This window comes from Hyla sarda, unplaced genomic scaffold (assembly GCF_029499605.1).
Source record: "Hyla sarda isolate aHylSar1 unplaced genomic scaffold, aHylSar1.hap1 scaffold_505, whole genome shotgun sequence".
NCBI lineage: Eukaryota > Metazoa > Chordata > Amphibia > Anura > Hylidae > Hyla > Hyla sarda.
In genome coordinates this window covers 1-139,376 of record NW_026610516.1, presented here as the reverse complement: position 1 = coordinate 139,376, position 139,376 = coordinate 1, and the positions used below count along the sequence as shown (strand labels likewise).

General features: G+C 45.7%; 2 protein-coding genes across 3 annotated transcripts; one reads left to right on the top strand and one right to left on the bottom strand.

Moving 5' to 3' along the window:
* Positions 1-36,507: 36,507 nt before the first annotated feature.
* Positions 36,508-44,803, top strand: LOC130337690 (zinc finger protein OZF-like). 2 transcript variants are annotated; one of them, XM_056553961.1, is made up of 6 exons: positions 36,508-36,809; positions 39,318-39,497; positions 41,373-41,499; positions 41,599-41,690; positions 41,821-41,929; positions 43,445-44,802. In XM_056553961.1, exons 1-6 carry the CDS (start codon positions 36,732-36,734, stop codon positions 44,509-44,511), a joined length of 1,653 nt encoding a protein of 550 aa, XP_056409936.1. In that variant the 5' UTR covers positions 36,508-36,731; the 3' UTR covers positions 44,512-44,802. The 2 variants fall into 2 exon arrangements, with proteins under 2 accessions (XP_056409936.1, XP_056409937.1); XM_056553962.1 differs by lacking the exon at positions 39,318-39,497 and having other exon boundaries at positions 43,445-44,803.
* A 28,655-nt stretch (positions 44,804-73,458) lies between these two features.
* Positions 73,459-121,808, bottom strand: LOC130337687 (zinc finger protein 160-like). Its single transcript, XM_056553957.1, has 12 exons — positions 121,100-121,808; positions 120,901-120,992; positions 120,663-120,771; positions 119,363-120,397; positions 117,209-117,372; positions 90,907-91,095; positions 89,227-89,353; positions 89,038-89,123; positions 77,066-77,144; positions 76,867-76,958; positions 76,629-76,737; positions 73,459-75,025 (listed from the first exon to the last, which is right to left on the bottom strand). Exons 1-12 carry the CDS (start codon positions 121,164-121,166, stop codon positions 73,890-73,892), a joined length of 3,285 nt encoding a protein of 1,094 aa, XP_056409932.1. The 5' UTR covers positions 121,167-121,808; the 3' UTR covers positions 73,459-73,889.
* Positions 121,809-139,376: the final 17,568 nt, after the last annotated feature.

Genomic DNA, 139,376 nt, shown 5'->3' with positions numbered 1-139,376 from the left:
CCTGTATATTACTACCACACACTATATCCCTGTATATACTACCACACACTATATATCCCTGTATATTACTACCACACACTATATATCCCTGTATATTACTACCACACACTATATATCCCTGTATATTACTACCACACACTATATATCCCTGTATATTACTACCACACACTATATATCCCTGTATATTACTACCACACACTATATATCCCTGTATATTACTACCACACACTATATATCCCTGTATATTACTACCACACACTATATATCTCCTGTATATTACTAGCCACACACTATATCCCTGTATATTACTACCACACACTATATATCCCTGTATATTACTACCACACACTATATCCCTGTATATTACTACCACACACTATATCCCTGTAGTATTACTACCACACACTATATCCCTGTATATTACTACCACACACTATATATCCCTGTATATTACTACCACACACTATATATCCCTGTATATTACTACCACACACTATATATCCCTGTATATTACTTCCACACACTATATATCCCTGTATATTACTACCACACACTATATATCCCTGTATATTACTACCACACACTATATCCCTGTATATTACTACCACACACTATATATCCCTGTATATTACTACCACACACTATATCCCTGTATATTACTACCACACACTCTATATCCCTGTATATTACTGACCACACACTATATATCCCTGTATATTACTACCACACACTATATCCCTGTATATTACTACCACACACTATATATCCCTGTATATTACTACCACACACTATATCCCTGTATATTACTACCACACACTATATATCCCTGTATATTACTACCACACACTATATCCCTGTATATTACTACCACACACTATATATCCCTGTATATTACTACCACACACTATATATCCCTGTATATTACTACCACACACTATATATCCCTGTATATTACTACCACACACTATATATCCCTGTATATTACTGCCACACACTATATATCCCTGTATATTACTACCACACACTATATCCCTGTATATTACTACCACACACTATATATCCCTGTATATTACTACCACACACTATATCCCTGTATATTACTGCCACACACTATATATCCCTGTATATTACTACCACACACTATATATCCCTGTATATTACTACCACACACTATATCCCTGTATATTACTACCACACACTATATATCCCTGTATATTACTACCACACACTATAATATCCCTGTATATTACTACCACACACTATATATCCCTGTATATTACTACCACACACTATATATCCCTGTATATTACTAGCCACACACTATATATCCCTGTATATTACTACCACACACTATATCCCTGTATATTACTACCACACACTATATATCCCTGTATATTACTACCACACACTATATATCCCTGTATATTACTACCACACACTATATCTGTATATTACTGCCACACACTATATCCCTGTATATTACTACCACACACTATATCCCTGTATATTACTACCACACACTATATCCCTGTATATTACTACCACACACTATATCCCTGTGATATTACTACCACACACTATATATCCCTGTATATTACTACCACACACTATATATCCTGTATATTACTACCACACACTATATATCCCTGTATATTACTACCACACACTATATATCCCTGTATATTACTACCACACACTATATATCCCTGTATATTACTACCACACACTATATATCCCTGTATATTACTACCACACACTATATCCCTGTATATTACTACCACACACTATATATCCCTGTATATTACTACCACACACTATATATCCTGTATATTACTACCACACACTATATATCCCTGTATATTACTACCACACACTATATCCCTGTATATTACTACCACACACTATATATCCCTGTATATTACTACCACACACTATATCCCTGTATATTACTACCACACACTATATCCCTGTATATTACTACCACACACTATATATCCCTGTATATTACTACCACACACTATATATCCCTGTATATTACTACCACACACTATATATCCCTGTATATTACTACCACACACTATATCCCTGTATATTACTACCACACACTATATATCCCTGTATATTACTACCACACACTATATATCCCTGTATATTACTACCACACACTATATATCCCTGTATATTACTACCACACACTATATATCCCTGTATATTACTGCCACACACTATATATCCCTGTATATTACTACCACACACTATATCCCTGTATATTACTACCACACACTATATATCCCTGTATATTACTACCACACACTATATCCCTGTATATTACTACCACACACTATATATCCCTGTATATTACTACCACACACTATATATCCCTGTATATTACTACCACACACTATATCCCTGTATATTACTACCACACACTATATATCCTGTATATTACTACCACACACTATATATCCCTGTATATTACTACCACACACTATATATCCCTGTATATTACTACCACACACTATATATCCCTGTATATTACTGCCACACACTATATATCCCTGTATATTACTACCACACACTATATCCCTGTATATTACTACCACACACTATATATCCCTGTATATTACTACCACACACTATATCCCTGTATATTACTGCCACACACTATATCCCTGTATATTACTACCACACACTATATCCCTGTATATTACTACCACACAACTATATCCCTGTATATTACAACACACACTATAACCCTGTATATTACTACCACACACTATATATCCCTGTATATTACTACCACACACTATATATCCCTGTATATTACTACCACACACTATATATCCCTGTATATTACTGCCACACACTATATATCCCTGTATATTACTACCACACACTATATATCCCTGTATATTACTACCACACACTATATATCCCTGTATATTACTACCACACACTATATCCTGTATATTACTACCACACACTATATATCCCTGTATATTACTACCACCACACTATATCCCTGTATATTACTACCACACACTATATATCCCTGTATATTACTACCACACACTATATATCCCTGTATATTACTGCCACACACTATATCCCTGTATATTACTACCACACACTATAAATCCCTGTATATTACTGCCACACACTATATCCCTGTATATTACTACCACACACTATATCCCTGTATATTACTACCACACACTATATATCCCTGTATATTACTACCACACACTATATCCCTGTATATTACTACCACACACTATATATCCCTGTATATTACTACACACACTATATATCCCTGTATATTACTACCACACACTATATCCCTGTATATTACTACCACACACTATATATCCCTGTATATTACTACCACACACTATATATCCCTGTATATTACTACCACACACTATATATCCCTGTATATTACTACCACACACTATATATCCCTGTATATTACTGCCACACACTATATATCCCTGTATATTACTACCACACACTATATATCCCTGTATATTACTACCACACACTATATATCTCTGTATATTACTACCACACACTATATATCCCTGTATATTACTACCACACACTATATCCCTGTATATTACTACCACACACTATATCCCTGTATATTACTACCACACACTATATATCCCTGTATATTACTACCACACACTATATATCTCTGTATATTACTACCACACACTATATATCCCTGTATATCACTACCACACACTATATATCCCTGTATATCACTACCACACACTATATATCCCTGTATATTACTGCCACACACTATATATCCCTGTATATTACTACCACACACTATATATCCCTGTATATTACTACCACACACTATATATCCCTGTATATTACTACCACACACTATATATCCCTGTATATTACTACCACACACTATATATCCCTGTATATTACTACCACACACTATATCCCTGTATATTACTACCACACACTATATATCCCTGTATATTACTACCCACACTATATCCCTGTATATTACTACCACACACTATATATCCCTGTATATTACTACCACACACTATATATCCCTGTATATTACTACCACACACTATATCCCTGTATATTACTACCACACACTATATCCCTGTATATTACTACCACACACTATATCCCTGTATATTACTACCACACACTATATATCCTGTATATTACTACCACACACTATATATCCCTGTATATTACTACCACACACTATATCCCTGTATATTACTACCACACACTATATATCCCTGTATATTACTACCACACACTATATATCCCTGTATATTACTACCACACACTATATATCCCTGTATATTACTACCACACACTATATATCCCTGTATATTACTACCACACACTATATCCCTGTATATTACTACCACACACTATATATCCCTGTATATTACTACCACACACTATATCCCTGTATATTACTACCACAACACTATATATCCCTGTATATTACTACCACACACTATATCCCTGTATATTACTACCACACACTATATCCCTGTATATTACTACCACACACTATATATCCCTGTATATTACTACCACACACTATATATCCCTGTATATTACTACCACACACTATATCCCTGTATATTACTGAGTCATAGAGGAAACAGACACCATGAAGAGAGAAATAGGACACAATACTTGGATAAGGACTAATGTCAGAACGTCCGTCCACAATTTTGCAATTCTACCCCCCCCCCCCCCCCCCCCCCCCCTCATCAGCACGGGGCCCCAGAGATTATTATCCATTATTACTTAAGATTTTTTAATAGAAGTAATTTAGAAATCTGTTTAACTTTCTGGAGCCTGTTAATATATATAGAAAAAGTTTTTCCTGGAATACCCCTTTAAGGACAATTTTATTAAGTTTTGGTTTTTCCACCTCACCTTCAAAAAATCATAACTCTTTTATATTTTCATCCATATTTGCATAGGACATAGCACTGATCAGTATTATCGGTCATCTTCTGCTCTGCTCGATCTCAGACCAGAGCAGAAGACCAGTGGAAGGCAGCGGAGGCAGGTGAGGGGACCTCCGCCTGCCGTTCTGGATGAGTGGATCTCCGCGGCGATCCGATCATCCATTTTAGTGACTGCAGATGCCGTGATCTGTATTGATGGTGGATATCGGCCATTACCGGCAGGTCCCCTGGCTGCTGTCAGCAGCCGAGACCTGCCGTGCATGAACCGAGCATTGCTCCGATGCCTGCGGTCATGTATAGGATGTAAATGTAAGTCCTGGTGCGTTAAGTACCACCGCACCAGGACATACATTTACGCCCTGCATCCTTAAGGGGTTACAGATACAGTTTCCGTCCGCCGGAGTTTTTTTTCTCTTTGTAGCCATGCGGCAGTAAAATAGGGATACGAAGTCCCTCCTGCAGCACAACCCTGAGAGATGTATTTATTTTTGGAGCGGTCGTTGCGAACAATAATTCTAATTGTGGTTTTGTTTACATGTAATATATGTGACATTGTATGAGTTGTGTGACATTGTTTGAGCTCCTGTTCTGTTTATTATATGTGACCCGGCAAATTTTTACGTATAAAAATGACACTGTGGATGCTGTATCAATCAGAGGACCTGATGAAGAGGGATCCCCACCCCTTGAAACGCGTAGTCCACAGCGTTTTTATTCAATACTACTTTTAGTAGAGGATCGTTTTTCTTCTCACAGGCTATTCCTGACCGTCCAGAGGGATTTCCACAGACGGGTTTGATCCAGGCAGCGCCCCGGCTACTCACCCAGAGGAGGGGGCATTCAAGCTCCAAAAAGTGTTGTGCTCTGAGCATTACACCATCAGGTTAGCACAACCATAGTATTAGTAACTCCCCATACACCGGAGTAACAGCAAATAGATTGCGCTCTTGTTGTTTTCTTTTTTTCATATATTAGAGTTTATGGTGTGGGCAGAGGGGCACAGGAGGGGGCACTGTATGGTGCGGGTAGAGGAGGGGGCACTGTATGGTGTGGGTAGAGGGGGGGCACTGTATGGTGGGGGTAGAGGAGGGGGCACTGTATGGGTGCGGGTAGAGGAGGGGGGCACTGTATGGTGCGGGTAGAGGAGGGGGCACTGTATGGTGGGGGTAGAGGAGGGGGGCACTGTATGGTGGGGGCAGAGGAGGGGGCACTGTATGGTGGGGGTAGAGGAGGGGGGCACTGTATGGTGGGGGTAGAGGAGGGGGGCACTGTATGGTGGGGGCAGAGGAGGGGGGCACTGTATGGTGGGGGTAGAGGAGGGGGCACTGTATGGTGGGGGTAGAGTAGGGGGCACTGTATGGTGGGGGTAGAGGAGGGGGGCACTGTATGGTTGGGGCAGAGGAGGGGGGCACTGTATGGTGGGGGCAGAGGAGGGGGCACTGTATGGTGGGGGTAGAGGAGGGGGGTACAGGGGGGGTTGCTGTAATGCCCTGCAGGAGAGAGGGGGGGGGGGTTCTGTAATGCCCTACAGAAGAGGGGGGTTGCTGTAATGCTCTGCAGGAGAGAGAGAGAGAGAGAGAGAGAGAGGGGGTTGCAGTAATGGTCTGCAGGGGGGGGGGGACCTGCAGAGCCTCACAGCAACCCCCCCCCCCCCCGCAGAGCATTACAGCAACCCCCCCCCACCGCAGAGCATTACAGCAACCCCCCCCCCCCCTGCAGAGCATTACAGCAACCTCCCCTGCAGAGCATTACAGCAGGCCACTCATAAGCCTCTGAGGATATGAATTGTGCTTCTTGCAGACTCCAGACCGGCTCCTATAGGCCCCTGCAGAGTATTACTTGTCCCCTGCAGAGTATTACTTAGGCTACATTCACACTGTGTGGCTCTGTTACAAATGGACATTAAGGGCTATTTTTTTTGTCCGCCCTTAAAGGGGCACTCCAGTGAAAAACTTTTTTTTTTTTAAATCAACTGGTGCCAGAAAATTAAACAGATTTGTAAATTACCTCTATTAAAAAATCTTAATCCTTCCAGTACTTATTAGCTGTTGAATACAACAGAGGAAATTCTTTTCTTTTTGAAACACAGAGCTCTCTGCTGACATCACGAGCACAGTGCTCTCTGCTGACATCTCTGTCCATTTTAGGAACTGTCCAGAGTAGAAGAAAATCCCCATAGCAAACATATGCTGCTCCTGGACAGTTCCTAAAATGGACAGAGATGTCAGCTAGAGAGCACTTTGCTCGTGATGTCAGCAGAGAGTTCTGTGTTCCAAAAATAAAATAATTTCCGCTGTAGTATTCAGCAGCTAATAAGTACTGGAAGGATTGAGATTTTTTTTAATAGAAGTAATTTACAAATCTGTTTAACTTTCTGGCACCAGTTGATTTAAAAAAAAAAGTTTTCCACCGGAGTACCCCTTTAACGCCCGTTATTGTAATGGGAGTCGTCATAACGGGCAAAGAGGATCCCGATCACTTGAATCCGTTATAACTCCTGTTATTCCACCAGAAGATAGCGGGAGATGAAGACGTCACATGCGCACATTCTTCTCCCGCTATCTTCCTAATGGACGTCACCTACCGGCCAAAAATGGCCTTAACCATTCACCCACCAAGAGAAAACCTCCCCCCGCTACTAAAGCGCTTCTGCCCTTCTCCTCACCAGCAACCTCGCCGCGCACATCGCTGCAGTGTGTCTGCTCGTAGCGGCGTATTGCACATTCAATGCAATGGTACATCGCTATGAATAAGGTTTTTCTTTAAACCGAAATGCGTCGGCGTTTCATTTGGCTTTTAATTTGCACTTTTTTGGTTACATTTTAGGAAGCTGGATTTCACCATTTTTTTCTGCTAAGATCCATTGCTTGGGGACCCCGGCCCATTCCTATCTCCATGCTTCCTGGAAAATAGACTCCAAGACGGACTTGATTACAACACATGGTGAGCTGACTCCTTGCTTCTTTACTTGTATCCAGAAAGTTAAACAGATTTGTAAATTACTTCTATAAAAATGTTTTAATCCGTTCAAAAATTATCAGCTGCTGAAGTTGAGTTGTTGTTTTCTGTCTGGCAACAGTGCTCTCTGCTGACACCACTGTCTGTCTCGGAGTAGAAGAGGTTTGCTATGGGGGATTTGCTCCTAAAACGGGCAGTTCCCGAGACAGGTGTCATCAGAGAGCACTTAGACAGAAAATAACAACTCAACTTCAGCAGCTCATAAGTACTGAAAGGATTAAGATTTTTTAATAGAAGTAATTTACAAATCTGTTTAACTTTCTGGAGCCAGTTTTCCTGGATAACCCCTTTAACTACAGCCCTCATGATTTTAGTTGTAGTTTAGCAACAATTGGAGGCTCCCCTGTTTAGGAACACACTGCATTATGTGCGCTCTCTATGTACTAACCTCTACTTCTTGTTTTCCATTTCAGATACGTGAATGCGGAGGACTGCGACGATGACCAGCGTTTTTTATTATTTTTATTTCAATTAAATGGTTAACGAGGGCTGTGGGGTAGTGTTTAAAAAAAAAAATCTTACAATGTGTCGTGTTTTTAATAACTGAATTTTCAGGCTTAGTAGTGGAAGCTGTCTTGTAGACAGAATCCATTACTCAGCGTTAGCCCCAAAATCAGCTAGCGCTAACCTCCAGCTATTACCCCCGGTACCCACCGCCACAGGGGTGCCGGGAAGAACCAGAACCAACAGGGCCCCGGAGCGTCAACAAATGGCGCTCAGTGCCTAGGTGGTAACAGGTTGGCATTTTTTAGGGCTGGGGAGGACCAGTAACAATGGCCCCTAGCCCACCCTGGTAACATCTGTTGTTGCTGGGTAGGTATCTGGCTGATTCTGAAAATATGGGGAACCCTATGCAGGTTTTTTTTTTTTTTTTTTTTTTTTTTTAAATGTGTGATTCCCCTTATTTTCAGTATCAGCCAGATACCAACCAAGCAGCAACAGATGTTACCAGGGTGGGCGAGGACCATTGTTACTGGTCCTCCCCAGCCTAAATAACGCCAACCTGTTACCACCTAGGTCCAGGAGCACCATTTTTTGATGCTCTGGGCCTGTTGGTATCTGTTCTTCCCAGCACTCCTGTGGGGGTGGGTACTGGGGTAATAATTGGGGGTTAGCACTAAGCCCCGGCTAAGTAATGGATTCTGGTCTACCAGACGACTTCCACTACTAAGCCTGAAAATTCAATTATAAAAAACACGCACATTGAAAAAAAAAAAAATATTCGAAATCCACTGAATCTGAAATGATAGAGAAAAAAAGTTAGTACATTTTTGGCGCTCTCCCCTGGGGTGTTCCTAAACAGGGAGCCTCCAATTGGTGACGTTTGCCTACTGTATATACAGTCATCTATAGACAGCTGTATATACAGGATAGCTCACAAAGACTTAACCCAGAACTGCTCAGCAGCAGCGGGGGGTTAACTCTTTTCTTTCTGGGCTCCTGTATAGTATACATGAGTACACTATCCACCCCTGTATACTATACAGCCAGTGGAGGTAAGTAGTGATGCTCTGCATCATGTATATACATCACTCATTACGTCACTACACTCTGTGGACTGGGCGCTCTGCCTCTGACCCATGGAGTGTACCTGAAGGCAGTGAAAAAATTGCCACAGGGTACAAAAATGACCAACCAAAGTGATCTACAAAAAACTTCTACCTCCACCAACAACAAAGTGGCGGGGGGCCTGGTGGCAGGGACAAGTGTGGCAGAGGATCGGGAGCAGCTGAGGCAGCGAGCGCTAGTGGCAGAGACAGCAGTAGTAGTGGCTGTCTGGGCATGCTGGGAGTTGTAGTTTTTCAACAACTGGAGACACGCTGGTTGGGGAAAACAGTTAGGGTCTATTTCCTAGCCAACAAAGAGTCTCTCAGCTCACCTCCTGCACTGACTCTGCACGGATCCGCCGGGACAAGGTGCAACAATGTAGCAAAAAGAAAGGAATTGATCCAGTAGGGTCTGAGTCATTCGATTATTTGCAGGTAAAATCAATACATCCACGTCAGTGGTAGAATACTGGACGCGTTTCGGACGGATTACCGTCCTTTGTCACAGCTACAGTCTAACTGATACAGATCCCTTTACATTTTAGACACACACTAGGGATTTATATAAACAGGTGTGGTAAAAACAGGTAACTTAAGATCATGTGGATCAAACATTAACACTTTCCCGGACACAACATGTGAGCAGGGTGTGGTATGCAGAGAAGCTTCTCTCAAAGTGCAAAAATTAACCACTTTTCACATTGTGTTTTGGGATCCACATGAGACTGCTTGATTTTTTATACATATATATACAATATGAATTCGGGTAGAAGACAGACATGGTCGCACATCTACAATCTCGTATAATGATCTGATTGCTTCTCAGCATAATATCAAAAACTAACAGGTTGTTATTATACATTTTTGATCACAAAGTACAAGCCCACTCGCCACGTCAAGGCCACCTATATAGAGTGGGTCCCTAACGTCCCTAGCATAAAATGGCGCAGCACCGGGCGGCCGCCGCGACACAGGTGCCCACGGGGGGAACGACCCACTGGCAGAGCATATATATAAAACAGAAAATAAGTTTACAATATGGAAACATGTGTATATACCTAGGAAAGAAATACACCTAAGGAAGCAGCATTTGCGAATAAATGAAAAAGTAAATATATGAATAGTAACAAAAATGAAAATATTGCAAACATGATGATAATCTGCAGGAGAGAGAGAGAGAGAGAGAGGGGGGGGGGGGGGTTTGCAGTAATGGTCTGCAGGGGGGGACCTGCAGAACATTACAGCAACCCAGCCCCCCCCCCCCCCCCCCGCAGAGCATTATAGCAACCCCCCCCCCCCCCCTGCAGAGCATTACAGCAACCTCCCCTGCAGAGCATTACGGCAAGCCACTCATAAGCCTCTGAGGATATGAATTGTGCTTCTTGCAGACTCCGGACCGGCTCTATAGGCCCCTGCAGAGTATTACTTGTCCCCTGCAGAGTATTACTTAGGCTACATTCACACTGTTTGGCTCTGTTACAAATGGACATTAAGGGCTATTTTTTTTTTTTCACTTTGTCCGCCCTTAAAGGGGTACTCCAGTGAAAAACTTTTTTTTTTTTAAATCAACTGGTGCCAGAAAATTAAACAGATTTGTAAATTACCTCTATTAAAAAATCTTAATCCTTCCAGTACTTATTAGCTGCTGAATACAACAAAGGAAATTATTTTCTTTTTGAAACACAGAGCTCTCTGCTGACATCACGAGCACAGTGCTCTCTGCTGACATCTCTGTCCATTTTAGGAACTGTCCAGAGTAGAAGAAAATCCCCATAGCAAACATATGCTGCTCTGGACAGTTCCTAAAATGGACAGAGATGTCAGCAGAGAGCACTGTGGTCATGATGTCAGCAGAGAGCTCTGTGTTCCAAAAATAAAATAATTTCCGCTGTAGTATTCAGCAGCTAATAAGTACTGGAAGGATTGAGATTTTTTTTAATAGAAGTAATTTACAAATCTGTTTAACTTTCTGGCACCAGTTGATTAAAAAAAAAAAAAGTTTTCCACCGGAGTACCCCTTTAACGCCCGTTATTGTAATGGGAGTCGTCATAACGGGCAAAGAGGATCCCGATCACTTGAATCCGTTATAACTCCTGTTATTCCACCAGAAGATAGCGGGAGATGAAGACGTCACATGCGCACATTCTTCTCCCGCTATCTTCCTAATGGACGTCACCTACCGGCCAAAAATGGCCTTAACCATTCACCCACCAAGAGAAAACCTCCCCCGCTACTAAAGCGCTTCTGCCCTTCTCCTCACCAGCAACCTCGCCGCGCACATCGCTGCAGTGTGTCTGCTCGTAGCGGCGTATTGCACATTCAATGCAATGGTACATCGCTATGAATAAGGTTTTTCTTTAAACCGAAATGCGTCGGCGTTTCATTTGGCTTTTAATTTGCACTTTTTTGGTTACATTTTAGGAAGCTGGATTTCACCATTTTTTTCTGCTAAGATCCATTGCTTGGGACCCGGCCCATTCCTATCTCCATGCTTCCTGGAAAATAGACTCCAAGACGGACTTGATTACAACACATGGTGAGCTGACTCCTTGCTTCTTTACTTGTATCCAGAAAGTTAAACAGATTTGTAAATTACTTCTATAAAAATGTTTTAATCCTTTCAAAAATTATCAGCTGCTGAAGTTGAGTTGTTGTTTTCTGTCTGGCAACAGTGCTCTCTGCTGACACCTCTGTCTGTTTCAGGAACTGCACAGAGTAGAAGAGGTTTGCTATGGGGATTTTCTTCTAAAATGGGCGGTTCCCGAGACAGGTGTCATCAGAGAGCACTTAGACAGAAAAGAACAACTCAACTTCAGCAGCTCACAAGTACTGAAAGGATTAAGATTTTTTAATAGAAGTAATTTTCAAATCTGTTTAACTTTCTGGAGCTAGTTGATATAAGAAAAAAAAAAATCCTGGATAATCCCCTAACTACAGCCCCCATGATTTTACTTGTAGTTTAGCAACAATTGGAGGCTCCCTGTTTAGGAACACACTGCATTATGTGCGCTCTCTATGTACTAACCTCTATTTCTTGTTTTCCCTTTCAGATACGTGAATACGGAGGACTGCGACGATGACCAGCGTTTTTTATTATTTTTATTTCAATTAAATGGTTAACGAGGGCTGTGGGGTAGTGTTTTAAAAAAAAAAATCTTACAATGTGTCGTGTTTTTAATAACTGAATTTTCAGGCTTAGTAGTGGAAGCTGTCTTGTAGACAGAATCCATTACTCAGCGTTAGCCCCAAAATCAGCTAGCGCTAACCTCCAGCTATTACCCCGGTACCCACCGCCACAGGGGTGCCGGGAAGAACCAGAACCAACAGGCCCGGAGCGTCAACAAATGGCGCTCCAGTGCCTAGGTGGTAACAGGTTGGCATTTTTTAGGCTGGGGAGGACCAGTAACAATGGCCCTCGCCCACCCTGGTAACATCTGTTGTTGCTGGGTAGGTATCTGGCTGATACTGAAAATATGGGGAACCCTATGCAGGTTTTTTTTTTTAAATAAAAAAAAATTGTGATTCCCCTTATTTTCAGCATCAGCCAGATACCAACCAAGCAGCAACAGATGTTACCAGGGTGGGCTAGGACCATTGTTACTGGTCCTCCCCAGCCTAAATAACGCCAACCTGTTACCACCTAGGTCCAGGAGCACCATTTTTTGATGCTCTGGGCCTGTTGGTATCTGTTCTTCCCTCTTCCCAGCACCCCTGTGGCAGTGGGTACTGGGATAATAATTGGGGGTTAGCACTAAGCCGCGGCTAAGTAATGGATTCTGTCTACCAGACGGCTTCCACTACTAAGCCTGAAAATTCAATTATAAAAAACACACACATTGAAAAAAAAAAATCGTCGCAATCCACTGAATCTGAAATGATAGAGAAAAAAAAGTTAGTACATTTTTGGCACTCTCCCCTGGGGTGTTCCTAAACAGGGAGCCTCCAATTGGTGACGTTTGCCTACTGTATATACAGTCATCTATAGATAGCTGTATATACAGGATAGCTCACAAAGACTTAACCCAGAACTGCTCAGCAGCAGCGGGGGTTAACTCTTTTCTTGCTGGGCTCCTTGTCACGATGCCGGCTGGCAGGTAGTGGATCCTCTGTGCCAGAGAGGGATTGGCGTGGACCGTGCTAGTGGATCGGTTCTAAGTCACTACTGGTTTTCACCAGAGCCCGCCGCAAAGCGGGATGGTCTTGCTGCGGCGGTAGTGACCAGGTCGTATCCACTAGCAACGGCTCAACCTCTCTGGCTGCTGAAGATAGGCGCGGTACAAGGGAGTAGACAGAAGCAAGGTCGGACGTAGCAGAAGGTCGGGGCAGGCAGCAAGGATCGTAGTCAGGGGCAACGGCAGGAGGTCTGGAACACAGGCTAGGAACATACAAGGAAACGCTTTCACTGGCACGATGGCAACAAGATCCGGCAAGGAAGTGCAGGGGAAGTGAGGTGATATAGGGAAGTGCACAGGTGATAACACTAATTGGAACCACTGCGCCAATCAGCGGCGCAGTGGCCCTTTAAATCGCAAAGACCCGGCGCGCGCGCGCCCTAGGGAGCGGGGCCGCGCGCGCCGGGACAGGACTGACGGAGAGCGAGTCAGGTACGGGAGCCGGGGTGCGCATCGCGAGCGGGCGCTACCCGCATCGCGAATCGCATCCCGGCTGGAGGCGGTATCGCAGCGCCCCGGGTCAGTGGATCTGACCGGAGCGCTGCAGTGAGGAGAGTGTAGCGAGCGCTCCGGGGAGGAGCGGGGACCCGGAGCGCTTGGCGTAACAGTACCCCCCCCCTTGGGTCTCCCCCTCTTCTTAGAGCCTGAGAACCTGAGGAGCAGACTTTTGTCTAGGATGTTGTCCTCAGGTTCCCAGGATCTCTCTTCTGGACCACAACCCTCCCAATCCACTAAAAAAAAGGTTTTCCCTCTGACCTTTTTAGATGCCAGAATCTCTTTGACGGAGAAGATGTCCGAGGAGCCGGAAACAGGAGTGGGAGGAACAGATTTGGGAGAGAAACGGTTAATGATAAGTGGTTTAAGAAGAGAAACGTGAAAGGCATTAGGAATACGAAGAGAAGGAGGAAGAAGAAGTTTGTAAGAGACAGGATTAATCTGGCACAAAATTTTGAAAGGACCAAGATAGCGTGGTCCCAACTTATAGCTAGGGACACGGAAGCGGACATATTTAGCGGAGAGCCATACCTTGTCTCCAGGGGAAAAAATGGGAGGAGCTCTTCTTTTCTTATCCGCGAACTTCTTCATGCGTGATGAAGCCTGTAAGAGAGAATTTTGGGTCTCTCTCCATATGATGGAAAGATCACGAGAAATTTCATCCACAGCGGGCAGACCAGAGGGCAAGGGGGTAGGGAGGGGGGGAAGAGGGTGACGGCCGTACACCACGAAAAATGGGGATTTGGAGGAAGATTCAGAGACTCTGAAGTTATACGAGAATTCGGCCCATGGTAGAAGATCTGCCCAGTCATCCTGGCGGGAGGAAACAAAATGTCGTAAATAATCACCCAAGACCTGGTTAATTCTTTCTACTTGTCCATTGGATTGAGGATGATATGCAGAAGAAAAATTTAATTTAATCTTGAGTTGTTTACAGAGAGCCCTCCAGAATTTAGACACGAATTGGACGCCTCTATCCGAGACGATCTGCGTGGGCAACCCGTGAAGACGAAAAATATGTACAAAAAATTGTTTAGCCAACTGAGGCGCTGAAGGAAGACCAGGAAGAGGGATGAAATGTGCCATCTTGGAGAATCGATCAACGACCACCCAAATAACAGTGTTGCCATGGGAAGGGGGTAAGTCAGTAATAAAATCCATACCAATCAGAGACCAAGGCTGTTCGGGGACAGGCAGAGGATGAAGAAAACCAGCGGGTTTCTGGCGAGGAGTCTTATCCCGGGCACAGATAGTGCAGGCTCGCACAAAGTCCACAACATCCGTCTCCAGAGTCGGCCACCAATAGTAGCGAGAGATGAGTTGCACAGATTTCTTGATGCCCGCATGACCTGCGAGATGGGAAGAGTGGCCCCATTTGAGGATTCCGAGGCGTTGGCGTGGAGAAACAAAGGTCTTTCCTGGAGGAGTTTGCCTGATGGAGGCTGGAGAAGTGGAAATCAGGCAGTCAGGAGGAATGATGTGTTGCGGAGAGAGTTCAACTTCAGAAGCATCCGAGGAACGAGAGAGAGCATCGGCCCTAATGTTCTTATCGGCAGGCCGAAAGTGAATTTCAAAATTAAATCGGGCAAAGAACAGAGACCACCTGGCCTGGCGAGGATTCAGCCGTTGGGCAGACTGGAGGTAGGAGAGGTTCTTGTGATCGGTGTAAATAATAACTGGAAATCTTGATCCCTCCAGCAGATGCCTCCATTCCTCAAGTGCTAATTTAATGGCTAGAAGCTCTCGATCCCCGATGGAGTAGTTTCTCTCCGCCGGAGAGAAGGTCCTAGAAAAAAAACCACAAGTAACAGCATGCCCGGAAGAATTTTTTTGTAGAAGGACAGCTCCAGCTCCCACAGAGGAGGCATCAACCTCCAATAGGAAGGGTTTAGATGGGTCAGGTCTGGAGAGCACGGGAGCCGAAGAAAAGGCAGACTTGAGCCGTTTAAAGGCGTCTTCCGCTTGAGGAGGCCAAGACTTGGGATCGGCATTTTTTTTGGTTAAAGCCACGATAGGAGCCACAACGGTAGAAAAATGTGGAATAAATTGTCTGTAATAATTGGCGAACCCCAAAAAACGTTGGATAGCACGGAGTCCGGAGGGGCGTGGCCAATCTAAGACGGCAGAGAGTTTGTCTGGATCCATTTGTAGTCCCTGGCCAGAGACCAAGTATCCTAGGAAAGGAAGAGATTGGCATTCAAACAGACATTTCTCTATTTTGGCATAAAGTTGATTGTCACGAAGTCTCTGAAGAACCATACGGACATGCTGGCGGTGTTCTTCTAGATTGGCAGAAAAAATCAGGATATCGTCCAGATATACAACAACACAGGAGTATAAAAGATCACGAAAAATTTCATTAACAAAGTCTTGGAAGACGGCAGGGGCGTTGCACAGGCCAAAGGGCATGACCAGATACTCAAAGTGTCCATCTCTGGTGTTAAATGCCGTTTTCCATTCATCCCCCTCTCTGATGCGGATGAGATTATAAGCACCTCTTAAGTCCAGTTTGGTAAAGATGTGGGCACCTTGGAGGCGATCAAAGAGTTCAGAGATGAGAGGTAGGGGGTAGCGGTTCTTAACCGTGATTTTATTAAGACCGCGGTAGTCAATGCAAGGACGTAGGGAGCCATCTTTTTTGGACACAAAGAAAAATCCGGCTCCGGCAGGAGAGGAGGATTTACGGATAAAGCCCTTTTTTAAATTTTCCTGGACATATTCAGACATGGCAAGAGTCTCTGGGGCGGACAGAGGATAAATTCTGCCCCGGGGTGGAGTAGTGCCCGGGAGGAGGTCGATAGGACAATCATAAGGCCTGTGAGGAGGTAGAGTCTCAGCTTGTTTTTTGCAAAAAACATCCGCAAAGTCCATATAGGCCTTAGGGAGACCGGTTACGGGAGGAACCACAGAGTCACGGCAAGGGTTACTGGGAACCGGTTTTAGGCAGTCCTTGGAACAAGAGGGCCCCCAACTCTTGATCTCCCCAGTGGACCAATCCAGGGTTGGGGAGTGAAGTTGAAGCCAGGGAAGTCCAAGGAGAATTTCAGAAGTGCAATTGGGAAGGACCAAAAGTTCAATCCTCTCGTGATGAGGTCCGATGTGCATTAGAAGGGGCTCCGTGCGGAAACGTATGGTACAGTCCAATCTTTCATTGTTTACACAATTGATGTAGAGGGGTCTGGCGAGACTGGTCACCGGGATGTTGAACCTGTTGACGAGAGAGGCCAAAATAAAATTTCCTGCAGATCCGGAGTCCAAGAAGGCCACAGCAGAGAAGGAGAAGGCAGATGCAGACATCCGCACAGGCACAGTAAGACGTGGAGAAGCAGAGTAGACATCAAGGACTGTCTCACCCTTGTGCGGAGTCAGCGTACGTCTTTCCAGGCGGGGAGGACGGATAGGACAATCCTTCAGGAAGTGTTCGGTACTAGCACAGTACAGGCAGAGGTTCTCCATACGGCGTCGTGTCCTCTCTTGAGGTGTCAGACGAGACCGGTCGACCTGCATAGCCTCCACGGCGGGAGGCACAGGAACAGATTGCAGGGGACCAGAGGAAAGAGGAGCCGGGGAGAAGAAACGCCTCGTGCGAACAGAGTCCATATCCTGGCGGAGCTCCTGACGCCTTTCGGAAAAACGCATGTCAATGCGAGTGGCTAGGTGAATGAGTTCATGTAGATTAGCAGGGATTTCTCGTGCGGCCAGAACATCTTTAATGTTGCTGGATAGGCCTTTTTTAAAGGTCGCGCAGAGGGCCTCATTATTCCAGGATAATTCTGAAGCAAGAGTACGGAATTGTACGGCATACTCGCCAACGGAAGAATTACCCTGGACCAGGTTCAACAGGGCAGTCTCAGCAGAAGAGGCTTGGGCAGGTTCCTCAAAGACACTTCGAATTTCCGAGAAGAAGGAGTGTACAGAGGCAGTGACGGGGTCATTGCGGTCCCAGAGCGGTGTGGCCCAAGACAGGGCTTTTCCAGACAGAAGGCTGACTACGAAAGCCACCTTAGACCTTTCAGTGGGAAACTGGTCCGACATCATCTCCAGGTGCAGGGAACATTGGGAAAGAAAGCCACGGCAGAATTTAGAGTCCCCATCAAATTTATCCGGCAAGGATAGTCGTAGGCCTGAAGCGGCCACTCGCTGCGGAGGAGGTGCAGGAGCTGGCGGAGGAGATGATTGCTGAAGCTGTGGTAGTAGCTGCTGTAGCATCACGGTCAGTTGAGACAGCTGTTGGCCTTGTTGCGCTATCTGTTGTGACTGCTGGGCGACCACCGTGGTGAGGTCGGCGACAACTGGCAGAGGAACTTCAGCGCGATCCATGGCCGGATCTACTGTCACGATGCCGGCTGGCAGGTAGTGGATCCTCTGTGCCAGAGAGGGATTGGCGTGGACCGTGCTAGTGGATCGGTTCTAAGTCACTACTGGTTTTCACCAGAGCCCGCCGCAAAGCGGGATGGTCTTGCTGCGGCGGTAGTGACCAGGTCGTATCCACTAGCAACGGCTCAACCTCTCTGGCTGCTGAAGATAGGCGCGGTACAAGGGAGTAGACAGAAGCAAGGTCGGACGTAGCAGAAGGTCGGGGCAGGCAGCAAGGATCGTAGTCAGGGGCAACGGCAGGAGGTCTGGAACACAGGCTAGGAACATAAAAGGAAACGCTTTCACTGGCACGATGGCAACAAGATCCGGCAAGGAAGTGCAGGGGAAGTGAGGTGATATAGGGAAGTGCACAGGTGATAACACTAATTGGAACCACTGCGCCAATCAGCGGCGCAGTGGCCCTTTAAATCGCAAAGACCCGGCGCGCGCGCGCCCTAGGGAGCGGGGCCGCGCGCGCCGGGACAGGACTGACGGAGAGCGAGTCAGGTACGGGAGCCGGGGTGCGCATCGCGAGCGGGCGCTACCCGCATCGCGAATCGCATCCCGGCTGGAGGCGGTATCGCAGCGCCCCGGGTCAGTGGATCTGACCGGAGCGCTGCAGTGAGGAGAGTGTAGCGAGCGCTCCGGGGAGGAGCGGGGACCCGGAGCGCTTGGCGTAACACTCCTGTATAGTATACATGAGTACACTATCCACCCCTGTATACTATACAGCCAGTGGAGGTAAGTAGTGATGCTCTGCATCATGTATATACATCACTCATTACGTCACTACACTCTGTGGACCGGGCGCTCTGCCTCTGACCCATGGAGTGGTACCTGAAGGCAGTGAAAAAATTGCCACAGGGTACAAAAATGACCAACCAAAATGATCTACAAAAAACATCTACCTACACCAACAACAAAGTGGCGGGGGGCCTGGTGGCAGGGCCAAGTGTGGCAGAGGATCGGGAGCAGCTGAGGCAGCGAGCGTCAGTGGCAGAGACAGCGGTAGCAGTGGCTGTCTGGGCATGCTGGGAGTTGTAGTTTTTCAACAACTGGAGACACGCTGGTTGGGAAACAGTTAGGGTCTATTTCCTAGCAACAAAGAGTCTCTCAGCTCACCTCCTGCACTGACTCTGCACGGATCCGCCGGAACAAGGTGCACAATGTAGCAAAAAGAAAGGAATTGATCCAGTAGGGTCTGAGTCATTCGATTTATTTGCAGGTAAAATCAATACATCCACGTCAGTGGTAGAATACTGGACGCGTTTCGGACGGATTACCGTCCTTTGTCACAGCTACAGTCTAACTGATACAGATCCCTTTACATTTTAGACACACACTCAGGATTTATATAAACAGGTGTGGTAAAAACAGGTAACTTAAGATCATGTGATCAAAACATTAACACTTTCCCGGACACAACATGTGAGCAGGGTGTGGTATGCAGAGAAGCTTCTCTCAAAGTGCAAAAATTAACCACTTTTCACATTGTGTTTTGGGATCCACATGAGACTGCTTGATTTTTTATACATATATATATACAATATGAATTCGGGTAGAATACAGACATGGTCGCACATCTACAATCTTGTATAATGATCTGATTGCTTCTCAGCATAATATCAAAAACTAACAGGTTGTTATTATACATTTTTGATCAAAAAGTACAAGCCCACTCGCCACGTCAAGGCCGCCTAGTCAGAGTGGGTCCCTAACGTCCCTAGCATAAAATGGCGCAGCACCGGGCGGCGACCACCACCGCCGCGACACAGGTGCCCACGGGGGGAACGACCCACTGGCAGAGCATATATATAAAACAGAAAATAAGTTTACAATATGGAAACATGTGTATGTCACGATTCGGCTGGCAGGAGGTGGATCCTCTGTGCCAGAGAGGGATTGGCGTGGACCGTGCTAGTGGACCGGTTCTAAGTTACTACTGGTATTCACCAGAGCCCGCCGCAAAGCGGGATGGTCTTGCAGCGGCGGTAGTAACCAGGTCGTATCCACTAGCAACGGCTCAACCTCTCTGACTGCTGAAGATAGGCGCGGTACAAGGGAGTAGACAAGAGCAAGGTCGGACGTAGCAGAAGGTCGGGGCAGGCAGCAAGGATCGTAGTCAGGGGCAACGGCAGGAGGTCTGAAACACAGGCTAGGAACACACAAGGAAACGCTTTCACTGGCACGATGGCAACAAGATCCGGCGAGGGAGTGCAGGGGAAGTGAGGTATACATAGGGAGTGCACAGGTGAACACACTAATTAGACCAACTGCGCCAATCAGCGGCGCAGTGGCCCTTTAAATCGCAGAGACCCGGCGCGCGTGCGCCCTAGGGAGCGGGGCCGCGCGCGCCGGGACAGGACCGACGGAGAGCGAGTCAGGTACGGGAGCCGGGGTGCGCATCGCAAGCGGGCGCCACCCGCATCGCGAATCGCATCCCGGCTGGAGGCGGTATCGCAACGCACCTGGTCATTAGATCTGACCGGGGCGCTGCAGTAGCGAGGATGTGGCGAGCGCTCCGGGGAGGAGCGGGGACCCGGAGCGCTCGGCGTAACAGTACCCCCCCCCCCCTTGGGTCTCCCCCTCTTCTTGGGGCCTGAGAACCTGAGGACCAGACTTTTGTCAAGGATGTTGTCCTCAGGTTCCCAGGATCTCTCTTCAGGACCACGGGATGGGGGTAAGTCTGTAATAAAATCCATACCAATCAGAGACCAAGGCTGATCGGGACAGGTAGAGGATGAAGGAGACCAGCAGGCCTCTGGCGAGGAGTCTTATCCCGGGCACAGACAGTACAGGCCCGCACAAAATCAACAACATCCGTCTCCAGAGTCGGCCACCAATAGAAGCGAGAGATGAGTTGCAAGGACTTTTTGATGCCTGCATGACCTGCGAGGTGGGAGGAGTGACCCCATTTGAGAATCCCGAGACGTTGGCGTGGAGAAACGAAGGTCTTCCCTGGAGGAGTTTGCCTGATGGAAGCTGGAGAAGTGGAGATCAGACAGTCCGGAGGAATGATGTGTTGCGGAGAGACCTCTACTTCCGAGGCATCCGAGGAACGAGAGAGAGCATTGGCCCTAATGTTCTTGTCGGCAGGGCGAAAATGAATTTCAAAGTTAAAACGGGCAAAGAACAAAGACCACCTGGCCTGGCGAGGATTCAGCCGTTGGGCAGACTGGAGATAGGAGAGATTCTTGTGATCGGTGTAAATGATAACTGGAAATTTTGATCCCTCCAGCAGATGCCTCCATTCCTCAAGTGCCAATTTAATGGCCAGTAGTTCTCGATCCCCGATGGAGTAGTTCCTCTCCGCCGGAGAGAAGGTCCTAGAAAAAAAACCACAAGTAACAGCATGCCCGGAAGAGGAGGCATCAACCTCCAATAGGAAGGGTTTAGATGGGTCCGGTCTGGAGAGCACGGGAGCAGAAGAAAAGGCAGACTTGAGCCGTTTAAATGCGTCTTCCGCTTGAGGAGGCCATGACTTAGGATTGGCATTCTTCTTGGTTAAAGCCACGATAGGAGCCACAATAGTGGAAAAATGTGGAATAAATTGTCTGTAATAATTGGCAAACCCCAAAAAATGTTGGATAGCATGGAGTCCGGAGGGGCGTGGCCAATCTAAGACGGCAGAGAGTTTATCTGGGTCCATTTGTAGTCCCTGGCCAGAGACCAAGTATCCTAGGAAAGGAAGAGATTGACATTCAAACAGACATTTCTCCATTTTGGCATAAAGTTGATTGTCTCGAAGTCTCTGAAGAACCATGCGGACATGCTGGCGGTGTTCTTCTAAGTTGGCAGAAAAAATCAGAATATCGTCCAGATACACAACAACACAGGAATATAAGAGATCACGAAAAATTTCATTAACAAAGTCTTGGAAGACGGCAGGGGCGTTGCACAGGCCAAAGGGCATGACCAGATACTCAAAGTGTCCATCTCTGGTGTTAAATGCAGTTTTCCATTCGTCCCCCTCCCTGATGCGGATGAGATTATAAGCACCTCTTAAGTCCAGTTTGGTAAAGATGTGGGCACCTTGAAGGCGATCAAAGAGTTCTGAGATAAGAGGTAGGGGGTAGCGGTTCTTTACCGTGATTTTATTAAGTCCGCGGTAATCAATGCAAGGACGTAGGGAGCCATCTTTTTTGGACACAAAGAAAAATCCAGCTCCGGCAGGAGAGGAGGATTTGCGGATAAACCCCTTTTTTAGATTTTCCTGGATGTATTCAGACATAGCAAGAGTCTCTGGGGCGGACAGAGGATAAATTCTGCCCCGGGGTGGAGTAGTACCCGGGAGGAGGTCAATAGGACAGTCATAAGGCCTGTGAGGAGGTAAAGTCTCAGCTTGTTTTTTGCAAAATACGTCAGCATAGTCCATATAAGCCTTAGGGAGACCGGTTACAGGGGGAACCACAGGGTCACGGCAGGGAGTACTGGGAACCGGTTTAAGACAGTCCTTGAAACAAGAAGTACCCCAGCTCTTGATCTCTCCTGTGGACCAATCAAGGGTTGGGGAATGGCGTTGAAGCCACGGTAGTCCAAGGAGAATTTCGGAAGTGCAATTGGAGAGGACCAAAAACTCAATTTTTTCGTGATGAGGTCCGATGCACATTAGGAGGGGTTCCGTGCGGTAACGCACGGCACAGTCCAATCTTTCATTGTTAACACAATTGATGTAGAGGGGTCTGGCGAGACTGGTCACAGGGATGTTGAACCTGTTGATGAGAGAGGCCAAAATAAAATTTCCTGCAGATCCGGAATCCAAGAAGGCCATAGTAGAGAAGGAGAAGGTAGAGGCAGATATCCGCACAGGCACAGTAAGGCGTGGAGAAGCAGAGTTGACATCAAGAACTGTCTCTCCTTTGTGCGGAGTCAGCGTACGTCTTTCCAGGCCGGGAGGACGGATAGGACAATCCTTCAGGAAGTGTTCGGTACCGGCACAGTACAGGCAAAGATTCTCCATGCGGCGTCGTGTCCTCTCTTGAGGAGTCAAGCGAGACCGGTCAACTTGCATAGCCTCCACGGCGGGAGGCACAGGAACGGATTGCAGAGGACCAGAGGAGAGAGGAGCCGGGGAGAAAAAACGCCTCGTGCGAACAAAGTCCATATCCTGGCGGAGCTCCTGACGCCTTTCGGAAAAACGCATGTCAATGCGAGTGGCAAGATGAATGAGTTCATGTAGGTTAGCAGGAATTTCTCGTGCGGCCAGAACATCTTTAATGTTGCTGGATAGGCCTTTTTTAAAGGTCGCGCAGAGGGCCTCATTATTCCAGGATAATTCGGAAGCAAGAGTACGGAATTGGATGGCGTACTCGCCAACGGAAGAATTACCCTGGACCAGGTTCAGCAGGGCAGTCTCAGCAGAAGAGGCTCGGGCAGGTTCCTCAAAGACACTTCGAATTTCCGAGAAGAAGGAGTGTACAGAGGCAGTGACGGGGTCATTGCGGTCCCAGAGCGGTGTGGCCCATGACAGAGCTTTCCCAGACAGAAGGCTGACTACGAAAGCCACCTTAGACCTTTCAGTAGGAAACTGGTCCGACATCATCTCCAAGTGCAGGGAACATTGTGAAAGAAAGCCACGGCAAAACTTAGAGTCCCCATCAAATTTATCCGGCAAGGAAAGTCGTAGGCCGGAAGCGGCCACTCGCTGCGGAGGAGGTGCAGGAGCTGGCGGAGGAGATGATTGCTGGAGCTGAGGTAATAGCTGCTGTAGCATCACGGTCAGTTGAGACAGCTGATGGCCTTGTTGCGCTATCTGTTGCGACTGCTGGGCGACCACCGTGGTGAGGTCGGCGACAACTGGCAGTGGAACTTCAGCGGGATCCATGGCCGGATCTACTGTCACGATTCGGCTGGCAGAAGGTGGATCCTCTGTGCCAGAGAGGGATTGGCGTGGACCGTGCTAGTGGACCGGTTCTAAGTTACTACTGGTTTTCACCAGAGCCCGCCGCAAAGCGGGATGGTCTTGCTGCGGCGGTAGTAACCAGGTCGTATCCACTAGCAACGGCTCAACCTCTCTGACTGCTGAAGATAGGCGCGGTACAAGGGAGTAGACAAGAGCAAGGTCGGACGTAGCAGAAGGTCGGGGCAGGCAGCAAGGATCGTAGTCAGGGGCAACGGCAGGAGGTCTGAAACACAGGCTAGGAACACACAAGGGAACGCTTTCACTGGCACAATGGCAACAAGATCCGGCGAGGGAGTGCAGGGGAAGTGAGGTATAAGTAGGGAGTGCACAGGTGAACACACTAATTAGAACCACTGCGCCAATCAGCGGCGCAGTGGCCCTTTAAATCGCAGAGACCCGGCGCGCGCGCGCCCTAGGGAGCGGGGCCGCGCGCGCCGGGACAGGACCGACGGAGAGCAAGTCAGGTACGGGAGCCGGGGTGCGCATCGCGAGCGGGCGCCACCCGCATCGCGAATCGCATCCCGGCTGGAGGCGGTATCGCAGCGCACCCGGTCAGTAGATCTGACCGGGGCGCTGCAGTAGCGAGGATGTGGCGAGCGCTCCGGGGAGGAGCGGGGACCCGGAGCGCTCGGCGTAACAGTGTATATACCTAGGAAAGAAATACACCTAAGGAAGCAGCATTTGCGAATAAATGAAAAAGTAAATATATGAATAGTAACAAAAATGAAAATATTGCAAACATGATGATAATAAAATGTATATGTAGGAAATGACCTGGTTGACAGACAGGGGCGGACATATCGCTTGTGCAGCCGGTTCAGCTGCACAGGGGCCCAGCGTGGGAGGGGGCCCGCCCTCACACGCTGGGCCGGTCCTACCATCGGACCCAGTGCACAGGGCCGCCATCAGGGGGTAAACCCATACACTTGTATGGGGCCCGGAGCTTCAGGGAGGCCCGGACGTCCCTGTACTTTTTTTTTTCCGGCTAGTCAGTGAGTGACTGCGACTGTCACTCACTGACTCCTGGCTGGGTACCCGTCAGAACTATGACCGGGCCTCATAGTCTGGGGGGCCCGCAGGACTATGAGGCCCGCTCTTTCTAGGGCGCAGGCCCCTTAAGAAGTACGGCAGGGCCGGACAGGCCAGGGGCTGATGGGAGTTGACGTGCCCCGCGCAGGCACGCACGTCTACTCCAGTCACCTGACCTGTCCCGGTGCGATCTCCAGTCCAGCAGCCTCCCGACGGATCCTCCCCGTGCAGTGACACTCTGACAGGAGCAGCAGCTGCACCGAACCCCGGCAGGGTGAGTGAACGGGGGTGTGTGTGTGTGTGGGGGGGGGGGGGGGGATGGGGGCTATGTTGTTTGCAGACTACAATGGTGATGAGAGGTGCAGGGGAACTGGTGCTTGGGGTGTAATTGGGGTGATGAGAGGGGGGGGGGTTATGGGGGTGATGAGAGGGGGGGGTTATGGGGGTGATGAGAGGGGGGGGGGTTATGGGGGTAATGAGAGGTGCAGGGGGGTTATGGGGGTAATGAGAGGTGCAGGGGGGTTATGGGGGTAATGAGAGGTGCAGGGGGGTTATGGGGGTGATGAGAGGTGCAGGGGGTGTGATGGGGGTAATGAGAGGTGCAGGGGGTGTGATGGGGGTAATGAGAGGTGCAGGGGGTGTGATGGGGGTAATGAGAGGTGCAGGGGGGTGTTATGGGGGGGATGAGAGGTGCATGGGGTGTTATGGGGGATGAAAGGTGCATGGGGAGGTTATGGGGGTGATGAGAGGTGCAGGGGGTTATGGGGGTGATGAGAGGTGCAGGGGGTTATGGGGGTAATGAGAGGTGCAGGGGGGTGTTATGGGGGTAATGAGAGGTGCAGGGGGGTGTTATGGGGGGGATGAGAGGTGCAGGGGGTGTTATGGGGGGATGAAAGGTGCATGGGGAGGTTATGGGGGTGATGAGAGGTGCAGGGGGGTTATGGGGGTGATGAGAGATGCAGGTTTAGTGGATACAGTGTATAGCAGTATTATATTTAGTGGGTACAGTGTACAGCAGTATTGTATTCAGGTTACAGTGTCTGGCAATATTATATTTAGGGTACAGTGTGGGGCAGTATTTTATTTAGGGTATAGTGTGTGACAGTATTTTATTTAGGGTACTGTGTGGGGCAGTATTATATTTAGTGGGTACAGTGAATAGCAGTATTATATTTAGTGGGTACAGTGTATGGCAGTATGCTATTCATGGTACAGTGTGTGGCAGTATTATATTCAGGGTACAGTGTGTGGCAGGATTATATTCAGGGTACAGTGTGTGGCAGTATTATATTTAGTGGGTACAGTGTATAGCAGTATTATATTCAGGGGTACAGTGTGGGGCAGTATTTTATTTAGGTTACACTTTCTGGCAAGGTTATAATGATTACTGTCTTCATGCAGAGGATGAGGATCTGCTGACAAAGTGAGGAGCCAATGATGTCTGCATGTCAGACTTTGCAGAGAAGATGGAGCTGGGGGAAGACCTGGTCTCTGGACGAGATGAAGAAGAAAAGAAGACGTCACTCAGGTCACTGACATCATTGTGTGTTCTTATGACTGTCCCATCAGAGCTGTAGTCACTTGTAAGTTCTGCAGTGATGATGGGTAAAACTGTGTCCAATCTGTGTCTCTTCAGCTGTTACAAAACTACAACTCCCATTGCCTGAGGCTCTCCAGACATGATGGGAGTTTTAGCTTTCCAACAGCTGGAGAACCACTTCAACCGAGGTGATCGGTGGGGGTCTCAGGCCTTGAGTTGTGTAAGGGGCCCCGAAATTTCTGATGGCAGCCCTGCCAGTGCACATATGACAGGGAAACCAGTCTTGCCCAGTCACTAAACTGCTACTTACATCTGCCCATGGGGACTTCCTGGCTGAGGTGCGTGCAGTGAGTGACGTCATCGCAAGCACCTGGACGCTGACGTCCAGCGCAGAGCGTGCGATGATGTCACTTATAGCGCGCACCTCTGCCAGGAAGTCCCCATGGGCAGATGTAAGTAGTGCAGGCCAGGTAAGAGTGTGTGGGTGAGTGAGAGTGTGTGTGTGTGTTTGTTTGTTGGGGTTAAGCTACGCTACCTTATGTGGGGAATCTATGCTACCTAATGTGGGGAATATATGCTATGCTACCTAATGTGGGGAATCTATGCTACCTAATGTGGGGAATATATGCTATGCTACCTAATGTGGGGAATCTTTGCTACACTACCTAATGTGGGGAATATGTGCTACGCTACCTAATGTGGGGACTCTATGCCATGCTACCTAATGTGGGGAATATATGCTATGCTACGCTACCTAATGTGGGGCTACGCTACCTAATGTAGGGAATCTATGCTACGCTACCTAATGTGGGGAATATATGCTGCGCTACCTAATGTGGGGAATATATGCTACGCTACCTAATGTGGGGAAATTATGCTACGTTACCTAATGTGGGGAAACTATGCAATGCTACCTAATGTGGGGAATATATGCTACATAATGTGGGGAAACTATGCTACCTAATGTGGGGAATCTATGCTACCTAATGTGGGGGAACTGCTGCCTATCTAATGCAGATTAATGTGAGTTGCAGTGCAATTTTATGGCATATTACTTTTTTTTTTTTGGGGGGGGGGGGGGGGGGGGGGGCCCAGGCACATTCTTTGCACAGGGGCCCTCTGTTGTCTGTGTCCGCCCCTGTTGACAGAAATACGGCAGATGAATAGGCTATCAATAATATAAAAATACTTATTTGCGGATATTCATGCCCAATGGCTCTGCAGTATTTAGTGTCACCAGCCAGAAAGCTTCACGATTCAGAAGCCGTCGGTGCAGATCACCTCCACGTGGATTCTGAAAAACGTTTTCAATCGGATAGGCTCTAAACGCATAGTCTGAACCTGCATGTCTGTTTCTAAAGTGAGCAGATGCCGCTGCGATGTTGCGCCTAGCAACGCTGGGTATGTCATTGAGATGCTCCAAAATTTCGGGTTTTTAATTTGCGTTTAGTGCAACCCACATACATTTGGTTGCATTCTATGCATTCAATGACCTACACTACGTTAGTAGAGCGACAATTCAGAAACTGTTTGATAGTAAATTCCCTATCTCGGGATGAGTTAGAGAAAGTTTTTTTGTTGTTAGTGTACGTGCACACCCGACATGGGTGTCAACCACAACCATAAAAACCTCTACATTTTAGCCAATTTTTGGGTTTAAACTCATCAACCCCTGTTGGGTTGACAGAGAGTTGATCACCAAGAGATTTAGAGACGATCATACAACCCTGGGACAATAATTGGGCTAATGCCGGATCCTGTCTTAAGATATTTAGATGTCTCAAAATGATACCACGGGCTTTGTTAAACTGTGGGGAATAGGTTAAGGCTAGAACTGGTTTAGATATGGAGGTGGAAGGCAATTTGGGACGTAACATTTCGTCTCTATCCCGTTTATCCACCATTTTCTCAGCTACCTCTAGTGATTTACGTGAGTAACCACGCTCTTGTAATCTGCCCATGAGTTCAATTCCTTTTCAGGCGTGTCAATTCGCCTATAGGAATGGCCCTGGTTGTGTGCCTGGGGTGATTACTGTCAGCCATAAGTAATGTATTACCGGATATGGGTTTTCTATATGACATCGACTGAACAGTGTCACCCGGCTCCCCAACCAGGGTTAAATCCAGAAATGATACAGACCTGGGAAACGTCTCAGAGGTGAAACTAAGGTTAAAGGGGTTATTATTAATATACGTAATGAAGTCTGGTACGGAAGATACATCAGACTGCCAGATGACGAGCACGTCATCAATGTATCTTCCGTACCAGACTATGTCAGTGGAGAAGGGGTTGGAATCTGAAAAAATAAATTTGGACTCCCAATACGACATCGTTAGATTGACAAGGGAAGGGGAGTGTCTAGACCCCATAGAAACTCCACTGACCTGTAAAAAGAACTCATTGCAAAAGGAAAAATAATTATGAGACATAAGAAATCTATAGACAGCTGTATATACAGGATAGCGCACAAAGACAACCCAGAACTGCTCAGCAGCAGCGGGGGTTAACTCTTTTCTTGCTGGGCTCCTGTATACTATACATGAGTACACTATCCAACCCTGTATACTATACAGCCAGTGGAGGTAAGTAGTGATGCTCTGCATCATGTATATGCATCACTCATTACGTCACTACACTAGCAGTGTAGCAGTGGCTGTCTGGGCATGCTGGGAGTTTTAGTTTTTCAACAACTGGAGACACACTGGTGTGGAAACAGGGTCTATTTCCCAACCCGTGTCCCTTCAGCTGTTGCAAAACTATAACTCCCAGTATCTGCTGACAGACCGTGCATGCTGGGAGTTGTAGTTTTGCAACAGCTGGAGGTACGCTGGTGCAGAAACACTGCTGTAATCTGTTACCTAACTCAGTGTTTCCCAACCATTGTGCCTCCAGCTGTTGCACAACTACAACTCCCAGCATCCATGGTCTGTTAGTGCATGCTGGGAGTTGTAGTTTTGCAACAGCTGAAGGTTTGCTCCCCCCATGTGAATGTACAGGGTACAATCACACGGTCGGGTTTACAGCGAGTTACCAGCTTCATGTTTGAGCTGCGGCGGAATTTTCCGCCACAGCTCAAACTTCAAGCAGGAAACTCACTGTGAACCCGACCGTGTGATTGTACCATAAAAACACTACACTACACCAACGACCCCCCCCCCCCCATAAAAATGAAAAATGTCTTGTACGCCACTGTTTCCAAAACATAGTAACATAGTTCATAAGGTTAAAAAAAGAGCAGAGTCCATCAAGTCCAACCTATATCCCTAATGAGTCCCTACTGATCCAGAGGAGGCAAAAAACCCTCAACTAGAGGTAAAAATTCCTTCCCGACTGCAAATATGAATAAATCCCTGGATCAACGTTCTGTCCCTATAAATCTAATACACATAACCAGGGATGTTATTATTCTCCAAAAATGCATTCAGACCCTTTTATATTCTATTACAGAGTTCACCATGACCACCTCCTCCGGGAGAGAATTCCACAGTCTCACTGCTCTTACAGTAAAGAACCCCCGTCTGTGCTGGTGTAGGAACCTTCTTTCCTCTAGATGTAGAGGATGCCCCCTTGTTATATATACAGTCCTGGGTATAAATAGGTCATGGAGAGATCTCTGTACGGTCCCCTGATATATTTATACATAGTTATTAGGTCTCCCCTAAGCCTTCTTTTTTCTAAACTAAATAACCCTAATTCTGATAATCTTGCTGGGTACTGTAGTCCTCCCATTCCCTGTATTACCCTGGTTGTCCTTCCAGCTGTTGCATGATAAGAACTCCCTGTATTTCCGGACAGCCATTGACTGTCCGGGCATGCTGGGAGTTTTGCAAAAGCTGGAGGCACCCTTTTTGGGAAATACTGCCATAGGGTATTTTTTGGTGGAGGTGTTGGGTCTATAATATTCTGATATATTGATCGCTATATCTATACTCATATTCCTTTATTAAATGCTATATGCTATTGCTAAACATTGCAGAAGAACTTTGTTTTCCTTAATTCAAAACATTTCAGCTGCTCTTTGCCCGTAATCAAGACTAGAACCTTGAGATGGAGACTATGGATACAAGACTAGAACCTTGAAATTGAGACTATGGATACAAGACTAGAACCTTGAGATGGAGACTATGGATACAAGACTAGAACCTTGAGATGGAGACTATGGATACAAGACTAGAACCTTGAGATGGAGACTATGGATACCAGACTAGAACCTTGAGATGGAGACTATGGATACAAGACTAGAACCTTGAGATGGAGACTATGGATACAAGACTAGAACCTTGAGATGGAGACTATGGATACAAGACTAGAACCTTGAGATGGAGACTATGGATACAAGACTAGAACCTTGAGATGGAGACTATGGATACAAGACTAGAACCTTGAGATGGAGACTGGATACAAGACTAGAACCTTGAGATGGAGACTATGGATACAAGACTAGAACCTTGAGATGGAGACTATGGATACAAGACTAGAACCTTGAGATGGAGACTGGATACAAGACTAGAACCTTGAGATGGAGACTATGGATACAAGACTAGAACCTTGAGATGGAGACTATGGATACAAGACTAGAACCTTGAGATGGAGACTATGGATACAAGACTAGAACCTTGAGATGGAGACTATGCATACAAGACTAGAACCTTGAGATGGAGACTATGGATACAAGACTAGAACCTTGAGATGGAGACTATGGATACAAGACTAGAACCTTGAGATGGAGACTATGGATACAAGACTAGAACCTTGAGATGGAGTCTATGGATACAAGACTAGAACCTTGAGATGGAGACTGGATACAAGACTAGAACCTTGAGATGGAGACTATGGATACAAGACTAGAACCTTGAGATGGAGACTATGGCCCTCATTTACTATTCTAAACCCGACCTCTTTTGTCGGGGTTTTTTGTCGCATCTTTGTCTGCGCCATGACGCAGACATCGTGCGCCAGTCTGCGACACGATGCAACATTTTTTCCCGACGGACCTGATGTGGATTCTCCCAAACCCAAAAAAGGGGCGTTACCCGACATTTCTGAGCTTTCCCACGTATATATATAAAGGTTTCCAACCCGAATTTGTTGAATTGTTGTGGATTTTTTCTCCACAGCTCAGAGGAGTTGGAAACCAAAACCAACAAAACCCACGTGCGACAAACAGGATGCAACATAATAATAAATATCAGGGGAAAAAAGCAACATAGACTTACAACCCGATTTTCTTAGTAAATGAGGGCCTATGGATACAAGACTAGAACCTTGAGATGGAGTCTATGGATACAAGACTAGAACCTTGAGATGGAGACTGGATACAAGAGTAGAGCCTTGAGATGGAGACTATGGATACAAGAGTAGAGCCTTGAGATGGAGACTATGGATACAAGAGTAGAGCCTTGAGATGGAGTCTATGGATACAAGACTAGAACCTTGAGATGGAAACTATGGATACAAGAGTAGAGCCTTGAGATGGAGACTATGGATATAAGAGTAGAGCCTTGAGATGGAGACTATGGATACAAGACTTGAACCTTGAGATGGAGTCTATGGATACAAGACTAGAACCTTGAGATGGAGACTATGGATACAAGACTAGAACCTTGAGATGGAGACTATGGATACAAGACTAGAACCTTGAGATGGAGACTATGGATACAAGAGTAGAGCCTTGAGATGGAGACTATGGATACAAGAGTAGAGCCTTGAGATGGAGTCTATGGATACAAGACTAGAACCTTGAGATGGAGACTATGGATACAAGAGTAGAGCCTTGAGATGGAGACTATGGATACAAGAGTAGAGCCTTGAGATGGAGACTATGGATACAAGACTAGAACCTTGAGATGGAGACTATGGATACAAGACTTGAACCTTGAGATGGAGTCTATGGATACAAGACTAGAACCTTGAGATGGAGACTATGGATACAAGACTAGAACCTTGAGATGGAGACTATGGATACAAGACTAGAACCTTGAGATGGAGACTGGATACAAGAAGTCTAAACAATGGGCTTTATGGAAGGATGGAGAAATCTCAAGCTAGAGGGCTTGTAACATAAATGACTTATGCTCCGCCACACTCAAATGACCAATCAGCATACAGAACGATGCATAGTTTTACCCTTCATGTCAGATTGTAAAAACTAACGTGATTTCCGGATAATAAACAGAACTCCCTGGAGTCAGTACCGAGGAGGGAATTTATACCAACCTGGTCCTGTGTGAATTTGCTTACGTCGACACTCGGCAAAATAGTACAGCGGTAGTCACTCACAGTTTAAGGCCACACATTAACCCATTCTTAACAGAGGCAAGCGCTATGCATGCATCCGCGTCCACCCTTATGAAAATTCATTTATGCCTTAACTGCGCATGACGCTCTCTCACTCTGGAGCCCTGACGTATTTCGAGGCAACAGTTTAGGGCCACATATGGGGTATTTTCGTACTCGGGAGAAAATGTGTTACAAATTTTGGGGGACTTTTTCTCCTTTTACCCCTTATGGAAAGGTAAAGTTGGGGTCTACTCCAGCATATTTGTAACACAATTTCTTCTGAGTACAGAAATACCCCATATGTGGACGTATAATGCTCTGCGGGCGCACAACAAGGCTCAGGAGTGAGTGCGCACTATGTACATTTGAGGCCTAAACTGGTGATTTGCACAGGGGTGGCTGATCGTTACAGCAGTTCTGTTCTAAATGAAAAAAAAAACACCCACATGTGACCCCATTTTAAAAACCACACCCCCACAGGTGTTTGACAAATTTTTGTTAAAGTTGGACATCAAAATGAAAAATTAGATTTATTTCAGTAAAATGCTGGTGTATGGAAATACCCCATATGTGGATGTAAAGTGCTCTGCGGGCGCACTACAATGCTCAGAAGAGAAGGAGCGCCATTGGGCTTTTGGAGAGAGAATGTTTCTGCAATTGAAAGCCATGTGTTTACAAAGCCCCCATAGGGCCAGAACAGTGGACCCCTCCCCTCCCCCCCCCCCCACACACACATACACAAGTAACCCCATTTTTGAAACAACACCACTCACAGAATGTTACGGTATGTACCTGGCAGGCAGGATCTGCGCTTGTCTTGGGGCTAAATGGCTATGTTGTGATACCATAACACTGTGGCTAGCTTTCTGTGAATTGGTATTTCCTGTTTTCAGGTTTCTTGTTTGCCTACAAATCCCATGATTCCATTTTCCTCCCTCCCACACATCAGCCACCCCACCCATTGAAACAAAAATGAGCTGCATCCTTTCAAAAGACCTGTGGTTTTCAATCAGGGTGCCTACAGTTGTTTCATTAGTTGCAGATTGATCTCTCTTCCACCAAGCGATCGCTCCACCCATTGAAGCAGACAGGCTCCCTGTCATCAGCTGACTAGTAATGTCAGGTCTCGGCCGCATTGCAAGCTGGGAAAAATCCGAGACAACAGTCATTTTGTATGCTGTTAAAAATAAATATTGGGGTGAAAATCACATAGGAATTGTGAGAAAACCATCACACACAGGTACAGACACTATATTATGTACTACACTAACTTTACAGCCGCTGTAGCATAGTCAAATAAAAAAAAATCCTGGAATACCCCTTTAACATCTAGGGATGAGCGAATCGACTTTGGATGCTTCATCAGAAGTGGATTCGTATAAAACTTTATTGTAATACTGTAAGGAGCGGGAGCATAAGCTATATCCTAGTCATCAGATGGACCAGGTCCTTTATTTCCTAGTCATCAGATGGACCAGGTCCTTTATTTCCTCATCATCAGATGGACCAGGTCCTTTATTTCCTAGTCATCAGATGGACCAGGTCCTTTATTTCCTAGTCATCAGATGGACCAGGTCCTTTATTTCCTAGTCATCAGATGGACCAGGTCCTTTATTTCCTAGTCATCAGATGGACCAGGTCCTTTATTTCCTAGTCATCAGATGGACCAGGTCCTTTATTTCCTAGTCATCAGATGGACCAGGTCCTTTATTTCCTAGTCATCAGATGGATCAGGTCCTATATTTCCTCGTCATCAGATGGACCAGGTCCTTTATTTCCTAGTCATCAGATGGACCAGGTCCTTTATTTCCTCGTCATCAGATGGACCAGGTCCTTTATTTCCTAGTCATCAGATGGACCAGGTCCTTTATTTCCTAGTCATCAGATGGATCAGGTCCTATATTTCCTCGTCATCAGATGGACCAGGTCCTTTATTTCCTAGTCATCAGATGGACCAGGTCCTTTATTTCCTAGTCATCAGATGAACCAGGTCCTTTATTTCCTAGTCATCAGATGGACCGGGTCCTTTATTTCCTAGTCATCAGATGGACCGGGTCCTTTATATCCTAGTCATCAGATGGACCGGGTCCTTTATTTCCTAGTCATCAGATGGATCAGGTCCTTTATTTCCTAGTCATCAGATGGATCAGGTCCTTTATTTCCTCGTCATCAGATGGATCAGGTCCTTTATTTCCTAGTCATCAGATGGACCAGGTCCTTTATTTCCTAGTCATCAGATGGACCAGGTCCTTTATTTCCTCGTCATCAGATGGATCAGGTCCTTTATTTCCTAGTCATCAGATGGACCAGGTCCTTTATTTCCTAGTCATCAGATGGACCAGGTCCTTTATTTCCTAGTCATCAGATGGACCAGGTCCTTTATTTCCTAGTCATCAGATGGACCAGGTCCTTTATTTCCCAGTCATCAGATGGACCAGGTCCTTTATTTCCTAGTCATCAGATGGACCAGGTCCTTTATTTCCTTGTCATCAGATGGACCAGGTCCTTTATTTCCTCGTCATCAGATGGACCAGGTCCTTTATTTCCCAGTCATCAGATGGACCAGGTCCTTTATTTCCTAGTCATCAGATGGACCAGGTCCTTTATTTCCTCGTCATCAGATGGACCAGGTCCTTTATTTCCTCGTCATCAGATGGACCAGGTCCTTTATTTCCTAGTCATCAGATGGACCAGGTCCTTTATTTCCTAGTCATCAGATGGACCAGGTCCTTTATTTCCTCGTCATCAGATGGACCAGGTCCTTTATTTCCCAGTCATCAGATGGACCAGGTCCTTTATTTCCTAGTCATCAGATGGACCAGGTCCTTTATTTCCTAGTCATCAGATGGACCAGGTCCTTTATTTCCTCATCATCAGATGGACCAAGTCCTTTATTTCCTCGTCATCAGATGGACCAGGTCCTTTATTTCCTCATCATCAGATGGACCAGGTCTTCAGGATTTTGATGATGTCACAATCATGTGACCAAAACGTGTGGGGGCGGAGCTCAGCAGGATAGAAGAGAATATGGATGAAGGACCTGTGATTATGTCACAATCATGTGACCAGGAGGTGTGGGGGCGGAGCTCAATTTGATAGAAGAGAATGGTTAAAGGACCTGTGATGATGTCACAATCTTGTGACCAGGAGGTGTGGGGGCGGAGCTCAGTACGATAGAAGAGAATGTGGATAAAGGACCTGTGAGGATGGTCATGTGACAGGAGTGGGCGGATCTCAGCAGAATAGAAGACATTGTGATAGAAGGACCTGTGAGAATGGTCATGTGACAGGAGTTGGCGGAGCTCAGCAGTTTAGAGTAGAGTAATGTCTGAGGAAAGATTACAGGAGGTTTGTTACATTGTGTCAGCTTTATAGGTGAAACCATCATCTCCTTCTCCTGAATGATCCCCCAAGGATGGACAAGGACAGGAATGAGATGACTAAGAGAATATTACACTTCACCTTGGAGATCCTCCACCTGCTGACCGGAGAGGTGAGGTGACCCATCTACATTTCCACCATTGTTGCCCCCATCTACATTTCCACCATTGTTGTCCCCATCTACATTTCCACCATTGTTGTCCCCATCTACATTTCCACCATTGTTGTCCCCATCTACATTTCCACCATTGTTGTCCCCATCTACATTTCCACCATTGTTGTCTCCATCTACATTTCCACCATTGTTGTCCCCATCTACATTTCCACCATTGTTGTCCCCCCATCTACATTTCCACCATTGTTGTCCCCATCTACATTTCCACCATTGTTGTCCCCCCATCTACATTTCCACCATTGTTGTCCCCCCATCTACATTTCCACCATTGTTGTCCCCATCTACATTTCCACCATTGTTGTCCCCATCTACATTTCCACCATTGTTGTCCCCCCATCTACATTTCCACCATTGTTGTCTCCATCTACATTTCCACCATTGTTGTCTCCATCTACATTTCCACCATTGTTGTCCCCGTCTACATTTCCATCATTGTTGTCCCACATCTACATTTCCACCATTGTTGTCTCCATCTACATTTCCACCATTGTTGTCTCCCCATCTACATTTCCACCATTGTTGTCCCCATCTACATTTCCACCAGTGTTGTCCCCATCTACATTTCCACCAGTGTTGTCCCCCATCTACATTTCCACCATTGTTGTCCCCCATCTACATTTCCACCATTGTTGTTCCCCATCTACATTTCCACCAGTGTTGTCCCCCATCTACATTTCCACCAGTGTTGTCCCCCATCTACATTTCCACCATTGTTGTCCCCCCATCTACATTTCCACCATTGTTGTCCCCATCTACATTTCCATCATTGTTGTCCCCCCATCTACATTTCCACCATTGTTGTCTCCATCTACATTTCCACCATTGTTGTCTCCATCTACATTTCCACCATTGTTGTCCCGCATCTACATTTCAACCATTGTTGTCCCCCCATCTACATTTCCACCAGTGTTGTCCCGCATCTACATTTCCACCATTGTTGTCCCCATCTACATTTCCACCATTATTGTCCCCCATCTACATTTCCACCATTGTTGTCCCCCCCATCTACATTTCCACCATTGTTGTCCCCATCTACATTTCCACCATTGTTGTCCCCCATCTACATTTCCACCATTGTTGTCCCCCATCTACATTTCCACCATTGTTGTCCTCATCTACATTTCCATCATTGTTGTCCCCCATCTACATTTCCACCATTGTTGTCCCCCATCTACATTTCCATCATTGTTGTCCTCATCTACATTTCCATCATTGTTGTCCACCATCTACATTTCCATCATTGTTGTCCTCATCTACATTTCCACCATTGTTGTCCACCATCTACATTTCCACCATTGTTGTCCTCATCTACATTTCCACCATTGTTGTCTCCATCTACATTTCCACCATTGTTGTCCCCATCTACATTTCCACCAGTGTTGTCCCCCATCTACATTTCCACCATTGTTGTCCCCATCTACATTTCCACCAGTGTTGTCCCCCATCTACATTTCCACCATTGTTGTCCCCATCTACATTTCCACCATTGTTGTCCCCATCTACATTTCCACCATTGTTGTCCCCATCTACATTTCCACCATTGTTGTCCCCCCATCTACATTTCCACCATTATTGTACCCCAGCTACATTTCCACCATTATTGTACCCCATCTACATTTCCACCATTGTTGTCCCCCATCTACATTTCCACCATTGCTGTCCCCATCTACATTTCCACCAGTGTTGTCCCCCATCTACATTTCCACCATTGTTGTCCCCATCTACATTTCCACCATTGTTGTCCCCATCTACATTTCCACCATTGTTGTCCCCATCTACATTTCCACCATTGTTGTCCCCCCATCTACATTTCCACCATTGTTGTCCCCCAGCTACATTTCCACCATTATTGTACCCCATCTACATTTCCACCATTGTTGTCTCCATCTACATTTCCACCATTGTTGTCCCCATCTACATTTCCACCATTGTTGTCCCCATCTACATTTCCACCATTGTTGTCCCCATCTACATTTCCACCATTGTTGTCCCCATCTACATTTCCACCATTGTTGTCCCCATCTACATTTCCACCATTGTTGTCCCCATCTACATTTCCACCATTGTTGTCCCCATCTACATTTCCACCATTGTTGTCCCCCCCATCTACATTTCCACCATTGTTGTCCCCATCTACATTTCCACCATTGTTGTCCCCATCTACATTTCCACCATTGTTGTCCCCATCTACATTTCCACCATTGTTGTCCCCCCATCTACATTTCCACCATTGTTGTTCCCCCATCTACATTTCCACCATTGTTGTCCCCCATCTTTGGAGCCGCTCTATGTTCTGGATGTCTCTTTGTAGGTGAGGTCTCCAGAACTGACCCCAGTATTCCAGATGTGCTCACTAGAGCTCTATACAGGGGGCACAATCTCCTCTTTGTAGTGAGGGAGGAATACTGGGGTCAGTCCCCTCATTGTCTCTCTCTCCATACACAGGATTACACCATAGTGAAGAAGACAGGGGGGGAGTGTGTGGCCCCCAGCAGCCATCTCCATGAGTCAGGAGGAAGGAGCAGGACCTGGGGCCCCATCACGGAGCCTCCACCTCACTCACTGATACATGAGGAGAAGATCCTAGAACTCATCCACAGGATCACTGAGCTGCTGACTGGAGAGGTGACACTGCTGGGACATTATACAGTAATGGAGGGGTCTGGTGATGACTGGAGAGGTGACACTGCTGGGACAATATACAGTAATGGAGGGGTCTGGTGATGACTGGAGAGGTGACACTGCTGGGACATTATACAGTAATGGAGGGGTCTGGTGATGACTGGAGAGGTGACCATGCTGGGACATTATACAGTAATGGAGGGGTCTGGTGATGACTGGAGAGGTGACACTGCTGGGACATTATACAGTAATGGAGGGGTCTGGTGATGACTGGAGAGGTGACACTGCTGGGACATTATACAGTAATGGAGGGGTCTGGTGATGACTGGAGAGGTGACACTGCTGGGACATTGTACAGTAATGGAGGGGTCTGGTGATGACTGGAGAGGTGACACTGCTGGGACATTATACAGTAATGGCGGGGTCTGGTGATGATTAGAGAGGTGACACTGCTGGGACATTATACAGTAATGGAGGGGTCTGGTGATGATTAGAGAGGTGACACTGCTGGGACATTATACAGTAATGGAGGGGTCTAGTGATGACTGGAAAGGTGACACTGCTGGGACATTATACAGTAATGGAGGGGTCTGGTGATGACTGGAGAGGTGACACTGCTGGGACATTATATAGTAATGGAGGGGTCTGGTGATGATTAGAGAGGTGACACTGCTGGGACATTATACAGTAATGGAGGGGTCTGGTGATGACTGGAGAGGTGACACTGCTGGGACATTATACAGTAATGGAGGGGTCTGGTGATGACTGGAGAGGTGACCCTGCTGGGACATTATATAGTAATGGAGGGGTCTGGTGATGATTAGAGAGGTGACACTGCTGGGACATTATACAGTAATGGAGGGGTCTGGTGATGACTGTAGAGGTGACACTGCTGGGACATTATACAATATTGTAGGGGTCTGATGACTGGAGAGGTGACACTGCTGGGACATTATACAGTAATGGAGGGGTCTGGTGTTGACTGGAGCGGTGACACTGCTGGGACATTATATAATAATGGAGGGGTCTGGTGATGACTGGAGAGGTGACACTGCTGGGACATTATACAGTAATGGAGGGGTCTGGTGATGATTAGAGAGGTGACACTGCTGGGACATTATACAGTAATGGAGGGGTCTGGTGATGACTGGAGAGGTGACTCTGCTGGGACATTATACAGTAATGGAGGGGTCTGGTGATGATTAGAGAGGTGACACTGCTGGGACATTATACAGTAATGGAGGGGTCTGGTGATGACTGGAGAGGTGACCCTGCTGGGACATTATATAGTAATGGAGGGGTCTGGTGATGACTGGAGAGGTGACCCTGCTGGGACATTATATAGTAATGGAGGGGTCTGGTGATGACTGGAGAGGTGACACTGCTGGGACATTATACAGTATTGGAGGGGTCTGATGACTGGAGAGGTGACACTGCTGGGACATTATACAGTAATGGAGGGGTCTGGTGATGACTGGAGAGGTGACACTGCTGGGACATTATACAGTAATGGAGGGGTCTGGTGATGACTGGAGCGGTGACACTGCTGGGACATTATATAATAATGGAGGGGTCTGGTGATGATTAGAGAGGTGACACTGCTGGGACATTATACAGTAATGGAGGGGTCTGGTGATGACTGGAGAGGTGACTCTGCTGGGACATTATACAGTAATGGAGGGGTCTGGTGATGACTGGAGAGGTGACCCTGCTGGGACATTATACAGTAATGGAGGGGTCTGGTGATGACTGGAGAGGTGACACTGCTGGGACATTATACAGTAATGGAAGGGTCTGGTGATGATTAGAGAGGTGACACTGCTGGGACATTATACAGTAATGGAGGGATCTGGTGATGACGGTATCATTGTGTATCAGGTTCCTATAAGGTGTCAGGATGTGGCGGTCTATTTCTCCATGGAGGAGTGGGAGTATGTAGAAGGACACAAGGATCTGTACCAGGACATAGTCATGATGGAGGATCACCGGCCCCTCACATCACAAGGTAAGAAGAGACATATATATATATATATCACTCTCACTACCTAGTAACATAGAAATCTATCCAGCACTGATGTATTCATTCCCTGTGTGTTCCCTACAGATGGAGTCATTGATAGAAATCCACTCGAGAGGTGTCCCCGTCCTCTGTATTCCCAGGACTGTCCAGAGGGAAATGTCCCAGAGAAGCATCAGGTAGATGAGGCTGATCCTATATCTCTATAGGGGGGTCCTGCAGTCATAGATGTGGGGGTAGATTTTGGGGGGTCTCTGTTGCTCCTCCTGTCTGCTGTATTGTAGTGAATTGTTCTATATGTCACATCAGGGGGGAGATCTGACTAATAATAAAGTGAAGGATGAAGAAGAGAGGATGAGGGGCCATCACCCGTGTATGAGGGAAGTGAAGGAGGAAATTCCAGGAGGTGTTGTCCCAGGTATGTAATAATTCCAGGAGGTGTTGTCCCAGGTATGTAATAATTCCAGGAGGTGTTGTCCCGGGTATCTAATAATTCCGGGAGGTGTTGTCCCGGGTATGTAATAATTCCGGGAGGTGTTGTCCCGGGTATGTAATAATTTAATTCCGGGAGGTGTTGTCCCGGGTATGTAATAATTTAATTCCGGGAGGTGTTGTCCCGGGTATGTAATAATTTAATTCCGGGAGGTGTTGTCCCGGGTATGTAATAATTCCGGGAGGTGTTGTCCCGGGTATGTAATAATTCCGGGAGGTGTTGTCCCGGGTATGTAATAATTCCGGGAGGTGTTGTCCCGGGTATGTAATAATTCCGGGAGGTGTTGTCCCGGGTATGTAATAATTCCGGGAGGTGTTGTCCCGGGTATGTAGTAATTCCGGGAGGTGTTGTCCCGGGTATGTAGTAATTCCGGGAGGTGTTGTCCCGGGTATGTAGTAATTCCGGGAGGTGTTGTCCCGGGTGTGTAGTAATTCCGGGAGGTGTTGTCCCGGGTGTGTAGTAATTCCGGGAGGTGTTGTCCCGGGTGTGTAGTAATTCCGGGAGGTGTTGTCCCGGGTGTGTAGTAATTCCGGGAGGTGTTGTCCCGGGTGTGTAGTAATTCCGGGAGGTGTTGTCCCGGGTGTGTAGTAATTCCGGGAGGTGTTGTCCCGGGTATGTAATAATTCCAGGAGGTGTGACCCTAGGTAAGTAATAATTCCAGGAGGTGTTGTCCCAGGTATGTAATAATTCCAGGAGGTGTTGTCCCAGGTATGTAATAATTCCAGGAGGTGTTGTCCCAGGTATGTAATAATTCCAGGAGGTGTTGTCCCAGGTATGTAGTAATTCCAGGAGGTGTTGTCCCAGGTATGTAGTAATTCCAGGAGGTGTTGTCCCAGGTATGTAGTAATTCCAGGAGGTGTTGTCCCAGGTATGTAATAATTCCAGGAGGTGTTGTCCCAGGTATGTAGTAATTCCAGGAGGTGTTGTCCCAGGTATGTAGTAATTCCAGGAGGTGTTGTCCCAGGTATGTAATAATTCCAGGAGGTGTTGTCCCAGGTATGTAGTAATTCCAGGAGGTGTTGTCCCAGGTATGTAGTAATTCCAGGAGGTGTTGTCCCAGGTATGTAATATTTCCAGGAGGTGTTACCCCAGGTATGTAGTAATGGATTACAGAGGGAATTCCGAGGTGTCTTCAGGGGAGGCTCCACCTTAGATCTACATGACATTAACCCTTCAGACCCCAGTGATCCCCTGTGTTATGTATAGTCAGGACCTGAGGGAGGTGACTGTATATAGAGATCCTCTCCAAGGTCATCTATGGGTCCTGTCATGCTCCAGGTAGAACACTAGGGGCAGCATCAGGATTTGGGGCTCAGATGTGATGAACGGAGATCGGAAAAAAACAAGTTTAACCCCCTAAAGTGATCTGTTACTTAAGTTACCCTTTTCAAAAGACAAAATTTAAAATAAGTCTGAAAAATATTTTTTTTGCTCCAACAGATAATCCCAGTAAGAATTCTGAGGGAAACTTCATGTTCTCCCTGAATGATAAAGGAGAAGATGAAGATATGATGGAGCGCTCCTCAGGAGAAGACCTCCTTACCCCTAATGTCCATCCAGATCTATCCTGTAATAATCCACCTGATCATGAGGAACCTTCTCCTGACCAACCACACATTGTTACCACAAGGACAGATCAGAAAAGGGGGAAAAGGATTCGATGTGATGAATGTGGAAAAGAGTTTACAAAAAAATCTGATCTTGTTACACCTAGAAGAATTCACACAGGAGAGAATCAAGATTCATGTTCAGAATGTGGGAAATGTTTTACGTTTAAATCAAATCTTTTACACGAGAGAAGTCAGAAAGAGTTGAATCCATATTCATGTATAGAATGTGGGAAATATTTTACATATAAATCACATCTTGCTGAACATGAGAGAAGTCACACAGGGGAGAAACCATATTCATGTTCAGAATGTGGAAAATGCTTTACACGAAAATCAAATTTTATTTTACATGAGAAAAGTCACAAAGGGTTGAATCCATATTCATGTGCAGAATGTGGGAAATGTTTTACAGGGAAATCTCATCTTTTGGAACACGAGAGAAGTCACACAGGAGAGAAACCATATTCATGTTCTGAATGTGGAAAATGTTTTTCACGTAAATCAAATCTTGTTTTACATGAAAGATGTCACACAGGAGAGAAGCCATATTCATGTTCAGAATGTGGGAAATGTTTTACAAATAAGTCAAATCTTGTTGTACATGAGAGAATTCACACAGGACAGATGCCATATTCATGTCCAGAATGTGGGAAATGTTTTAAAACTAAAGCAGAGTGTGTTAAACATGAGAGAATTCACACAGGGGAGAAGCCATATTCATGTTCAGACTGTGGGAAATGTTTTACACAGAAATCAAAACTTGTTATACATGAGAGAATTCACACAGGACAGATGCCATATTCATGTTCAGAATGTGGGAAATCTTTCGGAGAAAAATCACGTCTTGTGAAACATAAGAGAATTCACACAAGAGAGTTTGAAAACATAAAAATATAATACATAGAATGGAAATATGAGAACTCGGGAACCGTAATAAAATGTGATGTTTATAAGATCTCTTTTGATGATTAAACACTGGATGATGGTGCCGTACATATACAGGAGCGGAGGTCGCTCCATAGTCGGGGAGTGTCGGGACCTGTTAGCGGCTGGCACTCACCATTAATGACGGTCATCAGTGATCGTGCTGATATAGGTCATTTAAGCCTTGAAATGCTGTGATCAATACCGTTCATGGCATCTAAATGGAAAAATTGGTCCACCTGCAGAGTGATCATGGGGTGTCGGAGGTCTTCTTAACCCCTTAAAGACTTGTTTTTTCAGTTTTTTTGCACTTTTTTTTTCCTCCTCACCTTTTAAAAATCTTAAAACTTTCAGTTTTCCACCTACAGACCCGTATATGGGCTTGTTTTATGCGCCACCAATTTTACTTAGTTAAAATGATTCATGTCATTACAAAAACATCTACTGGAAAACGGGGGAAAAAAAATTGAAACCCCATTTTGTCACTTTTGGGGGCTTCCGTTTCTACGTAGTACACTTTTCGGTAAAAATGACACCTTATCTTTATTCTGTAGGTCCATACGATTAAAACGATCCCCGACTTATATAGGTTTGATATTGTTTTACTACAGTTAAAAAAAATTAAAACTTTTTGCACGAAAATAAGTACATTTAAAAATGTCCTATTCTGACCCCTATAACATTTTATTTTTCCGCATATGGGGATGTATGAGGGCTCATTTTTTGCGCCGTGATCTGAAGTTTTTATCGGTAACTTTTTTTTTTTTTAAGGGATTTTTTAAAATCTCTTTTTATAAATTTTTAGGGTATACAAAGTGACCAAAAATAAGCAATTTTGGAATTCTAGTATAGAAAACTTTTTCTAAGTGGAGCATTTTTGTTGACACATTTTTGTTGACACATGCAGCATTTTTTGTGAAAAACTCAAATATTGGGAAAAACTGGAAAATTTGTGGTGTTTAAATTTTTATGGTGTACACTGTGCGGTAAAAGTGATGTTATATTTATTCTGTGGGTCGGTACGATTACGGCGATACCCATTTTATGTCGCTTTCTACGTTCTTTTTACTTTTCTGAGCAAAATTCTTTTTCTGCCATTCGTTTTCCAACAGCCGTAACTTTTTTTTTTTTTCGTCCGACGCCATTGAGTAAGGGCTTATTTTTTGCGGAATGAGCTGTACTTGTATAATTTTTGCGATACTTGCTACCTTTTGATCTTTTTTTATTCCGCTATTTGTACCAAAATTGGTGAATTTTGCGCTTTTTTTGAATGTTTTATTTTACGCCGTTGACCGTGCGAAAAAATTGACATTATAGTTTTATAGTACACGTCATTACAGACGAGGCGATACCTATTATATATATATATGATTTGTGTGTTTGATCATTTTTGGTGATAATACATGGCTTTTATTGGGAAAGGGGCATTTTTTTATTATTTTTTATACTTCATACTTTTATTGAAGACATTTTTATAAAATTTTGTACACTTTTTTTTACAGGTTATACTATGCTGGAATACATTTGTACCTCAGCACAGTATGACCTGATGAGCTGCACACACTACAGCCTCTGGCTGGATCTCACAGGCTTCCGTAACAGGCAGACATGAGGTCATGATCTGACCTCCTGCTGCCATAGCAACCAACGGCGACCCGCGATCGTATTGCGGCGCCACCGTTGGTGAACAGGGGTAAAGCGCTTCCCCTGTCAACACCATAGATGCCGTGATCAGGATTGATCATGGCATCTAGGGGGTTAATGCTGCAGGGACCAGCCCGATCGCGGCTGCGGCAGTACTCCAGCTGTGATTGACAGCCGGGTCTTGCGGCGATCTCCTGCGCTGCCCGAGATCATTATGATGTATGCATGCGTCCCAGTGCGCGAACGTGTCAGGTGCTGGGATGTATGCATACGTCCTATAGCGGGAAGGGGTTAATACACATATATAGCCCCCATAGGGGACTATTACATGCAATCTTCTGATTCCAGACACTGATCAATGTTATACCATTTTCTCTAACAGAAAATCCCAGTAAGAGTCATCCGGTGCACCGATCAAACTCCGCTCCATGCCGGATTATGGGCGACCACAGTCGTCATGCCCCCTCCCATAGACATGAATGGAGGGGTAAATGGGAGGTCCATTGGATTCTCTGTCCTCAGAGGGGGTAGGTGAGAAGCATGGTATGAGGCCCGTACCAGAGGGTTGGAAAGTGGGCGTTATCTTAAACCCCAAGCTGGTACAAGGAGTATGTGGTGACAGAGTTTGGTTGCACCCAATGGTTTCCTATTCCACCATTGTTATAAAGAAGCTACCAACATGGAGACATAGTAACTTTTGATATGGGGAGTGCCCTGACCACCCGCTGTTCTAGATTCGGGGGTATACGAGCCGCCAGTCTGGGTTTTTCCTGACCAGGTAAACGGTGAGACCCCATCATGGAGCCGGATGGTGTGAGGGAGGGGTTCTATGGATAGAATATAGATTAATGGTGAGAGGGGGCCCCCCGGCCTGGAGCCGTTCATTATATCAAACTCATCACATAGGGCACTGTTAGCGAGAACCCTGACTGATGGAAAACGGTATAATGAAAAGATTGCTGAGAGGATAGCGCCCCCAAATCCCACGGTGCGGAGGACCCAGAGGAGCTTCACTGGTCATACGCTTCTCACTTCTCTGCACTGTGGGATTTGAGGGCACTATCCTCTCCGCCATCTATTAATTGTGAACGCACTGACCTACAGGATAAAGATGACGTGTCATGTGACCTATATAGGTAATGTGAAGTAATTTGTAATGCTATTGTGTATTGTTTAATAGGGACTTAGCTCTACAGTATGATTGGGGGATTTCTGTGCAGTGGCGTCACCGGGGGGGTACGGAGGTCCATGGCCCCTTCTACTTCATGCTGTGCCCACCCCCCCAATTGAAAATTGTACTTTTGTATATTTAAAAAAGTGTATTGTTCCACTGACACTTCCTGCCTGCAGGGGGCGGCAATGTGTGTAGGCACAGAGTCGGCAGCTCTGTATTCAGCAGTAGGGTTCACATCATGTTTTTGCCATAGTGTTTTCAATCAGTTTTTCTAAAGAAAACCGTATGGCGATAAAACGGATGGAACTGTATGGGAAAAAAGTAAACCACATGCGTTTTTAAACCGTATACTGTTTTTAAAAGTGCATACGGTTCTGTCTGTTTTTATTTTAAAAAAACATACGTTTTAGAAAATTGTGTCCATTATTAACCCCTTAAGGACGGAGCGTTTTTGCACTTTCGTTTTTTCTTCCTTCTTCATTTAAAAAAAAAAAAAAAATCATAACCCTTTCAATGTTTCACCTAAAAATCCATATGATAGCTTATTTTTTGCGCCACCAATTCTATTTTGTAATGACATCAGTCATTTTACCCAAAAATCTACAGCGAAATGGGGAAAAAAAATGATTGTTTGACAAAATGGAAGGAAAAACGCCATTTTGTAAATTTTGGGGGCTTTCGTTTTTACGCAGTAAATTTTTCGGTAAAAATGACACCTTATCTTTATTCTGTAGGTCCTTACGATTAAAATGATCCCCTACTTATATAGGTTTGATTTTGTCGCACTTCTGGAAAAAAATCATAACTACATGCAGGAAAATGTATACATTTAAAATTGTCATCTTCTGACCCCTATAACTTTTTTATTTTTCCGTATATGGGGCGGTATGAGGGCTCATTTTTTTTTTGTGCCGTCATCTGAAGTTTTTAGCGGTACCATTTTAGTTTTGATCGGACTTTTTGATCGCTTTTTATTTTTTTTATGGTATAAATAGTGACCAAAAATATGCTATTTTGGACTTTGGTATATTATTGCGCGTACGCCATTGACTGTGCAGTTTAATTAATGTTTTTCAGTGGCCCAATGTCCAGGCAAACCCCATGACCCCGCGGTCTATATTGAAAAAGAAAAACCGTGGCCGCAAACAAAAAACAAGAAAGGAGAATAAAGTCAGCTTCAGTGGGAACGACATGGACTCTGCCACGTCCGTATCTGATACAGAGGACTTACTGCCACAACTTAGTACCCCTTTTCCCAATCTATCAGCGGGGCCATTGCCCATAGCATTGGGAAATTCCACCGGAAGCACACGTACAAAAACCGCCGGAGGGCCGGGAGGAAACATCGGCACGGACACCCGCAGTACCAGAAGGCAAAAGAGGTTGTTATGCACGGCACTCCAGCCGAACATACCGGCTTTGAGCACATCTCCTCCTTGTCCACCGCCGGCGGGACTGGGATTAGCATTGCGGGATGCGCCCACATGCGAGTCCCAGCCCGTCACTCACCTCCATCCCAGGTCTCTGTGCCTCAGCTCTGGTGCGCGTGCCCCCGCCTCCTAGCGTACGTGTGCCAGATCTTTGAAATTTAAAGGGCCAGTGCGCCCGTAATTAGTCACACACCTGTACCTCTCTTATAAGTTTCAGCCCCTTCCTATTGCCCTTGCCAGATCTTAGTTTGCCCTAGATCCTTAGAGAAAGCGGTTTTACAGTGTTCCTTGCCGTGTACCAGACCTTGCATTCCGTGACTTGACCGTGTCCCTAGCCGCCTGCCTACTGACCTTCTGCTTCCCTACTGATTACGCTCATGTGCCGCATGCCCTGACCTCTTGCCTGCCTGATTACGTTCTGCCTGTTCCTTTTGTACCACGCTTCACCTCAGCCGCCTGTGGGGTCGAGTCGTGTCAGGGGTAGCGACCTGGGTGCCGCCTGCCGCAGCAAGTTCATCCCGCTTTGCGGCGGGCTCTGGTGAAAACAAATGGAATCTTAGACTCCGCTCCCTGGTACGGCCCTCGTCATCTGCCCCACAGGATCAGTGGTTCTACTATATCTCCTGCTCCCGACCACCGTGGAATTACGGATCTACTACCTCCTGGGTACCTGCCATCTGAGGTGAGTCTAACAGTAAGATCCGGCCATGGATCCCGCTGAGGTTCTTCTGCCTGAGGATTCGGATCTCCCATCCAAGGCGGTTCGTCAGTCGCAACACTTGGCCCATCAGGCGCAGCAATTTAGTCAACTGTCCACCATGGCGCAGTTACATCTGTCCACGCAACAGCAGTCTCCACCAGTTCCAGCAGTTTCTAGTGGATCTAAACTTTGTTTTCCTCTTCCCACGAAGAATGACAGAGATCCTAAGCTTTGTAGAGGCTTTCTCACCAGTGCTCCCTGCATCTGGAGCTCTTGGCAGATCTGTTTCCTACAGAGTGTTCTAAGGTGGCTTTTGTGGTTTGCCTCTTGTCTGGAAAGGCCCTGGCATGGGATACTCCGCTCTGGGATAATAGTGACCCAATTACCTCGAACCTTACTGCATTTTTGTCTAAATTCCGCAGCGTTTTTGAAGAACCTGCACGTGCCTCCTCTGCTGAGACGGCTCTTCTTAACCTAAGACAAGGGACTTCCTCCGTTGGAGACTATGCAGTCCAGTTTCGTATCCTTGCTTTAGAGTTGGCATGGAACGACGAGGCCTTGTGTGCTCTATTTAAAAAAGGACTTACTAGTAAAAGGACGTTCTTGCTGCACAAGATTCTCCGACTAACCTGCGTGAACTTATCCGTTTGGCCGCACGTATTGATGTGCGTTTTTCTGAAAGACAGGAGGAGCTAGGTAATGAAACTGTACCTACCGAAAAGGCTAAGCAGGTGGAACATTCTCGCCTCACCCAGGAGGAGAGATTCCGACGAAGCAGCCAGAATCTGTGTCTTTACTGTGCCTGCTCGGAGCACTTTCTCAAGGACTGTCCTTCCCGTCCTCAGTGTCCTGGAAAACGTCCGCACTTAGGATACGTTGGAGAGGCCAATCTGGGTGTGAATACCATCTCTCCTCGTTTGAATATTTCCGTACAAGTTCACGTTTCTGCTCTGACTTCTTTCTTCGCTACAGCATTTTTGGATTCAGGTTCAGCTGGTAACTTCATAGATGCTTCTCTCGTACACGAATATCGTCTTCCTGTGAGTCGCCTTGCGTAGCCTCTGTTCATCTCCTCCCTCACAGGACAAAATCTGGACTCTAGAGTGCTTTACTGCCCAGAGTCTCTTCTTTTGCAGGTGGGAGTCTCGCATAAGGAAAGGATTGAATTCTTTGTGCTTCCACATAGTATTTCACAGATACTACTTGGTCTTCCTTGGCTCCAGCGCCATTCCCCGCAGCTTGACTGGAAATCTGAAGAGATCACCCGCTGGGGACAGTGTTGTCAAAATCGTTGTCTAGAATCGGCCCTGCCTAAAATTGTTTCCACCGTTCCACCTATGCCTGGTCTGCCCTTCCCTTATCAGGATTTTTCTGAAGTCTTCAGCGAAAAACAGGCCGAGACATTGCCTCTGCATCGTCCTTACGACTGCCCCATTGATCTACTGCCTGGGACTATGCCGCCTCATGGTAGAATTTATCCTTTGTAAATCCCGGAGACTCAAGCCATGCAAAAATACATTCAAGAGAATCTCCAAAAGGGATTTATTCGAAAATCCTCTTCTCCAGCTGGAGCCGGATTCTTCTTTGTAAGCAAGAAGGATGGTTCTCTCCGTCCATGTATCGACTACAGAGGTCTCTACAAAATCACGGTCAAGAATCGTTATCCTCTTCCTTTGATCACATAACTTTTTAATCGTCTTCGGGGGGGCCAAAGTCTTCTCCAAACTGGATTTATGTGGATCCTATCATTTAATTCGAATTCGAGAGGGGGACAAATGGAAAACGGCTTTCAACACCCGAGATGGACATTTTGAGTACCTCGTGATGCCTTTTGGTCTTTGCAATGCTCCAGCTGTTTTCCAGGAATTCGTCAATTATATCTTCCGCTACATTCTCTATACCTGTGTAGTCGTTTATCTATATGACATACTCATTTATTCTTACAACTTGGAAGAGCATCGTACTCATGTTTGTCTGGTCCTACAACGCCTTCGGAGGAATCATCGCTATGCCAAACTGGAGAAATGCCTTTTTGAGAAATCCAGTGTTCCTTTTCTAGGATATATTGTCTCTCATCAAGGACTGCAAATGGATCCAATAAAATTGTCTGCAGTTATGGATTGGCCTCGCCCTACTGGTCTGCGGGCTATTCACCGTTTCCTGGGATTTGCTAACTACTATCGCCAGTTCATCCCACATTTTTCCTCTGTGGTCGCTCCCATTGCAGCTCTCACCAAGAAAGGAGCTAACCTGAAGTTGTGGCCTCCTGAGGCCGAGGAAGCCTTCTCCAGTTTTAAGTCTCCTTTTGCTTCAGCTCCCGTGCTTTCAAGATCGGATCCGGGAAAATCTTTTGCTTTGGAGGTTGATGGATCCTCCATTGGAGCAGGCGCCATTCTTACCCAGAAAAATGCCAAGGGTAAAACTGTGACCTGTGGGTTCTTCTCTAAAACCTTCTCGCCAGTGGAGAGAAACTACTCCATCGGTGATCGTGAACTGCTTGCTATAAAGCTTGCCTTAGAGGAGTGGCGACATCTGTTGGATGGATCTCCTCATCTGATCAGTATTTATTCTGACCACAAGAACCACCTGTACCTTCAGTCAGCCCAACGTTTGAACCCTCGTCAGGCAAGGTGGTCTTTGTTTTTCTCCCAATTTAATTTCTTCATTCATTTCCGCCCAGTTAATAAGAATACCAGAGCTGATGCCCTTTCCAGATCTTCTGACGTTGTGGGTTTGGATCCCTCTCCAAGACATATTATCCCTCCTGATCGTCTGATTTCTGCATCTCCTGCCGATCTTCTACAGCAGCCTCCTGGTAAAACTTTTGTACCAATCAGATTGAGACGCAAAGTTCTAAACTGGGGTATTTCTTCCTTATTGGCTGGCCATCCTGGAATACGCAAGACACTTCTTCTTATCTCCCAACACTATTGGTGGCCACTTCTGAAACACGATGTCTCAGAATTTGTGCATTCCTGTACCACTTCGACCTCTCGACTGAGACCCGCAGGACTTTTGCAGCTGTTGCCCATTCCTGAGACTCCATGGACTCACATTACTATGGATTTTATTACCGACCTTCCACCATCACATAACACAGTCATCTGGGTTGTGGTGGACCGGTTTTCTAAAATGGCTAATTTCATTCCTCTTCCCGAGCTTCCATCAGCTCCACAACTGACTAAGCACTTCTTACTTCATATCTTCCTTCTTCATGGTCTTCAAGAAAACATCGTCTCGGACCACAGAGTACAGTTTGTGTCCAAATTCTGGCGAGCCCTCTGTTCCTGTCTTGGCATCAGTTTGGATTTCTCTTCTGCCTACCACCCCCCAGTCCAATGGTCAGGTGGAAAGGGTAAATCAAATTTTGGAGACTTATTTACGCCATTTTGTTTCGGCTCGTCAGGACTACTGGGTAGATCTTTCCTGGGCCGAATTTTCCTACAATCAGAAAGACTCTGAGTCCACAAAGACATCTTCGTTTTTTATTGTTTTTGGAAATCATCCCAGTCTGTTCCAGTCTCCCTGCTGTAGATGAACTTATCAGAGATTTCTCCTCCATTTGGTGACAGACTCGGCAATCTTTATCGTTGGCATCCTCCCGAATGAAGAACCAGGCAGACAAGAAAAGAAGATCTCCTCCATCCTTCTCTCCTGGTGATAAAGTTTGGTTATCTTCTAAATTCATCCAGTTTAAAATCCCAAATTACAAACTTGGTCCTCGTTTCCTGGGTCTGCTCGAGGTATTACAAAAATGTATCCAGTTTCATACAAACTCCGCTTGCCACCTTCTTTACGCATTCCTAACTCATTTTCATGTTTCTCTCCTCAAACCTCTGGTTATCAACCGTTATTCTCAAAGAAAAAATTTCGCTCCAACTCCTGTCTCCGGTTCCTCAGATATTTATCAAGTTAAAGAAATACTGGCCTCCAAAATTGTACATGGCAAAAAAAAATTAGGGGTCGATTGGAGGGGTTTTGGTCCTGAGGAGAGGTCCTGGGAGCCCGAGGAAAACATCTTGGACCATAATCTCCTCAAAAAATTCTTGTCCCACAAGAAGAGGGGGAGACCAAAGGGGGGGTGTACTGTAATGAGCCACGCTCCGGGCGGACATACCGGCCGTGAGCGCATCTTCTCCTCTGTGTCAGCAACCCGGCGGGGCTGGGCTTCGCATCGCGGGACGCGCCCGCATGCGAGTCCCAGCCCATCACTCACCTCTGTCCCCGGCCTCTGTCCCTCAGCTCCGACACGTGCGCCCCACCTCCTAGCGCGCGTGCTGGAGCTTTGAATTTTAAAGGGCCAGTGCGCCTGTAATTAGTGTTCCCACTTGCACTTTTCTTATAGTACCCCTGCGGGATCTTTGTTTGCCTTGCACCTAAGAGAAAGCAGTACTTATTATTCCTTGCCACGTACTAGACCTTTGTATTCCGTGACCCGACTGTGTTTCTAGCCGCCAGCCTATTGACCTTCTGCTACCCTACTGACTACGCTCCTATGGCGCCTGCCCTGACCTCTAGCCTGCCCGACTACGTCCTGCCTATTCCTTTGGTTCCACGCTTCACCTCAGCCGCCTGTGTGGTCGAGTCATGCCAGGGGTAGCGACCTGGGTGGAGCCTGCCGCAGCAAGCCCAAACCGCCTTGCGGCGGGCTCTGGTGAAAACCAGCGGCACCTTAGACTCCCTGGCACGGCCCGCGCCATCTGCCACACAGGTCCAGCGGATCTACTACATCACCTGTTCCAGACTACCGTAGTTCTACGGATCTACTACTCCCTGGGTACCTTCCATCTGTGGTGAGTCTAACAACTTGTATGGAATTACGCATGGTATATTTGTAAGGATGTTTACATGGTATACTTGTAGGGATATATGTATGCATGGTGCACTTGTAAGGATGCATGTATTGTATACTTGTACATCCTCTTTTATTTGACTGATAATATGATGGGTTAATGAATTTAGCCTGTAGCCTAATATTGTGTAATCTTGGTGACATACCCGCCGGTGAGAATGTTCTGCCTGTGATTTATTAGCTGATAGATGGGATGTTACCTCTGTGTTTAGGAGAAATATGAACTCCAGTATTCCTCATGGGATTATTGGGGGAGATTTATCAAAACCTGTGCAGAGGAAAAGTTGCACAGTTGCCCATAGCAACCAATCAGCTCGCTTCTTTCATTTTTATCAAGGCCTCTGCAAAAATAAAAGAAGCGATCTGATTGGTTATTATGTCTTATGTCTATTATGTCAATTATTTATGTCCATTATGTCAATGATGTCCATTATGTCCAGTGTCTGTGTCTTGTGTCTATATCTTTTGTAGCTGTTGTTGTAAGTTCCCCAAGAGGATGACGTGACACATTTTGTATAAATATTCCGGATAATTCAATAAACAACCAGAAGATTTCTGATATTACACTTACCTGTATGTGTGTGGTTATTTGTGCGCTCCTGACCGGTCAGACGAAGGCTTTCCATCCATACCCCACAGCAGGTAACCAGAACTTACATAAGTTCTCTATCACTATAAACTCTACAGTAAACCTTCTGTACCCCAGATGTTTCATGTCAGTATTGGACATAAAATATGTGTATTACCATGTGTCTACAGACAGGAAGACCAGAGGGGCCTGAGAGTGTCCGTAAGGCTTCAGGGCAAGTTCAGTGTAAGACGCAACCATAAAAGAAAGAATAATACACAACGCAGGATGAGATTTTCTGAGGCAGAAATATCCCAAAATGGTGACTCTTCATCTAGGCATAACCAGGACCTGATGGCCATATTGTCCATAGAAGCAGCAGCAAGTGACCTGGTCGCAGGAATCAGGGTTCCCCATCATCCAAAGAACATAGAAGGAGAGCGGGGTGTAAGTGCCAATGACAAACGTCACCATCTACAACCTGTTAGGATCCAGACCCATGGCTCTATCCCCGGCCTCCAGAAGATTTCTAACAGGTTGTAGTGTAGAGGATATAATGACAGGAATCTACTGGAGGCAGAGGATAGAGCTATGGGTCTGGATCCCGACAGGTTGAAGAGTAGGGGATATAATGAGAAGAATCTTCTGGAGGCCGGGGATAGAGCGAATCTTCTGGAGGCCGGGGATAGAGCCATGGGTCTGGATCCCAACAGGTTAAAGAGTAGAGAATATAATGAGCAGAATCTTCTGGAGGCCGGGGATAGAGCCATGGGTCTGGATCCCAACAGGTTGAAGAGTAGAGGATATAATGAGAAGAATCTTCTGGAGGCCGAGGATAGAGCCATGGGTCTGGATCCCAACAGGTTAAAGAGTAGAGGATATAATGAGCAGAATCTTCTGGAGGCCGGGGATAGAGCCATGGGTCTGGATCCCAACAGGTTGTAGAGTAGAGGATATAATGAGAAAAATCTTCTGGAGACCGGGGATAGAGCCATGAGTCTGGATCCCAACAGGTTGTAGAGTAGAGGATATAATGATAGGAATCTTCTGGAGACCGGGGATAGAGCGATGGGTCTGGATCCCAACAGGTTGTAGAGTAGTGTATATAATGAGAAGAATCTTCTGGAGGCCAGGGATAGAGCCATGGGTCTGGATCCCAACAGGTTGTAGAGTAGAGGATATAATGATAGGAATCTTCTGGAGGCCGGGGATAGAGCCATGGGTCTGGATCCCAACAGGTTGGAGGGTAGAGAATATAATGAGAAGAATCTTCTGGAGACCGGGGATAGAGCCATGAGTCTGGATCCCAACAGGTTGTAGAGTAGAGGATATAATGATAGGAATCTTCTGGAGACCGGGGATAGAGCCATGGGTCTGGATCCCAACAGGTTGTAGAGTAGTGTATATAATGAGAAGAATCTTCTGGAGGCCAGGGATAGAGCCATGGGTCTGGATCCCAACAGGTTGGAGGGTAGAGAATATAATGAGAAGAATCTTCTGGAGACCGGGGATAGAGTCATGAGTCTGGATCCCAAAAGGTTGGAGAGTAGAGGATATAATGATAGGAATCTTCTGGAGGCCGGGAATAGAGCCATGGGTCTGGATCCCAACAGGTTGTAGAGTAGAGGATATAATGAGAAGAATCTTCTGGAGACCGGGGATAGAGCCATGGCAGAGGCGTAGCGTGGGGGGTGCAGGGGGGGCCGGCCACACCGGGCGCAACATCTGGGGGGGGGGGGCTCGCACTCACAGCTCTCTGCCCCTGCCTGGCGCACTCACTCTCTCTGCAGTGCTGGCTGTGCGAATCCAATCCGATCCGCCGGTCGCCACCCACTGTGGAGGCAGTGGCGGATACAGGGGGGGGGGCAACGGGGCAATTAACCCCCCGCCCCCACCCCCCGAGATTGTTACCCCTCTTCCTGAACTATCACATGGTGGAGCGGGAACTGTCGGCTGTCCTGCTCCACCACCCGTTTCTCACGCCCGTCACCTTGCTATCACACGCCGCGGCTGCTCCATTCCTGCAGTCAGTGAGAGCCAATCAAGGCAGGCCGGCGCAATGACATCACATCATCGCGACGGCGCCCGGAGATCACGTCCCCACGGCTCTCACTGACTGCAGGAATGGAGCAGCCGCAGCGTGGGAGAAAGGTGATGGGCGTGAGAAAGGGGAGGGGGGAGCAAATTATTAGTGAGAGGGGCAAATGATGAGTAAGGGGCACATGTCAGGGGGGCATTATACGTGGGGGCACATGACAGGACCCCCCCTGTCATGTGCCCCTCATATATAATACCCCATGTCCTGTGCCCCTCACATATAATGCCCCCCCTGACATGTGCCCTTCACATATAATGCCCCCTGTCCTGCCCCCTCAAGGGGCATTATATGTGAGGGGCACATGTCAAGGGGGTATTATATGTGAGGGGCACAGGACATGGGGCATTATATGTGAGGGGCACAGGACAGGGGACATTATAAGTCAGGGTCACATGTCAGGGGGCATTATATGTGGGGGCACATGACGGGGGCATTATATGTGAGGGGCACATGTCAGGGGGACATTATAAGTCAGGGTCACATGTCAGGGGCATTAGATGTGGGGGCACATGACAGGGGGGCATTATATGTGAGGGGCACATGTCAGGGGGCAATATATGTGGGGGCACATGACAGGGGGGCATTATATGTGAGGGGCACATGTCAGGGGGCAATATATGTGGGGGCACATGACAGGGGCCCCCTGTCATGTGCCCATATAATGCACATATAATGCCCCCCTGACATTTGCCGCTTACTTATAATACCTAAAGTCATGTGCCTTGGATCATCTCCAGGGTTCGGTTCCATTTTGATGTTTACTTTTTGTTCTTGATATTTTTTGTGGTTTACGATGGTTGTGAGATGACATATAATAGCGCGGCCCATGCTAGGTTACTACATTTGTAGATTTGTATTCATAGACCTGCTGACAATGTGGAGAATGTGTAATGTTCGCACTCAATAAAGTGTTTGAAAATAAATTTGTATTTAGATGCATTTTACTTTAATTACATCAGTATTTTCATAACAAACAATACATGTGCTTAGGGAGTAAGGGGTTTCTTTAACTAATCTAGTGGAAGAGACTCGAGTGCTAAAATCCACGGGTTAGGGGGCGCAAATCACTTGTCATGCCCCGGGTGCTGACAACCCACGCTACGCCACTGAGCCATGGGTCTGGATCCCAACAGGTTGTAGAGTACAGGATATAATGACAGGAATCTTCTGGAGGCCGGGGATAGAGCCATGGGTCTGGATCCCAACAGGTTGAGGATATAATGATAGGAATCTTCTGGAGGCCGGGGATAGAGCCATGGGTCTGGATCCCAACAGGTTGTAGAGTACAGGATATAATTACAGGAATCTTCTGGAGGCCGGGGATAGAGCCATGGGTCTGGATCCCAACAGGTTGGAGAGTAGAGGATATAATGAAGGAATCTTCTGGAGGCCGGGGATAGAGGTATGGGTCTGGATCCCAACAGGTTGGAGAGTAGAGGATATAATGAAGGAATCTTCTGGAGGCCGGGGATAGAGCCATGGGTCTGGATCCCAAAAGGTTGTAGAGTACAGGATATAATGACAGGAATCTTCTGGAGGCCGGGGATAGAGCCATGGGTCTGGATCCCAACAGGTTGAGGATATAATGATAGGAATCTTCTGGAGGCGGGGGATAGAGCCATGGGTCTGGATCCCAACAGGTTGTAGAGTACAGGATATAATTACAGGAATCTTCTGGAGGCCGGGGATAGAGCCATGGGTCTGGATCCCAACAGGTTGGAGAGTAGAGGATATAATGAAGGAATCTTCTGGAGGCCGGGGATAGAGGTATGGGTCTGGATCCCAACAGGTTGGAGAGTAGAGGATATAATGAAGGAATCTTCTGGAGGCCAGGGGTAGAGCCATGGGTCTGGATCCCAACAGGTTGGAGAGTAGAGGATAAAGTATAATGACAGGAATCTTCTGGAGGCCGGGGATAGAGCCATGGGTCTGGATCCCAACAGGTTGGAGAGTAGAGGATATAATGATAGGAATCTTCTGGAGGCCGGGGATAGAGCCATGGGTCTGGATCCCAACAGGTTGGAGAGTAGAGGATAAAGTATAATGACAGGAATCTTCTGGAGGCCGGGGATAGAGCCATGGGTCTGGATCCCAACAGGTTGGAGAGTAGAGGATATAATGAAGGAATCTTCTGGAGGCCGGGGATAGAGCCATGGGTCTGGATCCCAACAGGTTGGAGAGTAGAGGATATAATGAAGGAATCTTCTGGAGGCCAGGGATAGAGCCATGGGTCTGGATCCCAACAGGTTGGAGAGTAGAGGATACAGTATAATGACAGGAATCTTCTGGAGGCCGGGGATAGAGGCATGGGTCTGGATCCCAACAGGTTGGAGAGTAGAGGATATAATGATAGGAATCTTCTGGAGGCCGGGGATAGAGCCATGGGTCTGGATCCCAACAGGTTGGAGAGTAGAGGATATAATGATAGGAATCTTCTGGAGGCCGGGAATAGAGCCATGGGTCTGGATCCCAACAGGTTGGAGAGTAGAGGATATAATGACAGGAATCTTCTGGAGGCCGGGGATAGAGCCATGGGTCTGGATCCCAACAGGTTGGAGAGTACGGGATATAATGACAGGAATCTTCTGGAGGCCAGGGATAGAGCCATGGGTCTGGATCCCAACAGGTTGTAGAGTAGAGGATATAATGAAGGAATCTTCTGGAGGCCGGGGATAGAGCCATGGGTCTGGATCCCAACAGGTTGGAGAGTAGAGGATATAATAAGAATCTTCTAGAGGCCGGGGATAGAGCCATGGGTCTGGATCCCAACAGGTTGTAGAGTAGAGGATATAATGAAGGAATCTTCTGGAGGCCGGGGATAGAGCCATGGGTCTGGATCCCAACAGGTTGGAGAGTAGAGGATATAATAAGAATCTTCTGGAGGCCGGGGATAGAGCCATGGGTCTGGATCCCAACAGGTTGGAGGGTATATAATGACAGGAATCTTCTGGAGGCCGGGGATAGAGCCATGAGTCTGGATCCCAACAGGTTGGAGAGTAGAGGATATAATGATAGGAATCTTCTGGAGGCCGGGGATAGAGCCATGAGTCTGGATCCCAACAGGTTGGAGAGTAGAGGATATAATAAGAATCTTCTGGAGGCCAGGGATAGAGCCATGGCTCTGGATCCCAACAGGTTGGAGAGTAGAGGATATAATGAAGGAATCTTCTGGAGGCCGGGGATAGAGCCATGGGTCTGGATCCCAACAGGTTGTAGAGTAGAGGATATAATGAAGGAATCTTCTGGAGGCCGGGGATTGAGCCATGAGTCTGGATCCCAACAGGTTGGAGAGTAGAGGATATAATAAGAATCTTCTGGAGGCCGGGGATAGAGCCATGGGTCTGGATCCCAACAGGTTGGAGGGTATATAATGACAGGAATCTTCTGGATCCCAACAGGTTGATTGCACAGAGTAGTAGGAATTATAGATTAGGACGAGAGACACGACTGGTACAGGAATGTTCTATCCTCCATTTTATCACTTCATATAGTCGTCAGTCTTATAATGCGGGCAAATCCTATGCCATCAGGAGATATATTTATTACTATACTATTTCGGTAGTATATTTAGCAGCTTGTATGATTTGTCAGTGCCAATATGTGGGGTGCACCTCAAATACATCAAAAACTTAAATAAGACACAATTCAGATGCCAAAGGTTTTTAGTAGTAGTATTCCAGCTCTATCCAAACATTTCTGTGAGTTCCATAATGGAGAGGTTTCATTATTCTGTGTGATTGTGTGATGGACGTAAGGGGGGGGGGGGAGGGGGGATTTAAGACAAAAGTCACTTAACCTCTTAAGGACCAAGGGCGTACCTGTACGCCCGTGGGAATTTCGGTCCCCGCCGCGTGCCGGGCGGGGATCGCGCCGGGGTGACTGCTGATATCTATCAGCAGGCACCACGCGCAAATGCCCAGGGGGGTCATTAGACCCCCCCATGTCGGCGATCGGCGCAAATCGCAAGTGAATTCACACTTGCGATTTGCGCCGATTCCGGGTCATACGGGTCTATGGTGACCCGGTGACCCGGAATAGTAGGGGGATCGCGGGTGTCCTAGACACCCACGATCCCCCTGTAGCGATAGGAGTGAGGTGGCAGGGTTGCCACCCCTCCTATCCCTGCTATTGGTGGTCTAGACGCGACCACCAATAGCAGATGGGGGGCGGAGGGGTTTACTTTCGGTTTCCCCGTCCTGCCCACCCACAATAGGCGGGGCAGGACGGGGAAACCGACAGGGACCGGCGCCGAAGATCCACTTACCCATCGGTGACGGCAGCGGGCGACGATCGGCGTAAGAAGAGGACCACGACGCAGCTCCCTGGATCCAACGGAAGCCGGTGAGTTACTTAGCAACATCTGGAGGGCTACAGTCTGAGACCACTATAGTGGTCTCTAAACTGTAACCCTCCAGATGTTGCAAAACTACAACTCCCAGCATGCCCAGAGAGCTGTTTAGGCTTTCTGGGAGTTGCAGTTTTGCAACAGCTGGAGGTGTACAGTTTGAGACCACTGCAAAGTGATCTCTATACTGTGCACCTCCAGATCTTGCAAAACTACAACTCCCAGCATGCCCATACAGCAGTTTGCTGTCTGGGCATGCTGGGAGTTGTAGTTTTGCAACATCTGGAGGTCCACAGTTTGGAGACCACTGTGCAGTGGTCTCTAAACTATAGCTCTCCAGATGTTGCAAAACTGCAACTCCCAGCAAGCCTAAACAGCAAACAGCTGTCTCTGCATGCTGGGAGTTGTAGTTGCGATCCCTCCAGCTGTTGCATAACTACATCTCCCAGCATGCCTTTCGGCGATCAGTACATGCTGGGAGTTGAAGTTTTGCAACAGCTGGAGGCACACTGGTTGGAAAATACTGAGTTAGGTAACAGAACCTAACTGAAGGTTTTCCAACCAGTGTGCCTCCAGCTGTTGCAAAAGTACAACTCCCAGCATGCATGGTCTGTCAGTACATGCTGGGAGGTGTAGTTTTGAAACAGCTGGAGGTTTGCCCCCCCATGTGAACGTACAGGGTACATTCACACGGACAGGTTTACAGTAAGTTTTCTGGTTCAAGTTTGGGCTGTGGCAAATTTTTCACCGCAGCGCAAACTCCTAGCGGTAAATTCACTGTAAACCTCCGCCAGTGTGAACGTACCCTAAAAACACTACACTACACTTACACATAATAAAGAGTAAAACACTAGATATACACCCCCTTACACTGTCCCCCTAATAAAAAATAAAAAACGTATTGTACGGCAGTGTTTCCAAAACAGAACCTCCAGCTGTTGCAAAACAACAACTCCCAGCATTTCCTGACAGCCACTAACTGTCCAGGCATACTGGGAGTTTAGCAACAGCTGGAGGCACCCTGTTTGGGAATCACTGGCGTAGAATACCCCTATGTCCACCCCTGTGCAATCCCTAATTTAGTCCTCAAATGCGCATGGCGCTCTCTCACTTCAGAGCCCTGTCGTATTTCAAGGAAACAGTTTGGGCCACATCTGGGGTATCTCCGTACTCGGGAGAAATTGCACTACTAATTTTGGGGGCTTTTTTTCCTTTTACCCCTTATGAAAAAGAAAAGTTGGGGTCTACACCAGCCTGTTAGTGTAAAAAAAAAAAATTTTTTACACTAACATGCTGGTGTTGTCCTTTACTTTTTATTTTCACGGGTGGTAAAAGGAAAAAAAAGACCCCCAAAATTTGTAACGCAATTTCTCCTGAGTACGGAGATACCCCAGATGTGGACGTAAAATGCTCTGCGGGCGCACAACAAGGCTCAGGAGTGAGAGCGCACCATGTACATTTGAGGCCTAAATTGGTGATTTGCACAGGGGTGGCTGATTTTACAGCGGTTCTGACATAAACACAAAACAATAAATACCCACATGTGACCCCATTTTAGAAACTACACCCCTCACGGAACGTAACAAGGGGTATAGTGAGCCTGAACACCCCACAGGTGTTTGACAAATTTTCATTAAAGTTGGATGGGAAAATGAAAAAAAAAAAAAAAATTTCACTAAAATGCTGGTGTCACCCTAAATTTTTCATTTTCACAAGGGAAAATAAAAAAAAGCCCCCCAAAATTTGTAACCCAAATTTGGGGGGAAAACACACATTTTAGTGAAAAAAATATATATTTTTTTTACATATGCAAAAGTTGTGAAACCCGTGTGGGGTATTAAGGCTCACTTTATTCCTTGTTACGTTCCTCAAGGGGTCTAGTTTCCAAAATGGTATGCCATGTGTTTTTTTTTTTTTTTGCTGTTCTGGCACCATAGGGGCTTCCTAAATGCGACATGCCCCCCGAGCAAAATTTGCTCTCAAAAAGCCAAATATCACTCCTTCTCTTCGGAGCATTGTAGTTCGCCCGTAATGCACTTCATGCCAACTTATGGGGTACCCTCCATACTCAGAAGAGATGGGGTTACAAATTTTGGGGGGTATTTTCTGCTATTAACCCTTGCAAAAATGTGAAATTTGGGGGGGAAACACACCTTTTAGTGAAAAAAAAATTATTTTTTTTTACATATGCAAAAGTCGTGAAACACCTGTGGGGTATTAAGGCTCACTTTATTCCTTGTTATGTTCCCCAAGGGGTCTAGTTTCCAAAATGGTATGCCATGTGGGTTATTTTTGCTGTTCTGGCACCATAGGGGCTTCCTAAATGCAACATGCCCCCTAAAAACCATTTCTGAAAAATGTACTCTCCAAAATCCCCTTGTCGCTCCTTCCCTTCTGAGCCCTCTACTGCGCCTGCCGAACCCTTTACATAGACATATGAGGTATGTGCTTACTCAAGAGAAATTGGGCTACAAACATAAGTATACATTTTCTCCTTTTACCCCTTGTAAAAATTCAAAAATTGGGTTTACAAGAACATGCGAGTGTAAAAAATAAAGATTGTGAATTTTCTCCTTCACTTTGCTGCTATTCCTGTGAAACACCTAAAGGGTTAAAACACTTACTGATTGTCATTTTGAATACTTTGGGGGGTGTAGTTTTTATAATGGGGTCATTTGTGGGGTATTTCTAATATGAAGACCCTTCAAATCCACTTCAAACCTGAACTGGTCTCTGAAAAAAAGCGAGGTTCAAAATTTTTTGAAAAATTGGAAAAGTGCTGCTGAACTGTGAAGCCTCTGATGTCTCCAAAAGTAAAAACTCATCAATTTTATGATGCAAACATAAAGTAGACATATTGTATATGTGAATAAAAAAAAATGTTTTGAATATCCATTTTCCTTACAAGCAGAAAGCTTCAAAGTTAGAAAAATGCAAAATTTTCTAATTTGTCATCAAATTTGGGGATTTTTCACCAAGAAATGATGCACGTTACCACAAAATTTTACCACTATGTTAAAGTAGAATATGTCACGAAAAAACAGTCTCGGAATCAGATTGATAACTAAAAGCATCAGAGTTATTAATGTTTAAAGTGACAGTGGTCAGATGTGCAAAAAACGCTCTGGTCCTAAGGTGTAAAATGGCCTGGTCCTTAAGGGGTTAATCAGGAGTCTTCCTGGCTGTTCATTCTTAACCCCAAACTATTGCATGTTATAAATCTAAAAAAGGATTTAATCCAGTCTTATTAGATGAGTCGGATCCTTTATTATATATACATGTAGATTCAGTGGGGATCAAAAGTTTGGGCACCCCAGGTAAAAATGTGTATTAGTGTGCATAAAGAAGCCAAGGAAACATGGAAAAATCTCCAAAAGACATCAGATTACAGATTAGACATTCTTATAATATGTCACCAAAAGTTAGATTTTATTTCCATCATTTACAATTTCAAAATAACAGAAAACAAAAAAATGGCGTCTGCAAAAGTTTGGGCACCCTGCAGAATTTATAGCATGCACTGCCCCCTTTACAAAGCTGAGACCTGCCAGTGTCATGGATTGTTCTCAATCATCATCTGGGAAGACCAGGTGATGTCAATCTTAAAGGTTTTAAATGCCCAGACTCATCTGACCTTGCCCCAACAATCAGCACCATGGGTTCTTCTAAGCAGTTGTCTAGAAATCTGAAATTGAAAATAGTTGATGCTCACAAAGCTGGAGAAGGCTATAAGAAGATAGCAAAACGTTTTCAGATGTGCCTCTGAGAAAGCATTCCCTGTTGCCTAGTATTGCCTTGCCTGTTGCCGTACCCGTTGCTACCATCTACTCGCCTCTGAACCCTTGCCGCCAGCCCTGACCTCTGCTACGTCCGACTACGCTTTTGCCTGCTCCCTGTGTACTACGCCATATCAGCTGCCTGAGAGGTCGAGTTGTTACTGGGGGACACGACCTGGCAGTTACCGCCGCAGCAAGTCCATCCCGCTTTGTGGCGGGCTCTGGTGAAAACCAGTAACTGCTTAGAACCGATCCCTCAGTACGACCCGCGCCATCGCCTCTCTGGTCTAGGGGATCCACTACCTGTCCTGCCGGTTCATGTCAGTAAGATCCGGCCATAGATCCCGCTGATGTTCCCCTGCCAAGCCTAGCAGACCTCACCTCCATTGTGGCCCAACATGGTCAACAGCTGGCTCAACTGACTGCTATGATACAGCAGCTTCTGCCTTCTCAGCAACAGCCAGTTCCTCCATCTGCATCGGCTACTTTACTTCCGCCTGCTGTAACCACCGGTTCCAGAATCTGTTTGTCCCTGCCTGACAAGTATGACGGAGATCCGAAGCAGTGCCGTGGGTTACTGACACAGTGCTCTCTACACCTCGAGCTACTGTCCGACCAATTCCCTTCTGAGCGAGCCAAGGTAGCCTTTATCCTCAGTTTGCTGTCCGGGAAGGCCCTGGCCTTGGCTACTCCGCTATGGGACCGCGCTGATCCAGCCACCTCTTCTGTCCAGAGCTTCAGGAATGTTTTTAAGGAACCTGCCCGGGTTTCCTCCGCAGAGACTGCCTTATTGAACTTGACCCAAGGAAGTTCTACTGTGGGTGACTATGCCATTCAGTTCACCCTAGCTTCTGAACTGAACTGGAACAATGAAGCACTTTGTGCCACCTTCAAGAAGGGACTTAACAGCGAGATTAAGGACGTTCTGGCTGCATGTGAGCTACCTTCCACCCTTAGTGACCTCATCTTGCTGGCCACTAGGATAGACAAGCATTTCACCGAGAGACATGAGGATCTCCTCCTGGAAAAGGAGAAGGCTCGTCCTAGACGCTACCCTCGTCTGGCTCCTGTTTTTCTGCGTCCACCTCAACCCATTACTCTGCCTCCCACAGTGGAAACCATACAGGTGGATCGGTCACACCTGACTCCGCAAGAACGAAGCCGTCGCAGAGACGAGAACCTGTGTCTTTACTGTGCCAGTACCGAGCACTTCCTTAGAGATTGTCCTCTACGTCCACCGCGTTCGGGAAATGCTCGCACCTAGTAAACCTGGGAGAGGCGTTGCTAGGTGTGGACTCTTCCTCTCCATGCCTCATCATACCCGTGCAGTTGTCCCTCTCTTCCAAGTCCTCTTTCTCCGCTTCTGCCTTCTTGGATTCCGGTTCAGCTGGCAACTTCATCCACGTCTCCTTGGTAGACAAGTACCGTATTCCAATAGTCCGTCTACCCAAGCCGCTCTTCATCTCTACTGTTAACGGAGAGAGACACTGCCACAGTGCAGTACCGTACCCAGCCTCTGCAGATGGGCATTGGGATATTTCATACAGAGACTTTGGAGTTCTTAGTCCTTCCCTTCTGCTCTTCTGAACTCCTCCTGGGCCTACCTTGGCTTCAACGTCATTCTCCTGTCCTGAATTGGTCCACCGGGGATATATATTGCGTTGGGGTTCCTCCTGTTCTGACCGTTGTCTCAAGTCTGTACTTGTCAAACGGGACCCACAAGTTTCTCCTCCTCCTGGCTTGCCCGAGCCATATCACTCCTTCGCGGATGTCTTCTGCAAGAAACAAGCCGAGGTCCTTCCTCCTCACAGACCTTATGACTGTCCGATTGACCTGATACCCGGTTCTACTCCACCCCGGGGCAGAATTTATCCTCTCTCTCCTCCTGAGACTCTTGCCATGTCCGATTATATACAAGAGAACCTACAGAGATGATTTATAAGAAAGTCTTCTTCCGCTGCCGGAGCAGGATTCTTCTTTGTTACTAAAAAAGGACGGTACTCTTCGGCCGTACATAGACTATCGGGGACTCAATAGTATTACTATCAAGAACCGTTACCCTCTTCCCCTGATTGCTGAACTCTTTGACCGTCTGCAAGGTGCCAAGTTCTTGTCAGGATCCGGGTACTGTGAGGATACTGGTGGTGGATCCTCTGTGTCAGTGGGGTGATGACGTGGGCCGTATCAGGGGAACGGAGTCTAAGGGGTTACTGGTATTCACCAGAGCCCGCTGCAAAGCGGGATGGACTTGCTGCGGCAGGTAACCCCCAGGTCGTTCCATCCGATAGCGACTCAACCCCAACTGACTGCTGAGATAGGCGCAGTACAAGGGATTAGGCAAGAGCAAGGTCGGACGTAGCAGAAGGTCAGGGCAGGCAGCAAGGATTGTAGTCAGGGGCAACGGCAGGAGGTCTGGAACACTGGCTTGGGACATACAAGGAACGCTTTCACTGGCACAATGGCAACAACATCCGGCAATGCTGGAAAGGGGAAGTGAGGTTATATGGACGTGGAGCAGGTGGAAGCTAATTAGACTGATTTGGGCCAGGCACCAATCATTGGTGCACTGGCCCTTTAAATCTTAGAGAGCTGGCGCGCGCGTGCCCTAAGGAGCGGAGCCGCGCGCGCCAGGACGTGACAGCCGGGGACCGGGACAGGTGAGTAGCTTGGGATGCGATTTGCGAGCGGGCGCGTCCCGCTATGCGAATCGCATCCCCGCCGGCAGTGTCAGTGCAGCGCTTCCGGTCAGCGGGTCTGACCGGGGCGCTGCAGAGAGGGGAACGCCGCGAGCGCTCCGGGGAGGAGCAGGGACCCGGAGCGCTCGCCGTAACAGGTCTCCCCCTCTTTTCGTCTGCTTGTCGCTTCACATGAGACGAGGCCATTGGAAGCGATTCTTGAGTTTCTTTCTGGAAGACAGAGAAGTCCTGGGTAAATTCATCCATGGCAGGCAGTCCAGAAGAAGTGGGGATGGGGAGGGGGGGCAGAGGGTGAAGGTTGCCACGGGGCAGAGAGTTACCAGGAAGGGGGCTATGAGGAGGCAAAATCTCTGCTCGTTTTTTGCAAAAAACATCGGCATAGTCCTGATAGGCCTTGGGGAGACCAGGTATAGGAGGAGTCACTGAGGTTTGACTGACGGGACTGGGAGCAGACGTGAGGCATTTTTTGTGGCAAGAAGCACCCCAGCTCTTGATCTCCCCGGTGGTCCAGTCAAGGGTAGGAGAATGGCGTTGGAGCCATGGCAGACCGAGGAGGACTTCAGAGGTGCAGTTGGGCAGAACAAAAAATTAAATTTTTTCGTGATGCAGTCCAATGCTCATAAGCAGGGGTTCTGTGCGGTAACGCAAAGTGCAGTCCAATTTTACTCCGTTGACCGGGGATATGTAGAGCGGCTTGACGAGACGGGTCACAGGGATGTTGAACCTATTAACAAAGGAGGCCAAAATAAAATTTCCTGCAGAACCAGAGTCCAAGAAGGCCACAGCTGAGAAGGAGGAGTTGGCAGAAGGAGAAATCCACACGGGCACAGTGAGACGTGGAGAAGCAGACTTCGTACCAAGAGACGCCACTCCCACATGAGCTGGGTGCGTGCATTTCCCAGACGTGGAGGACGAATAGGGCAATCCACTAGGAAATGTTCGGTGCAAGCGCAGTACAGACATAAATTTTTATCCCTACGGCGAGTCCTCTCTTCATGGGTCAGGCGAGACCGATCCACTTGCATAGCCTCCTCGGCGGGAGGCACAGGGGTAGGTTGCAAAGGATACTGTGAGAGAGGTGCCCAGAGATCAAGGTCTTTTTCCTGGCGGAGCTCCTGGTGTCTTTCAGAAAAACGCATGTCAATGCGGGTGGCCAAATGGATAAGTTCATGCAGGTTGGCAGGAATTTCTTGTGCGGCCAGCACATCTTTGATGTTACTGGATAGGCCTTTTTTAAAGGTCGCGCAGAGGGCCTCGTTGTTCCAAGATAATTCAGAGGCGAGGGTACGAAATTGGATTGGGTATTCGCCTACAGAAGAATTTCCTTGGACCAGATTCAGCAAGGCTGTTTCGGCAGAAGAGGCTAGGGCTGGTTCCTCGACGACACTACGAACCTCAGCGAAGAAGGACTGAACAGTGGCAGTGACAGGATCATTGTGGTCCCAGAGCGGTGTGGCCCATGACAAGGCCTTCCCAGACAGGAGACTAACCACGAAAGCCACCTTTGACCGTTCAGTGGGAAATTGGTCCGACATCATCTCCAAATGCAGGGAACATTGTGAGAGAAAACCACAGCATAGTTTAGAGTCCCCATCAAATTTGTCCGGCAGGGACAAGCGGAGGCTGGAAGCAGCAACTCGCTGCGGAGGAGGTGCAGGAGCTGGCGGAGGAGATGGTTGCTGTAGCTGTGGTAAAAGCTGTTGTAGCATAACAGTCAGTTGAGACAGCTGATGGCCTTGTTGCGCTATCTGTTGCGACTGCTGGGAGACCACCGTGGTAAGGTCAGCGACAACTGGCAGCGGGACCTCAGCGGGATCCATGGCCGGATCTACTGTCAGGATCCGGGTACTGTGAGGATACTGGTGGTGGATCCTCTGTGTCAGTGGGGTGATGACGTGGGCCGTATCAGGGGAACGGAGTCTAAGGGGTTACTGGTATTCACCAGAGCCCGCCGCAAAGCGGGATGGACTTGCTGCGGCAGGTAACCCCCAGGTCGTTCCACCCGATAGCGACTCAACCCCAACTGACTGCTGAGATAGGCGCGGTACAAGCGATTAGGCAAGAGCAAGGTCGGACATAGCAGAAGGTCAGGGCAGGCAGCAAGGATCGTAGTCAGGGGCAACGGCAGGAGGTCTGGAACACTGGCTTGGGACATACAAGGAACGCTTTCACTGGCACAATGGCAACAAGATCCGGCAATGTTGGGAAGGGGAAGTAAGGTTATATGGACGTGGAGCAGGTGGAAGCTAATTAGACTGATTTGGGCCAGGCACCAATCATTGGTGCACTGGGCCTTTAAATCTTAGAGAGCTGGCGCGCCAGGTCGTGACAGCCGGGGACCGGGACAGGTGAGTAGCTTGGGATGTGATTCGCGAGCGGGCGCGTCCCGCTATGCGAATCGCATCCCCGCCGGCAGTGTCAGTGCAGCGCTCCCGGTCAGCGGGTCTGACCGGGGCGCTGCAGAAAGGCGTAACAGTTCTTTACTAAGTTAGATCTTAGAGGGGCCTACAACCTCAATCGGATACGAGAGGGTGATGAATGGAAAACTCCTGTTTTGTGCTGGTAAGGTGATTGTTAGGGCTTGGAAGGATAATAATGCCCCTCCTATATAACACTGGATTAATCTGCTCAATAAGTATGTCCCGCTGTATCAGACCTTATACCCTAGTCAGAAGTGCCCTCAGACATGTGACAAAGTTTGTACACCCTGGTTGGTTGTAGAGGCTCTGACAGATTCTCCTGGGCAGGTGCCTTAGCTTCTCTAGTCTTGTTACTCTTCAGTTGTGCTGGATGGGGGGGGGGGCTAGTTTTTGGGGATGATTGGTGTGTATCTGTTTGTCTGTCTGGTTGTAGTTGGTTTTACACCGGGGGTTGCACAGTTGCCTCTTTGGTGACCCGCTGCCCGTTCTATGGATCTCATGTTACTGCTGTTTTGTGTCCCGATGGCGGCTCTCCTGCGCCATGTTGTTTCCTTTAGGCCTGGTTCATATGACGATTTTACCATCCGATTAACAGACAGTAAAATCGGACAAAATCGGATTAACTAAAAACGTATGCAATCGTATTAAAAAATTGTTTGGTATCTGATTTAAAATCATCAAAAAATCATACAGCTGAAAATTTCATCCGATTTTTCACAAAAAATCTGATCAGGTTTTGAAAATTATATGTATGTCAAGGAAAATAAAGTTTATTTAACCCCTTAAGGACCGGGGTTTTTTTCCGTTTTTGCATTTTCGTTTTTTGCTCCTTGCCTTTAAAAAATCATAACTCTTTCAATTTTGCACCTAAAAATCCATATGATGGCTTATTTTTTGCGCCACCAATTCTACTATGTAATGACGTCAGTCATTTTACCCAAAAATCTACGGTGAAACGGAAAAAAAATCATTGTGCGACAAAATTGAAAAAAAAACGCAGTTTTGTAACTTTTGGGGGCTTCCGTTTCTACGTAGTACATTTTTCGGTAAAAATGACACCTTCTCTTTATTCTGTAGGTCCATACGGTTATAATGATCCCCGACTTATATAGGTGATTTTGTCGGACTTCCGGAAAAAATCATAACTACATGCAGGAAAATTCATACGTTTAAAATTGTCATCTTCTGACCCCTATAACTTTTTTATTTTTCCGTGTATGGGGCGGTATGAGGGCTCATTTTTTGCGCCGTGATCTGAAGTTTTTAACGGTACCATTTTTGCATTGATAGGACTTATTGATCATTTTTAAATGATATAAAAAGTGACCAAAAATGCACTATTTTGGACTTTGGAATTTTTTTGCGCGCAAGCCATTTACCGAGCGGTTTAATTAATGATATATTTTAATAATTCTGACATTTCCACACGCGGTGATACCGTATATGTTTATTTTTATTTACACTGTGTTTTTTTTTTATTGGAAAAGGGGGGTGATTCAAACTTTTAATAGGGGAGGAGTTAAATTATCTTTATTCACTTTTTTTTTTGCAGTGTTATAGGTCCCATAGGGACCTATAACACTGCACACACTGATCTCTTATACTGATCATTGTTATCCCATAGGAGACTATAACACTGCACACACTGATCTCTTATACTGATCATTGATATCCCATAGGGACCTATAACACTGCACACACTGATCTCTTATACTGATCATTGTTATCCCATAGGGAACTATAACACTGCACACACTGATCTCTTATACTGATCATTGTTATCCCATAGGGACCTATAACACTGCACACTCTGATCTCTTATACTGATCATTGTTATCCCATAGGGACCTATAACACTGCACACACTGATCTTCATCATTGATCACTGGTTTCTCATAAGAAACCAGTGATCGACGATTCTGCCGCATGACTGCTCCTGCCTGGATCTCAAGCACTGAGCAGTCATTCGGAGATCGGACAACGAGGAGGCAGGTAGGGGCCCTCCCGCTGTCCTGTCAGCTGTTCGGGATGCCGCGATTAGCCGCGGCTATCCCGAACAGCCCGACTGAGCTAGCCGGACACTTTCACTTTTAGCCGCTCTGAGCGCGCGGCTAAAGGGTTAATAGCGCGCGGCGCCGCGATCGGCGCTGCGCGCTATTAGAGCCGGGTCCCGGCTTCACTATGACACCGGGCCCGCCGTGATATGACGCGGGGTTACTGTGTAACCCCGCGTTATATCAGGAGAGCAGGGCCAAGGGCGTACCGGTACGCCCTTGGTCCTTAAGGGGTTAAAGACGCTACCGCGCATGTGTAAAAAGAATTGTGTGAGATAAATCTGATAAAATCGCACAGTCACGCGATTCAATATGATTTACATAGGCCATAATAATTTTAAAAATCGGACATGATTTGGATCCGATTTTGAATTTGGGCGAAAAATCTTGGTCAACCACGATTTTACCCCCGATCTAAAATCGAGCAAATTCGGATGCGGATCAAAACTGATGCAGGTGTTTGATATGATTACTGAATGGAAGTCAATGGATACAACTTGGCGTGCAGATTTGTACGATTTGAAGGTAAAAAGTCATGAGAAAAAGTAGAATGGTAAAATCGTGATGTGAATGCACCATTACTTAGTAACTTGGGCTTCGCTGTTCTGGCTGCCTGGAGTCTTGTTATGAGCTTTTCTCTTTTATTGGAAAATGAAAAATAAATACTAGGGATGCACCAAAATTTTGGCTGCCGAAAATTATCGGCCAAAATGCCCCTTTAGGCTGATTGAATTTTCTGCCAAAATTTTCGGAAGGCGTGGCTTAACCTCTTCCCGACCCATTAAAAAAGTTACACATATAAAAAAGTGCCTCCATAAAAAAGGTATAGATCACGGCGCAAAAAAATGACCCTCATACAAACCCATATATGGAAAAAGAAGAAGTTTATAGGGGTCACGGTGAACATGAATATGGCTTCTCTTATGTCCCAGAAGATGGAACAAACAGAATATGAGAGAAAATGCTTCTTCCTCAGATGACAGAGACAGGAGACTGTATAATGGGGACAGAGGCCGGTCATATATAAAACAGCAATAAACCCCCCCCCCCCCTCAAAAATCCACAGCAGCACTCCGCACCCCTGTCTGGAGAAACACCAAGAATGTCCCTTCTCCATCTCCAAAAGGACTCACAGGGACAACCTCTTGTTATAGGGACCGGTTCACACACAGGATTTTACTTATTGGTGACAACACAGAAGTGTCCTGATCCTGATAGGACAGAAGTGACACATGAGATACAATCAGTAATATTTCTAATGGAAATGAGGCCGAGGTAATACATAGTAATCACCAATCATTATCATCCATAGAAATCATCCAATCATACTGTAGTGTAGAGCTACAAGTCACTACTAAATGATACACAATAGCATTACATATTACTTCTCATTACCGTTATTTACCTACAAAGGTCACATGACCCCAGGTGCTGATGACCAAGAGATGATGTTGGCTTTAGCTTCTGCTTAGGTTTCATTAGGAAGTTTATTTTAGGGTTAATTCTCACAACACAACTTAGAAACATCACATTTTACTGTTACCTGAGATCTCAGATTTCCATTCTCCATATTATATTTTTATCATTTATTATTTCAGTTTCCAGTGTGACTTCTCTCATGTCTAGAAAGTTGTGATTTATACAAAAAACACTTACCACATTCTAAACATGAATATGGCTTCTCTCCTGTGTGACATCTCTGATGTACAACAAGATGTGATTTATGTTTAAAACATTTCCCACATTCTGAACATAAATATGGCTTCTTCCCTGTGTGACTTTTCTTGTGTGTAATAAGAGCTGTTTTACTTTTAAAACATTTCCCACATTCTGAACATAAATATGGCTTCTCTCCTGTGTGAACTCTCTCATGTATTGAAAGATGTGATTTATTTCTGAAACATTTACCACATTCTGAACATGAATACGGCTTCTCTCCTGTGTGAACTCTCTCATGTATTGAAAGATGTGATTTGCTTGTAAAACATTTCCCACATTCAGAACATGAATACATCTTCTCTCCTGCGTGAATTCTCTTATGTTCAGAAAGATGTGATTTATTTGTAAAACATTTACGGCATTCTGAACATGAATACGGCTTCTCTCCTGTGTGAATTCTCTCATGTATTGAAAGATGTGATTTGTTTGTAAAACATTTCCCACATTCAGAACATGAATACATCTTCTCTCCTGTGTGGATTCTCTCATGTATACCTAGAACATATTTCTGTGTAAAACATTTCCCACATTCTAAACATAAATATGGCTTCTGCCCTGTGTGTGTTTTCTCATGTATAAGAAGAGATGATTTTTGTGTAAAACATTTTCCACATTCTGAACATGAATATGGCTTTTCTCCTGTATGAATTCTCTCATGTTTAATAAACTCTGATTGGTATTTATAGGATTTGCCACATTCTGAACACACATACTGCTTCTTTCTTGTGTGACTTTTTCTGTGGTTAACAAGAGCTGATCCATTTGTAAAATATTTCCCACATTCCTCACAATATAAACCTTTCCCATGTTCCTGATCTGTCCTTGTGGTAACAATGTGTGGTTGGTCAGGAGAAGGTTCCTCATGATCAGGTGGATTATTACAGGATAGATCTGGATGGACATTAGGGGTAAGGAGGTCTTCTCCTGAGGAGCGCTCCATCATATCTTCATCTTCTCCTTTATCATTCAGGGATAACATGAAGTTTCCCTCAGAATTCTTACTGGGATTTTCTGTTGGGATAAAAATGGATTATGGGAAATGTATAAAATATTATTAGGTTGGAAACACACATGAAGTTTTGCTGCAGTTTTTGATGGTCACCTGACCCCAGAAGAGAATACAGAGGAGAGGAGATGACCCCCCCTTTATAGTTTCCTTCTTTTTGGGGTCACTCCAGGCACTGACTCTAGGGAATGTTCACCAGAGATTTTTCTTCTTATAACAGAATTTAGAAATATGTGACCCCCTCCCTAACAATAGACTGGAGGGGACCCTAGTGATTCCTTTTCTGGGCATGCTCTGTGACCTGTGCAGAGGTCATTGTACAGGGAGGAGGAGGTAACATTGGCCCCAAATTCTTATCACTAGTCCAACTTCTATATCCAGAACTGAGAACTTGAGATATATGTAATTTAGATGTCTCCCCTCCCCCAACCATTACACCCCCTACACTACAGGACTGTTCACACCTGAGAGGAAGGGCTCATCCAATAATGCTGCTTGTGATAAATAATACCCCCCCCCCCCATCAGCACAGGGCCACAGAGATCTGGATCCTTCTGATCAGGTGATGTTTCTGCTCAGTGTGACAGTTTTTGGCTCCCATCCCTTCCTGCAGGCATGAGCATAATTAGGTTCAAATGGAGCCACCAGGGGGAGCTATGTATGTATTTGTGGTGCTGAGCGCTGATCTATGGACTTACATGAAGGAATGATGTGTTCGGTGAAGACCAGACAGCCCGGAATTATTCTCCACCTGTAGTGTGAACTGTGACCTGTATATATATATATATCTCTATGATCTCCATCAGCCACAGGGTCAGGTGACCGGAGACATATCCCTCTGCTATATTCAAACAAGGGCGATGCCAGACACCTGACCATCAGCCGGGGCCCCTATCACCATTCATTGTGGAGCTTAAGGGGTTACACTAAGTTCCCTGCTCCCATGGGATAGTGCGGCCGTTCCTCACATCTGAGCCCCAAATCCTGATGCTGCCCCTAGTGTTCTACCTGGAGCATGACAGGACCCATAGATGACCTTGGAGAGGATCTCTATATAGTCACCTCCCTCAGGTCCTGACTATACATAACACAGGGGATCACTGGGGCCTGAAGGGTTAATGTCATGTAGATCTAAGGTGGAGCCTCCCCTGAAGACACCTCGGAATTCCCTCTGTAATCCATTACTACATACCTGGGACAACACCTCCTGGAAATATTACATACCCGGGACAACACCTCTTGGAATTATTACATACCTGGGACAACACCTCCTGAAATTATTACATACCCGGGACAACACCTCCTGGAATTATTACATACCTGCGACAACACCTTCTGGAATTATTACATACCTGGGACAACACCTCCTGGAATTATTACATACCTGGAGTAACACCTCCTGGAATTATTACATACCCGGGACAACATCTCCTGGAAATATTACATACCTGGGACAACACCACCTGGAATTATTACATACCTGGGACAACACCTCCTGGAATTGTTACATACCTGTAGTAAAACCTCCTGGAATTATTACATACCTGGAGTAACATCTCCTGGAATTATTACATACCTGGGGTAACACCTCCTGGAATCATTACATACCTGGGGTAACACCTCCTGGAATTTCCTCCTTCACTTCCCTCATACACGGGTGATGGCCCCTCATCCTCTCTTCTTCATCCTCCACTTTATTATTAGTCAGATCTCCCCCCTGATGTGACATATAGAACAATTCATTACAATACAGCAGACAGGAGGAGCAACAGAGACCCCCAAAATCTACCCCCACATCTATGACTGCAGGACCCCCCTATAGAGATATAGGATCAGCCTCATCTACCTGATGCTTCTCTGGGACATTTCCCTCTGGACAGTCCTGGGAATACAGAGGGCGGGGACACCTCTCGGGTGGATTTCTATCAATGACTCCATCTGTAGGGAACACACAGTGATGAATAGATTATTCCATGTGATGATCAGATGATGGGTGTAGTAGTATCTAGGAGACCCTCCACCAATAAAAGTCTCCCCCTCCTTACACTGCTGATCGGCCCCGAAATCCGTCTCCTCTTCTGGTTCATCTTTAACCTCAACCTTAATATCCATCAGATCTTCAGCCTAAAGAGCAAAAAATATAAACCACAAAATAAAAGGGGCTCTCGAATTCCACCATAACCTGGGGGGGGGGGGGGGGGGAGGGCACACGGCCCCATGGTCCCCAGTATACATGCCCCCCCCTCCTTATTTCCTTCTTCCTCCTTTATCTCCACAGGTTGTTTTCCTCAGTTATTCTGCCCGGTAACAGCTGTTCTGCTGAGAGATGGATTCCTGCTTCTGATTGGAGGATCAGATTCTGCCCGGTAACCATGATCTTCTGCCCAGCGATGCTCCAGCCCAACAACAGCATTCTGATTGGCTGGAGGCCCATTGGCGGGAAAAGTATTTCCCTTATATACTGGGCTGTGGTGTCTCCAGCTCAGTCACCTGTGGGAAGATTAGAAGAAGCCCCGCCCTCCCCTTTTATTTCACTTTCCATCACATTGGGGGAATTCATCATACCCTTTTTTGTGACTTTTTATGGCATTGCGGATTTGTGAGAATTTATTGTTCACAGTGAAATTTCCAAATGTGGATGCAGTGGTCAGGAATTTATCATAGCAAAAAAACCCTCCCCCCAAAAAAAGTTGCAAGTCACAAAAGTGCCTGTTGGGAGCATTTCTAAGTGCAAAAAGCTCCGCTCTCTAACCACATCTTCCACCCACCCGCTAGCTGTTGTAAGACTATAACTCCCAGCATGTCGGCACTGTAAGGGCATGCTGGGAGTTGTAGTCTTGCAACAGCTAGTGGGTGGGTGGTATATGCAGGCGGATGGGTGGAGAGCGGCTTGAATTTTAACACCAGGGCGCCTCCAGCCCATGTATAGGTTACATGGGAGTATATGTAACATATATCACACACCTGCACTATGTAATAGTGACAGTGAGGGCATGCTGGGAGTTTTAGTTCTGCAACAGCTAGAGAGTCATAGGTTGGGGATTGCTGCCCTAACATGTGTCCCTATATGGTACACAACTACAACAAATTTTAACCTGTTAAGGACACAGGGCGTACTTGTACTCCCTGCTCCCGTTTACCGGGATTAAACAGTTCTCACCAGCGGAGAACGGGTTACAGGCAGCCAGGACCCACTGCTAATGCCCGGCATTAACCCTTTAGACGCCGCAATAAGTGGAGCTGATCGGGACTATCGCAACAAAAAAATCGCAATGTCCTGATCAGCTGATAGGAGGACGGGAGGGTCCTCACCTACCTCCTCGTCATCCAATCGGCGATCTACTGCTCCATGCCTGCTAATCAGTGTGTGCAATCAGAAGATTGCATGTTGTAGCCCCCTGTGGGGGCTTAAAAATTTTTTTATAAAAGTTCATTAACCCCTTCCCTATTAAAAGTTAACATCACCCCCTTTTTCCCATTTTTTTAAAATAAAATAATGTAATGAAGAATAAAAATAATCATATGTGGTAGCGCCGAGTGCGTAAATGTCCAAACTGTTAAAATATAAGGTTAGCTGAACCACACGGTCGATGGCGTACACGTAAAAAAAAACTGTCCAAATCTGTACATTTTTTGTCACGTCATATGCCATAAAAATATTAATAAAAAGCGATCAAAAAGTCCCATCAAAACAAAAATGCTACCGATAAAAACTACAGAATTAGCCCTCATATAGCCCCTTATGCGGAAAAATGTAAAAGTTATAGAGGTCAGAAGATGACATACTAATTTTGGTGCATGTAGTTTATAAATATATATATATTGGGGATCCTTGTAACCTTATGGACCTACAGAATAAAGATAAGGTGTCATTTTTACCGAAAAGTGCACTGCGTAGAAACGGGAGTCCCCAAAAGTTACAAAATGACGTTTAAAATTTTTTTTTATTTCACTTCACAAATAATTTTTTTTGTTTCGCCGCAGATTATATTATAAAATAAGGGATGACATTACAAAGTACAATTGGTGACGCAAAAAACACGACCTTATATGGGTCTGTAGGTGCAAAAGTGAAAGCATTATGATTTTTTGAATGGAAGGAGGAAGAAACATCCTTAACCTCCCTGGCGGTATGATTCTGTCTGGAAATGTGTACCAAAAGCGGTACAATTTTTTTTAACTGAATTTCACATCTCCCTCCGCCCATTTCACATCTCCCCCGTCACATTCCCCTCTCCCTTGTCACATCCCCCGTCACATTCTCCCCCCTCCTTGTCACATTCTCCCCCCTCCTTGTCACATTCTCCCCCCTCCTTGTCACATTCTTCCCCCCTCCTTGTCACATTCTCCCCCCTCCTTGTCACATTCTCCCCCCTCCTTGTCACATTCTCCCCCCTCCTTGTCACATTCTTCCCCCCTTGTCACATTCCCCCCCTTGTCACATTCTCCCCCTTCATGTTACATTCCCCTCCCCCTGTCACATCCCCCCCCCTTGTCACATCCCCCCTTCATGTCACATTCCCCTCCCCCCCTGTCACATTCCCCCCTTCATGTCACATTCCCCTCCCCCCCTGTCACATTCCCCTCCAGTCACATTCCCCCCCAGTCACATTCCCCCCTGTCACATTCCCCCCTTGTCACATTCCCCTCCCCCCCTGTCACATTCCCCCCTTGTCACATCCCCCCCCCCTTGTCTTGTCCTGCAGCAGGATACACTGGGTTTGCCGGTGCATTGCCGTGGAATGAGATTTGCCATAGAATGAGATGGTCCGCCTCCATCACATCCTATTGGCTCTCTCTTGTCACGTGACATATTTAAACGTCCCGCATCGATGCGCACAGCAGTGTCAGTTTGGCTATAGGGAGAGGATCTCCTCACCCTGTGATAGCTGAAGCTGCACGGAGCTCACATGGCCTCTGTGGCCCGACAGAAGTTCACACATGTACGCAGCTCATACGGCTGCCTCATATACACTTACTGTTCATCCACAGCGCTATCGGGATCCCTATGCCCGATGGCGCTGTCATCAGTGTGCGTCCCCGCGAGCGCCCCACGCCCGCAGCTCAACTCCCCGTCCCCCTAACGCTCAGGGAGCGGGGAACAGAAAGTAGAGCATCGGGCGCAGGTTAAGTTATTCACGTAGTGCTGCGCATGCGCAGTACTACTTTACCTGTGCCCGATGCTCTACTTTCTGTTCCCCGCTCCCTGAGCGTTAACGGGACGGGGAGTAGAGCTACGGAGGGATGGGGAGTACAGCTGCGGGGGACGGGGAGTAGAGCTACGGAGGGATGGGGAGTAGAGCTGCGGGGGACGGGGAGTACAGCTGCGGGCATGGGGCGCTCGCGGGGACGCACACTGATGACAGCGGCATCGGGCGTAGGAATCCCCATAGCGCTGTGGATCGCTCCCTGAGCGTTCACAGGGGATGGGGAGTAGAGCTGCGTAGGACGGGGAGTAGAGCTGCGGGGGACGGGGAGTAGAGCTGCGGGGGACGGGGAGTAGAGCTGCGGGGGACGGGGAGTAGAGCTGCGGGGGACGGGGAGTAGAGCTGCGGGGGACGGGGAGTACAGCTGCGGGGGACGGGGTGTAGAGCTGCGGGCGTGGGGATCCTGATAACAGCGCCATCGGGCATCGGGATCCCGATAGTGCTGTGGATGAACAGTAAATGTATATGAGGCAGCCGTATGAGCTGTGTACATGTGTGAACTTCTGTCGGGCCACAGAGGCCATGTGAGCTCCGTGCAGCTTCAGCTATCACAGGGTGAGGAGATAGGAGATCCTCTCCCTATAGCCAAACTGACACTGCTGTGCGCATCGATGCGTGACGTTTAAATATGTCACGTGACAAGAGAGAGCCAATAGGATGTGATGGAGGCGGACCATCTCATTCTATGGCAAATCTCATTCCACGGCAATGCACCGGCAGATTTCATACCTAGTGTATTTGCTGCAGAACAAGCCCTTTCCCCTTCAGCCAATCACAGGCTTTACACCACTGCGGCCTGTGATTGGCTGAAAAGTGAAAGGTCCTGTAAGATGAATAGTGAAGAGAGGACACCCCGGACCGCACGGAGGGGAACGGCATCTGCAGGGACCGGGACTAGGTGAGCAAAAGTTTTTTTTATTTTACTACTTCTTCCTTTTACACTTAGCTCAGTGTTTTTCTACCAGGGGGCCTCCAGATGTTGTGAAACTACTACTCCCAGCATGCCCGGACAGCCTTTGGCTGTTCGGGCATGCTGAGAGTTGTAGTTTTGCAACAGCTGGAGGCCCCCTGGTAGGGAAACACTGACTTTTAGTATTTTTCTTTACCTGCTCTGGCCGGCCCCCGCAACGGGAGCCGAGCAGAGCAGATAATCGCATGTTTTCCCGGGGGCCGCATCGCTATATCGCATTGCTTTTGCGATATATCATGCAGCCCGGCCGGGAACTCTGCAATTCTACCCCGAGCGTGACTCGGGGTTACCGATCCTGGCAGGGAAAATTAACCCCGAGTCACACTCGGGAATACCGCTCAGGAGGTTAAAGGGGTATTCCAGGAAAAAAAAAAAATTTTATTTATCAACTGGCTCCAGAAAGTTAAACAGATTTGTAAATGACTAAATTACTTCTATTAAAAAATCTTAATCCTTTCAGTACTCATGAGCTTCTGAAGTTAAGGTTGTTCTTTTCTGTCTAAGTGCTCTCTGATGACATGTGTCTTGGGAACCGCCCAGTTTAGAAGAAAATCCCCATAGCAAACCTCTTCTAAACTGGGCGGTTCCTGAGACACGTGTCATCAGACAGCACTTAGACTGAAAAGAACAACCTTAACTTCAAAGCTCATAAGTTCTGAAAGGATTAAGATTTTTTTAATAGAAGTTATTTACAAATCTCCAATAATATAAAGTAGAGAAAAGATGGTGGCTATGGCACCTTACGGTCTATTGAACAATGCAATGAATAGAATTATAAGAGGTCCCACAATTATCCAAGAAAGTGTATAGTGGTAGTCCATATACATGAAAAATGTCCTGCGTAACAGTGGTGCCTGGACAGAATAAATGCAGTACAAAAATGCCAGTAATGAAGAAAAAGGGTCCGGCAACTCACAGTAAGTCGCTAGCTGCTAATCGACACGAGGTCCGTCCATGGGGCAGGAGAAGGTGAGGGAAGCTCAGGAGGCGATTAACCGGTTGATTTCGTGCACATGCACTTCATCCGGCCTCTAAAATTACGTCATCGCAACCCCACTGTTAATGTGGGAGATTTTATATTGGAAAAACAAAAAGAAATTTGAACACCAGGTTTCGTGAACATTTATATACAATTAGAACCGGCCGCGGTACAACCCGTTTTATATCACATATGCAAGAATGTCAGAACAGTAATACCAATCATCTGAGATTCGGAGGCCTAGAAAGAGTTAAACCACCCGAGAATGGTGGAGACCGGGATGCAATGTTGATCCGTGCAGAAGCCAAGTGGATTATTCGCCTCGGAGCTCAAGGGCCGGCAGGCTTGAATGATAAAGTTGATCTCTCTCCCTTTATAGAATAACTACTTTTTATTGAATAAAACTATATACTATATGAAACTATATGAAAATTTGTCCTGTGCTCTATTATATATTTTATGAAGTTTTTGCACTTTTTTGATTATTTGAGGACTTTAATAAAGTTTTTGATTTTTTCCACATATACTGGGTCACGTGACCGAATTGATCCGGATATTAAAGTGGGGTTGCGATGACGTAATTTTAGAGGCCGGATGAAGTGCATGTGCACGAAATCAACCGGTTAATCGCCTCCTGAGCTTCCCTCACCTTCTCCTGCCCCATGGACGGACCTCGTGTCGATTAGCAGCTAGCGTCTTACTGTGAGTTGCCGGACCCCTTTTCTTCATTACTGGCATTATTTACAAATCTGTTTAACTTTCTGGAGCCAGTTGATATATATATATAAAAGTTTTTTCCTGGATAACCCCTTTAACCACTTAAGGACCCAGGGCGTATCCATACGATATCAATCAGCAGGCACCCCGTGAAAATGCCCAGGGGGGTCATAAGAGCGCCCCCCCCCCCTCGGCAATCGGCGCAAATTGCAAGTGAATTCACACTTGCGATTTGCGTCGGTTCCGGGTCATACGGGTCTATGGTGACCTGGTGACCCGGAATATAAGGGGGATCGCGGTTGTCTAAGACACCCACGATCCCCCTAAAGGCATAGGTGTGAGGTGGCAGGGGTGCCACCCCTCCTATCCCTGCTATTGGTCTGCTATTGATCGTCAGAGGCGACGACCAATAGCAGATCGGGGGCGGGAGGGTTAACTTTCGTTTTCCCCGTCCTGCTCACCCACAATAGGCGGGGCAGAACGGGGAAACGAAGGGGACCGGGCGCCGACGTCCACTTACTGATCCGGAGGCTGCGGCGACGGTGATCGGCGGGCGGCATGTTGTGCGTCAGAAGAGGACGGCTCCAGGGATCCTACGGAAGCCGGTAAGTTGATCTGGAGGGATACAGTCTGAGACTGTGGTCTCTAAACTCTAGCCCTCCAGATGTTGCAAAACTACAACTCCCAGCATGCCCAGACAGCTGTTTGGGCATTCTGGAATATGTAGTTTTACAACAGCTGGAGGGCTGCAGTTTGAGACCACTTTACAGTGGTCTCTAAACTATATCCCTCCAGATCTTGCAAAACTACAACTCCTAGCATGCCCACATAGCTGTTTTCTGTCTGGGCATGCTGGGATTTGTAGTTTTGCAATATCTGGAGGTCCACAGTTTGGAGATCACTGTGCACTGGTCTAAAAATTGTAGCCCTCCAGATGTTGCAAAACTGCAAATCCCAGCATGCCCAGACAGCAAACAGCTGTCTCGGCATGCTGAGAGTTGTAGTTGGGTACCTTTAGCTGTCGCATAACTACATCTCCCAGCATGCCCTTCGGTGATTAGTACATGCTGGGAGTTGTAGTTTTGCAACAGCTGCAGGCATACTGGTTGGAAAATACTGAGTTAGGTAACAGAATCTAACTGAAGGTTTTCCAACCAGTGTGCCTCCAGCTGTTGCAAAAGTACAACTCTCAGCATGTACTAATCACCGAAGGGCACGGTCTGTCAGTACATGCTGGGAGTTGTAGTTTTGAAACAGCTGGAGGTTTGCCCCCCCATGTGAATGTACAGGGTACAGGGTACATTCAAACGGACAGGTTTACAGTAAATTTCCTGCTTCAAGTTTGGGCTGCGTCACCGTAACATGCCAGTGTGAATGTACCCTAAAAACACTACAGTACACTACACTAACACATAATAAAGGGTAAAACACTACATATACACCCCCTTACACTGTCCCCCCAATAAAAATGAAAAACGTGTTGTATGGCAGTGTTTCCAAAACGGAGCTGTTGCAAAACAACAACTCCCAGCATTTCTGGACAGCCACTGACTGTCCAGACATGCTGGGAGTTTAGAAACAGCTGGAGGCACCCTGTTTGGGAATCACTTGCATAGAATACCCCTATGTCCACCCCTATGCAATCCTTAATTTAGTCCTCAAATGGGCATGGCGCTCTCTCATTTCGGAGCCCTGTCGTATTTCAAGGAAACAGTTTAGGGACACATATGGGGTATTTCCGTACTCGGGAGAAATTGCACTACAAATTTTGGGGGGCTTTTTCTCCTTTTACCCCTTATGAAAATGAAAAGTTGGGGTCTACCTCAGCCTGTTAGTGTAAAAAAATTAAAAAATTTGCACTAACATGTTGGTGTTGCCCCATACTTTTTATTTTCACAAGTGGTAAAAGGAAAAAAAGACCCCAAAAATTTGTAACGCAATTTCTCCTGAGTATGGAAATACCCCATATGTGGGCGTAAAATGCTCTGCGGGCGCACAACAAGGCTCAGGAGTGAGAGCGCACCATGTACATTTGAAGCCTAAATTGGTGATTTGCACAGGGGTGGCTGATTTTACAGTGGTTCTGGCATAAACGCAAAAAAATAAATACCCACATGTGACCCCCATTTTGGAAACTACACCCCTCACGGAACGTGACAAGGGTATAGTGAGCCTTAACACCCCACAGGTGTTTGACTAATTTTCATTAAAGTTGGATGGGAAAATGAAAAAAGAAAAATTTAACAAAAATGCTGGTGTTACCCTAAATTTTTCATTTTCACAAGGGAAAAATAGGAAAAAAGCCCCCTAAAATTTGTAACCCCATCTCTTCTGAGTAAGAACATACCCCATATGTGAATGCAAAGTGCTCTGCTGGCGAACTACAATGCTCAGAAGAGAAAGAGCGCCATTGGGATTTTTAAGAGAAAATGTGTCTGGAATTGAAGGTCACGTGTGTTTACAAAAACCCCATAGTGCCAGAACAATGGACCCCCGACACATGTGAACCCATTTTGGAAACTACACCCCTCATGTAATGTAATAAGGGGTTCAGTGAGAATTTACGCCCCACAGGTGTCTGACAGGTTTTGGAACAGTGATCCGTGAAAATGAAAAATTAAATTTTTCATTTGCACAACCCACTGTTCCAAAGATCTGTCAAACACCAGTGGGGTGTAAATACTCACTGCACCCCATATTAAATTCTGTGAGGGGTGTAGTTTCCAAAATGGGGTCACATGTGGGGGGTCCACTGTTCTGGCACCACGGGAGGCTTTGTAAACGCACATGGCCCCTGACTACCATTCCAAACGAATTCTCTTTTCAAAAGATCAATGTCGCTCCTCCTCTTCTGGGCATTGTAGTGTGCCAGTAGAGCACTTGACGTCCACACATTGGGTATTTCCATACTCAGAAGAAATGGGGTTTCAAATTTTGGGGTTCATTTTCTCCTATTACCCCTTGTAAAAAATGTAAAATTTAGGGAAAAAACTGCATTTTCATTAAAAAAAATTTTTTTTTCATTTACACATCCAACTTTGACAAAAAGTCGTCAAACACTTGTGGGTAGTTAAGGCTCACTGTAGGCCTTGTTACGTTCCTTAAGGGGTGTAGTTTCCAAAATAGTATGCCATGTGGGTATTTTTTGCTGCTCTGGCACCACAGGGGCTTCCTAAATGCGACATGCCCCCCAAAAACGATTTCAGCAAAAGTTGCTTTCAAAAAGCCAAATGTGACTCCTTCTCTTCTGAGCATTGTAGTTCGCCAGCAGAGCATTTTTTGTCCTAACATGGGGTATTTCCATACTCAGAAGAGGTGGGGTTACAATTTTTTTTTTTTGGGGGGGGGGGGGCATTTTCTCCTATTACCCTTTGAAAAAATGGTAAATTTGGGGGAAAAACTGCACTTTAGTGAAAAATTTTCTTTTTCCATTTACACATTCAATTTTAACGAAAAGTTGTCAAACACCTGTGGGGTGTTAAGGCTAACTGGACCCCTTGTTACATGCCTTAAGGGGTGTAGTTTCCAAAATAGTATGCCATGCAGGGTTTTCTGCTGTTCTGGCACCATAGGGGCTTTCTAAATGTGACATGCCCCCCAAAAACCATTTCAGAAAAATTCACTCTCCAAAATCCCATTGTTGCTCCTTCCCTTCTGAGCCCTCTACTGCGCCCGCCAAAAACTTGACATACACATATGAGGTATTTCCTTACTCGAGAGAAATTGGGTTACAAATTTTGGGGGCTTTTTCTCCTATGACCACTTGTAAAAATTCAAAAACTGGGTCTACAAGAACATGCCAGTGTAAAAAATGAAGATTTTGAATTTTCTCCTTCACTTTTCTGCTATTCCTGTGAAACACCTAAATGGTTAACACACTTACTGAATGTCATTTTGAATACTTTGAGGGGTGCAGTTTTTATAATTGGGTCATTTGTGGGGTATTTCTAATATGAAGGCCCTTCAAATCCACTTCAAATCTGAACTGGTCCCTGAAAAATTCCGATTTTGAAAATTTTTTGAAAAATTGGAAAATTGCTGCTGAACTTTGAAGCCTCTGATGTCTTTCAAAAGTAAAAACATGTCAACTTTATGATGCATATTGTATATGTGAATCAATGTATAATTTGTTTGGAATATCCATTTTCCTTATAAGCAGAGAGCTTCAAAGTAAAAAAAAAAAAAGCATAATTTACAATTTTTTCATCAAATTTTAGAATTTTTCACCAAGAAATGATACAAGTATCGACAAAATTTTACCACTAACATAAAGTAGAATATGTCACGAAAAAACAATCTCGGAATCAGAATGAAAGGTAAAAGCATCCCAGAGTTATTAATGCTTGAAGTGACAGTGGTCAGATGTTCAGAAAATGGCCAGGTCCTTAAGGTATATTTGGGCTGGGTGCTTAAGGGGTTAAAGTGTACCTCTCATGAAACAAACTTTTATATATTAAAGATAAACCCTACTGAACAACTTTTTAATTGCTTTTATTTAAAAATGTTTCCTCCTTTCATGTTTTTTTTTTTTACTTTAAAAACTTCTCCACTAGGGGTCTCCCTAGTAATGATGTCAGCAAGCATTTCTGACTCAGTGATTGAGTCGGAAATCAGCTCAGGCAGCTCCCCACCTGTCAGACAGACAGGCAGGAGGGAGGAAGCACTGAGCTGTACTGAGCAAACAGAGAGGATACATTCCCTCTTCTCTTTTTCTCTGTTCCTCTCCCCTCTGTCCACTTTCCACATGGATAATTATATATGCACTGCTTATCTGCTGGACTTGCCAGTGCTATGACAACCTCCCCTGCTCTGTGCCTACAACTGAGCTACTGAAGGGCATAGAAAAAATGTATTTTTAGGGGGTTTTAAAGAAAAATAAATGCAGGGATAGACTTTGCCAGAGTCAGGGACAGATGGGGAGAGGGATTAGGGAAAGTTTAGATGGTGATAGGTACTCTAAGGTGAAAATGGGCTGAGTTCTTAAAAGGTTAATAAATATTAATAAGCCCCTCCCCTAAAAGGAAAACTAAATTAATTAAATTACCCTCTTTTCCCATTTTAGAAATAAAAAAAACATAAGGCTGGGTTCACATTCCGTTTTCAGCCACACGGGACTGCATACGGCTGGGGGGAGCTAAAACCGGGCGCTCCCGTATCCCTTCCGTATGCCGCCGGTATATAATTCATTTCAATGAGCCGACCGGAGTGAAACGCTGACTCTGGTCGGCTCATTTTTGCCCCGCATGTGGTTTTCCCACCGGACCTAAAACCATGGTCGACCACAGTTTTAGGCCCGGTGGAAAACCGCATATGGGGCAGCCGTATGCAGTCCCGTATGGCTGAAAACGTGATGTGAACCCAGCCTAAGACAATTAAATATACAAACATATTTGGTATCGCCATGGGCAGAAATGTTCAAACTATTAAAATAAAATGTTACTGATCCTGTGTAGTAAACGGCGTAAACATAAAAAAAATACAGAAGTCCAAAATTGCTGATTTTCTGGTCACATCATATCCCCAAATCACGGCAAAAAATTTGGCCAAGACGTCACATATACGTAAAAGTTATATCACAAAAAAATCATGGCAGAAAAAATGAGCCCTTATACAGCCTCATGTATGGAAAAAAGTTATGGGGGTCAGCAGAGGGTCACCAATACAGTAACACGCAGCACTTATCACAGACACTTTCATAATGGACTGTGCTGAGGTGATTTCCCCTCGCTGTATATTGTACAGACAGATTTATCATAAGTTCTGCGTCATGAATTTGCCGCACGTCAGCACTTTCATAGCTAAGAATTATTGACTGTAAAACACGTCCCCCACAGACAACAATGATAAATCCCCCCAATGTTTTTAGAAGGGGTAAGTGACCCAAGAAGTGATGGGTGGACACGTCTATTATTATATTTATTGTGGTTCTGGTATTTTATTACTATGACTTTGGTTTGAGGATTTGGTATTTTGATCATAGTTATTTATTTATTCTTCCATGAGCAGAGCCGGGGGGCCGGGCAGGAGATCATGGGGGTCCCTACCCAGATTGAGTTCATCTTTAATTAAGGTGGGAAATATGGTGCCATGATCAGGGGTTCAAACACTTTATGGTCATATATTGGAAACTTTAAAGCAATCTACCTGATTCTTCTCTGGTACATTTCCCTCTGGACAGTCCTGGGAATACAGAGGACGGGGACACCTCTCGGGTGGATTTCTATCATTAACTTCATCCGTAGGGAACACACAGGGAATGAATACATCAGTGCTGGATATATTTCTATGTTACTAGGTAGTGAGAGTGATATCTATATATTTGTATCTTCTTACCTTGTGATGTGAGGGGCCGGTGATCCTCCATCATGACTATGTCCTGGTACAGATCCTTGTGTCCTTCTACATACTCCCACTCCTCCATGGTGAAATAGACCGCAACATCCTGACACCTTATAGGAACCTGACACATAATGATACTGTCATCACCAGACCCCTCCATTACTGTATAATGTCCCAGCAGTGTCACCTCTCCAGTCATCACCAGACCCTTCCATTACTGTATAATGTCCCAGCAGTGTCACCTCTCTAATCATCACCAGACTCCTCCATTACTGTATAATGTTCCAGCAGTGTGACCTCTCCAGTCATCACCAGACCCCTCCATTACTGTATAATGTCCCAGCAGTGTCACCTCTCCAGTCATCACCAGACTCCTCCATTACTGTATAATGTCCCAGCAGTGTCACCTCTCCAGTCATCACCAGACCCCTCCATTACTGTATAATGTCCCAGCAGTGTCACCTCTCCAGTCATCACCAGACTCCTCCATTACTGTATAATGTCCCAGCAGTGTCTCCTCTCCAGTCATCATCAGTCCCCCCCTCTTTACTGTATAATGTCCCAGCAGTGTCGCCTCTCCAGTCATCACCAGACCCCTCCATTACTGTATAATGTCCCAGCAGTGTCACCTCTCCAGTCATCACCAGATCCCTCCATTAGTATATAATGTCCCAGCAGTGTCACCTCTCCAGTCATCACCAGACCCCTCCATTACTGTATAATGTCCCAGCAGTGTCACCTCTCCAGTCATCACCAGACCCCTCCATTACTGTATAATGTCCCAGCAGTGTCACCTCTCTAATCATCACCAGACCTCTCCATTACTGTATAATGTCCCAGCAGTGTCACCTCTCCAGTCATTACCAGACCCCTCCATTACTGTATAATGTCCCAGCAGTGTCACCTCTCCAGTCATCACCAGACCCCTCCATTACTGTATAATGTCCCAGCAGTGTCACCTCTCCAGTCATCACCAGACCCCTCCATTACTGTATAATGTCCCAGCAGTGTCACCTATCCAGTCATCACCAGACCCCTCCATTACTGCATAATGTCCCTGCAGTGTCACCTCTCTAGTCATCACCAGACCCCTCCATTACTGTGTAATGTCCCAGCAGTGTCACCTCTCTAGTCATCACCAGACCCCTCCATTACTGTATAATGTCCCAGCAGTGTCACCTCTCTAGTCATCACCAGACCCCTCCATTACTGTATAATGTCCCAGCAGTGTCACCTCTCCAGTCATCAACAGATCCCTCCATTACTGTATAATGTCACAGCAATGTCACCTCTCCAGTCATCACCAGACCCCTCCATTACTGTATAATGTCCCAGCAGTGTCACCTCTCCAGTCATCACCAGACCCCTCCATTACTGTATAATGTCCCAGCAGTGGCACCTCTCCAGTCATCACCAGACCCCTCCATTACTGTATAATGTCCCAGCAGTGTCACCTCTCCAGTCATCAACAGACCCCTCCATTACTATATAATGTCCCAGCAGTGTCACCTCTCTAATCATCACCAGACCCCTCCATTACTGTATAATGTCCCAGCAGTGTCACCTTTCTAATCATCACCACACCCCTCCACTACTGTATAATGTCCCAGCAGTGTCACCTCTCTAATCATCACCAGCCCCCTCCATTACTGTATAATGTCCCAGCAGGGTCACCTCTCCAGTCAGCAGCTCAGTGATCCTGTGAATGAGTTCTAGGATCTTCTTCTCATGTATGTGTGAGTGAGTTGGAGGCTCCATGATGGGGCCCCGGGCCCTGCTCCGTCCTCCCGAAGATGGGAGCTCATGAAGATGGCTGCTGGGGGCCTCACACTCCCTCCAGGTCTTCTTCACTGTGGTGTAATCCTGTGTATGGAGAGAGACAATGAGGGGACTGACCCCAGTATTCCTCCCTCACTACAAAGAGGAGATTGTGCCCCCTGTATAAAGCTCTAGTGAGCACATCTGGAATACTGGGGTCAGTTCTGGAGACCTCACCTACAAAGAGACATCCAGAATATAGAGCGGCTCCAAAGATGGGGGACAACAATGGTGTAAATGTAGATGGGGACAACAATGGTGTAAATGTAGATGGGGGGACAACAATGGTGTAAATGTATATGGGGGGAACAACAATGGTGTAAATGTAGATGGGGACAACAATGGTGGAAATGTAGATGGGGGGAAAACAATGGTGGAAATGTAGACGGGGACATCAATCGTGGAAATGTAGATGGGGGACAAGAATGGTGGAAATGTAGATGGGGACAGCAATGGTGGAAATGTAGATGGGGACAGCAATGGTGGAAATGTAGATGGGGAAAACAATGGTGGAAATGTAGATGGGGGACAACAATGGTGGAAATGTAGATGGGGGACAACAATGGTGGAAATGTAGATGGGGACAGCAATGGTGGAAATGTAGATGGGGAAAACAATGGTGGAAATGTAGATGGGGGACAACAATGGTGGAAATGTAGATGGGGGACAACAATGGTGGAAATGTAGGTGGGGACAGCAATGGTGGAAATGTAGATGGGGAAAACAATGGTGGAAATGTAGATGGGGACAACAATGGTGGAAATGTAGATGGGGGACAACAATGGTGGAAATGTAGATGGGAAAAATAATGGTGGAAAATGTAGATGGGGACAACAATGGTGGAAATGTAGATGGGGACAACAATGGTGGAAATGTCGATGGGGACAACAATGAAGAAAATGTAGATGGGGACAACAATGGTGGAAATGTAAATGGGTCACCTCACCTCTCCGGTCAGCAGGTGGAGGATCTCTAAGGTGAAGTGTAATATTCTCTTAGTCATCTCATTCCTGTCCTTGTCCATCCTTGGGGGTCATTCAGGAGAAGAGGAGACAACTGGGTCAGCTGGAGGGGAAGAGGAGGAGCCTGAATAACAGAACCAGCGACACAATGTAACAAACCTCCTCCTCATATAATCTCCTTACTACTGGGGTGACACATTGTAACAAACCTCCTCCTCATGTAATCTCTTTACTACTGTGGTGACACACTGTAACAAACCTCCTCCTCATGTAATCTCCTTACTACTGGGGTGACACACTGTAACAACCCCCTTCCTCCAGGGCTGTAGATGGCGCCCCCTCTGGTCTCTGCTGTTTCTCCTATTAGATTGCAGTAAGGCCTCGTTCACACGGACGGATCAGAGAAGTTTCCTCAGTGATAAATCTGCAGCAGATTTCATGGACTTCAATGGTCTAATCCTCCTGTGTGAACACGACCTTAACCCCTTAACAATGATGTATAAACATGGGGACATAAAAGGGGGGGGGGGGGGAAGAAAAAAAAAGCGAATAAGCCCCTCCCTCAAAAATGTCTATTGCCCCATTTTACCTGAAATGCAAAAAAATGAAAAATAAAATATTAATAAACATATTTAGTATCAGCACGCGCAAAAATGTCGAAACTATCAAAGTATAATATTAACCCCTTAAAGACGAAGCCAATTTTCGTTTTTTTTCTCCTCCCCTTCTAAAAACGCGTTAAATTTTGCCCCTACAGACCCATATAAAGGCTTGTTGTTGTTTTTGTTGTTCTTGCTGTTGTTGTTTGCGTCACTAATTGTACTTTGTAATGACATCACTTATAACATAATCTGCAGCAAAACAAAAATAAAAACATATTTGTGGGGGTGAAATGTAAGACACTTTGTAACTTTTGGGGGCTTCCGTTTCTACGCACTTTTCAGTTAAAATGACACCTTATCTTTATTCTGTAGGTCTTGTGATAAGGTGAAAGGTGGGGACGTTGTTGGACTGTTGTTCTTACCTGTGCCTGATGAAGCTGCTTAGGCAGTGAAACGCGTTGCATTCTGGGTAAATAAACACCTTGTCATTCACTTACCTGCTTGGTCTGTGTCCAGCGCCATGCTGAGCCGGCGTCCCCTTTGAAGCTACTTACTCCTATACAGTGACCCCCTTTACCTACGATGGCCCCGACATACGATCATTTCAGCATACGATCACTCTCAGAGGACATCACATGGTGAAGGCAGCATCAACATACGATGCTTTTGTATGTCGGGGCCATCGCATAAACGGCTATCCGGCAGCGCCGACTGCTTCACCCGCCACCGGATAGCCGTTTACGGTGCCCCGTGTGGTCCGCTGACGATCACTTACCTGTCCTCGGGGCTCCGGCGCGTCCTCTTCGGGATCCCTGCATGGCCGGCGCTCTCCATCGTCGTCATCACACCGTCCCGTCATCCAATAGGAGCGGCGTGCGTAGCGACGTGATGGCGGCGACGGAGAGCGCGGATGGCGGGGAAGAAGAGGCCTTGCCGGAGCGTCGGCGACTCCTCAGGGACGCGGCAACAGCGATGGACGGCGACATCCAGGGCAGCGGTGACGAGCGGTGATAGTCCGGAGCGGCGGGGACAGGTGAGTACAACTTCCTCTAACAGTGGTCTTCAACCTGCGGACCTCCAGATGTTGCAAAACTACAACACCCAGCATGCCCGGACAGCCAACGGCTGTCCGGGCATGCTGGGTGTTGTAGTTTTGCAACATCTGGAGGTCCGCAGGTTGTAGACCACTGTCCTATACTTTACATTGCACGGATCCCTCAACATACGATGGTTTCAACAAGCGATGGTCCATTTGGAACGGATTACCATCGTATGTTGAGGGACCACTGTACTTATCCTTGGGCCGAAGGGCTGCGGACACCTTTATACTATGTGCTCACCATTGTTGTGTATGTGCTTACACAACTTTACCAGGTGAGCATCTTACATGCCTTTTTAAACCCCTTAATATCCTCTTTTATTACACCACGGAACGCTGTTTCCAGTTTTTTTCAGGTATTTTCCAGTGTCTGTGCTGCGGTGCAGGCTGATACTTGGCCCGTAGTATGGCTTTATAGGGGTACTCCGGCGCTAAGACATCTTATCCCCTGTCCAAAGGATAGGGGATAAGATGCCTGATCGTGGGGGTCCCGCCGCTGGGGACCCCCGTGATCTTGCACGCAGCACCTCGTTACAATCAGTCCTCGGAACATGTTCGCTCCGGGTCTGATGACTGGCGATCACGGGGGCCGAAGCATTGTGACGTCACGGCTCTGCCCCCGTGTGATGTCATGCTCTGCCCCCTCAATGCAAGCCTATGGGAGGGCGTGTGACAGCTGACCTCCCAGAGGCTTGCATTGAGGGGACGGGGCCGTGATGTCACAATGCTCCGGCCCCCGTGATCGCCAGTCATCAGACCCGGAGCGAACATGCTCCGGGGACTGATTGTAACGGGGTTCTTCATGCAAGTTCACGGGGGTCCCCAGCGGCGGGACCCCCGTGATCAGGCATCTTATCCCCTATCCTTTGGATAGGGAATAAGATGTCTTAGTGCCAGAGTACCCCTTTAAGGTTGATCTGGGACGGGTCTTACCGGGAATGATCAAGTGCAGGGTGGGGGTCATTCCCCACAATCCATGCCGGCTTTTGTTGGATTTTAAAGGACATCTGCAGCATGATTAACACTTATCCCCTATCCAGAGACCCCCTGTGATCTCCTGTACGGGGCCGCGGCTGTCCCGAGCAGGGGGCATGCCAGCCGCAGCATGACATTGCAGCCGGTGTGAGGTGGTTTTTTGCGCCCCAGTAGATCCATGCGTCCGCTCCTCCCCCAGCTCTCCGAACACTTCCGAAGCTAGAGCTGGGGCAAGGGGAGGCAGGAGGTACACGCCCCCTCCCCCATCTCCCCTCCCTGAGCTCGGCTGCTGGACGCAGATCCCTACGGCACGCCCCCTCCCTGAGGACATAGATCTGCACGGCAGGTCCCCTCCCTCATCTCCCCTCCCTGAGGACGTAAATCTCCATGGCAGGTCCCCTCCCCGAGGACGTAGAGCAGTGCTCCCAATGAGCTCTATGTGTAAAGGGGGACATAATCAAAAATCAGGAAATGCAGTTTGGAGTGCTGTGGGGGGGGGGGGGGGGTGCAGCCTTAGCCAATCATAGCTCGTCTCACACTGGACTGCTCTGGGCTGTGTGTAGCAGAGTGAGGGAGGAAGTTCTCCCCTGTATGGCTTCAGATGATGTCACTACTGGGGAACGCCCCTTCCCAGTCTGTGAATCTGACTGAGCAGAAAATACAGAGCAATATCAAGGTAGAAAACTAAAAAATAACAAAAATAAGGGCAGGGGGTGGTTTATCATGATGGGGGCAGTGACCTGGGAGGATTTTAAAACAAAATTAGGAGAGGTTCTCTTTAATGCCGGACATCGGCCTGATCGGCGGTGCCCGGCATCAACCGTGATAGCAACCGGTGCCGATTAGGTATGAAGCGCTCAGCTCGTGAGAACGCATTAAACGGGACCAGGGCATACACGGTACAGGTATACCCTGTGTCCTTAACAGGTTAATGATCCCGTATGGTGAATGGCGTGAACGTAAAAAAAAGAAAAATAAATTGGTAAAAAGCGATAAAAAATGTCACATAACCGCAAACGTGGTACCATTAAAAACTACAAATTGCAGCACAAAAAAATGAGCCCTCATACATCCCTGTGTACAGAAAAATAGTGAAGTTATAGGGGTCAGAAGAGGTAAAAGCCGTAGAATAATAGTAAAGTATGTAACCATGGAAACCATTGTAATCGTATGGACCCCCAGGATACAGAGAACCTCATTGCTACCACAAAGTATGCAGCCGCAAAATTAAACCCGACAAAAGGTGCAAAATTGTGGTTTTCTTTTCAATTTCCCCCAGAAATGATATATTTTTGCTTGCTTCGTACGTTTTATGGTAAAATGATGATGTCATCACAAAGGACGACTGCTCGCGCAAAAAACAACAAAAACGACAATAATAACATTAACAATAATCTATCATATGTGTCTGTGGGGGAAATATAAAAGCGTTCAGGCGATGGGACGGCGAGGAGGAAAAAACAAAAACACAAAAATAAAGTTGTGTCCTTATTAAAATAAACCCCTCCCCCATTATCTCCCCAACAGGACGTACTAAACAGCATATTGGGATGATGGAATGATTGGCTGCAATACTCATCACCTCCACTAGAGGTCACTACACTTTTTACACTCCTGGTAAATCACAGTTTGTTCTTTTCTGTAGTTCTTGATACTTTGTTGCAAAGTTTTTTTTTTAAAAAAGCTGCAAATGATTAACCATTTACTTGCTGAAATATATATTATACAGTTTTAGAATGGAATCATAGTAAATTCTATAAAAAAAATAATAGATTATTGATTTTACCTGTTTTGATGATCATCATCTTGGAATATATTTTTTACATGGGGATTATGGGTGGAATATCATAGTTACACATGGCAAGGAACACCTGACCTGTTTCTGATAAGAATATGGTTATAAATATTTTTTTTTACATGAGGATTATGGGTGCAAAGTCACTTTGTGACGCCAGGGCACCGTTATCCTATACACGGTCCGAGGTTGGAGACAGCTTCTCCTGGGCCAGACACAGGGAGTAAATGAACACACTGATGCCACATTATGGAGAACTGTCTTTACTGAGCAGGTGCAGATGGTATTACATGTATAGTCTGGTGCAGATGGTATTACATGTATAGTCTGGTGCAGATGGTATTACATGTATAGTCTGGTGCAGATGGTATTACATGTATAGTCTGGTGCAGATGGTATTACATGTATAGTCTGGTGCAGATGGTATTACATGTATAGTCTGGTGCAGATGGTATTACATGTATAGTCTGGTGCAGATGGTATTACATGTATAGTCTGGTGCAGATGGTATTACATGTATAGTCTGGTGCAGATGGTATTACATGTATAGTCTGGTGCAGATGGTATTACATGTATAGTCTGGTGCAGATGGTATTACATGTATAGTCTGGTGCAGATGGTATTACATGTATAGTCTGGTGCAGATGGTATTACATGTATAGTCTGGTGCAGATGGTATTACATGTATAGTCTGGTGCAGATGGTATTACATGTATAGTCTGGTGCAGATGGTATTACATGTATAGTCTGGTGCAGATGGTATTACATGTATAGTCTGGTGCAGATGGTATTACATGTATAGTCTGGTGCAGATGGTATTACATGTATAGTCTGGTGCAGATGGTATTACATGTATAGTCTGGTGCAGATGGTATTACATGTATAGTCTGGTGCAGATGGTATTACATGTACAGTCTGGTGCAGATGGTATTACATGTATAGTCTGGTGCAGATGGTATTACATGTATAGTCTGGTGCAGATGGTATTACATGTATAGTCTGGTGCAGATGGTATTACATGTATAGTCTGGTGCAGATGGTATTACATGTATAGTCTGGTGCAGATGGTATTACATGTATAGTCTGGTGCAGATGGTATTACATGTATAGTCTGGTGCAGATGGTATTACATGTATAGTCTGGTGCAGATGGTATTACATGTATAGTCTGGTGCAGATGGTATTACATGTATAGTCTGGTGCAGATGGTATTACATGTATAGTCTGGTGCAGATGGTATTACATGTATAGTCTGGTGCAGATGGTATTACATGTATAGTCTGGTGCAGATGGTATTACATGTATAGTCTGGTGCAGATGGTATTACATGTATAGTCTGGTGCAGATGGTATTACATGTATAGTCTGGTGCAGATGGTATTACATGTATAGTCTGGTGCAGATGGTATTACATGTATAGTCTGGTGCAGATGGTATTACATGTATAGTCTGGTGCAGAGTGAGAGGATGGAGTGTAACCCCTTGGGAGCCCTGTTGCCTTGCTGCGACTTATGGTGCTTTTCACCCAATAGATTAATACTGACTTGATATGGGATTGAAGATTTTCCAGGCTACTAGGGTTCCGACAAGGTCCTGTGACTTTTTCCGCCAGGCTTGAGTTTCCTCTGTACGGGGGATCCTTGTAGAATGATTGGATAGGATTAAGAAAAGATTTGTTCTGGACTCTTCCCTCTTCTCCACCTCACTCCTTTACCACACTGTACTCTGCTCTCCGCAGTGACTAATGCTGAACTCCACTTAGACAGGGGAAACTCCTACCCCACTACACTATATAGCTAGCAATGTAGGGATTCCCATTGGGCAGGCAGGGTCACATGGCTTTATACTGCTCCTCCCTCTTAACCTCTTAAGGACGCAGGACGTATCCATACGCACATGGGAATTCCGGTCCCCACCACTAGCCGGTTCGCCAGGGGGGGTCATTATGCCCCCCCATGTTGGCGATGGCCGCAGATCGCTGGACAATTCAGTCCAGCGATCTGCGGCGATTCCGGGTCAATCGGGTCTCCAGTGACCCGGGGACCCGGAATTACTGGCTGATCGGGGCCGTCTCTGACGGCCCCGAACAGCCAGAGGCTGCAGGGGTGAGGTGGCACTGGTGCCACCTCACGATCGCCCTGATTCGTCGGCCGGATTACCGGCCGACCAATCAGGGCGCCTGCAGCGGGTGTAACGCCCGCTCCGCCCCTCTTCCGGAGGACGTGAGCGGGAAGAAGACCCCGGGTGCTGGGGACCCCGATCCCCGGCGTCCCTGTTGGGATCGGGGCCCCAGGAGCGACGGCGGCGGCGAGGGACAGTCCTGTGATGAAGCAGCAGCAGGAGGTGAGTTACAGCCTCCTGCTGTTGCTTAGCAACAGCTCCCAGCATGCAAAAAGGGCATGCTGGGAGCTGTAGTTATGCAACAGCAGGAGGCAGACCACCACAACTCCCAGCATTCCCTTATGGGCATGCTGGGACTTATGGTTTTGCAACAGCTGGAGGCACATTTTTTCTATGGAAAAGTGTACCTTCAGCTGTTGTATAACTACAACTCCCAGCTTGCACAAACAGCTAAAGTGCATGCTGGGAGTTGTAGTGGTGCATCTGCTGGTTGCATAACTACAACTCCCAGCATGCCCGTTGGCTGTCGGTGACTGCTGAGAGTTGTAGTTTTGCAACAGCTGAAGGCACACTGGTTATGAAACCCATTTTTTTTTTTTACCTAACTCAGTGTTTCACGACCAGTGTGCCTCCAGCTGTTGCAAACTACAACTCCCAGCAGTCACCTTACACCATGCACCGTACATGCTGGGAGTTGTAGTTTTGCAACAGCTGGAGGCACACTGGTTTTGAAACACTGAGTAAGGTCACAAACTCAGTGATACATAACCAGTGTGCCTACAGCTGTTGCAAAACTAAAACGCTCAGCATGTACAGTCTGTCAGCGCATGCTGGGAGTTGTAGTTTTGCAACAGCTGGATGTTACCCCCCCCCCCCCAATGTGAACGTACAGGGTACACTCACATGGGCGGAGGTTTACAGTAGGTATCGGGCTGCAAGTTTGAGCTGCAGCAAATTTTCTGCAACAGCTCAAACTGCCAGCAAGAAACTACTGTGAACCCCCGTCCGTGTGACTGTACCCTAAAAACACTACACTACACTAACACAAAAAATAAAATAAAAAGTAAAAAACACTACATATACACATACCCCTACACAGCCCCCCTCCCTCCCCAATAAAAATGAAAAATGTCTGGTACGCCACGGTTTCCAAAACGGAGCCTCCAGCTGTTGCAAAACAACAACTCCCAGTATTGTCGGACAGCCGTTGACTGGGAGTTTTACAACAGCTGGAGGCACCCTGTTTGGGAAACACTGGCGTAGAATTCCCCTATGTCCACCCCTATGCAATCCCTAATTTAGGCCTCAAATGCGCATGGCGCTCTCACTTTGGAGCCCTGTCGTATTTCAAGGCAACAGTTTAGGGTCACATATGGGGTATCGCCGTACTCGGGAGAAATTGTGTTACAAATTTTGGGGGGTATTTTCTGCTTTTACCCTTTTTAAAAATGTAAAATTTTTGGGAAAAGAAGCATTTTAGGCAAAAATATATATATATTTTTTTACATATGCAAAAGTTGTGAATCACCTGTGGGGTATTAAGGTTCACTTAACCCCTTGTTACGTTCCCCGAGGGGTCTGGTTTCCAAAATAGTATGCCATGTGTTTTTTTTTTGCTATCCTGGCACCATAGGGGCTTCCTAAATGCGGCATGCCCCCAGAGCAAAATTTGCTTTCAAAAAGCCAAATGTGACTCCTTCTCTTCTGAGACCTGTAGTGCGCCAGCAGAGCACTTTTCACCCCCATATGGGGTGTTTTCTGAATCGGGAGAAATTGGGCTTCAAATTTTGGGGGGTATTTTCTGCTATTACCCTTTTTTTAAATGTAAAACTTTTGGGAAACCAAGCATTTTAGGTAAAAAATTATTTTTTTTTTTACATATGCAAAAGTCGTGAATCACCTGTGGGGTATTAAGGTTCACATTACCCCTTGTTACGTTCCCCGAGGGGACTAGTTTCAAAAATGGTATGCCATGTGTTTTTTTTTGCTGTCCTGGCACCATAGGGGCTTCCTAAAGGTGACATGCCCCTCAAAAACCATTTGACGCTCCTTCCCTTCTGAGCCCTCTACTGCGCCCGTCGAACAATTAACATAGACATATGAGGTATGTGCTTACTCGAGAGAAATTGGGTTTCAAACACAAGTAAAAATTTTCTCCTTTTTACCCCTTGCAAAAATTTAAAAATTGGGTCTACAAGAACATGTGAGTGTAAAAAATGAAGATTGTGAATTTTCTCCTTCACTTTGCTGCTATTCCTGTGAAACCCCTAAAGGGTTAAAACACTTACTGAATGTCATTTTGAATACTTTGGGGGGGTGCAGTTTTTATAATGGGGTCATTTATGGGGTATTTCTAATATGAAGACCCTTCAAATCCACTTCAAACCTGAACTGGTCCCTGAAAAAAAGCGAGTTTAAAAATGTTGTGAAAAATTGGAAAATTGCTGCTGAACTTTGAAGCCTCTGATGTCTCCAAAAGTAAAAACTCATCAATTTTATGATGCAGACATAAAGTGGACATATTGTATATGTGAATAAAAAAAAATTATTTGGAATATCCATTTTCCTTACAAGCAGAGAGCTTCAAAGTTAGAAAAATGCAAAATTTTCAAATTTTTCATCACATTTTAGGATTTTTCACCAAGAAAGGATGCAAGTTACCATAAAATTTTGCCACTAAGTTAAAGTAGAATATGTCACGAAAAAACAATCTCGGAATCAGAATGATAACTAAAAGCATTCCAGAGTTATTAATGTTTAAAGTGACAGTGGTCAGATTTGCAAAAAATGGCCGAGTCCTTAAGGTGAAAAAGGGCTCAGTCCTTAAGGGGTTAAAGAGTTACTCCGGTGGAAATTTTTTTTTTTTTTAATCAACTGGTGCCAGAAAGTTAGCAGTTGTATATTACAGAGAACGTTTCTTTCTTTTTGGATTTCTTATTTTTTCTATCCACACTGTTCTCTGCTGACACCTCTGTCCGTATCAGGAACTGTCCAGAGCAGCAAAGGTTTGCTATGAAGATTTGCTCCTGCTCTGAACAGTTTGTGATATGGACAGAGGTGTCAGCAGAGAGCACTGTGGATAGAAAAAATAACAAATGCAAAAAGAAAGAAACTTTCTCTGTAATATACAGCAGCTAAGTACTGGAAGGATAAAGATTTTTTTAATAGAAGTAATTTACCAATCTGTTTAACTTTCTGGCACCAGTTGATTAAAAAAAAATGTTTGCCACCGGAGTACCCCTTTGAAAGGTACAAGACAAATATAACAGCGCATATCAAAAACATAATAAACATTTGATAAAGTGCTTTAACAACTGAGACTCAGCCGTCATTTAGGGGGCCCAACACCCGTGCCTCAGGTCTGCCCGAGGAAGTCCACAGCCTACAGGACAGCCATTGGTGCTGGGACACCACACAGGGACAGTAACGGGATTAACAATACAATAGGGTCCCAACCTCCACTATCTAGAAGCCCGGGCCCATAGTCAATAGGGAGGAGGCTGGAGTCAATAGGGAGGAGGCTGGAGTCAATAGGGAGGAGGCAGGAGTCAATAGGGAGGAGGCGGGAGTCAGTAGTGTGGAGGCGGGAGTCAATAGGGAGGAGGCTGGAGTCAATAGGGAGGAGGCTGGAGTCAATAGGGAGGAGGCTGGAGACAATTGGGAGGAGGCTGGAGACAATAGGGAGGAGGCTGGAGTCAATAGGGAGGAGGCTGGAGTCAATAGGGAGGAGGCTGTAGACAATAGGGAGGAGGCTGGAGTCAATAGGGAGGAGGCTGGAGTCAATAGGGAGGAGGTGGGAGTCAATAGGGAGGAGGCGGGAGTCAATAGGGAGGAGACGGGAGTCAATAGGGAGGAGGCGGGAGTCAATAGGGAGGAGGCTGGAGTCAATAGGGAGGAGGCTGGAGTCAATAGGGAGGAGGCGGGAGTCAATAGGGAGGAGGCGGGAGACAATAGGGAGGAGGCTGGAGACAATAGGGAGGAGGCTGGAGACAATAGGGAGGAGGCTGGAGTCAATAGGGAAGAGGCGGGAGTCAATAGGGAGGAGGCTGGAGACAATAGGGAGGAGGCTGGAGACAATAGGGAGGAATAGGGAGAAGGCTGGAGTCAGGCCTCTATAGTGGCCCCAGTGATGGAGGCTGAAGTCAGGCCTCTCCAGGGGCCCCAGTGATGGAGGCTGGAGTCAGGTCTCTCCAGGGGCCCCAGTGATAGAGGGCTCCATCATTGCCATATTATTTATTACAATGGACACAAAGTCAGTCTCCTCAGAATATAGGCAGATTCCCCTTCTTCCTGGGAGGATCAGTGGACACTTTGTTTCCTGTTACATCACTGGGACTGGGGAACTTTTCCACCTGAATACAGTGACTGTCAGGACCAATTTCTGCCAATAGGGACCACATTGAGCTGGAACTCTCCAGTACAGTGTACGACACAGATGGAGGAAGACATGTGGTATTTGTGAAAAAAACGGACTAGATAAGTCTCTAATTATATTCTTATAAGATAAAGGGACTAGATATGTCTCTAATTATATTCTTATAAGATAAAGGACTAGATATGTCTCTAATTATATTCTTATAAGATAAAGGGACTAGATATGTCTCTAATTATATTCTTATAAGATAAAGGACTAGATATGTCTCTAATTATATTCCTATAAGATAAAGGACTAGATATGTCTCTAATTATATTCTTATAAGATAAAGGACTAGATATGTCTCTAATTATATTCCTATAAGATAAAGGACTAGATATGTCTCTAATCATATTCTTATAAGATAAAGGACTAGATATGTGTCTAATTATATTCCTATAAGATAAAGGACTAGATATGTCTCTAATTATATTCTTATAAGATAAAGGGACTAGATATGTCTCTAATTATATTCTTATAAGATAAAGGACTAGATATGTCTCTAATTATATTCTTATAAGATAAAGGACTAGATATGTCTCTAATTATATTCTTATAAGATAAAGGACTACCGTATATACTCGAGTATAAGCCGACCCGAGTATAAGCCGAGACCCCTAATTTCAACCCAAAATCCCAGGAAACGTTATTGACTCGAGTATAAGCCTAGGGTGGGAAATACCTCATCCCCCCCTGTCATCATCCAGACCCGTCATTAACATCCTCATCATCATCCCCTTGTCATCATCCCACACATCCCCCCTTCATCATCCCCTTATCATCCCACACATCCCCCTTCATCATCCCCTTGTCATCATCCTACACATCCCCCCTTCATCATCCCCTTATCATCCCGCACATCCCCCTTCATCATCCCCTTATCATCCCACACATCCCCCCTTCATCATCCCCTTATCATCCCGCACATCCCCCCTTCATCATCCCACACATCCCCCCTTCATCATCCCCTTGTAATCATCCCCACCCCCCTTCATCATCCCCTTCTCATCATTCGCCCTCAGTGGTCTTCAACCTGCGGACCTCCAGAGGTTTCAAAACTACAACTCCCAGCAAGCCCGGGCAGCCATCGGCTGTCCGGACTTGCTGGGAGTTGTAGTTTTGAAACCTCCGGAGGTCCGCAGGTTGAAGACCACTGCGGCCTTCAACATCATCCAGCCCCCTCTCACCCCCTTTAGTTCTGAGTACTCACCTCCGCTCGGCGCTGGTCCGGTCCTGCAGGGCTGTCCGGTGAGGAGGTGGTCCGGTGAGGAGGTGGTCCGGGCTGCTATCTTCACCGGGGAGGCCTCTTCTCCGCGCTTCCGGCCCGGAATAGATGCGTTGCCTTGACAATGACGCAAATGACGCACCTCTGCGTCGTTGTCACGGCAACGTGACTATTCTGAGGCCGGGCCCGAAGCGCTTAGAAGAGGCCTCCCCGGTGAAGATAGCAGCCCGGAACCACTATCCCACCGGACCACCTCCTCTCCGGACAGTCCTGCAGGACCGGACCAGCGCCGAGCGGAGGTGAGTACTCAGAACTAAAGGGGGTGAGAGGGGGCTGGATGATGTTGAAGGCCGCAGTGGTCTTCAACCTGCGTACCTCCGGAGGTTTCAAAACTACAACTCCCAGCAAGCCCGGACAGCCGATGGCTGCCCGGGCTTGCTGGGAGTTGTAGTTTTGAAACCTCTGGAGGTCCGCAGGTTGAAGACCACTGCGGGTGGGGGAGTTCACTCGAGTATAAGCCGAGGGGGGTGTTTTCAGCACGAAAAATCGTGCTGAAAAACTCGGCTTATACTCGAGTATATACGGTAGATATGTCTCTAATTATATTCTTATAAGATAAAGGGACTAGATATGTCTCTAATCATATTCTTATAAGATAAAGGACTAGATATGTCTCTAATTATATTCTTATAAGATAAAGGACTAGATATGTCTCTAATTATATTCTTATAAGATAAAGGACTAGATATGTCTCTAATCATATTCTTATAAGATAAAGGACTAGATATGTCTCTAATTATATTCTTATAAGATAAAGGACTAGATATGTCTCTAATTATATTCTTATAAGATAAAGGACTAGATATGTCTCTAATTATATTCTTATAAGATAAAGGACTAGATATGTCTCTAATTATATTCTTATAAGATAAAGGGACTAGATATGTATCTAATCATATTCTTATAAGATAAAGGACTAGATATGTCTCTAATTATATTCTTATAAGATAAAGGACTAGATATGTCTCTAATTATATTCTTATAAGATAAAGGACTAGATATGTATCTAATCATATTCTTATAAGATAAAGGACTAGATATGTCTCTAATTATATTCTTATAAGATAAAGGACTAGATATGTCTCTAATCATATTCTTATAAGATAAAGGACTAGATATGTCTCTAATTATATTCTTATAAGATAAAGGACTAGATATGTCTCTAATTATATTCTTATAAGATAAAGGACTAGATATGTCTCTAATCATATTCTTATAAGATAAAGGACTAGATATGTCTCTAATTATATTCTTATAAGATAAAGGACTAGATATGTCTCTAATTATATTCTTATAAGATAAAGGACTAGATATGTCTCTAATTATATTCTTATAAGATAAAGGACTAGATATGTCTCTAATTATATTCTTATAAGATAAAGGGACTAGATATGTCTCTAATTATATTCTTATAAGATAAAGGACTAGATATGTCTCTAATTATATTCTTATAAGATAAAGGACTAGATATGTCTCTAATTATATTCTTATAAGATAAAGGGACTAGATATGTCTCTAATTATATTCTTATAAGATAAAGGACTAGATATGTCTCTAATTATATTCTTATAAGATAAAGGACTAGATATGTCTCTAATCATATTCTTATAAGATAAAGGACTAGATATGTCTCTAATTATATTCTTATAAGATAAAGGGACTAGATATGTCTCTAATCATATTCTTATAAGATAAAGGACTAGATATGTCTCTAATCATATTCTAATAAGATAAAGGACTAGATATGTCTCTAATTATATTCTTATAAGATAAAGGACTAGATATGTCTCTAATTATATTCTTATAAGATAAAGAGACTAGATATGTCTCTAATTATATTCTTATAAGATAAAGAGACTAGATATGTCTCTAATTATATTCTTATAAGATAAAGGACTAGATATGTCTCTAATCATATTCTTATAAGATAAAGGACTAGATATGTCTCTAATTATATTCTTATAAGATAAAGGACTAGATATGTCTCTAATTATATTCTTATAAGATAAAGGACTAGATATGTCTCTAATCATATTCTTATAAGATAAAGGGACTAGATATGTCTCTAATCCTATTCTTATAAGATAAAGGGACTAGATATGTCTCTAATTATATTCTTATAAGATAAAGGACTAGATATGTCTCTAATCATATTCTTATAAGATAAAGGGACTAGATATGTCTCTAATCATATTCTTATAAGATAAAGGACTAGATATGTCTCTAATTATATTCTTATAAGATAAAGGGACTAGATATGTCTCTAATTATATTCTTATAAGATAAAGGGACTAGATATGTCTCTAATCATATTCTTATAAGATAAAGGGACTAGATATGTCTCTAATTATATTCTTATAAGATAAAGGACTAGATATGTCTCTAATCATATTCTTATAAGATAAAGGACTAGATATGTCTCTAATCATATTCTTATAAGATAAAGGACTAGATATGTATCTAATCATATTCTTATAAGATAAAGGACTAGATATGTCTCTAATTATATTCTTATAAGATAAAGGACTAGATATGTCTCTAATTATATTCTTATAAGATGAAGGACCAGATATGTCTCTAATTATATTCTTATAAGATAAAGGACTAGATATGTCTCTAATCATATTCTTATAAGATAAAGGACTAGATATGTCTCTAATTATATTCTTATAAGATAAAGGACTAGATATGTCTCTAATTATATTCTTATAAGATAAAGGACTAGATATGTCTCTAATTATATTCTTATAAGATAAAGGACTAGATATGTCTCTAATTATATTCTTATAAGATAAAGGACTAGATATGTCTCTAATTATATTCTTATAAGATAAAGGGACTAGATATGCCTCTAATTATATTCTTATAAGAAAAAGGACTAGATATGTCTCTAATTATATTCTTATAAGATAAAGGACTAGATATGTCTCTAATTATATTCTTATAAGATAAAGGGACTAGATATGTCTCTAATTATATTCTTATAAGATAAAGGGACTAGATATGTCTCTAATTATATTCTTATAAGATAAAGGACTAGATATGTCTCTAATCATATTCTTATAAGATAAAGGACTAGATATGTCTCTAATTATATTCTTATAAGATAAAGGACTAGATATGTCTCTAATCATATTCTTATAAGATAAAGGACTAGATATGTCTCTAATTATATTCTTATAAGATAAAGGACTAGATATGTCTCTAATTATATTCTTATAAGATAAAGGACTAGTTATGTCTCTAATTATATTCTTATAAGATAAAGGACTAGATATGTCTCTAATTATATTCTTATAAGATAAAGGACCAGATATGTCTCTAATTATATTCTTATAAGATAAAGGACTAGATATGTCTCTAATTATATTCTTATAAGATAAAGGACTAGATATGTCTCTAATTATATTCTTATGAGATAAAGGACTAGATATGTCTCTAATCATATTCTTATAAGAAAAGGGACTAGATATGTCTCTAATTATATTCTTATAAGATAAAGGGACTAGATATGTCTCTAATTATATTCTTATAAGATAAAGGACTAGATATGTCTCTAATCATATTCTAATAAGATAAAGGACTAGATATGTCTCTAATCATATTCTTATAAGATAAAGGGACTAGATATGTCTCTAATTATATTCTTATAAGATAAAGGACCAGATATGTCTCTAATCATATTCTTATAAGATAAAGGACTAGATATGTCTCTAATTATATTCTTATAAGATAAAGGGACTAGATATGTCTCTAATTATATTCTTATAAGATAAAGGACTAGATATGTCTCTAATTATATTCTTATAAGATAAAGGACTAGATATGTCTCTAATTATATTCTTATAAGATAAAGGGACTAGATATGTCTCTAATTATATTCTTATAAGATAAAGGGACTAGATATGTCTCTAATTATATTCTTATAAGAAAAGGACTAGATATGTCTCTAATTATATTCTTATAAGATAAAGGACTAGCTATGTCTCTAATTATATTCTTATAAGATAAAGGACTAGATATGTCTCTAATTATATTCTTATAAGATAAAGGGACTAGATATGTCTCTAATCATATTCTTATAAGAAAAGGGACTAGATATGTCTCTAATTATATTCTTATAAGATAAAGGGACTAGATATGTCTCTAATTATATTCTTATAAGATAAAGGGACTAGATATGTCTCTAATTATATTCTTATAAGATAAAGGGACTAGATATGTCTCTAATTATATTCTTATAAGATAAAGGACTAGATATGTCTCTAATTATATTCTTATAAGATAAAGGGACTAGATATGTCTCTAATTATATTCTTATAAGATAAAGGACTAGATATGTCTCTAATTATATTATTATAAGGTAAAGGACTAGATATGTCTCTAATTATATTCTTATAAGATAAAGGACTAGTTATGTCTCTAATTATATTATTATAAGAAAAAGGTCACTTTTCTTTCTTGGAACGTGTGACCATGATATCAAACCAATAATCACCATATATAAAATATTTATAAACATTCTCTTATAAGAAACTAATCAAATATGTTACTAAGAGTGTGTATTATTCATCCCATAATCCCTATGTAGAAAATTATTATACACTTATTCTCATCAAAAACAGGTCAATTGTGTTCCTTGTCATGTGCAACCATAATATTCCTCCCTTAATCCCCATGTAAAAAATATATTACAAGACGATGATAATCACATCAGGTAAAATCAATCATTTAACCCTACAAATGTTTTGACTAATTTTCCCATTTTTTTCTTATAAAATTCACTATGATTCCATTATAAAACTGTATAAATTTCAGCAAGGAAATGGTTAATCATTTGCAATTTATTTTTGCAACATAGTATCAAGAACTAAAGAAAAGAACAAACTGTGATAAACAGTGCAGTGACCTCTAGTGGTGGTGATGAGAAGTGCAGTGACCTCTAGTGGTGGTGATGAGAAGTGCAGTGACCTCTAGTGGTGGTGATGAGAAGTGCAGTGACCTCTAGTGGTGGTGATGAGAAGTGCAGGGACCTCTAGTGGTGGTGATGAGAAGTGCAATGACCTCTAGTGGTGGTGATGAGAAGTGCCGCCTATCATCCCACTATACTGTTTAGTACGTCCCCTCCCCCATTATCTCCCCCTCCTCATGGTTTTGGGGTCTCACACCGCTTGGATTTACATACTTTTTTCTCATCACAAATCGCTCTCCCCACCCCCCCTGCTCCCTATACCCCCGACCACGAATGGTTAATAGTACATCCGGCCCTGGAGATAACACATTGTAACAAAACTTCTGCTCTGAAACTCACCTCAGTCTTTGTCTAACTTCTAGTTCTAAGCTCCGCCCACTCATGTCACATGACCATCCTCACAGGTCCTTCATCCACAATCTCCTCTATCCTGCTGAGCTCCGCCCCCACATGTACTGGTCACATGATTGTGACATCATCACAGGTCCTACACCTCCAGCATCTAACAGATACAGAGCAGGTCCTGGACGAGGCTGAAGTTGGTTTCTTATAATGACTAATAAACCTTTTTTCCTCTAATTTCTCTGCAGTAAATCTGTTTTTTTATACATAAATGTTAAATATTATTTGGGAACAATCAGATTAATAAAAAACAAATCTAGATTGTTTGTGTATTTACTGAAAAAAACAGCATTAAACAATGGATGAAAAAAAATTGCATTTTGAATAAGTAACTGGAATTTAAGGGGTTAAACGCTGTTGGGCCACTGACATAAGGAGGGAAGTATAAAGAGTAAGGGCCCCTCCATAATACCCAACTGTATCCAGCCTGGCACATCTGTGGATTGACATGATAACAGGTGCCAATCTTGCCAACTATATACATTTTGTGCATTTTGAATAAGGAACTGAGGAATGTAAGGGGCAGGGCCGTGGATTTTAAGGGGTTAAACACCATTGGGCCACTTATCTAAGGGTAGGAATATAAAGAGTAAGGGCCCCTCCATAATACCCAACGGTATCCAGCCTGGACCACACTGGGGATTGGCAGGAAAACAGGTGTCAAGTTTGCCAACTATATAAATTTTTAGTATTTGAATAAGTAACTGAGGAATGTAAGGGGCAGGGCCGGATCATCATTGGCGCTCCTGGAGCACCTGCTCTGGGCCCTGTGCCCGCAGGGGGCCCATCACATTCTGGACATCCCTGCGGGCTGCTCAGTAGTGGATCGGGGGGGGGGGGAGGGGACTGTTTTAAACTGGCCGCAGCGTCGGCTGCTTGTTAAAGATCAGTAGCCCGGCCGCGGCCACTTTATAACAGTGACCAGCGGCGGCTCCTGTGGGCCCGGACTCCTGCTTTTTCTATTTTTCATATTTCCTTACCTGGCTGCTCTCGGCAGGCTCAGGTAATGCATGGGGTCTTGTGGGCTGTGACGAGTGACGTCTCCTGCGGCTCCTCTGCACGGCGTCAGGGACGTCACTTATCATTTCCTGCAGCCGCGGCCGCTACAGGGCAGTTTTCTTCATTACACCCCAACGCTGCAGGAAATGAGTGACGTCCCTGACGCCGTGCAGAGGAGCCGCAGGAGACGTCACTCGTCACAGCCCACAAGACCCGACACATTACCTGAGCCTGCCGAGCACGGCCAGGTAAGGAAATTTGAAAAATAGAAAAAAGCAGGAGGAGGGGGGTAGCAATGAGCAGGGGAGGATTATGAGTGGGGGAGGATGATGAGACAGGGGGGGGTAATGATGAGCAGGGGGGAAGGATGATGAGACAAAGGGGGGTAATGATGAGCAGGGGGGGTAATGATGAGCAGGGGGGGTAATGATGAGCAGGGGGGAATGATGAGCAGGGGGGAATGATGAGCAGGGGGGTTAATGATGAGCAGGGGGGTAATGATGAGCAGGGGGGGTAATGATGAGCAGGGGGAATGATGAGACAGAGGAGGGTAATGATGAGCAGGGAGGGTAATGATGAGCAGGGGGAGTAATGATGAGCAGGGGGGGGGTAATGATGAGCAGGGAGGGTAATGATGAGCAGGGGGGAATGATGAGCAGGGGGGTAATGATGAGCAGGGGGTAATGATGAGGGGGGGTAATGATGAGCAGGGAGGGGAATGATGAGCAGGGGGGGAATGATGAGCAGGGGGGGGGATGATGAGCAGGGGGAATGATGAGCGGGGGAGGGGGGAATGATGAGCAGGGGGGGAATGAAGAGCGGGGGGGGGGAATGATGAGTGGGGGGGGGAATGATGAGTGGGGGGGGGAATGATGAGCAGGGGGGGAAATGATGAGTGGGGGGGGGAATGATGAGCAGGGGGGGAATGATGAGCAGGGGTGGTAATGATGAGCAAGGGGGTAATGATGAGCAGGGGGGGTAATGATGAGCAGGGGGGGTAATGATGAGCGGGGGGGGGAATGATGAGCAGGGGGGGTAATGATGAGCAAGGGGGGAATCTTGAGCGGGGGGGGAATGATGAGCAGGGGGGTAATGATGAGCAGGGGGGAATTATGAGCAGGGGGGGGGTAATGATTAGCAGGGGGGGAATGATGAGCAGGGGGGAATGATGAGCAGGGGTGGGAATGATGAGCAGGGGGGAAGGAAGATGAGCAGGGGGGAATGATGAGCAGGGGGGGAATGATGAGCAGGGGGGAATGATGAGCATGGGGGGGGAATGATGAGCGGGGGGGGAATGATGAGCAGGGGGGGGGAATGATGAGCAGGGGGGGGGAATGATGAGCAGGGGGGAATGATGAGCGGGGGGAATGATGAGCGGGGGGGAAGGATGAGCAGGGGGGGATGATTAGCAGGGGGGATGATGAGCAGGGGAGGATGATGAGCAGGGGGGAATGATGAGCGGGGGGGAACGATGAGCAGGGGGGATGATAAGCAGGGGGGATGATGAGCAGGGGGGGTAATGATGAGCAGGGGGGTAATGATGAGCGGGGGGGATGATGAGCAGGGGGGATCATGAGCAGGGGGATGATGAGCAGGGGGGATGATGAGCAGGGGGGATGATGAGCAGGGGGGGATGATGAGCAGGGGGGGATGATGAGCAGGGGGGGGAATAGGAGAGAACAAAATAGGACTAAACATCATAGAAGAAGTGCCAAACCATACCTATGTTACCCTTTGGATAGGGGGTAAGATGTTTAGGGCTGCAGTATTCCTTTAAGGACCAGGGGAGGACTAAGGCTAAGTTTGCAGAGAAGGCAAAAGCACAAGAAAAAAAATGCCAAATAATTACCATAACACAGGAAAAAGCTGTAGCAGTTTTTCTGTGTTTTTGCAGGTAAAAAAAAGGGGGAAACCTAGTCTTAGGGGTCTCTGGGAGCAGGAGTCTGGAGGAGGACTGATGAAGAAGACATGGCGTCTGGACCAGATGAAGAAGACATGGCGTCTGGACCAGATGAAGAAGACATAGCGTCTGGACCAAATGAAGAAGAAATGGCGTCTGGACCAGATGAAGAAGACATGGCGTCTGGACCAGATGAAGAAGACATGGCATCTGGACCAAATGAAGAAGACATGGCGTCTGGACCAGATGAAGAAGACATGGCGTCTGGACCAGATGAAGAAGAAAAGGAAAGACAACAGAGGAGACGTCTCCTGTCAGTCATTTTATGTTTGTGTTTTCTCCTGACTGTCCCATTCGATCTCTCGTCACTTCTAAGTTTTGCAGTAATAATGGATGACACTGTATATGAGGCTCCAGCTGTTATAAAACTACAACTCCTATAAGGCCTGAAGCTCTCCAGACATAATGGGGGTTGTAGCTTTGCAACAGCTGGAAAGAGTGACCTGAGCTGAAGTGATTTTAGACCATGCAGCCATTTTATTTTAACGGGGGCCTGACTCCTGTTCCACTCAGTGGAAGGAAGGGGGACTGTAAAGGGTGGGGGGGGGGATATCGTAATGAATTGCTCCGTCTTCCAGGCAGCCTTAATCTGGCCCTGATCCTCATAGATTGTAAGCTCTTGTGATCAGGATCCTCACTCCTCTTGTCTCCTCATAGATTGTAAGCTCTTGTGATCAGGGTCCTCACTCCTCTTGTCTCCTCCTCATAGATTGTAAGCTCTTGTGATCAGGATCCTCACTCCTCTTGTCTCCTCCTCATAGATTGTAAGCTCTTGTGATCAGGGTCCTCACTCCTCTTGTCTCCTCCTCATAGATTGTAAGCTCTTGTGATCAGGATCCTCACTCCTCTTGTCTCCTCCTCATAGATTATAAGCTCTTGTGATTAGGATCCTCACTCCTCTTGTCTCCTCCTCCTCATAGATTGTAAGCTCTTGTGATCAGGATCCTCACTCCTCTTGTCTCCTCCTCCTCATAGATTGTAAGCTCTTGTGATCAGGATCCTCACTCCTCGTCTCCTCCTCCTCATAGATTGTAAGCTCTTGTGATCAGGATCCTCACTCCTCTTGTCTCCTCCTCCTCATAGATTGTAAGCTCTTGTGATCAGGATCCTCACTTCTCTTGTCTCCTCATAGATTGTAAGCTCTTGTGATCAGGATCTTCACTCCTCTTGTCTCCTCCTCATAGATTGTAAGCTCTTGTGATCAGGGTCCTCACTCCTCTTGTCTCCTCCTCATAGATTGTAAGCTCTTGTGATCAGGATCCTCACTCCTCTTGTCTCCTCCTCATAGATTGTAAGCTCTTGTGATCAGGATCCTCACTCCTCTTGTCTCCTCCTCATAGATTGTAAGCTCTTGTGATCAGGATCCTCACTCCTCTTGTCTCCTCATAGATTGTAAGCTCTTGTGATCAGGATCCTCACTCCTCTTGTCTCCTCCTCATAGATTGTAAGCTCTTGTGATCAGGATCCTCGCTCCTCTTGTCTCCTCCTCCTCATAGATTGTAAGCTCTTGTGATCAGGATCCTCACTCCTCTTGTCTCCTCCTCATAGATTGTAAGCTCTTGTGATCAGGGTCCTCACTCCTCTTGTCTCCTCCTCATAGATTGTAAGCTCTTGTGATCAGGATCCTCACTCCTCTTGTCTCCTCCTCATAGATTATAAGCTCTTGTGATTAGGATCCTCACTCCTCTTGTCTCCTCCTCCTCATAGATTGTAAGCTCTTGTGATCAGGATCCTCACTCCTCTTGTCTCCTCCTCCTCATAGATTGTAAGCTCTTGTGATCAGGATCCTCACTCCTCGTCTCCTCCTCCTCATAGATTGTAAGCTCTTGTGATCAGGATCCTCACTCCTCTTGTCTCCTCCTCCTCATAGATTGTAAGCTCTTGTGATCAGGATCCTCACTTCTCTTGTCTCCTCATAGATTGTAAGCTCTTGTGATCAGGATCTTCACTCCTCTTGTCTCCTCCTCATAGATTGTAAGCTCTTGTGATCAGGGTCCTCACTCCTCTTGTCTCCTCCTCATAGATTGTAAGCTCTTGTGATCAGGATCCTCACTCCTCTTGTCTCCTCCTCATAGATTGTAAGCTCTTGTGATCAGGATCCTCACTCCTCTTGTCTCCTCCTCCTCCTCATAGATTGTAAGCTCTTGTGATCAGGGTCCTCACTCCTCTTGTCTCCTCATAGATTGTAAGCTCTTGTGATCAGGATCCTCACTCCTCTTGTCTCCTCCTCCTCATAGATTGTAAGCTCTTGTGATCAAGATCCTCACTCCTCTTGTCTCCTCCTCATAGATTGTAAGCTCTTGTGATCAGGATCCTCACTCCTCTTGTCTCCTCATAGATTGCAAGCTCTTGTGATCAGGATCCTCACTCCTCTTGTCTCCTCCTCATAGATTGTAAGCTCTTGTGATCAGGATCCTCACTCCTCTTGTCTCCTCCTCATAGATTGTAAGCTCTTGTGATCAGGATCCTCACTCCTCTTGTCTCCTCATAGATTGTAAGCTCTTGTGATCAGGATCCTCACTCCTCTTGTCTCCTCATAGATTGTAAGCTCTTGTCATCAGGATCCTCACTCCTCTTCTCTCCTCATAGATTGTAAGCTCTTGTGATCAGGATCCTCACTCCTCTTGTCTCCTCATAGATTGTAAGCTCTTGTGATCAGGATCCTCACTCCTCTTGTCTCCTCATAGATTGTAAGCTCTTGTGATCAGGATCCTCACTCCTCTTGTCTCCTCATAGATTGTAAGCTCTTGTCATCAGGATCCTCACTCCTCTTCTCTCCTCATAGATTGTAAGCTCTTGTGATCAGGATCCTCACTCCTCTTGTCTCCTCATAGATTGTAAGCTCTTGTGATCAGGATCCTCACTCCTCTTGTCTCATGTCTGTGTTCTCTCATGTATTCATATCCTTACATCTAGTACCGCTCTACATCTCCCCCCAAGTCCTAGAGAACTAGACTACCCGCTATTTATATTCATTTAATATCCCCACATAGTAGAACAGTAGGAGATAATGGGATCATCTAAGGGTCATACAGAACCATTTCAGTAAGTCCCACATTTATGAAACTTTATGGAGAATTTTATTTTTTTCTTATCTGCATCTGTTTTTGTATGTGCCCAGTTAGTGTTTTTGCTGTTTGGTTGTTGTGTGTTCCAGAGCTCCCTCCCCATCTGCCTCTGCACGCTGTACACTTTACCCTGTTCTTATTACTGTTCTAATCCACAATGGGGTCTCTTAAAATTGTTATCTGGAATTGTTATCTGGAATGTCCAAATGTAAACAGGCCCTTTGTCTACACTTTGTCACATGGCACCCTACACACTTGCTTGCAGGAAACCCATAGTACTGGACATGAAGTGTTGGCCCTAAAACGGGCATGGGTTGTGAGGGGTTATCACCCATCCTACTCTACCATACTAGGGGGGTTTCCGTGATGTTTCTAAATCGCTCCCTCTGGGTGTGTCCCAGGTTGTATGTGATCATTTCGGTGAATCTGTTCCTTTCAGTCTTTAGTTTTACGTTGGTGTCAGTGTATGTCCCTCCCCCCCTTTCAGGTAAGTGTGCTTGATGTAATTACTGATAAGTTGTTCTCCTTCCCCTGATCCTGTTCTTTTTATAGGTGACCCCTACAGTTCCTGATCCTTCGGTTGACCGCACCGATGCTGTAGACACTGGCTCTTCTAGGCTCAACTCCTGGCACCTGGCGATGAGTCTCACTGGAGATGGAAGTATCCGCGCGAGTCTGCTTTCTCCTACTACTCTTCAGCGCATAAATCCTTCTCCCGGATTGACCTTGCCTTCGCCTCGGCTGATCTTCTGCCAGCTGTAAAAGATATTCTGTATACTAGTGGAGGGATCTCAGACCTTTTGGCCATTCTCCTTACCCTTAATTTAAGTCCCTGTTCCTCATCTAGACTGTGGGGCATGTATCCGGGGTGGCTCCAGGCCAAGGCCATCTCTGAGACATTGGGATGGCGCACAGTGGTTACTGAGCCCATAACGCTAGTCATCCAGATACCCTCATGCAGTGGGATGCCTATAAGGCTGTGATTAGGGAGTAGCAGGGCAGAGGGTGGTACATGGAAAATACCTTGCAGTCAGAGATGAGTGTTCTAGAGGCGGCAGTTGTCCGTGACCCCGTTTAAACTTGGGCTAAGACACAGAGGATCTTGTTGATTTTGCAGAAGGCAAGGGTCTAGAAGAAATAGGTTGAACAGGAAGCGGGTCTATTTGAATTTGGGGAGATGAATGGGAAATTGTTAGCATTCTTAGCGAAGGCGGGTGGCTCGGTGGCCTCGATTCCATGCATACAGGGCAAGGGGGGGGGTCTCTGGTGTCTGATCCTGTGGCCATTAATAAGGTGTTTAGAGATATCTATAGCAACCTCTTCTCCTCTAAGTCTCCCTCAGTCCCAGACGAGTTTCTGCCCTTCCTTTAGAGTCTGCTGCTTACTCCCCTGACCCTGTCCTCCACCTTAGATGCTCCTTCCTTGGCTGACGAAGTTGCCCAGGCCATTCAGGATTTGCCACCGGGGAAGACCCCTGGCTTGGATGGGATGGTGGGAGACTGGTACAGGATGAATGAAGAGAAGTTGGTACCTCTTCTGTTGAAACTGTATCACATATTTGGCGAAGAAGACACTTTCCCTGACTCGAGGGGGAAGCTTCGATCTAGTCCTTCTCAAGCCTAGTAAGGATCTAACTATACTGGACCCTATCTCACTGCTCAATGTAGATACTAAAATTATGGCATAGATTTTGGCTAATCAACTTAACGGGTCATTACTTCCATCATTCATCCTGACCAGACTAGGTTCATGTCGGGCAGGGCTATGGATATTAATGTCTGGCGGCTCCAGCTCAATATCGCTGCGGCTGGAGGTGATGCTTCTCCGGGCTTTGTCGCTATCCTTGATGTTTACAAGGCTTTTGATTCTGTGGAGTGGCAGTATCTCTGGAATTTACTGCGTGTCCTTTGTTTCAGTCCCAGATTCCGCTCTTGGGTCTGCCTCCTGTATGATTGGCTTAGGGCTTGGATTTGCACGAATCCTAATGTATCAGATGCGTTCATCCTGGGTAGGGAAGAGATCAGAGATGCCCGTTGTCTCTTCTCCTGTTTGCCCTTGCCGTTGAACCCTTGGCTGCGGCTGTTCACGCCTCTTCGTCTATCCGTGGTATATGCAGGGGTTCCTTGGAGGAAAAGGTTTCTATATACGCTGATGATACCCTGGTCTATCTGGCAGATGTTGAAGGTTTCCTGAGATTGCGGTTTGGCTCATTTTCGGGCCAACGGGGCCAAGTCGTCCTTGATGCCTTTCTGGTGGGTCGACCCTTCCACCCTCCCTCCTGCTTAGCTTGCAAGTGGTGAACAGGTTCCTACTTGGTGCTGGAGGTTTCTGCCTCCTTGGTGGACTTTCTCCCTTTTAATTTGGAGGCCCTCCTGACCAGTTCTGAAGTCTGGCTTGGGTCCTGTTATTCCTCCCTTTGTCCTTGGCGGGCAGGGTGAACATATTTAAAATTCGGATGCAAATTCGGATGCGGATCAAAACTGATACATGTGTTGGATATGATTACTGAATGGAAGTCAATGGATACAACTTGGCGTGCAGATTTGTACAGTTTGAAGGTAAAAAATCATGAGAAAAAGTAGAATGGTAAAATCGTGATGTGAATGCACCATTACTTTGTAACTTGGGCTTCGCTGTTGTGGCTGCCTGGAGTCTTGTTATGAGCTTCTTACTTTTATTGGAAAATGAAAAATAAATACTAGGGATGCACCGAAATTTTGGCTACCGAAAATTATCGGCCAAAAATGCCCCTTTAGGCTGATTGAATTTTGTGCCAAAATTTTCGGAAGGCGTGGCTAACCTCTTCCCAACCCATGAAAAAATTTACACATATAAAAAAGTGACTCCATAAAAAAGCAATAGATCACGGCGCAAAAAAATGACCCTCATACAAACCCATATATGGAAAAATAAGAAATTTATAGGGGTCATGGAGAACATGAATACGGCTTCTCTTATGTCCCAGAAGATGGAACAAACAGAATATGAGAGAAAATACTTCTTCCTCAGATGACAGAGACAGGAGACTGTATAATGGGGACAGAGGGCGGTCATATATAACAGCAATAACCGCCCCCCCCCCCCCCCCCCTGTCGGGGCCCCTCAAAAATCCACAGCAGCACTCCGCACCCCTGTCTGGAGAAACACCAAGAATGTCCCTTCTCCATCTCCACAAGGACTGACAACCTCTTGTTATAGGGACCGGTTCACATACAGGATTTTACTTATTGGTGACAACACAGAAGTGTCCTGATCCTGATAGGACAGAAGTGACACATGAGATACAATCAGTAATATTTCTAATGGAAATGAGGCCGAGGTAATACATAGTAATCACCAATCATTATCATCCATAGAAATCATCCAATCATACTGTAGTGTAGAGCTACAAGTCACTACTAAATGATACACAATAGCATTACATATTACTTCTCATTACCGTTATTTACCTACAAAGGTCACATGGCCCCAGGTGCTGATGACCAAGAGATGATGTTGGCTTTAGCTTAGGTTTCATTAGGAAGTTTATTCGAGGGTTAATTCTCACAACAGAACTTAGCAACATCACATTTTACTGTTACCTGAGATCTCAGATTTCCATTCTTCATATTATTATATTTTTATCATTTATCATTCATTTTTATCAGTCTCCAGTGTGACTTCTCTCATGTCTAGAAAGTTGTGGTTTATACATAAAACATTTACCACATTCTAAACATGAATATGGCTTCTCTCCTGTATGAATTCTCTCATGTATTGAAAGAAGTGATTTATTTCTAAAACATTTACCACATTCTGAACATGAATAGGGCTTCTTCCCCGTGTGACTTTTCGTGTGTACATTAAGCTCTGATTTACTTTTAAAACATTTCCCACATTCTGAACATGAATATGGCTTCTCTCCTGTGTGAACTCTCTCATGTATTGAAACATGTGATTTGCTTGTAAAACCTTTCCCACATTCAGAACATGAAAACATCTTCTCTCCTGTGTGAATTTTCTCATGTTTAGAAAGATCTGATTTATTTTTAAAACATTTACCACATTCTGAACATGAATACGGCTTCTCTCCTGTGTGAACTCTCTCATGTGATGAAAGTTGTGATTTAGTTCTAAAACATTTACCACATTCTGAACATGAATACGGCTTCTCTCCTGTGTGAACTCTCTCATGTATTGAAAGTTGTGATTTATTTCTAATATATTTCCCACATTCAGAACATGAATACATCTTCTCTCCTGTGTGAATTCTCTCATGTATACCTAGATCTGATTTCTGTGCAAAACATTTCCCACATTCTGAACATGAATATGGCTTTTCTCCTGTATGAATTCTCTCATGGTGAATAAGCAGTGATTGGTATTTATAGGATTTGCCACATTCTGAACACACATACTGCTTCTTTCTTGTGTGACTTTTTCTGTGGTTAACAAGAGCTGATCTTTTTGTAAAATATTTTCCACATTCCTCACAATACGAGCCTTTCCCCCATTTCTGATCTGTCCTTGTGGTAACAATGTGTGGTTGGTCAGGAGAAGGTTCCTCATGATCAGGTGGATTATTATAGGATAGATCTGGATGGACATTAGGAGTAAGGAGGTCTTCTCCTGAGGAGCGCTCCATCATATCTTCATCTTCTCCTTTATCATTCAGGGATAACATGAAGTTTCCCTCAGAATTCTTACTGGGATTTTCTGTTGGGATAAAAATGGATTATGGGAAATGTATAAAATATTATTAGGTTGGAAACACACATGAAATTTTGCTGCAGTTTTTGATGGTCACCTGACCCCAGAAGAGAATACAGAGGAGAGGAGATGATCCCCCTTTATAGTTTCCTTCTTTTTGGGGTCACTCCGGGCACTGACTCTAAGGGAATGTTCACCAGAGATTTTTCTTCTTATAAAAGCATTTGGAAATATGTGCCGCCGTCCGCCCGCTAAAGCTATTATTACATACCTGGGGTAACACCTCCTGGAATTTCCTCCTTCACTTCCCTCATACACGGGTGATGGCCCCTCCTCCTCTCTTCTTCATCCTCCACTTTATTATTAGTCAGATCTCCCCCCTGATGTGACATATAGAACAATTCACTACAATACAGCAGACAGGAGGAGCAACAGAGACCCCCAAAATCTATCCCCACATCTATGACTGCAGGACCCCCCTATAGAGATATAGGATCAGCCACATCTACCTGATGCTTCTCTGGGACATTTCCCTCTGGACAGTCCTGGGAATACAGATGGCGGGGACACCTCTCGGGTGGATTTCTATCAATGACTCCATCTGTAGGGAACACACAGTGATGAATAGATTATTCCGTGTGATGATCAGATGATGGGTGTAGTAGTATCTAGGAGACCCTCCAACAATAAAAGTCTCCCCCTCCTTACACTGCTGATCGGCCCCGAAATCCGTCTCCTCTTCTGGTTCATCTTTAACCTCAACCTTAATATCCATCAGATCTTCACCCTAAAGAGCAAAAAAAATAAACCACAAAATAAAAGAGGCTCCCAAATTCCAGCATAAGCTAAGAGGGCACACGGCCCCATGGTTCCCAGTATACATCCCCCCTCCTCCTTATTTCCTTCTTCCCCCTTTATCTCCACAGGTTGTTTTCCTCAGTTATTCTGCCCGGTAACAGCTGTTCTGCTGAGAGATGGATTCCTGCTTCTGATTGGAGGATCAGATTCTGCCCGGTAACCATGATCTTCTGCCCAGCGATGCTCCAGCCCAACAACAGCATTCTGATTGGCTGGAGGCCCATTGGCGGGAAAAGTATTTCCCTTATATACTGGGCTGGTGTCTCCAGCTCAGTCACCTGTGGGAAGATTAGAAGAAGCCCCGCCCTCCCCTTTTATTTCACTTTCCATCACATTGGGGGAATTCATCAAACGCTTTTTTGTGACTTTTTATGGCATTGCGGATTTGTGAGAATTTACTGTTCACAGTGAAATTTCCAAATGTGGATGCAGTGGTCAGGAATTTATCATTGCGACTTTCTGTGGGAAAGTCGCAAAATAGTAGCAAAACCCCCCTCCCCCAAAAAAGTTGTAAGTCACAAAAGTGCCTGTTGGGAGCATTTCTAAGTGCGAAAAGCTCCGCTCTCTAACCTCATCTTCCACCCACCCGCTAGCTGTTGTAAGACTACAACTCCCAGCATGTCCTTACAATGCAGACATGCTGGGAGTTGTAGTCTTGCAACAGCTAGTGGGTGGGTGGTATATGCAGGCGGACGGGTGGAGAGCGGCTTGAATTTTAACACCAGGGCGCCTCCAGCCCATGTATAGGTTACATGGGAGTATATGTAACATATATCACACCCCCTGCACTATGTAATAGTGACAGTGAGGGCATGCTGGGAGTTTTAGTTCTGCAACAGCTAGAGAGTCATAGGTTGGGGATTGCTGCCCTAACATGTGTCCCTATATGGTACACAACTACAACTCCCAGCACCCCAAGTTTTAACCTGTTAAGGACACAGGGCGTACTTGTACTCCCTGGTCATGTTTACCGGGTTTAAACAGTTCTCACCAGCGGAGAACGGGTTACAGGCAGCCAGGACCCACAGCTAATGCTGGGCACCACCAATCGGGCAGATGCCCGGCATTAACCCTTTAGACGCCGCGATAAGTGGAGCTGATCGGGACTATCGCAACAAAAAATCGCAATGTCCTGTTCAGCTAAGAGGAGGATGGGAGGGTCCTCACCTACTTCCTCGTCATCCGATCGGCGATCTACTGCTCCAAGCCTGCTAATCAGTGTATGCAATGAGAAGATTGCATGTTTAAAAAAAAAAAAAAAAAAAAAAAAAACATTCCCTATTCAAAGTTAAATCACCCCCTTTTAGAAAAATGTAAATAAAATAATGTAATAAATGTGGTACCGCCGCGTGCGTAAATGTCCAAACTATTAAAATATAAGGTTAGCTGAAACGCACGGTCGATGGCGTACACGTAAAAAAAGTCCCATAAAAAACAAAAATGGTACGTGTAAAAACTACAGCCGATGGCACAAAAAAAATTAGCCCTCTTGTAGCCCCGTATGAGGAAAAATAAAAAAGTTATAGGGGTCAGAAGATGACAATTATAAACATACTAATTTTGGTGCATGTAGTTTATAATTTTCTTAAGTATTAAAATAAAACCTATATATATTGGGGATCCTTGTAAGCATATGGACCTACAGAATAAAGATAAGGTGTCATTTTTACCGAAAAGTGCCCTGCATAGACACGGGAGCCCCCAAAAGTTACAAAATTATTAATTTTTTATTTCACTTCACAAATCATTTTTTTTTGTTTCGTCGCAGATTATATTATAAAATAAGGGATGTCATTCCAAAGTACAATTGGTGACACAAAAAACACGACCTTATATGGGTCTGTAGGTGCAAAATTGAAAGCATTATGATTTTTTGAAACGTAGCTGGAGGGAGGTTGCGGGAACTCCTGGTGGGGGTTATCCCACAATTCCGACTTGCAGGATCGGCGCTTCACCGTGATGTTGAAGAAATTTTCGCAGGCAGTTATACTGTGAATACCTTTTTTTATTTACCTGAGTATAAATCATAGAAAGGCAAATTGGTTTAGATAAGACAGCTGAGGTGGCAGGACAATGCATTTCGAGAGGGGATTCCTCTCTTCGTCAGGTCCCAGGGACCAGACGAAGAGAGGAATCCCCTCCCGAAATGCATTGGAATTTTGGGATCACCCCCGCCAGGGGTTCCCGCAACCTGCCTCCAGCTACATTCCTGACCACTGTCAGGGGTACCGACGATCAGCAGCTCCTGGACCGTACCGCAACCTACCTGAAATGCTAATCAGAGTTGCCCCTGCCATTAGCACAACGTAACAAGGTGAGCGGTTTTTCTGCCTTTTTTCACACTTTTTTTTAAAGAAGGGGGAAAAAACGTCCTTAAGGTGAAAATGGGCTGAGTCCTTAAGAGGTTAATAAATATTAATAAGTCCCTCCCCTAAAAAAAATAAATTCATTAAATTACCCTCTTTTCCTATTTTATAAATAAAAAAACCATAAGACAATTAAATATATAAACATATTTGGTATCGCCACGGGCGGAAGTGTTCAAACTATTAAAATAAAATGTTACTGATCCTGTGTAGAAAACGACGTAAACATAAAAAAATATATAGAAGTCCAAAATTGCTGATTTTCTGGTCACATCATATCCCAAAATCATGGCGAAAAATGTGGCCAAAACGTCACATATACGTAAAAGTGATACCGCTAAAAACTGCAGATCATGGCAGAAAGATGGAGCCCTTATACAGCCTCATGTATGGAAAAGCCGGTAATTACTCACCGGTAATTCCGTTTTCACGAGCCATGACAGCACCACCTGAGAGAGGGACTCTGCCCCTAGGGACCAGGAAACCTTGGAGAATAAAAGGAAGTCCACTCCTCTTACAGAGACCTAGAAGAGCCTTCTAAAACAACAATAACTAAACAAGCAAACATAAATTTTATATTTTTTTTACACCCAAGTGACCTAAAACACCCGTGATGCAATATTTAGAAAAGACAAAAGGGTGGGAATGCAGCGGTGCTGTCATGGCTCGTGAAAACAGAATTACCAGTGAGTAATTCCCGGCTTTTCCCATCGCAATGACAGCACCACCTGAGAGAATACCAGAGACCAAGATTAGGGTGGGATAACAGTTTGCAGAACCTTACGACCAAAGGATAAATCAGAACAGCTCCCCACATCCAACCTATAGTGGCAAAAAAAAGTGTGGGGAGACGACCAGGTGGCCGCCTTACAGATTTGGTCTATCGAGGCCTCTCGGCCCAAGAGGAAGCAACTGCATGTGTAGAGTGAGCCTTGAGACCAACAGGAGGAGAAAGGCCAGAGGAGACATGAGACAAACAAATCCAATCCATCTAGCTATGGTGTCACATCTAACACTATTACCCTTATTCTGGCCACAGAATTGTACAAATAGTCTATTTGATTTCCTAAAATCCTTAGTTCTTTCCAAATAAGAAATAACACACCTCCTTACATCCAGCATATGAAAAGACTTCTCTCTATCATTTGCTGGATTGCTACAAAATGAGGGTAAGACTATTTCCTGAGACAAATAAAAATTAGATACCACTTTCGGCAAAAATGCTGGGTCAGTCCTAAGAACTATTCTATCATCTAGGATACGAGTATATGGCTCAAGGCAAGAAAAATTAGCTATTTCACCCACTCTACGAGCAGAGGTAACAGCTACCAGGAGAGCAGTCTTCAGAGTCAGGTGTCCGATGGAGATAGAGGAAACTGGCTCAAAGGGTTCACCACATTACATATTGAGAACTAAGGTTAAATCCCAAGAAGGAGTTTTAGGAAGTTTTGGAATTTGGAGCTTTTTGATTGCCTTAAAAAAATCTCACAATCCATGGTTGACTGGCTATTGATTGAGAGAACAAGGATCCTAGAGCTGACACCTGCACCTTGAGGGTGGCTAACTTAAAGGGGTTCTCCGGTGCTTAGACATCTTATCCCCTATCCTTTGGATAGGGGATAAGATGCCTGATCGCGGGAGTCCCGCCGCTGGGGACCCCCGGGATCTTGCAAGCGGCACCCCATTTGTAATCAGTCCCCGGAGCATGTTCGCTCCAGGTCTGACTACCGGCGACCAAAGGGCCGGCGGCGTGTGACATCACGCCTGCGCCCCCGTGGGATGTCACGCTCCGCCCCCGGGGACTGATTACAAACGGGGTGCTGCATGCAAGATCACGGTGGTCCCCAGCAGCAGGACTCCCGCGATCAGGCATCTTATCCCCTATCCTTTGGATAGGGGATAAGATGTCTAAGCACCGGAGAACCCCTTTAAGACCTCTTTCTAAACCTTTCTGAAGAAAGTCCAGAATTGACGCAATATTGGGTTTGTTAAAGTCCACCAAGGATGGGTCTATAAACTTAAAGTAAGCCTTCCAGATCTTGAAGTAAATTGCTGAGGTAACAGGCTTCCTACTTGACTGTAATGTAGAGATGAATGAATCAGATAAACCTTTGCTCCTCAGAATTACCCTTTCAAATTCCATTCAGTTAGGTGCAGACTGTGAGTATCTGGATGGAATACAGGACCCTGAAACAAAAGATCCGGTTGTTCCGGTAAGACCCAAGGGTCTGTTAATGACATATCCCGAAGGCATGAAAACCAGGCCCTGCGGGGCCAGAATGGAGCTATGAGAATGACCCTCGCCCTGTCCTCTCGAATCTTTATTAGAACTCGTGGTATTAACGCTAGTGGAGGGAACGCATAGCTCAGACTCCACTTCCAGTACTGGGACAGTGCGTCCACTGCTGTAGGGTTCTCTGAGGGGGGACAGGGAGAGAAACTGTTTTACTTGGCGATTCTCTCTGGTGGCAAACAGATCTATCTGAGGGTAGCCCCATAGTACACAAATTTTTTTGAATATGTCCTTGTTTAGGCACCATTCTCCCTGATGGAGACGATGTCTGCTCAGATAGTCTGCTCTGGTGTTGAGGGAGCCCTTTGAACTGCTGATATTGACGCTAGATGTTTTCCTGCATAGGAGAGGACCTGGGAAGAGAGAGACATTAGATGAGGGCTCTTAGTTGTACCCTGTCTGTTTATAAGGGCCACAGCAGTTGAGTTATCTGTAAGAACTTTAATATCTTTCTGAAAAATAGTGTGTCCAATTGTCTGCAGGACACGAAGGACTAACAGTAATTCTTTGTAATTAGAGGACTCACACTGTAAGGAAGATTCCCAGGACCCCTGAAAATCTTGGACACCCACATGAGCTCCCCAACCCCAAGGACTAGCATCAGTTGTAACAATAGTGGGGTGCATAATCCTCCCATCTAACCCCCTTGATAAGTTTCCCCTGTCCTGCCATCAAAGGAGAGACATTAGAGTTTCTGAAGACAAAATAAAACTTCTATCAAGATCTTCAGGTGACCCATTCCAGATTTTTTGAAGTTCAGCCTGAAGACAGCGGGAATGAAACTGAGCCCATGACACAGCTGGAAATGAGGCTGTAAATAAACCTAATAAAGACATTCCTTTCCTAATGGTAATCTTAGGGGAACTCATAACTTCTTCTACAAAATTAATAATTTTATCAATTTTATTTTGGGGAAGGAAGGATTTTTCCTGTATAGAATCCAAAATAATACCCAAAAATACTTTTTTCTGGGTTGGGGATGGAGACGACTTCTCCCAATTCACTATCCAGCCTAGTTTTTCTATAATTTGTAAGGTGCGAGAAACAAAAGACTGTACCTTTGAAGTTGAGTCCGCTACCAGGAGAAAGTCGTCCAGGTATGGGATGAATATTCCTTCCTCTTCCCTTATGTGGGCTGCCATCTCGGATATCACTTTCGTGAAGATCCTTGGAGCTACTGAGACCCCAATGGGAAGGGCACAAAACTGAAGATGCATTGGTCAGGGGCCTAGGTGCACAGAAATTCTTAGGTACTTTTGAAAATCCGGATGTATGGGTACATGGAAGTAGGCATCCTTTAAGTCCAGTGAGGCCATGAAACAATTTTTTTGTAAGCAGGTTTACAGCTGATTTTAATGTTTCCATTTAGAATTTTTGGTATTTTATAAATCTGTTTAGAGGTTTTAAATTTATAATTACCCGAAAGGTGTTGTTGGGTTTTTTCACCATGAACAGTGTGGAATAAAATCCCTGACACTCCTGACCTGATGGTACCTGTACTAGAACCCCTTTTTTCATTAACAGAAGAACTTCTTGTTGTAATGAGATTTGACCTATTGACCCTACAGGATTTTTGGTTATGATAAAACGAGTGGGAGGGAGGCTGCAAAATTCCCAGCGCAGACCATTCTGAATGATGTCCAGAACCTGGGAACTGCCTGCTATTTTTTTCCACGCTGGAAAGTAATTCTGCAGTCTGCCACCCACTCGCAGGACCCCGTCATTGAGATCCGGTTTTTTTTTTAGGTTTGGGGCTGGTTGAACATGAGGCCACTATTCTTTTTGGAGAATTTCCAGCGCCCTGACTGACCTCGCCCTCTATTCTGACCTCCACCTCTCCCCATGGAATGAAAGGACTGGTTACGTTTGCCAAAGTCAAAGGGAAACCCTTTCTTCCTGTCATTTGCTTTCTCAAGTATATCAGAAAGAACAGACCCAAACAAATGCTCTCCTTCACAGGGGATGGCACATAATTAATTTTTTGAGGACACTTCACCTGACCAATGTTTTAACCATAATGCCCTCCTAGCCGAATTTGACACTGCTCCAGCACGGGCAGATAACCTTAGTGCATCTGAGGTGGAGTCAGCTAAGAAGGCCACCCCCTTACGGATAGTAGGGAAGGAGGCTAAGAGCTGTTCCCTTGGTACCTTATTATGTATGTTAGAGGTTAACTGATCTAACCAAACTAAAAGGGATCTGGCTACAGAGGTCCCTGCCACATTAGGTTTCAAGGCTGCCCCTGATGCTTCCCATGTTCTTTTAAGAAATATTTCCATTCTTTTATCCATTGGATCCTTAAGGGTCCCAAGGTCTTCAAATGGGAGAGATCCTTTCCTAGAGATCTTAGAAAAAGACACATCAATTTTTGGTGGGTGATCCCAAGTTTTGGTTTCAGTGACAGCAAATGGATATTTTCTTTTTAAAACCCTAGGCAAAAAATACTTTTTGTCAGGGTTCTCACATTCTTTATGGATAACTTTTGAAATAATTTTGTGTATAGGGAATACCCTATATTTTTTAGAATCAAGACCCTCAAACATAATTTCTTGGATTGACCTTGGTTCTCTGGGCTCTTCCATATTTAGAACGGAACGAACCACCAACACCAATTGGTCAGTGTCCTCTGGTGAAAAAAACGCTTTCCCCCTGAGGAGTCTTCCTCTGACTCTTCTGAGTCTGAACCATCTGGCACAATAATACCCTCTTCATCAGAATCAGATTGATTTAAGACAACTGGGGCAGTAATAACAGTAGAAGCAGTGGGAAGAGGTGCGGAATCAGTAACCACAGGATTAGCAGCTGTCGTTAAACTCTGAATGGATGACTGGATCTCCTTTCTAATGAAATCCTGCATTTGTGCCAGAAGAGACGGAACTAAGGCTGGAACTTCTGAAGTGATCAGCCTATCAATACAGGACTGACATGAAGCCTTTCCATATTCAGGAGGTAATATTCCTCTACACATGTAACATTCACGATTTTTGGTCTTTTTGGAAGGTTTCCTAGGTGCATCATCACCGTGCTGAAAATAACCAAAAAGACCACAACTTAGTAAAAAATACTTAAAAACATAGAAAGAATACACTCACTCAGAAACTGCCGGTACCAAAGATGGCATCTTTGCAGATGAGTCAGATGGAGTACGCCTCGGGTTATCACCGCTGGTACTCATGCTGGAACACAGGAAGAAAATCCCCCACTCCAATACTGGCAGGTATGAATGGCTGGCCAGCTCACCACAGGAGGAAGAATGACAGAAAAGAAGTTCCTTTTAAATCTGCCACCTCCAGAGCGCCGGAGGCCCGGCGTGTGACGTCACATCCGCCCATTCTGACCTCCTGCTTCCTCATGCATCGTCACTTGCGCGGCAGTGACTGTGCTAATCCCCGCCCCCTATGCTTGCTGCAGCTATCCTCAGTCGTCCGCGCGACCGCGCTCAGACGCCGGGATCCTCCGCCAGAGCCCGCCGCAACCCGCCCGCAACTAGCGACAGCGGGCACAATTAAAACTTGTGAGTTAACACAGGGTTCCGACGGAGGAGAGTGGGGGGAGGGCGGGAGATTTAAATCAGAGAAAAAACGTGAGCTCGGCTGGGATCCCTCATTAGGGATCATAAGGGATTCTTTACCACCTACACCGAGGGGCCCAGCATAAAGAAATCCCTCAGCCATTCCTAAAGCCCCCCTGAGACTGGGGCTTCTCCAGGCTTCGCATAGGGACAGGAAACCACTGAGGATGGAGAGGAGTGGACTTCCTTTTATTCTCCAAGGTTTCCTGTCCCTAGGGGCGGAGTCCCTCTCTTTTAGGTGGTGCTGTCATGGCGATGGGAAAAATAAGAAAGTTATGGGGGTCAGCAGAGGGTCAACAATACAGCAACACACAGCAATTATCACAGACACTTTCAAAATGGACTGTGCTGAGGTAATTTCCCCTCGCTGTATATTGCTCAGACAAATTTATCACGTGTTCCGCACTATGTCGTGAATTTGACGTACGTGAGCACTTTCATAGCTAAGAATTATTGACAATAAAACACGTCCCCCACAGACAACGATAATAAATCCCCCCAATGTTTTTAGAAGGGGTAAGTGACTCAAGAAGTGATGGGTGGACACGTCTATTATTATATTTATTGTGGTTCTGGGATTTTATTACTATGACTCTGGTTTGAGGATTTGGTATTTTGATCATAGTTATTTATTTATTCTTCTATGAGCAGAGTCGGGGCGCCGGGCAGGAGATCGTGGGGGTCCTTACCCAGATTGAGTTAATCTTTAATTAGGGTGGGACCTATGGTGCCATGATTAGGGGTTCAAACACTTTATGGTCATATATTGGAAACTTTAAAGCAATCTACCTGATTCTTGTCTGGTACATTACCCTCTGGACAGTCCTGGGAATACAGAGGACAGGGACACCTCTCGGGTGGATTTCTATCAATGACTTCATCTGTAAGGAACATACAGGAAATGCATACATCACCTGCTGGGTAGATTTCTATGTTACTAGGTAGTGAGAGTGATATCTATATATATGTATCTTCTTACCTTGTGATGTGAGGGGCCGGTGATCCTCCATCATGACTATGTCCTGGTACAGATTCTTGTGTCCTTCTACATACTCCCACTCCTCCATGGAGAAATAGACCGCCACATCCTGACACCTTATAGGAACCTGACACACAATGATACCGTCATCACCAGACCCCTCCATTACTGTATAATGTCCCAGCAGTGTCACCTCTCTAATCATCACCACACCCCTCCATTACTGTATAATGTCCCAGCAGTGTCACCTCTCCAGTCATCACCAGACCCCTCCATTACTGTATAATGTTCCAGCAGTGTCACCTCTCTAATCATCACCAGACCCCTCCATTACTGTATAATGTCCCAGCAGTGTCACCTCTCTAATTATCACCAGACCCCTCCATTACTGTATAATGTCCCAGCAGTGTCACCTCTCCAGTCATCACCAGACCCCTCCATTACTGTATAATGTCCCAGCAGTGTCACCTCTCCAGTCATCACCAGACCCCTCCATTACTGTATAATGTCCCAGCAGTGTCACCTCTCCAGTCATCACCAGACCCCTCCATTACTGTATAATTTCCCAGCAGTGTCACCTCTCCAGTCATCACCAGACCCCTCCATTACTGTATTATGTCCCAGCAGTGTCACCTCTCCAGTCATCACCAGACCCCTCCAATACTGTATAATGTCCCAGCAGTGTAACCTCTCCAGTCATCACCAGACCCCTCCATTACTGTATAATGTCCCAGCAGTGTCACCTCTCTAATCACCACCAGACCCCTCCATTACTGTATAATGTCCCAGCAGTGTCACCTCTCCAGTCATCACCAGACCTCTCCATTACTGTATAATGTCCCAGCAGTGTCACCTCTCCAGCCATCACCAGACCCCTCCATTACTGTATAATGTCCCAGCAGTGTCACCTCTCCAGCCACCACCAGACCCCTCCATTACTGTATAATGTCCCAGCAGGGTTACCTCTCCAGTCATCACCAGACCCCTCCATTACTGTATAATGTCCCAGCAGTGTCACCTCTCCAGTCATAACCAGACCCCTCCATTACTTTATGTCCCAGCAGTGTCACCTCTCCAATCACCACCAGACCCCTCCATTACTGTATAATGTCCCAGCAGTGTCACCTCTCCAGTCATCACCAGACCCCTCCATTACTGTATAATGTCCCAGCAGTGTCACCTCTCCAGTCATCACCAGACCCCTCCATTACTGTATAATGTCCCAGCAGTGTCACCTCTCCCGTCCTCACCAGACCCCTCCATTACTGTATAATGTCCCAGCAGTGTCACCTCTCCAGTCATCACCAGACCCCTCCATTACTGTATAATGTCCCAGCAGTGTCACCTCTCCAGTCATCACCAGACCCCTCCAATACTGTATAATGTCCCAGCAGTGTAACCTCTCCAGTCATCACCAGACCCCTCCATTACTGTATAATGTCCCAGCAGTGTCACCTCTCTAATCACCACCAGACCCCTCCATTACTGTATAATCTCCCAGCAGTGTCACCTCTCCAGTCATCACAAGACCCCTCCATTACTGTATAATGTCCCAGCAGTGTCACCTCTCCAGTCACCACCAGACCCCTCCATTACTGTATAATGTCCCAGCAGGGTTACCTCTCCAGTCATCACCAGACCCCTCCATTACTGTATAATGTCCCAGCAGTGTCACCTCTCCAGTCATCACCAGACCCCTCCATTACTGTATTATGTCCCAGCAGTGTCATCTCTCCAGTCATCACCAGACCCCTCCATTACTGTATAATGTCCCAGTAGTGTAACCTCTCTAATCACCACCAGACCCCTCCATTACTGTATAATGTCCCAGCAGTGTCATCTCTCCAGTCATCACCAGACCCCTCCATTACTGTGTAATGTCCCAGCAGTGTCACCTCTCTAATCACCACCAGACCCCTCCATTACTGTATTATGTCCCAGCAGTGTCATCTCTCCAGTCATCACCAGACCCCTCCATTACTGTGTAATGTCCCAGCAGTGTCACCTCTCTAATCACCACCAGACCCCTCCATTACTGTATAATGTCCCAGCAGTGTCACCTCTCTAATCACCACCAGACCCCTCCATTACTGTATAATGTCCCAGCAGTGTCACCTCTCCAGTCATCACCAGACCCCTCCATTACTGTATAATGTCCCAGCAGTGTCACCTCTCCAGTCATCACCAGACCTCTCAATTACTGTATAATGTCCCAGCAGTGTCACCTCTCCAGTCACCACCAGACCCCTCCATTACTGTATAATGTCCCAGCAGGGTTACCTCTCCAGTCATCACCAGACCCGTCCATTACTGTATAATGTCCAAGCAGTGTCACCTCTCTAATCACCACCAGACCCCTCCATTACTGTATAATCTCCCAGCAGTGTCACCTCTCCAGTCACCACCAGACCCCTCCATTACTGTATAATGTCCCAGCAGTGTCACCTCTCCAGTCATCACCAGACCCCTCCATTACTGTATAACGTCCCAGCAGGGTCACCTCTCCAGTCATCACCAGACCCCTCCATTACTTTATGTCCCAGCAGTGTCACCTCTCCAATCACCACCAGACCCCTCCATTACTGTATAATGTCCCAGCAGTGTCACCTCTCCAATCATCACCAGACCCCTCCATTACTGTATAATGTCCCAGCAGTGTCACCTCTCCAGTCATCACCAGACCCCTCCATTACTGTATAATGTCCCAGCAGTGTCACCTCTCCAGTCATCACCAGACCCCTCCATTACTGTATAATGCCCCAGCAGTGTCAACTCTCTAATCATCACCAGACCCCTCCATTACTGTATAATGTCCCAGCAGTGTCACCTCTCCAGTCATCACCAGACCCCTCCATTACTGTATAACGTCCCAGCAGGGTCACCTCTCCAGTCATCACCAGACCCCTCCATTACTTTATGTCCCAGCAGTGTCACCTCTCCAATCACCACCAGACCCCTCCATTACTGTATAATGTCCCAGCAGTGTCACCTCTCCAATCATCACCAGACCCCTCCATTACTGTATAATGTCCCAGCAGTGTCACCTCTCCAGTCATCACCAGACCCCTCCATTACTGTATAATGTCCCAGCAGTGTCACCTCTCCAGTCATCACCAGACCCCTCCATTACTGTATAATGCCCCAGCAGTGTCAACTCTCTAATCATCACCAGACCCCTCCATTACTGTATAATGTCCCAGCAGTGTCACCTCTCCAGTCATCACCAGACCCCTCCATTACTGTATAATGTCCCAGCAGTGTCACCTCTCCAGTCATAACCAGACCCCTCCATTACTGTATAATGCCCCAGCAGTGTCAACTCTCTAATCATCACCAGACACCTCCATTACTGTATAATGTCCCAGCAGGGTCACCTCTCCAGTCATCACCAGACCCCTCCATTACTGTATAATGTCCCAGCAGTGTCACCTCTCCAGTCATCACCAGACCCCTCCATTACTTTATGTCCCAGAAGTGTCACCTCTCCAATCACCATCAGACCCCTCCATTACTGTATAACGTCCCAGCAGTGTCACCTCTCCAGTCATCACCAGACCCCTCCATTACTGTATAATGTCCCAGCAGTGTCACCTCTCCAGTCATCCCCAGACCCCTCCATTACTGTATAATGTCCCAGCAGTGTCACCTCTCCAGACATCACCAGACCCCTCCATTACTGTATAATGTCCCAGCAGTGTCACTTCTCCAGTCATCACCAGACCCCTCCATTACTGTATAATGTCCCAGCAGTGTCACCTCTCTAATCATCACCAGACCCCTCCATTACTGTATAATGTCCCAGCAGGGTCACCTCTCTAATCATCACCAGATCCCTCCATTACTATATAATGTCCCAGCAGTGTCACCTCTCCAGTCATCACCAGATCCCTCCATTACTATATAATGTCCCAGCAGTGTCACCTCTCCAGTCATCACCAGACCCCTCCATTACTGTATAATGTCCCAGCAGGGTCACCTCTCCAGTCAGCAGCTCAGTGATCCTGTGGATGAGTTCTAGGATCTTCTCCTCATGTATCAGTAAGTGAGGTGGAGGCTCTGTATTAGGGCCCGGGGCCCTGCTCCGTCCTCCTGACTCATGGAGATGGCTGCTGGGGGCCACACACTCCCCCCATGTCTTCTTCCCTATGGTGTAATCCTGTGTATGGAGAGAGACAATGAGGGGACTGACCCCAGTATTCCTCCCTCACTACAAAGAGGAGATTGTGCCCCCTGTATAGAGCTCTAGTGAGCACATCTGGAATACTGGGGTCAGTTCTGGAGACCTCACCTACAAAGAGACTTCCAGAACAAAGAGCGGCTCCAAAGATGGGGGACAACAATGGTGGAAATGTAGATGGGGGGGGGGGACAACAATGGTGGAAATGTAGATGGGGGGGGACAACAATGGTGGAAATGGAGATGGAGGGACAACAATGGTGGAAATGTAGATGGGGGACAACAATGGTGGAAATGTAGATGGGGACAACAATGGTGGAAATGTAGATGGGGGGACCAACAATGGTGGAAATGTAGATGGGGGACCAACAATGGTGGAAATGTAGATGGGGGGACAACAATGGTGGAAATGTAGATGGGGGGGACAACAATGGTGGAAATGTAGATGGAGACAACAATGGTGGAAATGTAGATGGGGGACAACAATGGTGGAAATGTAGATGGGGACATCAATGGTGGAAATGTAGATGGGGGACAACAATGGTGGATATGTAGATGGGGGACAACAATGGTGGAAATGTAGATGGAGGGACAACAATGGTGGATATGTAGATGGGGGGACAACAATGGTGGAAATGTAGATGGAGGGACCACAATGGTGGAAATGTAGATGGAGGGGACAACAATGGTGGAAATGTAGATGGGGGACAACAATGGTGGAAATGTAGATGGGGACATCAATGGTGGAAATGTAGATGGGGGACAACAATGGTGGATATGTAGATGGGGGACAACAATGGTGGAAATGTAGATGGGGACAACAATAGTGGAAATGTAGATGGGGGACAACAATGGTGGAAATGTAGATGGGGGACAACAATGGTGGAAATGTAGATTAGACAACAATGGTGGAAATGTAGATGGGTCACCTCACCTCTCCGGTCAGCAGGTGGAGGATCTCCAAGGTGAAGTGTAATATTCTCTTAGTCATCTCATTCCTGTCCTTGTCCATCCTTGGGGGATCATTCAATAGAAGAGGAGACAAGTGGGTCAGCTGGAGGGGATAGTCCTTAAGAAGAGGAGGAGCTTGAAGAACCATCAACACACTGTAACAAACCTCCTCCTCATGTAATCTCCTTACTACTGGGGTGACACATTGTAACAAACTCCCTCCTCATTTAATCTCCTTACTACTGGGGTGACACACTGTAACAAACCTCCTCCTCATGTAATCTCCTTACTAGTGTGGTGACACACTGTAACAAACCTCCTCCTCATGTAATCTCCTTATTACTGGGGTGACACACTGTAACAAACCTCCTCCTCGTGCAATCTCCTTACTACTGGGGTGACACACTGTAACAAACCTCCTCCTCATGTAATCTCCGTACTACTGGGGTGACACACTGTAACAAACCTCCTCCTCGTGCAATCTCCTTATTACTGGGGTGACACACTGTAACAAACCTCCTCCTCATGTAATCTCCTTACTAGTGTGGTGACACACTGTAACAAACCTCCTCCTCATGTAATCTCCTTATTACTGGGGTGACACACTGTAACAAACCTCCTCCTCATATAATCTCCTTACTACAGGGGTAACACACTGTAACAAACCTCCTCCTCATGTAATCTCCTTACTACTGGGGTGACACACTGTAACAAACCTCCTCCCCATGCAATCTCCTTACTACTGGGGTGACACACTGTAACAAACCTCCTCCACGTGTAATCTCCTTACTACTGGGGTGACACACTGTAACAAACCTCCTCCTCATGTAATCTCCTTACTACTGGGTGACACACTGTAACAAACCTCCTCCTCATGTAATCTCCTTACTACTGGGGTGACACACTGTAACAAACCTCCTCCCCATGCAATCTCCTTACTACTGGGGTGACACACTGTAACAAACCTCCTCCACGTGTAATCTCCTTACTACTGGGGTGACACACTGTAACAAACCTCCTCCTCATGTAATCTCCTTACTACTGGGGTGACACACTGTAACAATCCTCCTCATATAATCTCCTTACTACTGGGGTGACACACTGTAACAAACCTCCTCCTCATGTAATCTCCTTATTACTGGGGTGACACACTGGAACAAACCTCCTCCTCATGTAATCTCCTTACTACTGGGGTGATACACTGTAACAAACCTCCTCCTCATGTAATCTCCTTACCACTGGGGTGACACACTGTAACAAACCTCCTCCTCATGTAATCTCCTTACTACTGGGGTGACACACTGTAACAAACCTCCTCCTCATGTAATCTCCTTATTACTGGAGTGACACACTGGAACAAACCTCCTCCTCATGTAATCTCCTTACTACTGGGGTGACACACTGTAACAAACCTCCTCCTCATGTAATCTCCTTACTACTGGGGTGACACACTGTAACAATCCTCCTCCTCCTCATGTAATCTCCTTACTACTGGGGTGACACACTGTAACAAACCTCCTCCTCGTGTAATCTCTTTACTACTGGGGTGACACACTGTAACAAACCTCCTCCCCATGTAATCTCCTTACTACTGGGGTGACACTGTAACAAACCTCCTCCTCGTGCAATCTCCTTACTACTGGGGTGACACACTGTAACAAACCTCCTCCTCGTGCAATCTCCTTATTACTGGGGTGACACACTGTAACAAACCTCCTCCTCGTGCAATCTCCTTATTACTGGGGTGACACACTGTAACAAACCTCCTCCTCATGTAATCTCCTTACTAGTGTGGTGACACACTGTAACAAACCTCCTCCTCATGTAATCTCCTTATTACTGGGGTGACACACTGTAACAAACCTCCTCCTCATATAATCTCCTTACTACAGGGGTAACACACTGTAACAACCTCCTCCTCATGTAATCTCCTTACTACTGGGGTGACACACTGTAACAAACCTCCTCCCCATGCAATCTCCTTACTACTGGGGTGACACACTGTAACAAACCTCCTCCACGTGTAATCTCCTTACTACTGGGGTGACACACTGTAACAATCCTCCTCATATAATCTCCTTACTACTGGGGTGACACACTGTAACAAACCTCCTCCTCATGTAATCTCCTTATTACTGGGGTGACACACTGGAACAAACCTCCTCTCATGTAATCTCCTTACTACTGGGGTGACACACTGTAACAAACCTCCTCCTCATGTATTCTCCTTACTACTGGGGTGACACACTGTAACAAACCTCCTCCTCATGTAATCTCCTTACTACTGGGGTGACACACTGTAACAATCCTCCTCATATAATCTCCTTACTACTGGGGTGACACACTGTAACAAACCTCCTCCTCATGTAATCTCCTTATTACTGGGGTGACACACTGGAACAAACCTCCTCCTCATGTAATCTCCTTACTACTGGGGTGATACACTGTAACAAACCTCCTCCTCATGTAATCTCCTTACCACTGGGGTGACACACTGTAACAAACCTCCTCCTCATGTAATCTCCTTACTACTGGGGTGACACACTGTAACAAACCTCCTCCTCATGTAATCTCCTTATTACTGGGGTGACACACTGGAACAAACCTCCTCCTCATGTAATCTCCTTACTACTGGGGTGACACACTGTAACAAACCTCCTCCTCATGTAATCTCCTTACTACTGGGGTGACACACTGTAAAAATCCTCCTCCTCCTCATGTAATCTCCTTACTACTGATGTGACACACTGTAACAAACCTCCTCCTCGTGTAATCTCTTTACTACTGGGGTGACACACTGTAACAAACCTCCTCCCCATGTAATCTCCTTACTACTGGGGTGACACACTGTAACAAACCTCCTCCTCGTGCAATCTCCTTACTACTGGGGTGACACACTGTAACAAACCTCCTCCTCATGTAATCTCCGTACTACTGGGGTGACACACTGTAACAAACCTCCTCCTCGTGCAATCTCCTTATTACTGGGGTGACACACTGTAACAAACCTCCTCCTCATGTAATCTCCTTACTAGTGTGGTGACACACTGTAACAAACCTCCTCCTCATGTAATCTCCTTATTACTGGGGTGACACACTGTAACAAACCTCCTCCTCATATAATCTCCTTACTACAGGGGTAACACACTGTAACAAACCTCCTCCTCATGTAATCTCCTTACTACTGGGGTGACACACTGTAACAAACCTCCTCCCCATGCAATCTCCTTACTACTGGGGTGACACACTGTAACAAACCTCCTCCACGTGTAATCTCCTTACTACTGGGGTGACACACTGTAACAAACCTCCTCCTCATGTAATCTCCTTACTACTGGGGTGACACACTGTAACAATCCTCCTCATATAATCTCCTTACTACTGGGGTGACACACTGTAACAAACCTCCTCCTCATGTAATCTCCTTATTACTGGGGTGACACACTGGAACAAACTCCTCCTCATGTAATCTCCTTACTACTGGGGTGACACACTGTAACAAACCTCCTCCTCATGTATTCTCCTTACTACTGGGGTGACACACTGTAACAAACCTCCTCCTCATGTAATCTCCTTATTACTGGGGTGACACACTGGAACAAACCTCCTCCTCATGTAATCTCCTTACTACTGGGGTGACACACTGTAACAAACCTCCTCCTCATGTAATCTCCTTACTACTGGGGTGACACACTGTAACAATCCTCCTCCTCCTCATGTAATCTCCTTACTACTGGGGTGACACACTGTAACAAACCTCCTCCTCGTGTAATCTCTTTACTACTGGGGTG

What these genes read in the sequence shown, in the direction of transcription:
- LOC130337690 (XM_056553961.1), top strand. Translation starts at nt 36,732, where the DNA reads ATGGACAAGGACAGGAATGAGATGACTAAGAGAATATTACACTTCACC. An exon ending in CTGAGCTGCTGACTGGAGAG is followed by an intron (nt 39,498 to 41,372) that starts GTGACACTGCTG and finishes ATTGTGTATCAG; the next exon opens with GTTCCTATAAGGTGTCAGGA. An exon ending in ATGTCCCAGAGAAGCATCAG is followed by an intron (nt 41,691 to 41,820) that starts GTAGATGAGGCT and finishes ATGTCACATCAG; the next exon opens with GGGGGAGATCTGACTAATAA.
- LOC130337687 (XM_056553957.1), bottom strand. Translation starts at nt 121,166, where the DNA reads ATGGATATTAAGGTTGAGGTTAAAGATGAACCAGAAGAGGAGACGGAT. An exon ending in ATGTACCAGAGAAGAATCAG is followed by an intron (nt 77,145 to 89,037) that starts GTAGATTGCTTT and finishes TTTGCTCTTTAG; the next exon opens with GCTGAAGATCTGATGGATAT. An exon ending in ATGTCCCAGAGAAGCATCAG is followed by an intron (nt 76,738 to 76,866) that starts GTAGATGAGGCT and finishes ATGTCACATCAG; the next exon opens with GGGGGAGATCTGACTAATAA.